Source organism: Denticeps clupeoides, chromosome 2 (genome assembly GCF_900700375.1).
Source record: "Denticeps clupeoides chromosome 2, fDenClu1.1, whole genome shotgun sequence".
NCBI classification, from domain to species: Eukaryota; Metazoa; Chordata; class Actinopteri; order Clupeiformes; family Denticipitidae; genus Denticeps; species Denticeps clupeoides.
Window position 1 is genome coordinate 17,066,178 of NC_041708.1, and position 125,867 is coordinate 17,192,044.

General features: G+C 43.5%; 4 protein-coding genes across 11 annotated transcripts; 3 read left to right on the forward strand and 1 right to left on the reverse strand.

Moving 5' to 3' along the window:
* The first annotated feature begins 15,284 nt into the window (after window positions 1-15,284).
* cux1b (cut-like homeobox 1b) lies at window positions 15,285-71,466 on the forward strand. 4 transcript variants are annotated; one of them, XM_028959133.1, is made up of 23 exons: window positions 15,285-15,390; window positions 23,018-23,128; window positions 24,515-24,562; window positions 28,581-28,659; window positions 28,762-28,899; window positions 30,782-30,905; window positions 31,070-31,146; window positions 31,298-31,364; window positions 34,778-34,826; window positions 35,272-35,376; window positions 36,907-37,095; window positions 38,312-38,370; window positions 39,543-39,591; window positions 39,788-39,884; window positions 67,407-67,534; window positions 67,971-68,037; window positions 68,112-68,224; window positions 70,294-70,410; window positions 70,506-70,589; window positions 70,665-70,721; window positions 70,808-70,888; window positions 70,972-71,036; window positions 71,109-71,466. In XM_028959133.1, the coding sequence occupies exons 1-23, from the start codon at window positions 15,328-15,330 to the stop codon at window positions 71,167-71,169; spliced, it is 2,028 nt and encodes a 675-aa protein (XP_028814966.1). In that variant the 5' UTR covers window positions 15,285-15,327; the 3' UTR covers window positions 71,170-71,466. The 4 variants fall into 4 exon arrangements, with proteins under 4 accessions (XP_028814966.1, XP_028814945.1, XP_028814952.1 ...); XM_028959112.1 differs by lacking the exons at window positions 67,407-67,534; window positions 67,971-68,037; window positions 68,112-68,224; ... (4 more) ...; window positions 70,972-71,036; window positions 71,109-71,466 and adding exons at window positions 41,115-41,876; window positions 42,376-42,456; window positions 45,734-45,835; ... (4 more) ...; window positions 56,385-56,646; window positions 57,816-63,292; XM_028959119.1 differs by lacking the exons at window positions 67,407-67,534; window positions 67,971-68,037; window positions 68,112-68,224; ... (4 more) ...; window positions 70,972-71,036; window positions 71,109-71,466 and adding exons at window positions 41,115-41,876; window positions 42,376-42,456; window positions 45,734-45,835; ... (4 more) ...; window positions 56,385-56,646; window positions 57,816-63,292 and having other exon boundaries at window positions 36,910-37,095.
* Window positions 71,467-100,337: 28,871 nt separating this feature from the next.
* sh2b2 (SH2B adaptor protein 2) lies at window positions 100,338-112,607 on the forward strand. Of its 2 annotated transcripts, none has more exons than XM_028970822.1 (9): window positions 100,338-100,546; window positions 104,047-104,938; window positions 105,650-105,751; window positions 105,846-105,937; window positions 107,069-107,169; window positions 110,239-110,400; window positions 110,484-110,686; window positions 111,112-111,283; window positions 111,629-112,607. In XM_028970822.1, the coding sequence occupies exons 2-9, from the start codon at window positions 104,078-104,080 to the stop codon at window positions 111,949-111,951; spliced, it is 2,016 nt and encodes a 671-aa protein (XP_028826655.1). In that variant the 5' UTR covers window positions 100,338-100,546; window positions 104,047-104,077; the 3' UTR covers window positions 111,952-112,607. The 2 variants fall into 2 exon arrangements, with proteins under 2 accessions (XP_028826655.1, XP_028826656.1); XM_028970823.1 differs by having other exon boundaries at window positions 111,632-112,607.
* A 380-nt stretch (window positions 112,608-112,987) lies between these two features.
* bud23 (BUD23 rRNA methyltransferase and ribosome maturation factor) lies at window positions 112,988-117,203 on the forward strand. 2 transcript variants are annotated; one of them, XR_003748817.1, is made up of 13 exons: window positions 112,988-113,177; window positions 113,416-113,453; window positions 113,533-113,628; window positions 114,387-114,469; window positions 114,551-114,647; window positions 114,718-114,814; window positions 114,900-114,950; window positions 115,030-115,115; window positions 115,711-115,756; window positions 115,836-115,897; window positions 115,985-116,123; window positions 116,772-116,861; window positions 116,996-117,042. XR_003748817.1 is itself a non-coding variant. In XM_028969395.1 (12 exons), exons 1-12 carry the CDS (start codon window positions 113,130-113,132, stop codon window positions 117,048-117,050), a joined length of 849 nt encoding a protein of 282 aa, XP_028825228.1. In that variant the 5' UTR covers window positions 112,995-113,129; the 3' UTR covers window positions 117,051-117,203. The 2 variants fall into 2 exon arrangements, 1 of the variants encoding a protein (XP_028825228.1); XM_028969395.1 differs by lacking the exon at window positions 115,985-116,123 and having other exon boundaries at window positions 112,995-113,177; window positions 116,996-117,203.
* Window positions 117,204-118,415: 1,212 nt separating this feature from the next.
* LOC114784316 (P2Y purinoceptor 13-like) lies at window positions 118,416-121,652 on the reverse strand. Of its 3 annotated transcripts, none has more exons than XM_028969610.1 (3): window positions 121,460-121,652; window positions 120,018-120,578; window positions 118,416-119,292 (listed from the first exon to the last, which is right to left on the reverse strand). In XM_028969610.1, the coding sequence occupies exons 1-3, from the start codon at window positions 121,475-121,477 to the stop codon at window positions 118,957-118,959; spliced, it is 915 nt and encodes a 304-aa protein (XP_028825443.1). In that variant the 5' UTR covers window positions 121,478-121,652; the 3' UTR covers window positions 118,416-118,956. The 3 variants fall into 3 exon arrangements, with proteins under 3 accessions (XP_028825443.1, XP_028825442.1, XP_028825441.1); XM_028969609.1 differs by having other exon boundaries at window positions 120,018-120,732; XM_028969608.1 differs by having other exon boundaries at window positions 120,018-120,735.
* Between the last annotated feature and the right edge of the window lie 4,215 nt (window positions 121,653-125,867).

The window sequence follows — 125,867 nt, forward strand, 5'->3', positions numbered from 1 at the left end:
TTCAAATCCCGAACCGCCAAGGTGTCATTGAGTTCCAATTGCGCACGGTACCATCCTCACATAGAGGACACATGTCACTTGCGTGTTGTGCTGTGGTGTGACACGTGACAATTAATAATTCTCTCCAAAAAATGTAAATATTACTCAACTGATATGTTGTTTGCAGTTATTGCCCTTCAGACACATAAACTGACAGTTTATGTGTCTGAGTCATGGCAACTGGACTGTCTTTCTTTAATGTGGAGATGTTTCATTCTGCATCCACAGAACTTTGTCCAGATTGAACGTTATACAGTTGCCAGAAATGTTTATAGATCCCATGTTATATTCAGTACTTATATATTTTTAAACAATGATACATTTCTACACACATTTCTAAACAATAAAAATATTAAATGATTTGCATTGCTCACAAAAAGACAGGAGGCAGAGCTGGAGCTGGCAGAGTTGAGATTTGGGGTGACATGGATGAAGAGGATTAAGAATGAACACATTAGAGGAACAATTTGGGTCGGATGTATTGGAGACAAAGTAAGAGAAGTGAGATTGGATTTTTTTTGGACATGTACTTAGCAGACGCTTTTATCCAAAGCAACTTACAAGAGGAAGACACCAGCAATTCTCATTCAGTTTCTATAGATTTTGAGTTACAAAACTATAAGCCCTGATAAGACCTAACTTGTCAGGAAAAGAACATGTACAGAGGAAAGACACTGAGTATGTTGGAAGAAAGATGCTGAGGATGGAGTTACCAGGCAGGAGCAAAAAAAAGAGTGCCTAGTAGCAGGGTTATGGATGTAGTAAAAGAGGTCATGCAGGTGGTTGGTATGGAAGAGGAAGACGCAGAGGACAGGGGAGAAATGGAGATGGTTGATCCACTGTGGCCCCTAATAGGAGCAGCGAAATTAGAAGAATAATATTACATTTGCATTGAAATACTGTGCTAATTATTACACTCCCAGTTTTTGTCTTTTTTTTTTCAATTGTACAATTGTAGATGCTCTTTCAGCAACTGAGGTACTCACTGCTGTGTCCAAGTGTCAGAAACCACAGTATACTGGAGAGTAGCACAAGAGTCTTCATCATGATTGCTTGGTCAAGGGAGCTAAAACAGCAGCGTTTCCTACAAACGACACTTTCATACAAAGCATAGCCAAACATAAACCTCAGAAAACATGCAGACCCCGCCTCCCCTGTCAAAATGTATGTCGTTCCATGAATATGAACAAGGCTGCCTAGAGCACACAGATAAGAATGAATGGAAATTGGCCCATAAGGGCCTCTTTCACAGTTAATAAATGATCAAATGTGAGAATTTCACACATGAGATTTGTCAGCCTGCTTGACAATGTCAATTTATGATTTTGAATAACAATTTTTACAAAAAGAGATGGAGGGTTCATTCAGAATTAATTATCTCTAATTTTGACTCAAGTGATCGGGGTAACTAAATTCCAGTCAAATGTCTACATTAAATTGTCTGCATTAATTATCAAATTACTGTTTAGGTAATTATGATCATGTGTATGTGTGTGCATGTGTGTTAAGATGCAGCTGTTCCCAATCCCAGGATTTACAAACACAGTCAGATCTCAATCTTTCTGATAAAACCACCAGTTAATCAGTTACTTTCCTTTAGAAAGTGCTGTACAAATGAGGTTATATGAGGTAACACAGCATAATAAGCGGTTGTACTGTAATGTTGTCAATGGATATAAGGTTGAATATTTCATTTCATTATGGGCTTTTACAAGGAATGGACCAAATGCACTGGTTTCTGGATTTGTTTTTCCCCACAATTTGTTAAATAATTGGCAGATCAAAAACACGGGACACCTGTGACACTGGGAACTATGTCCTTAAAAAGGTCAGCATTTGTAACCAACCCCTGGCATACCAGTACAATAAAGTAAAATAAGGTGTGGGAATATAGTGGCACTCAAAATGAGGGTCTACATGTTCCATGTGTTCATCTAGAATTAGATGTTTAAATCAGTTCTTTCTTCTCTTAGTAAAACGTTTCTTGTGCCCAATGCATGATCCATCAACTCTATTGTAGATGTTTTATTTTCCTGCAGTTAAACACTTTTTTTTTTGCCAAACATTACTTTTTTATTGAATCAGTCAATGGGACTTAGTTCCAAAATTTCTAGGCTTGTAAAGATTTTCACATTGCTAAAAATACTATTTTCTGTCAATTTAAAAGACAAACATCACCTGGTCTGTCCACACTGACAAAGAAATTAAAGCTCAGAGACTGTTTCTGTCCTCAACAAATATAATGTTCTGGCTGAGGTACTATGGTAATGTGGTATTAACAGGCTGAAGGAGACAGTATCAACCTTCAGGCCTACAATATAACACAACGCTTATCTGCTCTATCATGTACACTTTAAGTGATTAAACACAGCTGTAATTGAACCTCTTACTACTGCACAACACCAACTTTACATGAACATGTTTATATGCATACAGTGGGTACGGAAAGTATTCAGACCCCTTTAAATGTTTCAGTCTTTGTTATATTGCAGCGATTTGCTGCAATCATTTAAGTTAATTTTTTCCTCATTAATGTACACACAGCACCACATATTGACAGACATTTTTGCAGTATTCAGACCCCAATCGTCCTGTCCCTGCACCTGCATAATACACCTACCGTATAATGCTGCCACCACCATGCTTCACTGTTGGGATTGTATTGGACAAGTGATGATCAGTGCTGTCACGTCCATGCGGGCATGACGCGACGAGGAATGAAGGATGCTTTCACCTGACATCACGAAACAGGGGTTTACTGGTGAATCACAGGACAGGGGAGACATCAGAGACGTAGACACTGGTGAACATGGAACATAACGTCAAAGACCTGACAGTGGACAGAAACGAACAGGGCAGCTTTATACAATTAACACAGGTGAAAACGATTAGGGAACATTTCACATGACAACAATGAAACTCCGGTCCGGATCCTGGACCGGAGTAACCTGGAGGGCCAGACGAAGCAGTCCATGAAGGAGGGAGGAAAGTCCAAAACACAGTCTTAAATGGTCTGAGTGGACAGGAGGAATCGAACGGAATCGATTCGAGTGAACCAGGATAGAAAAGATGAGCAGAGATGAATGATTAATGAATGAATGAATGAATGGTCCGGTATTCACGATGGATGAGCGGCGGTTCTCCAGCGCAGACGGCTTCGGGCCAGTTTGGTACCGGCACCTCGTCCGCCGTCCGCATGCGTCCGCCACTCCCTGTCAGTCTCCGGCTCGCCCCGCTGAATGGCCGCTCCTCACCTTCAACGCCGCCAGACACGGGACTGAGAGGCAGGGGTCAGGACCCTGCTGAACATGAAGCCATGGAAGGCCAGGGACAAGGAAGCTGGCGGCGTCCTCCCGGCGAGTCGCGGCTCCTCCAATCTCAGCGGGGCTGCGTCAGGTGGCGTCCAAATGTGGGTCAGGTCTTTCTGTCACGTCCATGCGGGCATGACGCAGCGGGTGTACGGAGAGGAGGATGAAGAGTGACGAGGAGACGAGGAATGAAGGACGCTTTCACCTATCCTCACGAAACAGGGGTTTACTGGTGAATCACAGGACAGGGGAGACATCCGAGACGTAGACACTGGTGAACATGGAACATAACTTCAAAGACCTGACAGCGGACAGAAACGAACAGGGCAGCTTTATACAATTAACACAGGTGAAAACGATTAGGGAACATTTCATATGACAACAATGAAACTCCGGTCCGGATCCTGGACCGGAGTAGCCCCATTTCGGACCGGATCGTGACAAGTGCCTGGTTTTCTCCACACATACTGCTTAGAATTAAGGCCAAAGAGTTCAATCTTGGTCTCATCAGACCAGAGAATCTTATTTCACACAAATTTGGAGTCCTTTAGGGGTTTTTAGCAAACCAAAAATGTCTTGCACTGAGGAGAGGCTTCCGTCGGGCACTCTGCCATAAAGCCCCGAATGGTGGAGGTTGATCGTTGCCTTTCTATAACTTTCTCCCATCTACCGACTGTGGCCCTGTAATCAGAAAGTTGTCCCGGAGCCCCCTGGTGAGTGCTGAACTTACCCTTTTCTCCCCCTGACGATCCCACCTCAACGTTAAAGGGTATCCTGTCCTTTTCCATGACCTCGCAGCTGTATTTTACAAAGACAAAGCAGCGGCTCTTTCAGGTGCTGGTTAATAACGTACTGTGTGACATGCTGGACCAGTACATGTTCGTCTACCTAGACGACATACTCTTCTCCCCTGACCTTGCCACAAATATCGCCCACGTAAGAAGAGTGCTCTTCTCCCCTGACCTTGCCACACATATGACCAATGTAAGAACAGTCCTTCAGCTCCGCCTGTACATTAAACTGGAAAAGAGCACATTCCATTCTAGCGAAGTATCCTTTCTGGGATCTCCCCACAATGTGTCGGCTTGGACCCGACCAAAACCCAAGCAGTTGTTGACTGGCCCACACCCACCACCATCTGTCAGTTACAACAATTCCAACACCAATTTCTATCGTAGATTCATTTGCAACTAGAGCTGCATACCACAACCCATGACCACGCTCCATGCCTAAGCACCGCGGAACAGAATTACGAGCTCCTGGCTGTCAAACTGGCACTGGACGAGTGGTGTCACTGGCTGGAGGGGGATGCCCACCCGTTCCTCGCACTCACCGACCACCCCTTTCCCTGAGACACACCCCCGCAAAGTACCTCCGTCTCGCCACCACTCTGCCCATGGCTCCTACAGTGGGCACACAACACACCCTGGCCGGACACCAGAGATGCCAACACACCCTATCCATGGTAAAACACACGTTTTGGTGGCCTGGTTTCGCAGCAGACGTTACGGCATATGTAGCGGCCTGTCCCATATGCGCCTCTCATAAGCTCGACACCCAAAGATCCCAAGGCCTTCTCCTCCCCCTACCACGACTCTCTCACATGTCCATAGATTTCATAACCGGACTGCTGCACTCCCAGGGCTTGATGACGATAACGGTCCAAGTGGACCGATTCTCCAAAGCAAGAATGGGGCAACTGGGGGTGTCAGTCTATCGTCTGGTTACGAACAACAAAACTGAGTGAATTAACAAGGAGGTGGAAACCTAACTGAGGTGCTACTGTTCAACCTGACCCACCTCCTGTCATGGGCGCCAGAAACAAAGGAGTTCATGCTGAACGCTCTGAATAAAAGCCGGGCAGCCAACTTGGATGCTGTCTACTCATTGAGATAGTTTTCTTTGATGCCTCCTAAACCTGATTGCCTTATTGAATCTCAACCACTTGACCATATAAAGACCACAACTCAAGCCTGATTTCCCCCTCCAATGTGCTAATGTCCTTGAACCCCTCACCCTGCCACCACAGCCCTACAAGTCCCCTTGACCCAGGACTATAGTCAAGCCAGCCACGCTTCTATTCACTCCCTCTTCTGCCGCCAGGAGCCTCAGAATGTTCTCAGCATGGCAGTGATTTGCTTCCTACCTTTGGGTTATTCTACCACTGCTATGCCAACAACACCCGAATCATCTTGTCTTTTCCTCCCTCAGATGTACATGCTGTTTCCAAAATCTAGCTGGCATTTCATCTCGGATGGCATACCATCAAATATTAATTCCATCAGATTCTTAACCACATAAGGGTCTTGCCATCTTCCTGAACAACTCACAGATTTTTCGTTTGCAAATGCATGCAAACCTTGAAGCCACTAAGTTGATGCTGGATGGAGCAGTGGGGAAGGAGAGTGCCAGCCCGTGGGCGGCACCAGTGGTCTTAGTCCAGAAGAAACATGGCATCCCAAGAAAGGAATCCCAGAGAGCCCTCTCCCCATCCACCTCCACCAGCTCCTCTGGCTGGACCCTAAGGCGTTCCCAGACCAGACTAGAGATATAATTTCTCCAGCGTGTCCTGGGTCGACCCGGGAGCCTCCTGCTTGTAGGATATGCTAAAACACCTGCCCAGGAAGGTGTCCAGGAGGCATCCTGACCAGATGCCCAAACCACCTCAACTGGCTCCTCTCGATGTGGAGGAGCAGAGGTTCTACTCTGAGTCCCTCCCGAATGTCTGAGCTCCTCACCCTATCTCTAAGGCTGCACCCGGCCACCCTACAGAGTAAACTCATTTCAGCTGTTTGTATCCGTGATCTTGTTCTTTCAGTCATTACCCAAAGCTCATGACCATAGGTGAGGATTAGGACTTAGATAAACCGGTAAATCGAGATCCTTGCTTTCGGGCTCAGCTACCTCTTCACCACGAGGAAAGATTCTCCTGCCACCAAACTCGACACCCTTCACACCACGGCTGCACCTAGAAATTCTGGTCAGATAAGTTATGAACAGAACCGGTGAAAAAGCCAGCCCTGGAGGAGTCCAACCCTCACCAGGAACAGATCCAACTTACTGCCGGCTATGTGGACCAAAATCATGCTTCTCTGGAACTGGAATTCCAGAGGAACTGAATGGCCCTTAACAAAAGGCCATCCACTCCATACTCCTGGAGCGCCCCCCCATAGGGTGCACCTGGGGACACGCAATAAGCTTTCTCCAAATTCACAAAACACATGTGGATTGGTTGGGCAAACTCTAAGGCCCCCTCAATCACCCTAGCAAGGGTAAAGAGCTGGTCCACAGTTCCACGGCCAGGACAAAAACCACATTGCTATCTATCGACCTGACCCTCCTCTCCAGTACCTTGGAGTAGACCTTTCCATCTAAATATTCTTTAAAGAGGAAGGTCTTGAGCTGCTGTTTGAAAGTGCTCAGTGACTGAGCTGTTCTGACCTCCAGGGGAAGTTCATTCCACCACCGAGGGGCCAAGATGGAGAAGAGTCTAGATGAATGTCTTCCTTGTAACTTTAGCAATGGACCTTTAAAGGATGAACCAGGCGAGCAGTACTGGAGGCTCAGAGTATACGAGGTGCAGTGCAAGGTGTAATAAGGGCTGTGAGGTAGGATGGTACTACTCCATGTTTGGCTTTGTAGGCCAGCATCAGTATTTTGAATCGTCTATATCTAGCCAGTACCACTCAACCTCTTCCACAAGCTTCAGCTCCTTCCCCGCCAGGGAGGTGATGTTCCATGTCCCAATAGCCAGTTTCCTTGTCTGGGGATCGGACCACCAAAGCTCCCGCCTTAGTCTGACACCAGATCCACATTTCACCGGACACTTCATGTTCCTCCTGCAGGTGGTGGGTCCACAGTTGGATGAGCCCATGTATCCCGGCCGGGCCCCATGTGAGAACTGGGCCGGGTACACTGTTGTTCTTTCCATGAAAGGTCTTCTGAACCGTTCTTTGTCTCACCCTTCTCTCTAAGACCAATTTGTGATGGGAGACCCTACCTGGGGCACCAATTGCCCCAGACAACATAGCTCTTAGGATCATTAGGGCTCTCAAATTCCACCACGATGGTGATGTGCCACCACAGCCACCATCACAATAACAACGAAACCTTTTTTGACCCTGGCTCGCTGCTAGGATCATGCAGAAACATCTTAAGTATTATCAGGGGAAACAAGATGCACCTGACCTCAGTTTTGAGCTCCATAGAAAAAGCTGTGAAGCTGGGCAAATGGGAGATTTGTGGCGGGCCCCGCCCCTTCCTTATTACCAAGATCGACCGCCCCCAACCAGTAACTCAATGCAGGTTTCTTCCCGTGTCCGTGCAAGGAGGGAAAAACTGGTAAAACATCTCACTCTGTTATCCATTCTCCATAGAGGGGGTTCCCCCGAGATAATAGATCTTCCCCCCTGTTCAGCATTCCTGGCACATGGGTCACTTGGAGGGACAAGAACTTAGCGCTGCCGTGACCGCGGTCCCCATTAACGGTTGATATACGCTGCTACCGTGGAATTGTCTGATTTGATCAGAACATGTCGACCCTCCAGGAAGTGTGTGTAATGACGCAGAACCAGGAATGCTGCGAGAACCTCTAAAAAGTCTATATAAACCTGGCGCAGATGCGCTGAATGTTCCATTCACAGTCCTGCCTCCCAGTGTTGCCCCCCCATCCTGTTAAAGATGCGTCTAACGTCAGAGTAACCCTCGACGTCCCCAATGGAACCCCCTACCTGATCACCGTGGGGCTTTCCACTAACAGAGTGCCTGTGATTTTCACCGGTTGGTGAAGGTGGCGATGCGAGCATAGGAGCATTCTCAGCAATCTCAACGCACCACCGATAGTACTGATGCCATCAGTGCCAACAGACGCAAAAACAGTTGAAATGGTACCATTCTGCCCATCTGAAAGTGGGCGAGACACCTTGTGAATGATTTCACTCTTGCTTCTGACAGCATGATGCAATATGACGGGGAATTGATGCAGATTCTGTGCAGTGCAAGGGTTCCAGACAGCTATTTTCTGTGTTCAAAGTGAAACCCAGCGTCTGAAGGTGGCTTAGTACTGTGGTGGTGTCCCTGATCACCTACTCCTTTGATCCAGAACATCGGGTGATCGCATATGTACGAAAATAATCTGACCCCCCCCCCCCTGTTCTTAGCGGGGACAGTGCTGCCTCCATGCACTTGCTGAAAACCCGCAACATCAACAACAACAACATTTATTTCTTATATAGCCCAAAATCACATACAGTATGTCTCAATGGGCTTTGACAGGCCCTACAGTTGACACCCCCCACACTTGACCCTTCTGCACACAAGGAAAAACTCCACACAAAAAAAACTCTAGGAGAGAGGAAAAAAAAGAGAGGAAGAAACCTTGGGAAGGAGTGATACAGAGAGGGACCCCCTTCCAGGGTAGAGTGAGCCTGCAAATGGTGTCAGTGCAGGGTTGGATATGATATAATGATAAGTCCTATGGTTGTAGGGTTGGAGAAGTCCAGGATGTATTCAGTGTCATGGTCTAGATTACGTGTCCATAATGATGTTACTGGTCCATTTGAAGATCCCTGAAGCTGTAGTTGTAACGGTGGTGGTGGCTGTGGTGACCCTCTGGTTGTGTCATGTTTTGTCATTGTAAAGCAGTTGTCAGGAACCAGGATTTATTTGCTGGTCTGATCACTGGGGTCTGCCAGTAGTCTGGGTGCTTGATTCCGTGTTCCGGTTGCACTGTACGACCGATACTGAAATATGTGGTTATAGTGGTATATTGGTACTACAGTGGCCCGGTACTCTAACTAGGACAGCCTAACTGGTGAATTTAACTTTGTCTGTGTCTAACAGGGGGACTCTGTGATAAACTGGACTTTATAATTGACACTGCGTCAAAATCAAGTGAAATGAGGGTCTAGGACTTTAGCAAAAAGCCAGAGAAAACAGATAGGTTTTGAGATTGGATTTAAACACTGAGACTGTGTCTGAATCCCGGACATTGACAGGCAAGCTGTTCCACAACTGCGGAGCTCTATAGGAGAAGGATCTGCTCCCAGCTGTGACCTTCTGCACCTTTGGTACCAGTAGTGACCCCGCACCCATTGATCGAAGGGGGCGTGGCGGTTCGCAACACGAGAGACAGACCAAAAGGGATGGTTTGAAATTCGTAGGCCACACCCTGATAGGCAAAACTGAGGAATTTTCTGTGAGGGGGGTATATTTCGATGTGAAAATAGATCGAAACAAATCATTCGTGTGAATTGACTGACAGACTCACCCTGTGAGTCAGCATCCTGAACGTATATGTTTGGAGGTGTTTGTTTTGCATCCGCATATCCAATATGGGAAGGAGTGAGGGTCAGAAAGTAATGAGAGTAAAAACCCTGATGACTTTTGTCTTGAGGAATGACTCTGATGGCATGTTTGTATAACAGAGACCGGATCTCGTCCTACAATACTTGAGCTGAATCCCTGTGCGCTACTGACACTGGGTGGTTTCGTATGAATCTGGGTGGTTTCGTAGCAAACTGTAGACTGTACCCCAGAGAAACTGTAGACCGAACCCAAGGCGGAGAAAATGCATTTGCGCCACTTGTTTGCGCATGCTGACAGCGCGCCTCTGCAGTCACACGTTGTGAAGGTAGTAAAAGGTACTACACGTTGTGAAGGTAGTAAAAAATTTTACCTATTAAATGTTATGCATTGTGTCATGTGACTTCGGTTCTGTGGCAGCGTGAATGAGGGAAGGCATTTCTGAGAGGTTTATGGAATAGGTGTCAGAAAAGGTGTCATGGAAAAGGTGTCAGAAAAGACTGTTTTTATTCAGCCATCTTTGTTGGTGGGTGGACTGTCTGGATCCTGTGACATCATTACTGGGCTCTTGATCTCAAAACAGAGAAAACAAGTGAAAAGAGGTTAATATATGACTCATGTTTCAATTGTTTGTCAGACCAAACCTCATGATTTTCCTCCTTAGGCTGTACAGAGAGTTAATACAAACAGACACTACTGGATAGATCAATTAACCAATCAATCACCAAGTTGTAGATGTCAATGATCAAAAAAATTTATTTATGAAATGAATGAAGAATCTGGTCCACACTGGTTGTGTCATGTTTAACATTGATGCTTACCTTGGAAATGGAAAAAAAAACTCCCACCAGCTTCCTGCCTGTTTTTTGTCCCAGGAAAAATATACATTTCCTTAATTATACCAAATGTTTTACTACTAATTTACAACAAAACAATGAAGTGACTGTTTGACTGGGATTGCTTGAACTCCTGCAATTTATGATCTATACTCCTGGTCCATGATGTTAAGATGAAGTCATCATTACTTCAGCAGGGGGAGCAGGGATGCTCTGGGTAAAAGTAAATGATGTCAAAATGCAGTTTTACAATTCTCAGAAGTTGTAAAATCAAACTAGTGTAATAAATGGTATTTTTACTCTGGCAGAAAAGTGCCTTGTCATGACCTGCAATGACATAAAACAAGGTGAGTGCATGTTAAAAAGTTAAAGTGAAGTGATTTTCATTGTGATACACAGCAGCACAGCACACAGTGCACACATTGAAATGTGCCCTCTGTATTTAACCCATCACCCTTAGTGAGCAGTGTGCACCTCAGTGGCACCTCAGTGGCACCTTGGCGGATCGGGACATTTCTACAAGAAATGTAGAAACATGAAAGAAATGTAGAAATGCTGTTCTGTTTAAATACAGTATTTTCTTACAGCAAACGAGTCAAGGTTAAATCATTAAATACAACTAGAAGAGGCTTTAGGCTTTAGGCTTGGAAAGCCATGAAAGCTTGAAAGATGAGATGAAGAAAGGATGAAAGGGAGAAGTGTAATAATTGTTAAATTAGTTAGTTTCATGAAAATACAGATTGTTTGGGCTTTTATTTGCATATTAATATGTTAATGCTACCATCAGCAATGATAACATCAAAAATGCTAATGAATTGTGTCCATGATGCGTTACGTGAAATTTGGTGAAAAATTAGCATGTTAGCATTTTAATGCTAGCACAAAGACATTGCTCCACACTGCCCCATGAAAGTTAATTTTCCATTCAGTTCAATGTTAGCAAAAAAAAAATTGATATTAAAAAGAATCCTGAACAGGCTGGTGTAAAAAACTGTATGTCACTATGATTGTCAGGATTGGCATCAGGTGGAGAAATCACCTGTGCCCCATCTATACAGGAAATAAAGGGGCCATGATTCCGCCCCTCTGCAGCGACGGCATTTTGGTGAACTTGACCTTGTTTGTGAACCCTGACAACTATTCTGTTGTGTATAGTTTGAGTTCTGGCATTCGCCATATGACTGCAGGCTATCGAGCCTGGTTTTGTTTTAGTTCCTTTATTATTATAAATAAAATCCCTTTCCCAGAATGTCCTGTTTCTGCGCTTCCCTCCCCTGTCAGTAGGGGCCGGGGGTACGAGGGAGACATAGACTACGATGATGCAAAGTGGGCGGTTGGTGCCAGGATCCTCTGCCCATCGTGCCCATCCAGGACCATCAGGAGGTCCATGGAGACCCACGTCACTCCCAGAGGTGTGAGGACAGCGAGGAGGAAGACGGCGACACGGAGGTAAGCTGGAGTAACAGGGCAACGGGAGGTCGGCAGCCAGCAACTGTGCTACCGGGACTGCCTCGCGGGGAATCCGCCTCTCTAGCTCCGGTCACCGACCCTCCTTCCTTCTGCCCACATGTTCCCCAGCTGAATGGCAGCGCAGTACCAGCGCCCCGCAAGCGGTAGTGGACGTCCACCTCCACGCCACATGCCCACCACCAGCCCTGTGTAGGACATCCTTCTGGTCCCAGGACCCTTTCGTGGAGCAGCAGGTACATGCCAGTCATTTATAACATCCCGTGGCGTGTACTTTGCTGCTCTTCCCTCCCTTTCAGACGTGGAGAAGATCACCACCATCCTCACGTGTCTGACTGGGTCAGCATGGGGCTGTGGCGCAGCCCTTTGGCAGCAGGGAGAGATGGACAGAATGGGTGTTCAGGACTTCCTGAGTTTGATCAGTCAGAGCCTGAGCCAGGGATTGAACTCTGCCCCACCACCACACCCAGCGCCAGTCAGGATCCGTTGGAAGAAGACCCAGCACTGGCGGGCGGCGAGAAGGTTGCGCCTCCCTTGATCCTGGCTGTGCACCCTGAGGAGGTCCCGGAGAGCCCAGAGAGGGAGCCAGACGACCCTCTCTTCTGTCTGTCTCTGTCTGTGTGTGCGTGTCATTTGTGTATGTCGCCCCCACTTCCCCTCTTTGTGTCCACCAGATGGCGATCCAGCAGCGGAGCCGAACCCCATGGAGGAATTTCCTGATCTGACTGCGTGGTTCCAGGACGAGGTGGACCAGCCCCAAAGTATTTTTTTAGGGGGTGCAGTTCGGGTTGGGGGTAAGCAACAGAGCTACCTCCGGTAGCCGGTGTGGAGGCGGGCCAGGCATGGGCCTGCATCCGCCTCCAGAGGGGCGGATCGCCATAGAGCCCCCTGGAAGGCATGAGGACCCAGCTGGGACAGGCAGGAAGAGGGTCTGCTTGTCCCAACGGACACAGAAGGGGCTGGCTGGATGGTCTGGCGAAGCCCCCACACTGGCTCCAGGGACGTGCACCGAGAGGGGCTGCATGTACCCAGAAGGCATTAGCTTGGAGTAATCGGTCACCGGACGTTCCGGGACCGCCTCACTGCACAGTGCAGGGAGAGAAACTAGCCGTTCTGCCAGTGGGTACGTGCAGCGAGAGGGGCTGCATAATCCCAGGAGGCATATGACAGGTGTGCCGTGAACGGTCGCCAGAGGTTCCGGGACCACCTCCCTGCGTGGTGCAGGGAGAGAGGCTGATCGCACTGCCAGCTGGGACGTGTAGCGTGAGGGGCTGCATGATCCCAGAAGGCACCAGACAGGGGTGCCGAAAATGGTCGACGGAGGTTCCGGGACCACCTCCCTGTGCGGTGCAGGGAGAGAGGCTGGTCGCACTGCCAGCAGGGATGTGCAGCGAGAGGGGCTGCATGTGCCCAGAAGGGCGAGGGGTAGGGAACGATGCAAGAGGCGTCAAAGGGGAAGTGCGGAGACAGGGCCCGGACATACCCGGAAGGGTCGGCCCTGAGTTATGTGTGAAGGTTGGAGGGTCCGGGGCAGCCATGCGGGACCACACCGTGGAGCCAGCCTGAGGAACCAGGGCCGCCATGCGGGACCACACCGGGGAGCCAGCCTGAGGGACCGGGGCCACCATGGTTTCCTTTGTTTTTACCTATTTGCACTGTTTATGGCCTTCGAGCCTGGTTTTGTTACAGTTCCTTTATTGTTATCAATAAAATCACTTTTCCCAGAATGTCTCGTCTCTGCGCTTCCCTCCCCCTGTCAGCTCGCCATCGTGACAAGAACATACAATGAACATTTACAACAAACATATATATGATATTCAAAAAAAAAATATCTGGAATGTTATATTGCTTATAAAAGGCCACACACATATCTACAAAATATAAAGTTTAATCCCTTAAAATTAATGAATATATCTTAAAAACTGTGGAATATATTCATTGAGAAAAAGTGGAAGAAAATAGATTAACAAGATAATTATATTAATAATTAAATAAAAGGACAGCTTTGGACAAGAACAGTGTGTAAAGATTATAGCCAGACTACACCATTTACTGAAATCTAAGGGTAAAGCTTATTAAACATATCAACACATCACCTTCTATAAATGATTTCAACAGTAGGACAAACCAAATTTTCTTAAGTTAGTAAAAAATTTGCCATTATCAATTTGAATTATAAAGAAAATAAAAAAAATTTAACTCAGCAACTCGCTATAATAACAAAAACAAAACACATTAAAATATAAGGCTTGTCTTATTTAAATACCGTGATGTACCTGGTACAAAAACACACAGCACTGGCTAGAGCAGGAAGCTGCCATTTATTTACTGATAAAAAAACTGTTACTTTGTGTTACTAATATCAATATGCAATATCATGTCATACGATGATGTGTCCTCAAAAGACTTTTAGACTCGTGATTGTACTAAAGTACAACTGTCAAGACAGTTGTGAAACTAAGCCATGTCAAGGCACTGCCAAAATCGACAGCCTACAAATAAATATAAGTTTTTCCATATTATATATAAAATACACGATATTTATATATATTTCGAGTGTATGAATCTTAGGAAGCATATCTTGCTATATTTGTTAAAATCCTGAAAAATATTGAATACTTGATCATTTTACTGACTAAGTGATTTATGAAAAAAGAAATGATGGCAGACTTTTGGTGCATTCACATTTTTGGCCACAAGGGGTGTCGAGAGGCATCATATGGCACTACATAAAAATTACTAATCCTATCAAAAAAAAAAAATCAATTTAATCTTTGACATGACCAAGACTCAAATTATAACCATTGCCTAATCTCCCAACTATTTATTACATGTAAATAATTTTGGGGATTTTTAAAATAAATAATCAATAATACAAATGTTTAAACTGGCATTTAAGGGGTTAGAATTCTGAAAATTATTGAAATTTTTGGATAAAAGAGTATTGAGGTATGAGGATTTTATGGCAGTACATGCATGTACATTTTTGCATATGCAGAATGCATGGATAACATTTAGGACACTGGATTTCAAAAATGTGGCTTAAAATAAGACTTTTTAAAGATTCCTTTAAAAGCTCCTTTTAAAGCTCTAACACAGCCAGTATGATCGCAAAAAGTGTACAGAAATACCTGAAGGAGGCAAGAGCTTTTGTCAGAGTTCTAATTCCGGACGGCAAAATAATCCTGTCCACGTTTTAGCCATTTGAAAAGCTGCCCGTCCCGTTCAATACCTCCCGGTTTCTGGTCAATAAGTCCATTCCGCGCTGCTGTTCAATAAGCGAATGCCGTGTTCGATAAATCCGCTCCGTGTTTTCGCTGCTCCACTCCAGCCCCTCGTTCTCTCTCCATCACTCCGTCTCAATATGTTTCAAGATGGCGGCCAGTGCGGGATCGATGTTTCAATATTGGAAGCGCTTTGAATTACAGCAACTGCAGGTTAGCCGCTCTCCTCTCATGAGCTAGCCGGCCGGCCGTGCGGGGGTCCGCTGCGGAAGCCGCCGTCCAGACATATTTAGGGGTTGTGATTGTTGTTTGTTGGAGCTGGAGGCCGCTTCGGGGTGCCTCTTCCTCACATTGATTAAAGATCGGAAATTGATCGTCTTTGTTAAATTGCCATCGACCGACACGAACACGGCCACTCGAGATGTTTCCGTCCGGCTGGAGCGGAACTGGTGAACTTTGGAGCCCTCGGTGGAGGGGGATGTGTGCGGGCGGCTGGACTGGCCGGGCTCGGTGGCCCGGCTCGCTCAGCGCTGCTGGGTTGTCGAATCCCTGGAGACCGGCGAACAAGTTCGCTCTCTCGCTTCCAGTTCCTCGCTTCGTGGACCTGACCGCCGCGCCGTGAAAACTTTTCAAGTTGATTTTATATTGTGTACAGGAGAGAATTTAAAGTCTCTTCGGACTGAATTACATGTTATTACGCGGCGCGCGGCCTGTGTTTATTTCCGGTACAGGAACGTGCCTGTCGACCAACACACACACACACACACACACACACACACACACACACACACAGCAGTTAGATTACTTCATTTGAGTTCTGATTAGTTAGAATACTTGAACTGGCTTTATACTGGATTTCAGTACATTTTAACAGCTGTTTCCTCTGTGTTCATTTTTACACCGTATCATAGCAACTGAGTATGTAGTTACTTGGTTTTTACATTACATTGGCAAATGACATTGTGTTGTCAACTGTTTGTAGCTCGGTAGTAACTATTGAAGTCACAATGTGTGCATGGCACCAGACGAGGATGGACACCAGATGACCGCTCCATGGAGCAGGACCCTGGAAGTCATCTACTCTGCCTCGGACAGAGTAGACAGTGTAAAGTGGACAGTTTGTTGTGCAGTGAACGGTGCCCTCGACCGCTCTGGTGAACCACTGGCCAACTTCATTCATCTCTCTGTTCCTCTTTTTAAAGATGTTTTTGTGAAGCATAACTCAGTCACGCGAGATATCACATCTACATTCATAAAAAAATATATATTAAAACAAATAATTGAATTTGCTGCTCATCTGTGACCACAATGCAAAAATGTTTTTTTAAAAACCTGAAATTCATTGGTTATTAGTAGAATGTATTTATGATTTATGTTGCCTAGCAGCTAACCTATGGAAATGTCACTTTAAGGAGCAGTGGCTTGATGAAGGGGGCATTTGTGTGGGAGTTGTACAGTTGTATACAGTTATAATCTACAGCTAAATCAAATATTTCACATTCAAGAGTACTGGATAATGTAAGGAACTTCATGTTTGGTTGTGGATCCAAAACACACCTGGCAGATCCGGAACATACAGGACTGTCTTTAGCATCTCCTTCCTGGCGTCGTGGGAAGATAATGTGGCTGAATTAAAATACATATCATCAACTTATTATCGCAGATATAATCAACCTCTCCTCCAACTTGGTTTCAGAGCCGCTTCAATGCTTTGTTTCTATTGGTGGTGCTACATTACATCACAGCACACAAAGTTAAACAAAATGTGTCTTAAACCATGCTGTGCAAAAATCACTATATGCCAACAATGTTATATTTATTTGGAGTGTGATTCAGATGCTCATCTGTTATTGTGGATCTGTACTTTGACTTGCAGTCAAGGTCAATGCACACTTTCTGAGGTTGGGATACATTTGTTCCAGCAGTAGGTTCCAGAACGCATTCATGCCAGGTTTTGCCCTGGATTTCATTTTAATGCATTTTTGCAGCGTGATAATCTCATTCTCAACAGAAAAGCTATTCAAGTGTAATAGTTGTATTGTTTCTATAATAATGCAATCTGCATCAATACTGGAGGAAAGTTTTAATTGTAAAATAGTCAGGAGCTCTTCTTAGGCACTTGTATCTCTTAAAGTTCAAGTTGAGCTTTATTGTCATTTCAGCTACATGCATGTTAGACAGTACATAGTGAAACAAAACAACGTTTCACGGGAACCTGGTGCTACATGTTACACACTGACATACAGACAAACCGGCTACATAAAGTGCAAACGGGACACAGGCAGTGCAAGAATAACATTTAACGAAAAACATGTAGACGACAATGAAACAGACAGCGCTAAACTACTGAAAAGAATAATAAATGTACGAAGTACCTTTTCCATATGGTAAGAGGGTCAAGAGTGCACATGAGGGGTGTGTAGTGTCCTTCACAAGGCTTTCCGGATGCAGTGTGTGTTGTAAGCAGGGCCAGTTCTAGACAGGCATATATGAGGGGGCAGACAGAAATGTGAAGGATTCACATGGTGGCAGCAGAGGTGGGAAATGGGTGTGGTGGGGTGGGGGTGTTCTGGGTAACTGTTTTTGTCATGTTACTGGATTGCACTTTGTCAGGCCTCTACTTAAAGACCGGTCCAACTTTGGTGTCACACCTGAAGGTTGAGTTTATGATCACTGAGGCACACAAACCCTCTGATCACGACAAGGTGGCAATCCCTCAGAGGAAAAAAACTAAAAAGAAAAAAATATTCCTCATCAGATTATAATTTAAGATTTTTTAGCAAGAATGTGACTATCATATTGGCTTGGTAAAAATTGACTGCTGTGCTGTTAAATGACTTTTCAGTTCTCACACTTTTTTTCTGTTTTAGCAGCAAGGAACTTTTGTGCATAATCAGAAATATAAGACATACTGAATTTGAATTTGATGAAATGATCCTCTTCGCACTCTTAATGAAAATGATGTTTTTCTTCTTTTGGCTTTGTGTGTTTACAGTTTACACTATTAGTTGCACGCTCATGGGACGCTTGTGACTCACTTCGCGATCGATCGCGATCAGATTACTCCACGATAGGTTGGGCACCGCTGCTTTTAACCCTTTAGTGGTTTTTTTTTTTGCCGGAAGGATACAGCGCAAGGACAGTTCAGCAATATTAAAATGTAACTTAAATTGTAATCATGAATATTTTGGTAATTTAATTAGTTACCAGATAATTAATTATTCCCTACAGTAACGTAACATATTACAATTGCATTTTACTGGTAAAGATGTTACGTAATTTGACTACATGTAACTCGTTACTCCCCAACATTGCAGAGAAGTAACATTTCTGTGACATGATGTCAAGAGAGGAGACACGTAATATATATCACACCAGATTAAACTAATACAAGGATTATGGACTTTGTTTTGGTTTTGTTTTGGAGTGTGGGCGGTCTAGAGTATGGGTGCCTGTCGGGTGCAGTTCCGGTGGCCTCTTCATCGTCATTACTGAGCTCACACTGCCAGAGAGAGAAGGTTTAGCTTATTTCTGTAACCTGTGTGTGTCATGACCGGCTTGTGACCATAACAATAAATGTTAATATATATATATATATATATTTTTATTAAATTCACCATTTAGACAACATATCAAAGCAAAACCAAAGAAAACTACTAGTGAGACAAGAACAGACAACAATTCCCCATGATGACTTGATTGTGGGACTTTTATCAGGTTGCTCGGGAGCACAGGGCCCGGGTGATCCCACCACAAACGAGACTCCACCCTCTAGTACCTGCAAGACAAACAAAGCCTCAGGCAGGCCGGGACTCCCCTGCAAACCAGGGCGGGTGCAGCGTGCGCTGCCAGGCAGCACTGTAACTGTACCGCTGTCTCAGATCACCTCACCTCCACTGGGCAGCCGCTGTTAGCCGAAGCATCAGCGTCGGGATTTATGAGTGGACTGACAGCGTGCCGGTGATATTTTTACTTTGCTGTTGCTACACTGCTGAGTCAGGCATCTTGCAACTTGCCCAGAGACAGCTGGCCCTCGGTGGCAGACGCGTACGCTGTTGAGCCGTGATCCGGGCATGAACAGACTCCTTTCTTGGGGCCGCATGGTGAACGATTATTGATATGGCCTCACACCTCCAAGGTTTTTAGTTTGAATCCTGGCTCGGACCTTTGTCTTCCAAATTTGAGTGAAGAGTTTGCAAGCTTTCCCATTGTGGCTATGTCCATGGACGTGAGAACTTTAGTGACATTCCCTGTTCAAAAACGTTGTTGGTCTAGGGCTAGGCTTATCCGTGAATGGGAATCTGAATCTATGTGTTTTTGGAAGGACAAGGACAAATATTATTTTGATTTTAAATAACCTTGACCCATGAAATCATTTTGTGTAAATCAGAGTCTTCTTTGATATTTTCTCATTCCTCTGTGTCTGATATAATGTGATCTGTGTGAAATGAGATGATGGCTCTCAGTATGTAGGGAGAATGAATGTACGGGCTGAAAGTGTCATGGGATTAAAAGTAAAAGCTGTTGGAGATTGCTGCCTTAAGCAGGGTTTCGTGATACTTGTATGCTTGAAGCGGTCTCAATTTGTCTGTGTGTGTTGTGCATTTTACACCTATGGGGGGGCGAAGGTACAGGTGCATGGTTCGGTCCATACCTCGGTTTTTGGGACACCATTTTGGTTTACTTTCTGTGCATGTTTTGTGTGTAAAGAGAACAGTGCACCTGTGTGTTTCATTTATTTTTTTGTGTTTATCTGAAGTGCCACAGTAGGTCTGTTCAATACAGTTTTTTTTTTTTTTTTTAAGACCATTGATATTTTGCTGTGGTTACCTTTTTGAGGTGCTTTACTGTGCTTCTTCGATCTTTTGTCTCAGCTCTTATGATAGTGTTTTCCATGCCTGTTTTTTTTTTTTTCTTCCACGTCTGTGTGCAAGTTGCACTTCCTGCCCAGCTACAGTTACAACAGTGATTGGACATCCTGGGGAGGGCGCTTACAGCGTAACAGTCTGCTATATGCCAGACTACTGTTAAACTATAAGCACAAGTTAATGTCCAATCAGTGGACACATTTGGAGCAATTTAAAATTGTGGTCCATAAGGGCATATTTAGAAAATTAAAAAAAAAAAATTCTCACATGGGAGCATACCCATGGATAACAATAATGATTATCAGGGTTATTATACATGAGGGTGTATATATATCTGGGTCCAGGGGACAGCAAGTTATGCGTTTAAAGTGTGTAGCTACTCACCTCCCGAGCATAGAAACAGCCTGCAACATTGATGGTAAAAGGAAAATAAAAATTTTGCTCATGTAACACAGCTCCACTTTCAGGCTTTAACAAATACAAATTTGGGGAGCCTGTATAAAATGTATAAAAACAGAAGAAACGTGCAGTTAAAAGAAAATTATACTGTCACACTGAATATCATGGCAGGAGTACATCTTTAAAAAGCTGGGACCAGGGCATCAAAAAGTACAACGTCCTCGAGAAACATCTTACAACTACTATGGTATATTTTGAGTCACATTGTATGCTTGTGTGCATTTGCAGCAGGCACAGAGCATGACCGTCCACACAAGTTCAGTCTAAATTTTATATGCCCTTTCAATGAGATCATACGTTCACATGCACACCTGCAGAAAACTCCCTAGATGTTGAAGGCCAACCAAGGCTTGGGAGGTATGGGAAGAAATGAGATAAAACTAGCAAGGCCCAGCCAAGGCCTAATAAATTATGCCGAGGGGTGGTATGCCCAACTATTACGAGCTGGATGTACAGTGCTTAATTGTAAGAACTGTTTACTGGCCAGGCCTTAGCAACCAGGCAATGAATTATGATGACAGATGTGTGATTACATTCACTGAACTTGCACAATTACTCGCACATGCACACAGAGGAGACAGCGTCTCTCCCTGACCTGGAACCTTGGGAGTGAGCGCGAATTACTTTAACAAGCCCCTGACACGTTGTAACTAACCGCAGCTGCAGAAAAACGTAGGTAGCACAAACACACACACTATTGAGACTCGGCACACACACACACACACACACACACACACACACACACACACACACACACACCTCAGTGTTTTGGGTCTTCTGAGTTTTTTTTTTTTTTTTTTTTTTTATGACATGACCCACAATAACAGAAATATATAACCACGAAAGATCTGTTGACTGGCCTGCTGTTGTTTTGTTGTGTATTACAATAAACAACTTTGTCTAAAATAGTTTACTGTTGATTGAGTTTATTGGTCAAATCTTCAGAGACATCCTCCACCACACTACCCTAGCTGTATTTGCAAGATGTATAAAATGAGCATCTCAAAGCAGGGTAGGAATAGGTGTATGAGGCCAGACAAATGGTAGTACAAAAAAAGTGCACAGCAAGATATTGTGATATATATCGACTGATATAGAAATAAATGTTATCACTCAGTACTAGTACAGCCTATATATTCAATCATTGGTAGATAGATAGATACCTTTATTATCACTATACAAATGCAGCAAATATAACATTTGGAGAAAGCCAGCAGTTGCACATTTAAACTAACCAACTAGGCTTAAAGGATAAATATAATATAAGAAAAATTCTGTCTACAATTTAAAGTAAGTAAAGTGCATATGAGCATATGAAGATGTGTAATATTGCATTTAAACAGTATTGCACTTAAAGGTTCCTGATGTGAATTTTTTTTGCATTTATATAGGTCTTAGTGGTCCCCTAAGACCATTCCTCGTGTCTTTTTCTGAAATACAGCCTTGGTGCAGAATTACAGCCATTTTTAGCCAGTCCCACAATTTCCTCAGGACACACCATTTCAGTGTGTGTGTAGCTTTAAATGCTAATGAGGAGATTCACCAACCGCAATATTTTTAAACAGTCATTGCACTCCAAAGACACATAGAATGAGGTAGGACAGTTTTTACCACAGCATTAAATAGTCCAGTGAGTCCTGATGTTTATTAGGAGGTGAGTGTGTGCTGGGAGTTCATAAGGTCGATGGCTGTGGAATAGAAACTGTTCCTGATGTGCATTTAGCATCCTGTTAACCCTAACCCTAGGCAGCAGGGTGAAGAGTGTGTGTCTCATCTCTGATCATGAGCTTCACTCTGCTTCTACAACGAGTGTGATGGACTCCTCCAGAATTGGGAGTTGGGTCCCAATTATGCGCTGGAGGGTCTTCCTGTTTTCTGAGGTGCAGTTAGAGTACAATGCTGTTATGCAGTATGTGATGATGGAGTCTCATGTGTCCTCAGGAAATGGAGCCCTTCTTTGCCATCTGATGGTCCATGTCAGATCTTGGCTAATGTGGACACTTATGAATATCATTCGGTCCGGGTGCTTTGTAGGGGTTGAGAGCTCACCTCATGTGCGCTGAGCACCAGGGCACCCGTGGAGGCCTCCGGCAGCGTAGTGTGCTGTTGGTTGGTGTACTTGTCGAAGACCAAGACCATCAGGGAGAGTGGAGTCTGCTGAGCTGGATGGACTGTTGTTGTTGCTTATGAAGTCCATGATTGATTTAATGCCTTTCCACATTGTTCTGGGGTCAGAGTTAGCAAAGTGCTCCTTGTAGGAGCACTTTGACTCTCTGCCTCTCTTCAATCACACAGTTTAAGCAGGTTTCGTTATTTCCCTGTTCATCCATGGCTTGCGGTTGGGGTCCAAATGTTCAAATGTATGAATGTTGTTATGGGTGGAGACATTGTCCACACAAAAGCTAATGTTGCCCAGAATTGAAGATGCAAAGTCATCCAGGTCTTTACGGACTGTGTGTGGAGTGTTGTGTGTAGTGCCTGTTTCTTATTCTGTGTGTGTTTTCTGCCCTCAGAGGGAACTGGATGCCACCGCCACAGTGCTGGCCCACAGACAGGATGAGAGCGAACAGTCCAGAAAAAAACTCATTGACCAAAGCAGAGACTTCAAGAAGAACACACCCGAGGTGAAGATGATTCTGTCTTTGTTTTGGTGGTCTGTCTTTTTTTTTTTTTTTTTAAGCAACTGAAACCACAATACAGAAACTGCAACATACAATTTCCATACAGAAAGAACAGGGCAAGTTTAGCCACCCCAATCCCAAGCTCCGGACCTCTCGCCCAAAGAAAATAAGTAATGTAAATAAAAATACCAATGATCTAAATTTAAGATTACTTAAACCAAAAGTAAAAAGTAAGCTGCATCCCATGCACATAACATTTTCTAACATGTTAGCCCACTGCTGCAGGTCAAAGTGTGAGGTGGTTGTGTTAAGACCAGACCAAACTAAAGGAGAAATACATGATTTTCTGAAATACAGAAATGACAACTGTGAATCAGTATGGTCCAGAATTCAATCAACAGAACATGATTGTAATTTTGTATAACTTTGTTCTTGCCCAAATCATGTGGGAATGTGTAATTCCCTCCTCCACACACATCCATGCGCACACTTAAATAAAGCATGTTTTCTGTTTCCTAGACAACTACTGTCACATTTGGTGGCGGTTCCATCATGCTGTGGGGCACTTGTTAGTCAAGGGTCTGATGAATTCAACACAATATCAACAGATTTTTCAGGATCAACAAATGTTCAGTCATTAGTCATGAAGTTGACATTACGCAGAGGTTGGATATTCCAACAAGACCTAAAACACAGGTCAAAATCTACATATTCATGCAGAGGGAGAAGTACAAATTTCTGGAATGGCTGTCACTGTCCCCTGACATTCAAAATCTATGGGATGACTTGATTTCTGTGCATGCTCAGCAGCTGTAGGGGACTGGAATGGGTGGTGTTTGTATGGGTGTGTGCATTATAGGGAGTCTTGAGGCTGTTATATTCGCAAACGGAGTCTGAATTAATTATTCTCTGTTTGGGTAATAAATACAAATCCCAATAAATAAAAATCCCCGCTTCACCTCCTCAGCATCCACCTCCAGACTACTCATTTACCACACAAGTCAGAGTAAAATAATAGAAATTAAAGGCTGAAAAAGCATAAGCATCTATAAAACCCATTTCATGCAGTGATAAATGTACTGGCCAAGTGTCTCATCTCCCAGCTTCAGCAACAGGCAGCCGCAAACAGATCATCAGGTAAAGATGATAATCTAAGAGTCAAATATGCATAACATTATATTAGTTCATAATTTTTGCAAATTAGTATTATAGCACACTTAAGGAATCAAACCATAAGTCACATATAAGTTCGATTAAACATTAAATGTAGTCTCCTTTCAACAGTATTTCCAGTTTTTAGTTTACTATTGTCCAATTTTTGTTTGTCCAAAAGTCTCATGTCAGTTTCTGTACAGTGAATGGTGTATAACATTGTCTTTGTCTTTGCAGGATCTGCGGAAGCAGGTAGCTCCTCTGCTGAAGAGTTTTCAGTCCGAGGTGAGTTCTAGCTGAATATATATGCACACAAAATGTAATGTATATTTTTTTAATGATACATTGTTAAGGTCCTTTTTGTAGCAAGACTTCAGAATTTTGTTCTGCTAGGGTTACATGTGTACAGGGTGGGCCATTTATATGGATACACCTTAATAAAATTGGAATGGTTGGTGATATTAACGTCCTGTTTGTGGCACGTTAGTATATTTGAGGGGGCAAACTTTTCAAGATGGGTGGTGACCATAGTGGCCATTTTGAAGTCGGCCATTGGATCTAACTTTGTTTTTTTCAATAGGAAGAGGGTCATGTGACACATCAAACATTGGTTTTAACGTAACTTTATTCTTTCATGAGTTATTTACAAGTTTCTGACCACTTATAAAATAGATTTGAATCGATTGGCTAATTAACTGAGAAATGAGCTTAGTAGTGAGTATTGGAGGATTCAACTTATTTCAAAACTGAATGCTGTGAAGGCCATTCCCATGAGCAGATTTCATTACTTCAAAGGCAGATCATATGACAAAATCCTGATCAGCCACAATATCAGGTTCTCAAATCTCCCAGCAGCTACTGGTTAATGTGACGGGTGAGTTTAACACCTGATGGGCATCTGTACTCAGCTGTGTGTGTGTCTCTCTGCTGGTGGTGTGAGTTCCTTAGTCATATAACACTACAGCAGCTGCTGCATCTTTCTGCTTATGCAGCTGCTGCTTGTTGATTGGGTCTGTCAGCACCAGTGGCACACACACACACACAGACACACACACACTGTTCTCAGTAAACACCATGTGCTTATGAAAAGTCCAGTACCATCCCTATTAGCACTCACACTACACATCCTACTTAATTAATGACTTATAAATAGGACTGTAACAATATATTTATTTTTTCAAATTTATTTTAAAAAAAGTATCTAACTCTAAATCATGTGACTGTGTACCACCTATTTAATATATGTAAATTCTAAAATAAAACTGTATTTTGCTTAATAGGTAATATCTTGAATTATTTGTAACATATCCATAAATCCATCTGGAATAACTGGACTGAATGGTCCCAGCTATAAATGTCCCAGTTACAGTATCCTTAAAGGATCAGTCATGGGTGGGTTTTTACTGCTTATTATGGGTTGCACTTTTTTTTTTTAGGCTGGCCAGTGGCCAGTACCACTCCCATCAACATTCCTGTATTTATTGCTGTATTTTTCAGAGATGTTAATATGCTAACATCAGCAGTTTTATCATATATAGTAAGGCTGCAATTAAGGATTATTTAAATAATCGATTCATCTATTTTTTGTATTAATCATAGAATTGGATAAAAAAACACGAAAAGCATTCATTTCAAACCCTTTATTCAAAAACAACTTAAATCTTTGGAAAGTGCACAAACATGTTGCCCCTTGAGCTGTTATAATAATGTCTGCTTCTAAATCTGGCTGCGGCATTCTGAACTAGCTGGAGTTTACTCGTGCACCTACTAGAACATCCAGACACTAATGCTTTGCGGTAATCTAACCATGACGTAATAAAGGCGTGGACCAACTTTTCTGCATTGTGCGTTGAGAACATATTTCTTATCTTTGCAGTATTTCTAAGGTGAAAGAATGATATCTTAGTGACTCGCATGAGAGACCTGTGTCAATAAGGACATGTAGATCCTTTACTTCTGTTCTTGGTGAGTTATGTTCCATAGTAATATCAATGGAGCTATTATGCATTTAATCTTATCTTTATTCATCAAAATTTTAGCTTTAAAGAAGTTTGTAAAATTGTCTAATTATTTTGAGTGATTGTATCAGTCTCATTCCTGGTTTGTTTGACTAGAGTATTAAACAGGAATCTTATTTTTGGGATTGTTTTTGTTCTTGTTTATTAAAGAGGAGAGATATGTAGATCTAGCAATGCTAAGAGCCTTCGTATAGATAAGGAGACATCGTTAACACCAACGGGAATCGCACTGATAGAATATCTATGGTTACTTTTTTGTCTGTGGTTTTAAGTTTGTGTATGTCGTGTGCTCTGGCTCAGGAAAACACAGGATTTTATTCACTGGTGCTGCTATCCTCACGTTCTAACTATCAAGTCGCCAATGACTAGATCCGGTGGTTTGTAGTGCTTAGTGGATGCCTTTTTTATCACCCCAGATTACATGGATGCCAGACTCCAAACGAGGCTGCGACCGAACCATTACTGAGGGGACTAAACCAGCAGGCACATAAATCACCTAGCCTGCAAGAATCAAACATAACGAATAAAACCCCCCATACCAAATCCCTTTTTGCCCATTCTTCATCTGACAACCTATTTTGTACATTTAGCCATGTAGTGTTGTAAGATAGTGAATGGAGATTGCAGTTTGTCTATACTAAGCATTATGTTTGCTTATCTGGCAGTCTCATAAAAAAAATCATTTCAAGCATAGCCTGTTTGTGTAGGACTTAAAACATTTGTCTGCTGATCACAATCATTTTATTAAGTAGGATGAGGCATTAGTGGAATTTTTCTTGTAGCTTCTGTGAATTCCTATAACAAACCACTGCTGTAGAGAGTAGTGCTGCATGATTAATCTAATCGCAATCTAATCGATTACATGAATGCAAAAAGCTAAATGTGACGTGTTTGGTCACATGACTTTCGATTCGGTTCAATGGAGACCTCAGATTCGTGACTCACATAGACTTATGGGTACACGTACGTCAACATCGCCGCCATATTGCGATAGGCTCTGCTGTGGAGTGAAGCATATACATGTCTATGGAGAGAAGTGCATAAAAATGCCTCACTCTTGTGCTGCTTGGGGCTGTACAAACCGCTGTACGCTCCAAAGTCAGTTCAAGTCAGCCTCCAAACAACATTTTGGTTAAACGTAAGAACTATAATACGGGATTTTATAATGGCCAAATATAATCAAAACAGTTGTTTAGCCTTACCAGGGTTTTGTCATTCGACAGTAATGTTTTTTAAAGTAAAGACTTTTTTGTGATTATTTAATTTAGTAGAATATTGTATTTTGAAAGCACTGGGCATTTCAAGTTGTTAAAAGTTGTTTGTATGTTTCACCTTGAAATTAAACATTTCACTATTAGTAATTTGTATGTGACTTTTCATTGATATACAAGCAAGTGCCCTTTATCATATCGCATTTGCATATCGCAATATTGATCTCAATAATGGATCATGCAGCGAACGTTTAGCAGTAGTGGCAATATTCTCTCACCTCATTGTTTAAGGCTGAGCTCACCTTTTTGCTTATCAAATTGAACTGGTTTGTGAACTATTAAAGTTGTAGACAGGGTTAACATTATTATGTAGGTATTTATTTATTTATTTTTCACTGCATTTAAGTTAAGGATTGTGGCTGCAGCAAATGAGCTCTGCTACCTATAGGTGTGTACAGAGATTACTTTAATTGTATTTACTCAATTATATTATCTAACTGTCTGAAAAGATGCAATAAATATCTTCTTAAAAGTTTAATACCTTTAAATAATGTTTTTGTGATTTATATATGTTAACAGTTCTGAAAACAATTCACAAAAAATAATTAAGGTAATCGTGAAATTGGGAATATTTCTCTGACTATAATTGTACCACCAAAAAAAAAAGTCTAATTGTTGCAATCCTAATGGGCAAAGATAATGACTTGGCCAAATTGGTTGGAAACTGGGAAATGGAATCATCAAAATGGAAGTTCTTGCAGGATATGACACAACACAAGGAAGGAAAATTGGTGAACTGACAACAGGGTCAATGGTCAATATCTGAAGAGGATAAATATCAGAACTGGATCATGGCACAGTGTTTATTTTTATGTTGTGTGGATGGCCTGGTGCGTCTGTCTCACTTATATAGGGAGGACTTACAGGAACTGACAGCTTCATGCCATTTTCCACAGCATACATTCATTATACATCTGCACATACTGATGCAGTGATTTGGCAAGTGCACAATCAAATGTTCAACACACACTACAATGCAGAATGTTGAAACTAATACATATTTTTACCCTACAGATCGATGCTCTGAGTAAGCGGAGTAAAGAGGCAGAAGCTGCTTTTCTCAATGTATACAAAAGACTCATTGACGTCCCAGGTAAGGGCTGTATTACAGGAACTTGTTTTTTGGTGTGTGTGTGTATTTCCATAAGCAGGAGTGTGTGTGTCTGTTGTGTAACACATGTAATGTGCATTGCAGACCCAGTTCCAGCACTGGAGTTAGGACAGCAGCTGCAGATGAAGGTGCAGAAAATGCATGACACTGAGATGGAGAACCAAAAACTGAGAGAGACTCTAGAAGATTACAACAAAGAGTTTGCAGAGGTCAAGAACCAAGGTGACTATATGTTCTTAAAAAGTTGAGATGCTGTGCAAAATGACCCTTCTTTTCATGCTGCGCTGAATGTTTTGAGTTAGTGACACATCTAAACTGCACACAGGCCAGTTCAGCACCCTGTTCATCCTGCTCAGAACAAGATGGATGTTCTCTCCTTTTTAGTGTGCTAACACATTAAAAACATTCTATTTACCTGACTGCTTTGCCTAAGTTCAATTTTAAATGAACATGACAGTGGAAGGTAAGCGTGAACATGATTGGTTGTCATTGTGATTCCCAGCACATGATGCACACAACCCTTTCGGGGATAATGGCTCTGTGAGTCTGGCTGTGAGTTCAGTAGATTTGGAGGGATGAAAGAAAACTCACCAGGACGTGGGAATGCTGCTGTTATGTCAGAGAGAATGTGTTGGACCAGATAATGAGAAAAGAGGTTGAGAGGGGTGTCCGTTAGGGCTGGGAGATTTGGACTAAAAATAATATTAGAATATTTTAAAGCTCTGTCATGATATATATCTCAATGCCTTTACATTTTCAGTAACAGATAATCTTAACTAATTACTGTTTATATTTTCACAACGCCATTATTATTACTGAGAATAACAAGCAGTGCATTACTGTAATTAAGCTGTTTTAAATTAACCAGGCTCTTGGCCACATCGGCAAAGCTTTTTTCTTTTCTTTGGGGAGGGGCGAAACAACCACATACGTGATGATGATTGACGCCCTCATAGATCTGTGACAACCGCACCTTATTATATTATAAACGGTGTAAATCTTAAACTGTCTAGCAGAAATAGAAGATCCATGCACTCAGAGAGGTTATTGAATCAGCATGCAAAAGAAATATAAGAAATTGAACCTTTCAGAGATGGAGTTGGAGTTGAAAGTTTGGGGAATGTGAGAAAAGTATGATGAGCAAATCTACACACCTGTAAGTATCTAAAGAAATGATGCAGAGGAAGAGAATATTTATCAAGCAGTTGTGAGAAAGAGACAAAAACGAATGTGTGGTCGAAAAATATGGAACCAAATCAGTGTGTCCTCTGTGTCTGGAAGGGATGTAGAGTATTCTTGAGTATATAAGGTAACAATAATATAAGTAGATAACCTTATATTAATTATAAAATGAGTTTGACTAAAAGAATGATGGTCTTGTCTTTTCTAGTAGGTACTTGTACAATATTCATTAGGTTAAATACAATTTCATTACTAAAAATGAGACTAAAATACAATTTTCATTGACTTAAGCTAGACTAAAATGACTTTGTCATCTGAAACTTGAAACTAAAAAGAGTATGTATGTGACTACAACTAATAAAGACTTAAATGACAGCTGTACCCAAAGACAAGACTAAAATTAAACAGGCCACCAAAAACAACTATTCTTGCGAATCCAAGGTGCCACTGTATGTTACTCACTGTAACCCATCTTCTGTCCTCTAGGGATGTGGGTGACATAGTGACAGGATGTTGGTAGGATTTAAAGGGTAGAGGTTCACTAAATGATGCTGAAAGTCTTTATTTTTAGAAGTTAGCACAAGGCACGTGATTTACCAGTCCAGGCCAATATGGCCAAAAGAACAAGGTTGCAGATGGGAGAGCCTTCTCTTGGAGAGCCTTTCAGTTGAGCTGCTGCCCCTTCACATCGAGAAGCTGAGGTGGTTTGGTGGTTGTTATATGGATGGCCCCTGAAAGGTTTTATGCAAATGTGAATGTGCATTTTGGTGGTGTTTTTTGACCTCAGAGACAGCCTTTTGGTTGTGACTTTTACACTTCTTCTCACAGAAATTAAGGAGACAGGACGGAGGGGCAGTTGGTGCTAATGTGAGTTTCTGCAGTGATTTGTCAACATGATCAATTTTTATTTTTTGGTTTTCAGAGGTCACGATAAAAGCACTTAAGGATAAGATCCGTGATTATGAGCAGACGCTGAAGAATCAGGCTGAGAGCCTTGCCCAAGAGAAGGAACAGCAGCTGAATAATGACTATGCAGAGAAGGAGAGGTGGGTGTGGCCTGTGTGTTTGTTCAGAGCTTCATTGCAGATGTGTGTGAGCTTTATAAATGTATTTTAGGTATCAGAGCGCATTGAGACATTGTTAGTCGAATCATTTGGTAATTTGAATGAGTTTCTTATTATTCCTGTTTTTTTTTGTTTTTTTTTTTTAGGAAGCTTCAGGAGTCACAGGAGTCCCTGTCCTCTAAACTGGAGGAGGCGGAGCTTAAAGCCCATTCCCTTCAGACAGGTTTGGCTGCACATGGCACTCTTTCTGGCTTTGTTGCTCTGACTTCTATAAGGCTAGTTTTGCTTGACTGTGGGTTCAGATATAACCAATGACTGGGTTTATTTCTGGTTGGGTTCCTGTGTGTCATCATCCATGTCTCTCTGTGTTCCAGCACTTGAATCAACTCAATCCGAGCTGTTCGATCTGAAGACCAAATATGATGAGGAGTCCACTGCGAAGTGAGTGTCAGTCCTTTAGTATGAATAGGCCAGTGGCTAACATTAAAGTGTCTCTGTGCGGCAGTGTCTGTCTGCACATATGTGTGTGTGTCTTTTATGTACAAACACAGCGTTTCTAAAGCTATGGGCTTTAGTGACAGGGTTCCCGACAGTCTCAAATCATGTTTGATCTCAGCAATTCTGTGATTGCGTGTCCTGTCTGCCCCCATTGTCTCATTCACTCTGAATCTTTAAGACACACACATGCACGTTACAAGAGTTACAAGTAAATCATGGTGTGATCAAAACAAGTCTGGATTCATTCTTTCAGAAGCATCGTCTGTCTCTCATCTCTGGTTGATGAAGGTGTAGATCTGAGAGAGGTGCTTGTAGTTATTGCGCAACTCCTTATGGAAATGCTACTTCCCTTCAACATCCCACCTCATGGAAATGGGTATGAGAGCCATTCATCAATCCAGAGATGAGAGTTGTGCCACCAGGATCAACTTTTGAAACTCTTGTGCGAGATTTGGCTGGTTGTCTGTCCGAGTTCTGTCTGTTGTGGGGTGAAGAATGTCCCTAGCTGAGGGATATGGCAGTTAAAACAATCTTGACTTTCCATTCCATATATCTGGGTGTGAGGGCTTTTTCTTGTACAGTAAGAGGCTCAACGCGGAAAAGGTGCTATGATCGACTCTGTCTTTGACCAATTAATTGCACATTTTGGTAATTTCTGCATGGTCCTGCAGGCCTCAAAGCCTGACAGGACTGATCCCCGCCCCCAGGACAAAAAAAGTTTAACACACATGCTCCCCTCTGATAAGCATGCAATGTCATGTCCAACAGTAAATAAAGGCAGATCACATCGACCACATACATCACTCAAAAAATCTGGCATCTTTAATTACATACACATTTATTTAAATCCATTGTTAATTATCAAAATCATCACCCCAATGGATTCCTCTAACCCCTAGTCTGGTCTGTGCTTTGGCTTTGTCTGTGGGGTTGCGTGGTGTATTTTTGTATTAGAACTTTTTTTTGCCATATGCTATTTAATATTTAAGTACAGATATATTCATATTATAATCGGTTGTATTATTAATTAGTTATTGACCAGGGGTATTTAAATCGTATAATCGCATAGTATGTGTGGACGATTCTGCATTGATGCATTGCAGAACATGATTATATCATGATGACGTTGCTTGGTGATTTTCTGGCGGTGGCATAAAAATTCTCCTTAAAAAGTAGTGTCTGCAGTGATTCTGTTGGCCTGAGAACAGTGCCACTCCAGGAAGAAGTTTCATGCTGTGTGCTGTGATGTATTTTTGTGTGACCAATAGAATCAAAGTGGGCAAGTATTCTTTCTGCCACTTCAAAACACACACAAGGGGGAATGGAGAAATGGCTGATCTTAACAGTCTCTGAGTGTCCAGAGATCTATAACACAATATTATCGTCTTACCAGGAGTTTAGAAAACCACTTTTTTTTTGTGCTGAGCCTCATGGTCAGAACAGCGTGTACTGCCTTTGGTCTGAAAACAGCTTAAAATTTTCTTCAATGAGCACCAAAAAAGGTCTGTGTTTAGTCCGCACTCGCCTGACGCCACAGACCAGATGTTTTTCTGCTGTTTGTGGCTTCTGGTTGTAATGGGTTTGAGTCTGTGTGTAGTAGAGGAAACTGGAGAAGCATGCAGAGAAAGGAGGCCCGCTGGGAAGAAACAGAATTTCACTCTCTATTTATGATGCTTACAGCACCTCAGTTCCGCCATGCCCAGGTAAATGTTGGTAACCACTTGTACACACACCCCTTCAATTAAGAAGATACTTTTTTATTTATTTTTTATCTGGTACTCTATGGAAAAGACCTTCCATTCACTACTCTATGCTACACTACGCACAGCACACTAATACCAGAAGCTGTGGTCCAGTGAGAATGATCTGGACTGGAATTTAAAGACCGGAATGAACACTCTCCGCATTATGTGTTTAGCTTCTGCCTCACACACACTCATAGTGTTTTTGAACACAAAATTGAATTCTTTAAAGATTAAACAATCATCTTGTACATACATGGTAATTGCTGATCAAGTTGTGAGGTCTGGTGTCCGGTCATGCAATATGGGGCCTACTTTCATCGCTGCCACTTGCCATGTATTGAAAAAGTGTTTGGTGAAAATCTCAGAGCTGTATCCACTACAGCTGTATCTGTAATAGTAGTCCTGGAAACCCAGCTCCATCTTGCTTTCTCCATATCAACACAACACACTTAATAACTTAATAACCAGGCTGTCATGGTGGGGTACAGGTGTAAATGGAATCATTGTAGTAATTACCTAATGGCTTTTAAATGAAATTATATTACGTCAATGACAAAAGTATTCTGATGTCAGCAATATTTTTAAACTTTGCACAACTGTGTACTCAGTGTAGGCAGATGTGATGTGATGGCCCAGCAAATATATTTCTATATATATTATTCAGTATAATTAATTTAAAAGTTACATAGATTTACCATTTATCTAGAATTATTTCGCTCCAGAAATTTAAATATTCTACGATATCCTCACTCTACCAACCTACCTGTTGGTTTTTTCACACAGTGATCAGTGCTTCAGACTGCATTCTAGGTTCCTATTGGGCTTTTTCCACGTTTTCCATGTACAGTACACTCCTCACTCAGAAAGATGCATTGGGTGAGCATTGCTGTCTAAGTTGCATGGCCTGTGCAGAGATGCAGCTGATCCAAGTCACAGCATCAGTTTGCTAGTCAGTTGCTAGTTTCCAAGGTTAGTTGCGTTAGAAGTGAACATGAGAAACTGAAGAAAGCAACTCTTTTCTTCCTATCCCGGAATTATCATATGTCCATAACATCTCCAAATAGCAGTCAGTCTGGTATAGAGATTACTTCGTTCCTTATCGCCACTGTTAGTCAACTTTGGTCTTTCTTAGGTTCTGAATTTCTGCCAGTTTCCCACATCTGAATTTTTGTTGTTGTTGCTTTTTGGATCTAATTGTTCATACAGAGCTGACTCAATTCTTAGATTCAGAATATATCACTGCTCAGAGCAGCCACCATATGCATCCATGGCATCCCGCTTTTGGCTAGGGTATTCTGATTGCACAGCAGGTGATTTGTTTAAACCCGTGCGCTCTCGTCTTTTTCACCTTCTGATCAGCTCACAGCTCTTTTTTTTCTTGCCCATGCTGCATGCCAACTGTTATACAAGAGGCCCTGAGGTGGTGGTGGTCATTTAAACGTTGTGCAGCCTAGATAATTTGGAAAAAGCATCACTAAACTCGCCCAGGGTGGAACACAACAGTTGTAGGCTGAAGCCTTCCCACTACAGCACCTAGAATGCAAGCTTTACTTTAAGTATAAGGCTTGTCCTGTAACACAGTTCTTAAACATACTCCTGTCTCCTCCTTAGGGCTGATGAGGTTGAGATGGTGATGACTGATCTGGAGAGAGCCAACCAGGTAGGTCCTGCCCTCTGGCATAAATTTAACACACTTTCACCCCTGTACAGCTAATTGAGTTCAATTTTTAACATCACGTGACATTTTAAGCATCAGAATGCAGGGTTCTGCTGCATGAGTCGCAGGTCCACAGTCTCAAAGTCCTCATAGTAGTCGGATAAACAGGAATCATCTCATCTCATCAGGGGCAGTGGTGGCCTAGCGGTTAAGGAAGTGGCCACCGTAATCAGAAGGTTGCTGGTTCGAATCCCGATCCTCCAAGGTGCCACTGAGGTGCCAATGAGCAAAAGCACCGTCCCCACACACTGCTCCCCGGGCACTGTAATGACTGCCCACTGCTCACACAGGGTGATGGAGGGCACACTGTGTGCACCGTGTTTGTGCTGTTCTGCTGTGTATCACATGTGACAATCACTTCACTTTTTTTCTCCAATGTTTTTTCTAGAGGGCTGAGGCAGCTGAAAGGGAGGTGGATTCTCTAAGGGAACAGCTATTATCTGCCAGCAAGTCCCTGCAGCTGGCCACCCAGATCCAGAAGGAACCTGACATGGTACAAATTTCTGTCCTCTGGGGTGTCTGTCACACAGGTCCTCATTTATACAAACTAATACATATACAATGCATCCGGAAAGTATTCACATTTTGTTATGTTACAACCTTATTCCGAAATTGATTAAATTATTTTTTTTTCCTCTCAAAATTCTACACACACCCCACCACATAATGACAACATGACAAATTTATTAAAAATAAAAACTGAGATCATTTTGCTCAATACTTTGTCGATGCACCTTTGGCAGCAATTAGAGCCTCAAGTCTATTAGAATATGATGCCACAAGCTTGGCACACATATCCTTGACCAGTTTGGCCCATTCCTCTTTGCAGCACCTCTCAGCTCCATCAGGTTGGATGGGAAGCATGTGTGCACAGAGGATTGGTCACCTCCCTGACTATGGCTCTTTTCAACTGATCACTCCGTTTAGGTGGCTGGCCAGCTATAGGAAGAATCCTTTTGGTTTTGAACTTCTTCCACTTACAGCATTTGAGAACAGATTTACTTTATTCATTAAAACTTTGATTAATTGTTTCTTTACTGCGTGGCATTTATATGTCTCTGTGCATAAATATTGGTCATAAAGTCCCAATCCCACTTACTACCATTGTGTCCTTCAGCACAACACTTAACCCTGAGTGTCTCCAGGGGTACTATCCCTCTAACTTCTTGTTTTTAGTCACTCTGGATAAGGGCGTCTGATAGATGCCATAAATGCGAAAAAATACAAAAAAATTATCAATTGCTTTTAATTTAAACATGTAATTGATCCATCTACCAATGCCTTAGGAAGTAAAAAAAAATAAAAAAAAATACTGCCACATGAGCCATAAAAAACACATAACATTTGATTCCAATACAAACTATAACTTTAGTGATCATGAACAGTCTATATATTATTGTAAGGATGATAATGTCATGATTACGTTGGTCATCTTTATTTTTCAGTCTTGTCTAGTCAGTCCTGTGTCTACTGACACTAATGTCATAATTAATATCATTTTGGAGAATATAACATACTTCTCAATATTATTGAATGAATAAAACTATCACATACAGGACAGGGAAGGAGTGTTACTAAAAAAAACCAATCACTTTTCATTATGCTTTGCGCTATTATAGTCTATTCTGCCTATACACTGGTGGCAGTAGCCTAATGGGTAACACAGTCACAGGTTCAAACCCCTTGTTTGAGTCCTGAGTCGCTCTCCTAAATGCTGTTAATGTAAATACATTTGACTTGTTCAAATATGTTTAAACACTTGTTTAAATGCTTATGGTGACTTATTTTCTTCTTTGGTGGATTGGCTAGCATTTTATATATTTGATGTTAATAGTTTTTTTCTATTGAAATTGTCATCTTCTAATTTGTAACAATTCTGTTGGTGATTGAGGAAAGGTGGGACTTAACAAACCCCTCCTCTTCAAAGTGGGGAAGGAACAACAGAAAAAGATCGAGAGCCACTGATTTAGCGGATCACCAGGTTGAGTAAAGAAATAAGGATTGTGTGTGTGTGTGTGTTTAGCAGCAGGCAGTGGATGTGGTATCAAGATCCAGTCTGGAGGCAGAGCTTGGTGGTAAAGAACGTGAGATGATGCAGCTGGTGGAGGACGTGCAGAGACTGCAGGCCAGCCTGTCAAAACTGCGGGAGAATTCCTCCTCCCAGATCAGCCAGCTAGAGCAGCAACTCCATGTCAAGAGCGCCACCCTCAAGGTCTGGTCTCCACTAATAGATTATTTCCATATAATGAATTAACAACAATACCTCAACAGACTGGAAAACATAGTTAACTCTGCATCTCTGTTTACAGCTCTACCACTGACAACACTGTTTTCTTTCAAACATTTGCTTGGTATCTCACTATGGGAACGCCCTCGGTGTGACCGATCTTTGAAGCACCAATGTCCGTCGCAGACAGACCAATGGCAACTGCACATCGGGAGCCTCCCCTCCCCTATATCAGCTGCTGCAATCTACCAGAACAGCCTACTCACTCTGTTCCCTGTTAAAATCTGTGGAATTTCCTCAGCACCCAGACTGTGGCTGCCCCCTGCTGACCATTCACAGACAAGCTGTCTAGGGCCTATTTCTGTAATGGCTTGCGGTCTGAACCCTGCCACCCACTGAATACCACCAAACGTGCCAAGGCAAGGGGTGTTAAAAAAAATTAGCAGAAGGAAAGGAATTAGTCACTAATGTTTTGTATCCCTGACCATTTTGAGCTCTCACCAAGTTCACAATGGCCAACCCCTCTCCAGCTGATCTCCCCAGGGCCAAGGATGTTGTGTCCCACCATTCCCCTATGAGCTTCACACTCTGTGTATTCAGCAAATGTATAGATTCTGACCCTGCTCAGACACTCAGGTGTCAGAGTTCTGGCTTATTTGGATGATTATCTGATTCGCGCCCACACATAAGACCTTAGTGTTATACCCGGTGTTGGTGTTGATTATAATTTTTAGTTTAGCCCAGACGGAGGCCCTTCAGAATGCATTCAACATGGGAGTCGGCCATATCTTTCCCATATTGAGATTCCAGTGGATTGCAGCAGCTGATATAGGGAAGGCAAAGCTCACATTGGTTCATCCGCAATGGACATGGTGTCATTGGTGCATCCATGATCCATCACGCCAAGGGCATTCCCATAGAGCAGAGTTCACCAAGCCACTTTCTGGATAGCAACAGTCCTGCATATTTTTGTGCTTATCTTCATTTACACCTGGTTTTGAAGGTTTGTTTACGAAAACATTAGTACTTTTGGGTGTCAAATACACAAAAACTCTGTTTTTTTTTTTTTTTCTCCGGGGTATCCAGAAGAGGACCTTCTTGATGTGGCTTTTGCAAAGTGCCCCAAACTCTGTGTCTTATATAGTGCCTTCATTAGCACTGCCTCTCATTTTCGCTCTCTTGTTCTCATTTATACTCGTAGCAACTGGAAGAGAAACTTCAAGAACAGGGTGACTATGAAGAGGTGAAGAAGGAGCTGAGGTATGTTTTTCCTTTTAACACATCTGTATATCTGAGATTGTTTGGGGACATCAGGCCCGTGACCCCAGTGATCATTAGGTGTTAACTGAATGTATTGCCGGTTTGTGGTAGTTTTGGCAAATTTGGCCTCAGACTTCTCGCACAAACCCATTTTGATGTGGCGTATTCCTAATTTCATCTTCATGCAACATACAATAAAACTGGACATAGGAGGGAAGAGGGAGATTCTTGAAAATGAGCTCACAAGGGATGATTTGACATGGTAAATAATGTCTGCGCAATGTGGAAATTGGTCATTTCAGTTCCATAACATGTAGTGCTTAAAATATTAAAAACTGTTTTGGTCAATGATCAGCAATTCAAGTATGTTCTGTAATTCAAGGGTAGCCTTTTAAATTCTTACTGCGCATTGTTTAGAGCTAACATATAGTTATTACTGGCCAAATAAAAGGTTTCTGCATAACTGCAACCTTATGATGTTTGTCGGAGTCCTGAGGCACCAGCAGCATCAAATAACTGTTTGCTGCTTTGTAAAGGCAATTTAGCATCTGCTCTCTTATTCTGATGTGTTTGGCAGTAATTTTCCTCATTGTGCATACAAACCTGTGTGTGCGCTGAATCAGTGCAATAATGATAATTAAGTTGTCCAAGGCATTCAACTATTTCACATATTTAGGCAACAATGTTTGGTGTTTTGTCTGGTATATGTTTATGCTGTATATTGGTGTATCTGTAAAAAGTTTATTATACAACATCCTGCTCTAGTTACCCTTTCTAAAACCGTTAAATTTAAATGTACTTATCAAATTATATACCGCAATATATACAGCCTTTCGTCTATGGTTAAATTTATATCACAATATGAATTTTATGCCATATCGCACAGCCCAAGTTCTTCTGATGACTGTGTGTAGTGATTGTGCTTTGCAAAAAATTGTTCCTAGATTACTGTTGATCTATCATTGAGGCCTTTATCTAGTAACACACTCGCCAGAACCAGAGGAGTCATAGGTTCAAACCCAACTTACTACCATTGTGTCCCTGAGCAAGACTCTTAACCCTGAGTGTCTGATTGTAAGGTGCTCTGGATAAGGGTGTCGGCTTACTGCTGTAAACTCAATTTTTTCCTAAAATAAAAAACACTGAGGTGTCATGATTTACTGTCTCTACAGTATCCTCAAGTCCATGGAGTTCGGTCCCTCTGTTGGGTCCACAGTGCAGGTACCAGCTTCTCCATTTTTCTTGTCTGTGATATTCCATCCATTTGAAATGTCTGATATTTAGTGTTATGGGGCAATAGGTTCAGGTTTTCTACAGTGGTCCCCAGCACCAGCCTTGCCTATATGTTTACTATGAAGGCATGCCTAGTATTAAAAGCATCTTCACTTGCAAATCTGTTCGTCTGTCAATCCCACAGGATTCTTCCAAACCTCTGGAGGTTCTCCTGCTGGAGAAGAACCGCAGTCTGCAGTCAGAATGTGCATCACTGCGAATCGCTAACAGTGAGCTGAGCGGTAAGTCTTTTTGGCCTGACAGGCAACGCCCTCCAGGGGTCACTTCTTAAGCCTAGGGCATGTCTCAGTGGATGCTGACTCCAGGAAAGCCACGTTCTGATGCTGTTGCAAATTCAGAATAAATGGAAAAAAGTGGATTATATTTACGTTTGGTGTTAACTAATCCCATGGCCCCTGTTGTTGCACAGTATTCTGCAGTTCGTGATGATGTACATCTTTCTGATGTGGTTGTCTGCCTCACTCACCTTCAGCTGCTAGAAACTTAAGAAACTTGCCTGTACCTGAAGCTTGTGTGTGTGTGTGTAATGGTTCTGCTCACTGTAACGAGAAGATCAGGGTTAAGAATCGTTTTGTGTTCCACGGCTCTTGTCCATACTGAGTGGACATTCCGAGTGGAACTTAGGTGCTCTCCATTCACTTCTGGGCATTTATTGGAGTGCTGCATAAACAGCCCTGACATATCAAAATAGCCTGACCACCACAGTCTGGCACACAACTTGTTGTCCTTTTGATTCTAAATGAGTTTGTTCCATAACCCAGTTTCACTCAAGTTCAAGCTGTCCTCAACCGTTGACGTGGTTTACTGTGCTGTGCTTCAGGACTACTTTTGTCCTCACTCTAAAGGAGTTTTGCTCCTTCATGATGAAATATTCATATCCCCAAGTTCATGATCAGTGGGCCTGTGCCCCCACACGCTTATAAGATTTGCCGGAGGTTCTGTAAAAAGCTTTCTGTAGTCTCTCTGTGGTTCATTTGATTTTGACTTCCTTGACTTTTTACATTTATTTTATTATCAACGGAAAGATGAGGAGCTGGCGCCATCAGGAAGGCCTCAAAAAACCCCAGTAATCCCTGAACTTTTTGGCATCATACAGCTGTCAGTTTAAACCAGTCACTTTCTTACACTGCTGCATGACACACCATGGCCACTGCTGCATGACCTTTATTTAAATGCCTGGACTGTGGAGACCTGGCTTCTACCCCACCTGACGTGAGACATGGCGGCAGCTGCCACTGGATGCTGGGCGCTACTGCATGGAGGTTTGTGTGGGTGGAGCTGTGTACATCCTTTCAGTCTGTTGCTTACAAGAAAGGAACAAACCACAAATGCATGGGCGGCTTGTCTGGGGTGTTTAGCAAAAAACAAAAAACACGAACTTTATTTATTTTTCCTTCAGACCCCTTTTTTTTGGCTCCCCCATAATGCATTGTGTTTGACCTTTCCTGTAGGGTCAGCAGGACGGAAAGAGAAAGAGGTATCAGCAGAGACTTTGCAGCGTGTGCCTTCTGGCCCTGTCCCTCAGCAACACTCCACCCCACCCCCTGCCTCCACACAGCTCCTAGCACGCACAGGGGTGGGGCCAAACTCGGCTGGCCCACCTTCCTCTAGTCCTTCTTCATCTTCATCCTCTGTGGAGATCCCCGTCTCCTGCACCAATGGCACGCACACTTTCAACACAGAATTCTACGGCTCTGCCTTTCCCCTGGCGGGTAAGGTGGCACTGAACTCTCTGCTACAGCGGCAACTCATGCAGACGTTCTACTCCAAAGGTCTTCAGGACTCTGCCTCAGGCGGGGCCGCGCTCTTCGCCCCCTCCCACTACTCCTCCACTGCTGCTACCTGCTTACTCTCGGCCAGCCTGCCTGTCCAGCAGCAGCCCTTTGTCAGCCCAGATGTCAACGGTAAAGCTGCTGCTGCCTCTCCCAGCCAATCCGAGGGGGCGTGCAGCACCTCTGAGGGTGAGGACATGGACACGGCCGAGATTGCACGGCAGGTGAAAGAACAGCTAATAAAGCACAACATCGGGCAGCGCGTCTTCGGCCACTACGTGCTGGGCCTGTCCCAGGGTTCTGTCAGCGAGATCCTGGCTCGACCCAAACCATGGAGTAAGCTGACCATCCGTGGCAAGGAGCCCTTCCACAAGATGAAGCAGTTCCTGGCAGATGAACAGAACATCTTGGCATTGAGGAGCATCCAGGGCCGGCAGAGAGGTGAGAGGCTTTCCTAGGGCTTGTGAGAAAAACACCAAACCATTACATCTGTGTGTGTGTGTGTGTGTGTGTGTGTGTGTGTATGTATGTATGTTCACAGACAGCGTGTGTATTGCCCATTGAACCAAATGTTAGTTTTGTACATTCATCACATTTTATGACTTGTAGTAAACCTGCCTGTACATGAGCTCACCAGCCTGTACTGCCTACCTCAGAGCAGCAGTCCATCAGCAGCATCAAAACGAAATCTACAGCACACCGCATTTTATGAGAATTTAATTACAGTAAAAAGTCAACTTTATAAATAGCCCTCCAAATTCACGAATAAACTAAAAGATTCATTTGAATTGTTTAAGAAGTATGGATATGGAGCTTAATCATGGCCTTAATTTTTGTCTTATCTCTGGCCTCTCCTCACCCCTGTCCGATTTAGCATTTTTTGTTCAGCTAAGCCCATATTTTTTACCCTGTCGCCACTTTTTTTTTGTCACCCTGACAGAGAGCCCAGGTCAGGCCCTTAGCCGAGTATTTGAGGACACTCCCAAGCGCAGAACTGCTGCTGATGCCACCTTTCCCACAGGTCCGTTGCTCTCTCTCTTTCTTTGGGAAAATAAAGTGTGTGGGTTTAGCCAATACAGCCATTTTTGTTGTGCAAACATGCATGCATGTATGCACACACACACACACACACACAGGATCCACAGCTATTGTGTGAGCTCAACAGTGTCAGATCTTACTCACATCATACCACACTCTAAAAACTGCTGGGTTAAAAACAACCCAATTTGGGTTATTTTGGTAACCCAGCGCTGGGTCAAAAAGGGACCAACCCAACGCTGGGTTATTTTGACCCAACAAGTTGGGTTACACGTTTAACCCAGCATGCTGGGTTGTGATTATTAACCCAACTATTAGTTAAAAATGACTACGCTGCTGGGTTGAATGGAACCCAAAATGGGTCAGAAATGTAATATAGAAACTTGTGATTAAAATTACTAAAATAAAAACAATTATACAGCAATACATATTTCAATAATGGAATTTTATTAATGACAAAACATGTAAAAAATGTGTCCATATGAATTTAAGACTTTTTTTTTTCCATCTCCACCTCAACATTAAGACAATTTTTATGAAAATGTATCAAACTGTAGTCACAGTGTTTCTGGAATAAAGTCAGTAACAATTAATCAGATTGAAGCCAAATTAACTTTAGAAAAACACAATTTGACATGTAAATGTAATGAAAAAAAGTTTTCTTATCATGCATAAACTAAGATATAAGAGTCATCTGTAAGAAACACACAACAAAGCAGGCATTAAGAACATCTATGCAGTAAGGATCAGATTTGGTCAAAATAAACTTGCAACTTTCCTAAAATGTGCACTCTGTAAAAAAAAAATAATAATACAATACTAGACACATCAAGCACAAGAAGAATCAGATACAAAATGAACAACTGCAAGCCTATTTGCTCTAATCACTGCAAAGTAATTGTACAACAATCAGGCATGAAGAGCTGTGCTATAAGCATAATTGGGTCTTACCCTGCTAGCTCATTCTTCAGCTTCTGAACCTTTGGAGGTAGCTCACTTCTACCTTAATTTCACATTGCCTGCTGAATGAAGGTAAACGTGTTTTCAAGCACTTTGGGTGCTGCAGGTGAAGTGCGTAGGTTAAGCCAAACAAGAAGCACATTGCTTGAGGTAGGTTGGTGAGTGCTTCCCTTGCCCTCTCGGTTGATGCCCAGTCTTGAGGGGTTGAGTTATGGCAATGCTGGGCTTGCTGAACTGTTGTCATCATAATAGAGGATTCCCACAGGGATGTCCATGGAGTCTCCATAGACTCTACATAGTGCAAGAAACATGACAAAAAGAGAATATGCAGGTTAACAGCAATTTGTCTACAATCAACTGTATAGAATTATCTAATATTATAGATTTTGTAATTCAATGTGATTTTATGTTAGGCACTGTAAACAATCTATTTTGTGTGTTTATATATAGGCGTCTTTCATGTTGTGACAGTATGTGGTATATTACACAATTTGATATTTGAATGGTACAAATGGAGAAAGGGTTTACTCACTGAACTGCTCTTGAAGAACATAGATCTCCAAGAATTATTGGAAGTCCTCTCAGGACAAGGCATCTAATGGCTGTTGGCTCTGTGCTCTGCAAAGTGGTATAAAACACACTTGAATGTAGAACAAAGGAAATAAATCTTATATCAGTTTATTTGTCCATATAGAGAAATACCACAAGAGAACAGTTTATGTATTGAACTAACCATCAATATCATTATGAGAAGAAAAGAGAAATATCAACCCACCGTTGTGTTGTAGCAGGTCAGCTAATTGCTTTTCTATCCGACCTGTCTTCCTCTTGAAATTTCCATCAAAATTGGACACAACCCATCAAGAACACCAAAGAACTCTTCTTTAAAATTTCTACCAACAATCCTGTTAAACTCCAGGTAAACCTGAAAAATATTAAATATGCTCAGTTTTGATATTCAGGCAGAGTTATTTATAACACAAATAAACCTCTCTGAACATCATGTATGTAAAACAAATAAGAAAAAAAATACATTAAAGGACACATCCACAAACCTGGTTTTCAGTCAAAAAAGCACTGGCCAGCTTTGGATCATCTGGTTGATGTCAGGTTCATCCTTTACAACCTCCTCTCGTCTAAGAACAAACATGATTCCTGATGCAAGCAAGGAAAGGGCTTAGTTCCTTCTTGCATAAGTTCCATATTTTAGCCTGTAACGTTTAAAAAACTGTGCTCTTCTCGCAGATAGTACTTGCATTTCCAAAGCATATTAAAGTGGCTTTAAACAAAACTAGTAGTGCAAAAAAAAAACTGGCATATGTTGAAAGTGGGTGTTTACTTTTTCAAACCTACATTGAAATAATTTGAATTCTTCAAAACTGTATGTAGAGAAGTAGAGAGCTACTCTAAAAACACATTGCTGCAAGTATCAAATGCTCACTGTTCCCTTAAGATGACCTCATAATTAAATGCATGTTTCAAACTACAAATGTTCCAGCAGTTTCTAATTTGAATAGAGAAACAACTCACCTTGTTCATCCACAAAATGGTTCTCGTAGCAGCAAGCAAAACTCCTTTAAAAAAAAAAAAAAAGTCCAAACTTGAGAGAAACAGACAAATGTAGACAAATGTATACTTCTAAAATCCAACATTAAACCCCAAAACCCCCTTTCACATTGTATATGCAAAATAAAGCTTACCTATCTCCGTGTGAGTGAGTACACACAAATTGCTGGCCCCAATGCAGTCGCAAGATATTAAGCATTGTTAGCATAGCAAGTGTTAGTTAGCAAGAAAAAAATTCTCCTCTGTCCTTCTACCCGCAGCTTTTGCCTCAGAATTTTTTTCCGCCCGTCTCCTACCCCCGCGGCTTTCGCTCATAAAATAATTTTTTCGCCCTTCAGAAAATTTTTTTTTTCGCCCCTCAGAAACTAAAGACGGTGCAAAGACAATGGCGGCTCCTTTCGCTGATGTCCCAGGTAGTTGACGTGACGTGCGTGCTCTCTTTCAGGTCCGCGTTCCCAACCCAGCTCCGCTGGGTTACAGATCGAGACCGATTTTCAACCCAAATTGGGTTAAATCAACCCAACAACAGACTCAACCCAGCATTTGGGTTGAAAAAACAACCCAGCGTTTTTTAGAGTGCAGTCCCACACTTGGTCAGCACACCACTTTTAAGGTCCATATCGGTTGTTGTCCTGTGAGCATGCAAAAGTACACGTTTTGTGATGTTACAGGGTTCCTGTAGTCTGGTTCACTAAAAGCCAACTTCTGATGTGTCCCTCCTTCCTTGTCTCCAGGTAGCATCACCACACGGATTCGTACACCTGAAATTGGCTCAGACGAGGCCATTAAATCAATCTTGGAGCAGGCCAAGAAGGAACTGCAGGTTCAGAAAGCTGGTGAGATCATGCTTTAAACTTTAAACTTAAACTTTAAACACTTTAAACTTACCTCTGTTGCACTATTGGTTTTGCACTCTCCTGGTTTTGCACTCTCCACCATGTGCCCTTATTTGTATATGGTGTTTTTAAAATTGTATATTGTGTTATTTTTATTTTTTTTGTTTTTTTTTTAAATTGTATTTATACTTTGTATTCAATGTTACTGTTACTGTTTTTGTATTTAATGTTACTTGTTTGGGTCAGAGAGTAACGTAATTTCAATTCTCTGCATGTCCTGTACATGTGGCAGAATTGACAATAAAGCTGACTTGACTTGACTTGATTAAGGAATTAATGACTAGTAATAATACACCGGGTGCACTGAGGTGTACATCAGACAGTATTAAGACTATAGCAGGTCTCAGTATGATTGATTACATTTATGTTTGTTATGTGTTTAGTGTTCTTGTCCAGAGCGATGTACATCATTGTTTTGTAGTCCTGAACCAAAAAAAACATACCTTGGGTTTTTTATACAGAGTTGCACTTTCCACTCCTGATTATGTGTTTGTGGATGCAGCAATTTGAGAAAACCTTCCTGTATTCTAATCAGCTAATGAGAATATTTGTCATTCAGACAACTCACAGCCCTCCTCATCTTCTGGGGACATTAGTGGGAGCTGCAGCAGTTCAGATGAAGCCATTCGTTCCATCCTGGAGCAGGCTCGTCGTGAGATGGAGGCCCAGCAAGCGGCCCTCGAACCAATTCTCAAAGCATCTTCATGCTTGTCTTCATCGCCATCCTCCCTCTCCCAGGCCGATCTTTCCATTGTGTCCCCTAAACTGGTTCCATGCCCTCTCAGTACCTACAATCCTTTGTCCCTTTCCTTGAAGAAGCCCCCTCTTGTGGCCTCGCCAGCCTCTTCTCAATCGCTGTCCAACATAATGGATTTTCATGGTGACATGAAGGAACATGAGGATTCACCAGTGTCGGATGTCCTGACTGATGGGGTGACAAAGCCTGGCCATGCATCAGATGGGAGTCTGAGGAGCCACTGGAGGGACCAGTGGTGGAACAGCATGCACCCTGACTGCCAAACTCCGTCTGGTACTCGGGGCTCTGAGGAGAACCACAATCAGGAAGACTCCAAAGAGGTAAGGACTGTACCTGATCCAGATTAACATATGTGTGATTTAAAGAAAAGAAATGTATCATGTTTCAAAACAATGTGCATTTTCCAAATTTTCTCCACTTCGAACTGATGTAAAGAACATATTTTATGCACAGTGCGGAACTTGCTCTGAATTCCATCGTTTTCTTTGTTTGCAGGCTCCCCCTTTGTTACCATAGATTCTGATTGGCTTTCAATTTTCATCATTTAAAGATTTGCATTCATTGATTTCCATAGATATGTGTGTGTGCCTGTTCAAGCAGGGTCCTTGACATTTTATTAACTATAAATATAAATAACTTTGCATTTCTGTCAGGTGCTCAGTGACATACTGTCTCAACCCAAACCCTGGACCAAGCTGTCCCAGAAAGGGCGCGAGCCCTTCATCTGCATGCAGCTATGGCTGAATGGAGAGCTTGGACAGAACACGCTGGGACAGTCAGCACAAGGTATAGATACCAATACACATAGAGCACACACACATAATACAGTGTTGAGAAAAGGTTTTATTTGTTTATTGGGATTATAGCATGAGCAATAACAGTATTGTCAAAAGGTTACAACAAATCAGCTCAAACTATCTAGACCCCAATAAAGAGAAAACCAAACAAAGGAGAAAGGAAGGGGGGGGGGGGGGGGCAATAGATACTACAAAAACCTGAAAACATAAAAAACAAGTTCCACCAACACACAAACTGTATCACACAGGAACAGGAGGGAAATTCTTACTCTTAACCAGATCGAGGTAAGGACCCCAAATCATTAAATACAAAAAATAAAAGTTACAGTAACAAGGTAACAAGGACAGAGCTGAGTGAAATTCGCAAGAAAGGACAAGCTTACAGCTTGCTTAAGGATGAAAATGTGAAAGTTAAGGATAAATTGCTATGAAACCCACGACAGAGGCACAGTTTCCATGCAGGAAAGGGTAAATTGATGTTTGGCACATGAGAGGTGTTGAGTAAGCATGCAAAAGTGTGCAAGCAACACTGAGAAATTTTAACATTGTACAGCGTTTGTGAAGGGTGTAAGTAGGCTGTGGTCTGGTCCCTGGTTCTTTTTCTCAAAAACAGTCTAACTGCAACCAACAATCAGGAATGACAAAACTTTGCTAGTGTCCTAGTTTGCATCTTGGTTGGCACTGTCCACTGTTAAATGCCCACTTGGGTGGGACTATGTATTAAGCTTGCGCATCACCAGCTGCTAAACTGGAGGTGGAAGGTTTGCAGGTTTTTTCTGCCCCCAGCTCTGAGGTTCACTTGACACTGCTTGCCTTTGTTTCCAGAGTTTTTCACTTTGTCCAAGACTATGCTTTTTGCATTTCCTGGGTCTGGATGGTGTGGACGAAGCAGGCTTGTCAGTCTCCATACTTTGGGACGTTCAGTCACCCTGCTTCAGACCTACCAGGCGATGTATATTTATATCGCGGAACTCCCTGATCACTGGCAGTTTCTCAGGTTTGCTCTCAGGGGGGTGATATTTGATTTCTCTGCCCTTTGGCCGGTCCTTGGCTTCTTGCATTTTTGCAAAATGCCTGGAAGCGGTTCTGTTATATTTAGATGATCTGGTGGTGAGTTTGCTGTCAAGTAAAAGCACAGCAACAGTCTTGTCACACCTGTGAAAGAGCTTGCTATCCCCAGCTCAGAAAATTTCTTTGGGTCTGGAGATGGGTCTGCTGTTTTGCTTCCTGTGCTTATTTATAAGAGCTTTTGCTCCTCTGCTGTCTTTCAGTCGGGACACAGACAGTCCTTTTTTTTTTTTTTTTTTTTTTTTTTTTTTTTTTTTTTTTACATCTGCTGGGTCTGATGGTATCAGCAATAGCAGTGGTGCCCCTCAGACATTTGCTGATTCATGGGTTCCAGCCCTGGCATGCCATGTCCACTGGAGAATAATAGTATCGCGAGCGTGCATGACTGCTCTGTTTCAATGGAGGGACCAGGGTTCCTGCTGAACCAGGGTTCCCCAATAGGTTGTGTTTCGGAAAGTGAAGTCTATGGTCTTTGCTGTACTGGAGAACGTGTTGTGTTGAGACCCACCCACATTCCAGGTAATCTGAAAACAAGGGTTTATCTACTCTCTGGAGGGGGGTCTCAGTTAAAGGAAGGGAGGAATGGAGTGCCGGGTGCCGCACCGCGCAGCGTGAAACTCCTACTTGGAGTGGCGCTGTACTCTGATCAGGCTGCTATATAAGAATTTATATACCGCTGCCAGAAAATCACAGAGCAATGTCATTATGATATAATCTTCTGCACTGCGTCGATGCATTGTAGGTCTGCAACTATCGAATATTCTGGCGATATTTTTTCATAGATTAATCGAGTAATCGGATTAAACAACTCTGTCAATAGTGTGTTATGCAACATGAAAATCCTCTTAAAATGAGCAAGCAATCTGTTATTCCTCACAAAAACGTTTTTTTTTTTTTTTTTTTTTTCCTCAAACTCAATACTGTTATTAGATCAAAGCTTAAAACCTTTGGGTTACTGGCTCCAGATCTAAGCCCATTTAATAAATTGTTCTGTGAAACATTCATGATGTAAATGGGAAAAAAAAAAACATGAAACATAGGTTAGCATACTTGTGCGTAGTTTAATTAAAAAAAGGAAAAAGCGGTTTACCCCCTGCTATAGCTCATCTGAGAAGAGAAAAAAAAGTAGTTACAAAATAGTAAAAATAAAATATAAATAAACAATTCAAGTATTAAACAATACGGTAAGCCAGGCTTTATGGTAAGCCAGGTCCATTTTACACTGCACTATGTTGTCCACACAGCAAAAATGGTCCCACACTTCATGCCTTTTACGCACACTGGTATCTTCATTTTCCGCCAATAAATCGCGCCTCCTTAAATCTTTGAAATGTACGCCAGTTAAATGTCAGTTTAAAACAATAATACTGGTGCTGCGCAGCTCCGCACTGCATAGCTCCGCGGGTGTGATACGATAATAGATGGACTTTGGTGACTAATTAAAACGAAGCCTCGAGGCAAAGAATTTTCCTTGAATATTTTTTGTAATCAAATCCTTTGAGTTATTCAAATAATCGTTTCAGCGCTAATGCATTGTCTGCATCATGATGCATTGATTATGCATTAACACCCCTATGGAGCTTATTAATCTTATTTTCCAATTATTTAATCTTATGTTGGTATTGATACTCACCCCTTACCATACATTTTCTGAAAGGTGTCCTCTAAGACCTGTCCATCTAAGACCTGCTGTTCCTGCTTGTCCTCCATTATTTGCAACAGACATTTACATTTACGGCATTTGGCAGACGCCCTTATCCAGAGCGACTTACAACGTGCTTTCAAGTTACCATTGATGAAGAGATCAATTCCGGTTCACTAGGACCCCAACTATGAATACATCTATTTAATTCACTCTGTTGTAGATTCTGTACACAAAGTTCGACAACAAGAAAATTACAATTTAATCTAAATATTCTTTAAAGAGGAAGGTCTTGAGCTGTCGTTTGAAGGTGCTCAGTGACTGAGCTGTTCTGACCTCGAGGGGAAGTTCATTCCACCACCGAGGGGCCAAGACGGAGAAGAGTCTAGATGAATGTTTTCCTTTTACCTTCAGAGATGGAGGGACCAGGCGAGCAGTACTGGAGGCTCGGAGTAAACGAGGTGCAGTGCGGGGTGTAATAAGGGCTGTGAGGTAGGATGGTGCTGCTCCATGTTTGGCTTTGTAGGCCAGCATCAGTATTTTGAACCTGATGCGTGCAGCTACTGGGAGCCAGTGAAGGGAACGTAGCAGAGGGGTGGTATGGGAGAATTTGGGAAGGTTGAAGATCAGTCGTGCTGCTGCATTTTGTATGAGTTGAAGAGGTCGGATGGTACATAGTGGTAGACCAGCTAGAAGGGAGTTACAGTAATCCAGTCGTGAGATTACTAAGGACTGAACCAGTAGTTGGGTGGCCTGGGTTGACAGGTAAGGGCGGATTCGTCTGATATTGTAGAGAAGGAATCTACATGAGCGGGAAAGATTGCTGATGTGAGTTGAGAAGGAGAGTTGGTTGTCTATTGTTACTCCAGGGTTGCAGGCTGCTTGTAGAAAGAGAGAGCTGTGAGTTGTCTAGGTAAATAGCAAGATCCTGATGTGGTGAAGAATCTGCTGGAATGAATATTAGTTCAGTTTTGGTGGGATTGAGTTGGAGGTGATGGGCTGCCATCCAAGACGAGATGTCTGTTAGACATGCAGAGATTTTGGAAGCAGCATGAAGATCAGAGGGAGGAAAGGAGAAGAGGAGTTGTGTGTCATCAGCATAGCAGTGGTAGGATAATCCATGTGAGGAAATGACCTCACCAAGTGATCTCGTGTAGAGGGAGAAAAGGAGAGGACCTTGCACCGAGCCTTGAGGGACACCAGTGGAGAGTCTACGTGAGGTAGAGGTGGATCCTTTCCAAGACATGGAGTGGCGGCTTTATCTGTATCTGCCCAGTGCAAATATTGTGGGCATATGTGCTCTCAGGCTTTTTGAAATGTAAGTGACAGTGCATCAGCCACTTTGTGCCTGTCTCCTGGATGTGTTTTCCTCTTTGATGGCTACTAGAGTGCTTACTGCCATCTCAGGGAACTCTGTCCTGCACCTCTTCATATGGTTCTGATGGGCTGGGCATGTATACTTCTTGTTGTACTGAGTGAATTGAGTGAAATGGAACGTCCTCTTCCTCAGGGAACAGTGGTTATATACATAATCTGCTTTTTTGTCTTTACAGGGAGTGCAGAATTATTAGGCAACAACCATGTTCTCAATGAACCCAAAAAACTCATTAATATCAAAGCTGAATGTTTTTGGAATGTTTTGTTTTTATTTTTAGCTATTTTAGGGGGATATCTGTGTGTGCAGATGACTATTACTGTGCATAATTATTAGGCAACAAAAAACAAATATATACCCATTTCAATTATTTATTTTTACCAGTGAAACCAATATAACATCTCCACATTCACAAATATACATTTCTGACATTCGAAAACAAAACAAAAACCTTAGAAAAATCAGTCTTGAGATATTGGCCCAGTCTTGACGTTTCAGCTTGTGTGTCTTGTTCAGTGGTGGTCATCTTTCAGCCTTTCTTACCTTGGCCATGTCTCTGAGTATTGCACACCTTGTGCTTTTGGGCACTCCAGTGATGCTGCAGCTCTGAAATATGGCCAAACTGGTGGCAAGTGGCATCTTGGCAGCTGCACACTTGACTTTTCTCAGTTCATGGGCAGTTATTTTGCGCCTTGGTTTTTCCACACGCTTCTTGCGACCCTGTTGACTATTTTGAATGAAACGCTTGATTGTTCAATGATCACGCTTCAGAAGCTTTGCAATTTTAAGAGTGCTGCATCCCTCTGCAAGATATCTCACTATTTTTGACTTTTCTGAGCCTGTCAAGTCCTTCTTTTGACCCATTTTGCCAAAGGAAAGGAAGTTGCCTAATAATTATGCACACCTGATATAGGGTGTTGATGTCATTAGACCACACCCGTTCTCATTACAGAGATGCACATCACCTAATATGCTTAATTGGTAGTAGGCTTTCGAGCCTATACAGCTTGGAGTAAGACAACATGCATGAAGAGGATGATGTGGACAAAATACTCATTTGCCTTATAATTCTGCACTCCCTGTATTTCGAACTACCATAAACATTTCATATTGTTAGTGGAAAAGGTATATGAAGCCTTGGAAATGATCTGTTTAAACTACGTTGGCAGTAATAACCTCAACCAGGTGCCTTTTGAAGCTGTGGATCAGACCTGCACATCATTCAGGGAGAATTCTTCCTGTAAGTCGCACTGGATAAGGGCGTAAATACAAATGGTACAGATCTCTGCTCCGCAGGTTTTTTTTTTTTTTTTTATAAACAGTGGCTTTCTTCATTAGCCTGTTCCAATGATGTCTTCTAATCGTTGTGCTATTGGCGTCATTTTGACCACACCTCCAAACTAATTTTCTTAACAAACCTCCAGGTATGCTAACACCAATTAACTCAAGGGTTCAATTACTTTCCCTGCTACCATTATGAGCGGTTTACTGTTGTCAATAGACATGAAAGATCAAATTTGTCTGTTCCCTTGACGCAATGCATTCAATATTTTTTTTTTTCATTACTGGCGTTCGTTGAATCAGGTCATCACAGACTGAACGCTGACCATTTTTTTGCTCTTTGGAGCAAATCAAAGCATCTTCAGGGGCGTTCAGAATCAGCGTTCAGTTGGCTGTGCATTTGGACGGCGTCATTTGTTGCATCAATTTCAGTCAAAATCCCAACACCAGTCTAACACGGCTACAAAGCAAAGCAAAAATGTCATTTTGAACTGGGCTGCTCTGGACTGCATCTATACATAATTGTCCACATCTGCATCGCGATTCATTTCAATTTTTTCATTGGCTACTTTTCCTCCTCCTGTGGTTTTATATGTGCATTAACACACAGACAAAGCTCAGGGGCTTTAATTGCATGTCACATGGAGAACCAACCCAACACCATATAGCCCCTTGGGGTGCTCTCTGAAAGATAATGGATAACACTTTCATCTGACTACTTGCTTGTGGCCCATGGGTTCTCTATGCTAAGATACCCTTGTGAATTTATGTTGTCTCTCAGAGGTTACTCCTAAGACATCAGCCAGCTGCAGTCCTGCACCAGAGTCGCCCCTAAGCTCAGCTGAAGAGTCGGTCAAGAGTCTGGGAGAGACGCCGTCACTGCAGGCACCCAGAGCTGAGCAGCCCCAATCCAGTGAACGATCAGAAGGTTCTCCGCCCAGCACACCTTTGCCTCTCCCCCTGACCAGCAGCAGCCACTCCAGCCTCAGCATTCAAGAAATGGTAGCCATGTCGCCCGAGCTTGACACCTATGGAATCACCAAGAAGGTCAAGGAGGTGCTGACCGACAACAATCTTGGTGAGAGCTCGGTGTAACTTGCTGCAATAAAAGCAGGTGCCTCTTCCAACAGCTATCTGCTTCATTAACTTTACAGGAATGATCAACAGATACATTGCATTAAATGTATGAGATCAATAGGTGAACAGATGAGAAGTGTACTGACTTATTTTACTTTCTTTTATGTTAAACAACATAGAACATAGCAAAAGTATTGGAACAGAACTCTACTTCATATTTGGTTGCATAGCCCTTGCTTGCAATAACTGCATGAAACATAGACTCCACCAGATTCTTTTCTTCATTGGTTACAGTAAAAAGTAGTGGTGGGCCGTTATCGGCGTAACGTGCTCTAGTGAGACTCTAATCGGGCGATTAAAAAAAAATAGCGCCGTTAATCTATTCACAAAGTTGGGTTGGGAGCTGGGTCTATACTACGCAAGCTATTGTGCCGGAGTTAAATGGTTACACTAGATTTATAAGTATCTTTCTTCTTTCTTGTGTCTTATTTTCTAAAGACTTTTATTTTGTTTTTGAGACCCGGTTCAGGTCTCTTGGACACATGGCGCGAGTTGTGAGAGAGAGAGAGGTGCAGAAAGACGCGATGTGTGACGCGGTGTTCTGACGCTACCTTGCTTTTTGTACAGAATACACTTTGCACAGAAAATCTCTTGGGTATCAGCTCATCATTCGTGGTTCAAGAAACTAAATCAAAAAGTTACACAACGCAGAAGAAGAACCGCAATTCCAAGATTACTGTGAGATTAATCTAGATTAAGAAAATTAATCTATGCCCACCTCTAGTAAAAAGATTAAGTAAAGGTGAAATTAAACCCTGTACTTAAACAATCAGGGCTACAGGCTAAATTCATGAAGAGCAGAAAGCTGTTTCATGTTGTGTTTTGTCTTTAAAAGTGAAAGTGAAGTGATTGACATTGTTAAACACTACAGCACATTGTGCACTAAACAAAATGTGTCCTCTGCTTTTAACCATCACCCTTGGTGAGCAGTGGGCAGCAACGAAAGACGCCCGGGGAGCTGTGTGTGGGCACTGAGCTTTGCTCAGTGGCTTCTTTATCTACAAGGCCACCACTGCTCACCAGTTATAGTTGGAATAATTAATTAGTTGAGTAATTTATTATAAATATTACCCATATATAGCTGTGTGTAAAATTCTCTGTCCAGAATTAGTAAACTTTTCATTTTAATTTAAATTCTTATAATTTGGATGTTTTTAACTGTCTATAATTAGTATAATCAGTATTAGAAACCCACCACTTGCAATGCGTGTGAATGCATGTTTCTTGGTGTCAGTCCCAAGCCCCAACAGCTTCATTTTTGAAAATTGTTTGGAATCTCTCTGACTGTGTTGCAGGGCAGCGTTTGTTTGGTGAATCCATTCTGGGCCTGACACAGGGCTCCGTGTCTGACCTGCTTGCGCGGCCCAAGCCCTGGCATAAGCTGAGCCTGAAGGGCCGTGAGCCGTTCGTACGTATGCAGCTGTGGCTGAGTGACCCGCAGAATGTGGAGAAGCTGATGGACATGAAGCGCATGGAGAAGAAAGGTTTGTTTTGGCAGGATATGTGTTGAACAATGATTACAGATTACCTACAGTGGATATAAAAAGTGTCCACATCCCTGATAAAATTCCAATTGGAAAACAAAAGTTTTTTTTTTATTCTTCAATCAATTTTAATTTTCTAACATCACAGAAACCTGACATTAAGTAGGGTGTGTACGCCTTTAAACTATATTTACTGTAGATATTGTAACTATTTGTTTAGCCTCTATGATTCATTCGTAATATCAGCTTTCTTCTTTAACATAATCTTATTATACATAGATTATGTGCACATTAAGTTTTTGTAGTAACATGATTAACTCTTAGGTCTAAAGCTTGCTATAATACATGTTTAAAACTTAATAAAAATATATTCTCATTTCACCTGCAATTACATTATCTGGATCAGTAAAAAGGCAGAACCCTCATAGTACATGACACCACATCTACAGCACTGAACACAATAACGCCACAGACTGGCATCTTTTTTAAGACTCCCCTGAACAGAGCCAGTCAGAAAAGCGACCCAGGAGTCTATAACGCCACTCACACACATTCAGTCCTGTATAGCACATCAGTGTGGACATATTTCATGCATGACCTTATTTATTTTATTGTATTGAAGTGGAGATGGCTAAAAAGGCAGTAATATGTCAGGGTGCTTCTCCATTTATTGCCTTAATAAGTGAGTAAAATTCAAAACCCATTCTGAAAGATGTAGGACCCCGATGACATAAAATTGTCAGTAGAGATGAAAAAGCATTTTTACTTGCCTCACTAGAAATTTAAAATGAATTTTTAGTTCAACTGATAAAATAGTTTGCTATAAAAAGGTGTTTCTATAACAGTGTTTCTATAAAGGTGTTTCTCCAAAATGACAAAATCCATGTTTTAAAAACGCATATAGGTATCTGTGTGACTGTGTATTTGTTCTCTTACTTTTTTCTCCAGCCTACATGAAGCGTCGTCACAGCTCACTGAGTGACTGCCAGCCAGTGGATAGTGGCCTACAAGGGGTGGAGTTCAGCCGGGGTGGTAGTCCCCTGCACCAACAGCTAAAGAAGCCACGGGTGGTGCTGGCCCCAGAAGAGAAGGAGGCCTTGAAGAGGGCTTACCAGGAGAAGCCCTACCCCTCCCCCAAAACCATTGAGGAGCTTGCCAGCCAACTCAACCTCAAGACCAGTACGGTCATCAACTGGTTCCACAACTACAGGTCCATAAAAAGCCTCTGTTGCTGTTCTTGTAATAGCAAGAATTGATAAGAAATTATCTAAGTGAAAGTAATAGAATAACAGGCATCATTAAACCAGGAACGCTAACCACCACACTTTGCAGCTTTTCCTCAGTTTTCCTGACTGACTTGTGTTGATTCCATGCTCACAGGGTGATTGTAGTTACATTTTGTAGTTTGGTCTTGGTGGTTTGAATGCAGGAGTCTCTGAGATTTAGTGCTTTTTGAGGGGGTTAAGGAGGTATAGAGATGTATAGGGGGGTGGCAACAGACAAAAATTAGGTAGTGAAGGGCGGGGCCCACCTCTTTTTACCAGATATTCTTGTGTGTTTGAAAGTGCACCTGCTACAGTAAGTAGCCTGGACCAGTTAGATAGGCATATTGGATGTAGCCATGGATTCGAGTTTTAATCAGGCCTTAAAGGTCGAGCCCGACATTATTGTGGCGGTGAATGTAAGCCAACATGACTGTATAATTTTTTGTCATCTTTTTCATAAGCCCAAGCAAAATGATAGAAATGGTGAAGAAGCACAACAAATCTATAAAACCCATTACATGCAGTGATAAATGTATTGGCCAAGTGTCTCATCTTCAGTCTGCCTTTCAACAACAGGAAGCAGCAAAAGAAAACCAGGCCAAGATGATAATCAAGTTCCAGCCCTTAAAACACTTACACTTTTAATTTAGGTTTTCTTTTTATTTCATTTATCTTGTTTTAATTTCAGCTCAGTGAAGCACCTTAAGCTCTAACACATTTTAATAAGTTTCATTTCTTGTAGAATTGTGCTTCAAATAAAGAACTTTGTTTACCAGATGAATAGTTAATCATTTACAAGTCAATATTGCCTATATAGACAGCGAATCTGTGGTGTTAAATGCAATGGCAATGAAAATTTGCCGCACCTAAGAAAAAAGGTTAGTCTAGAGCCCTGTCTATCAGAGAGAGAGAGAAGGTGAGGTATTCTTCTCACAAAGAAATCTCTGTAAAAGGAGAACAAAAGAGGGCCAAGCACTGAGCCCTGAGATGGACAGTGGGAGTCTTTTGATAGGGACTGTATCAAATGTTGAAACATGCCTCTTGATTTGAAGAGTTCTATTGTGCATTGTGTGCTGGGGTTGTGCTTCATGTGTTTCATTCTTTCATTTGGCAGGTCCCGTATCCGTAGGGAGCTTTTCCTTGAAGAAGTCCAAGCAGCAGGGTTGGTCGAGGAGGGCCGCTTAGTTAAGTCTGCTGAGGGCAACTGCTGCGATGGTGCCGAGTCTGATTGCCCCATAGGCAAGTCAGCCTCCCAGGAGTCCAGCCTCGGAGATGACAGTAATACAAAGTCCACATTAGCTTACTCTCCTGCTCCATACAAGCCAACTACCTCAGCCACACAGGGGCCTGGGATCAACAGGAGCCATGCAAGCCCTTTGGGACTCGGTCTGTTCAGCTGCCTGTCCGATTCAAACCCCTCTGCCTCCAGCACCATATCCAATTCTGCCAGGTTACCTAGAGATAGCAGCCTGCGCAAGAAGAAGGTCGCCAACCTCAACAACATCATCCACAGACTGGAGAAGGCTGCCAGCAAAGAGGAGCCGTCGGAATGGGAGTTCTGAGTTGCCACGGAGACTTCACCCTAAGCCCTGACTGCACATACAGCCCTTTACCCTGCCAAAGCCAACAGAGGCCATATTTCTTACTTACTTACTGAGTGTTATTTTTCCATGAACAGCACAGAAAAGAAGCAATGGAGGTGCAGTAATGGAGCAAGCAGTTTTTTTTGTTTTTTTTTTTAATAAATGAAATGAAGCACTTAATGACACAGGTCCCAAGAGAAGAATCCCAGTAGTGTGCCAGGTCACAAATACCCCCCCAGAGCAGTAACCTCTAGCCTTGCACCTGTCGCTTTGCCACACTGCAAAAAAAAAGCTTTTTTTCTCTCAAATATTCCTTCCCTCTTTTTGGAATTAGCCTTGCTTAACAGTGTTGGTTAGATGGATAGGTTTAAACCAAGATCCCTGAAGAAGACTAGATTTTTGTCTGGTCCCTCCAGCCACCCATCAGCCATCAAATGGCTTAGGAGTCCCTGGCTTGGAGATCACCTCAAATGCAGCACCCATCAGCTGGCGTTTATAGCGTTTTGTTTGCCTCAGAGAGATTGTGGCAAGTAGTAAAAAAAAAAAATTATTATTTGAAGAAGAAAAATAATGTCTGTGTTACACTGGAGGCGGATCCCTCCACCTTTCCACCTCTTCATTTCATGTATAAGTGTCTGAACCAACCAAGAGTCTTTGATGTGATTGTCTCAGAGAATAACCCACACACACACACACACACACACACACACACACACACACACTTACCACATTCTCCCAAAATTGTCAGTGCCTGCCAACCCACTGCCTTGTGTGTGTGTGTCTGTGTGTGTGCATGTGTGTGTATACCTTTCAGACACCTCTACACAAACACAGTGCACTACTGTCCGCCACTCTGTCACAAGTTTATTTGTCAGGTGACTTCTAAGGAAGTAACAGATTATTATTTAGGTTTGCCATTGCCATATCCTGAAGTATCACACAGTAAAAGTTTTATTTGGATTATTTATTCATGCTGTATTTTCGTTGTAATGTTTAATTTGATTTCTATTTTTGTTTTTTAATTATGTATTGGAAGGTTTCCTTTTGACTGATAGACTGCCGGCAGTATTGGGTCATTCTTACACGTGCTGCGTGTGGAATTGTTCTTGCTTTAGACAAAAGATCATGGAATTAATAGTTATCAGGTTGAATCTTCTAACGAAGATTCTGCACTGTCTCCCGTCTCGGCTCCACTTTGTTTCGGTTTTGTCAGTTGCCCACTGACATCAGAACCACGTAACCTGCTGATCCAGTCGATCCTGGTCCGGTTACCCAGCAGCCCCACAGTGGGGACTGTTATGAAGAGCACATGTTTGCTGGCTGGGCCTCAGATATGAACTTTGTTCTGACTGATATGTCACAATCTGGATTTTTATGCCTTAATGAACCCAATAATTTTTAAAAAGCACAATTGTTCCCCAAGGAAAAAGCGCTTCTCTAAAATAAGATTAAAGGCATGTTTGGGTTTGTTTGTCATGCCTCTTGTCTGACTGATAAGTGTGTCCAGACATTAACCCCCTGAAACACTCCTGCACATTCAGCACTAGCCCACTGTATCTTACCCCAGTGCAGCACTTAGCCCTTCCTGACCCCAGAGAATTCTGAGAATTGTATTTTCACATGAAAACAACCAAAATGACCTCCCACACACAGTTGACCGGTTAAACTGAGTGTAACAGCAGTGAAAAGCACAATGTCAGCGGTCAGATACTCCAATCTCATGGCTGAAGCTTTCATCATCATACATTAGCAAGCCAACATTTAATATAATTTGCTTGATTCTTTTGTTGGACTAAGTACGTTCATTTAACAAGGGGCTCTGTATATCCCTCCGGCGGCTTAACTGTGCATGTCATACCAGACCTCCGTTAGGGACTCTTCCGATCCCAGATGCCTAAAGCAGCAGTTGTTCATGCTGTCCTGCACTGGTAGAGAGCGTTTTCTGAGTGCTTGGAACGTGTTTGAGCTCAGATTAGATTTGCTGTCATGTTATAATAGGCATAATTTGTCTTTTCTCATATTGAGTACTGTGAGGTCATCACTTTGTTTTATCACATTGAAATCCATATTTGTTTTTAATCACTGCTCTGATGATGACATGAATATATCTACCCATCTGCACAAAGTAGACTGATGCTTGAAATTTTCTTCCTTTTTAAGAAAAGAGTTTCTAATAGACTTGGCCATCTCTGTGGTGCCTTGTCTCCAGAGAGACCAGGTGACTGAGCTCCTTGATGGGTATTGGTGTTCTTCCACACCAGCCTCGGTGAAGCAGGCCTCTAAACCCACTGTAATGACAGTAACTGCTGCAGCATGAAGATCCTTCACTGGGATTAACGAACCCCAACCCTGAACAACATCTTGTAGCATCGCTTCTCATGCACCAAATTGTGACAACCTGCTGATGGTGAAGGTCCGTTGCGAGAGTGTTGATGATTATAGGGATATCAGCTCTGACACTGCACGCCACTCAGACTGTGTCTTCATTGTGTGACTGCACTTTGGTGCACATTCTGATTTAATAGGTTTAGTAAGGAGCAACACAATTAACCCAATTCTTCTACATAAAATGGGTGGCAATAAGGCAACCACTAAGACAAAAGTAACTGAGATAGTCATCACGGCAATTTTCAATATTAACAATGCAAGTTACACTGGCCCATGCATGGCTAAACTCGTCATGCCCTTGTAGATTGGTGACTATTGAGGGGGTAAATGCTGGATAAACTGTAAAGGGCTGATCTACACTGTTATCTGTCAGTAGTCTGGGTGAGCAGACCTGAGCATACAAACGGCTGTCAGCTCAAGCTTTGGCTGTCTAGCAATATTACAGAGGTGCAGCAGCCAGTTGCCTTTTGATGGATTATGTTTGGTACATAGTGATTTTGCACAACACCGTGTACAGGGAGAATTTTAATAAAAAAAAAGTGTCCCCATTTCCACTGACGCTGAAGGGAATTAAAACATGATGTAAACCAAATATCAACTAATACGGGTTTTGGTGTGTGATCACCTCTTGTAAGGTGCATGCTTATGATCTCCACATTTGCTCCTGCTGATACATGTGGGGTTTTGATTCTTTCTCTGATTTGTTGCTTGTTGTGGATCTTGCTCTATGTCTGCTGTAGGATCCGAGTAGGAACTCAGCTAGAAAAACACTGGTTCATTCAGAGGGCATTTCGAACTTTTGTGTGACATTTACTTGCTGTGTATTTTCTCCACACTTTGAAGGCAGTCGATGTGTTTGTTTTCTCCAGACAGTTTTTTTTTCTTGAAGATTCAGGAATCTGCCACAGATATTTTTCTATAAAGGCAAATCATATATTCTATACACTGTTGTGTTACTTTGTACAGATTCTAGCTAGAGAAACATATCGTGTGTGTGTCCCCTATTGTTTGAGATTCTGAGTGGTCTGTTCATTTCAGACTCATGAATGCCTGAACAGCAACACTGGGGTCTCCATCAGGACTTCAGGACCTCTGAGTTTTGTATGCGTGAAATGAAGTGGGCTTAGAAAAGGGTCATGAGGATCATGGTTACACACACACACCTTGTACAGTTGCCATGTTACATTCATGTTATGTTATGTCTTACATCTTCATAAAGCTCTTTCATTATCTTTGAATTATAATTATGTTAAGATCTTTTAATATGTCTGTGGGAAGAAAATGCAAGTGGGTTTTTTTGAGCACTTGAAACACCCTGATCCATACAGAATTTTTACTTCACTGCCATGTGTCTTCTGTAGTAATGCAAAGTAAGTCCTACAGCATCAACCTACACAGCACAATGCTGTGGTGCTAATTAGATCTTTGTTAACTTGAGGCACTAATGCTGCATTTGATAGCAACTCTGACTCATGTTTTAAACATTTGATTACTTTTAATGGCATTTCCTGTACAACAGGTCATTGAAGCCATAAACTTTGCTTAAAATGCATTTAGATGGTGACTAAACATTCACTACTCAGTTCTGTGATCGAGAAGTATAAGAGACATCCAGTGACAGCACTCCTGGTCATTATGAAGGCCATTTTGTGCCACACTGAAAATGATGCAGTCCACCAAGGCCATCAGCCATCATCCATGGCTCTTTTCTCATAAAGAACAATTGATGCGCTTACAGCTCTTATTTTCTATATAACTGGGTTTTCAGAGAACTTTCAAAAAGATACACGAGACACTGCTTTTACTAGAAGGGGCTTAGGGCTACACCCACTTACAGCCTTAATGTACCATAGGTCTTCAGCTTGCCCCTCTTGTTGCCCCTCTAGTTTGTCTCTATTGTGTGTTGATGCACACTTGGCTGTACTTTCACTCTGTCAATGTTTCTGACCATAATTTGAGGTTTTAAGGGAGGAACTGGTTTCTAAAAAAAAGTGAAGAATAGCCTTTTAGTGATTTGTTGTGATTGAGTTTCCTTTCTAATTTAATTGTACTTGAGAGAAGAGATCTTGTTTTTACAATGAGGCTTCTGTTCAGATGTACAGAGTTTCTGTTTATTACAAAAAATTCAGACTTCACATTGAGGTTTTTGAGTTTTTAAGAGCATTAGTGTGTTTTCTAAAAAAAAATAAAAGAAATGGACTAAATACTTTTTTGCCCAATATGCCTATGGGTTTCTCCACAAATATCAAATGTTTTGTGGAAGAGGAGCCAGTCGCAGGTCTCTGTGTGACCTGGTCATGTGCTATGTGTGTATTAACACACTTCAGTCCCATGATACCTTTCATTGGCTCTTTTGGAGTCTTCTGTGATGTACCGAAACCGGCTTTGTGGTTGGCTCAACTTTGACTTCGTAAGTTCGTTATTAAAATCATTATCTTCACTTCAATCACTTTTCCTATTTTTCTAATGTGTCATATAGTCTGCACTGTAAGACCGTCCCCGAGAAGCAATATCGCTGTAACAAAACTTCACTATGTATGTATGTGTGTATTATTATTCACTAGCACCCTAGGTGTGGTATTTGAAGTAAATATCTTTTATATAAAAACTCCAGTGTCTACTGTTCTGTCTATTCCCTTCATTTCCAGAAATGGAAAGGATTTTTCATGGTGCTTAAAGGATTATGAGCTGACTGTCTTTAACTGGTCTAACTTTGGATTTCCCTGTCTGTGGACAGAACCACTGCATTCCTTGCTCTAAAACTGTTGCTATTTCTATTTGTATCTCTCAGGTTACATTTGTTTCATTCAACCTTCATGGCACATTACACCAGCAATATTTGTCCAAAAGTTCAACACTTTATTAATATATTTACTTAATGTATTATTCTAATACTCTGTTTCTTCTCTGTCTGCTTCCCAACATATACTACACATGATCAATAGGACAGTCAATCAGTCTATGGTAGGGTGATCCAAGATGTTTTACATTCAAAAGAAAATCAGCCAAAATGGGAAAGAATTTTAAAAATGATTTGGTGTTTATAGTATGCTGCAAGTAAGTGGAAGCTTCATATTTAAGGATCTGTTGTGCTGGCAGACAAAGGTCAATAAGAAGAAAACAAAGAAACAAGTTCAAATGTAAGCAAAATAAACGTTTTGTATGTTATGACAATTCATTAAATGTTATGAATAGTGAATGCTTATACATAACACTGCCATAAGTCATATAGTTTATTTATTTAGTCATCGATGACAATTTCTGTGGTGACCTTTTTGTACATTTATACTTTTTAAATTCAAGTTTATTTATTTTATAATTTTCATACAATGAAAAAAGAGTTAAATATTAATCTTATACAGGTACTATGGCTTATTAACTTCTTGTTTGTGATCATGATTAACTACAGCTAATAGCTTCTCTCATTAGATTGACCAACACCTCAATGATTATCTAAGAAAGGGAATAGTGGGTGTGAGGTCAGCTTCAATATGGAGAGGAATAGAGAGTCAGTGATGATACACTTCTGTCTGCCCCCTCCTCTCTGTGTGTGCGTGTGTGTGTGTGTGTGTGTGTGTGTGTGTGTGTGTGCGCTTGCATACTGTCTCCAACAGCCATGTGCCCCCATAGCACAGATATGGCACTTCCCAGTTTTCCTTCCCATTTCAACATTTCAGAATGTTTATTATCATATAGGAACACTGGTTAAGGCAAGAACTATACAATAAATAAAAATATAGTTACCCTTACAGAGTGCAGAATTATTAGGCAAGTTGTATTTTTGAGGAATAATTTTATTATTGAACAACAACCATATTCTCAATGAACCCAAAAACTCATTAATATCAAAGCTGAATGTTTTTGGAAGTAGTTTTTAGTTTGTTTTTATTTTTAGCTATTTTAGGGGATATCTGTGAGTGCAGGGGACTATTACTGTGCATAATTATTAGGCAACAAAAAACAAATATATACCCATTTCAATTATTTATTTTTACCAGTGAAACCAATATAACATCTCCACATTCACAAATATACATTTCTAACATTCAAAAACAAAACAAAAACAAATCACCTTTCTTTGCAAGGACACTCAAAAGCCTGCCATCCATGGATTCTTTCAGTGTTTTGATCTATTTACCATCAACATTGCGTGCAGCAGCAACCACAGCCTCCCAGACACTGTTCAGAGAGGTGTACTGTTTTCCCTCCTTGTAAATCTCACATTTGATGATGGACCACAGTTCTCAATGGGGTTCAGATCAGGTGAACAAGGAGGCCATGTCATTAGTTTTTCTTCTTTAATACCCTTTCTTGCCAGCCACGCTGTGGAGTACTTGGACGCGTGTGATGGAGCATTGTCCTGCATGAAAATCATGTTTTTCTTGAAGGATGCAGACTTCTTCCTGTACCACTGCTTGAAGAAGGTGTCTTCCAGAAACTGGCAGTAGGACTGGGAGTTGAGCTTGACTCCGTCCTCAACCCAAAAAGGCCCCACAAGCTCATGTTTGATGATACCAGCCCAAACCAGTACTCCACCTCCACCTTGCTGGTGTCTGAGTTGGACTGGAGCTCTCTGCCTTTTACCAATCCAGCCACAGGCCCATCCATCTGGCCCATCAAGACTCACTCTCATTTCATCAGTCCATAAAACCTTAGAAAAATCAGTCTTGAGATATTTCTTGGCCCAGGTGACGTTTCAGCTTGTGTGTCTTGTTCAGTGGTTGTCGTCTTTCAGCCTTTCTTACCTTGGCCATGTCTCTGAGTATTGCACACCTTGTGCTTTTGGGCACTCCAGTGATGTTGCAGCTCTGAAATATGGCCAAACTGGTGGCAAGTGGCATCTTGGCAGCTGCACGCTTGACTTTTCTCAGTTCATGGGCAGTTATTTTGCGCCTTGGTTTTTCCACACGCTTCTTGCGACCCTGTTGACTATTTTGAATGAAACGCTTGATTGCTCGATGATCACACTTCAGAAGCTTTGCAATTTTAAGAGTGCTGCATCCCTCTGCAAGATATCTCACTATTTTTTACTTTTCGGAGCCTGTCAAGTCCTTCTTTTGACCCATTTTGCCAAAGGAAAGGAAGTTGCCTAATAATTATGCACACCTGATATACGGTGTTGATCTCATTAGACCACACCCCTTCTCATTACAGAGATGCACATCACCTAATATGCTTCATTGGTAGTAGGCTTTCGAGCCTATACAGCTTGGAGTAAGACAACATGCATGAAGAGGATGATGTGGACAAAATACTAATTTGCCTAATAATTCTGCACTCCTGTATATGGTTGTTCAGTGTGTTTCGCCAGTTTGCAAGATCTCCCTGCAAAGGCACCAGTTTCCTCTCTGTTCTCCAGTTTTCTCCTAAAAACATACATGAAGTGATATTAGTGATTCGGAATTGTCTGTAGATGTGACTGAATTGTGTGTGTTGGTCCTGCGGTGCTCCACCCTGCTTAATGTCTTTGGTTGGGCAAAAGCGGTTATGGTAAGTGAGTGATTAAGTGTATTTCATGCCAGTGGATAGTAACCAGGTTGTAAGTAGAGGTTCAAAATGCAAGAATGGAAAGGAGCAAAAAAAAAAAAACAGAATAGGCATATAATTGGAAATTGCATTGATCATCACCTGATCAGAAATTTTAAATCCTACTTGAGACATTACGGCACTGTGAAGGACACTCCATGAAGGTCTGGGGTCCTTTTCATTCAGTAGCTTTGTAGAGGTGTTGCAGCAAGGCCCTCGTCTGGGGTGCAATGACTGGAGCTGCAAATGTTAATACGTCCCCATGGCATTCAGGAGTGTACAGTATTTACAATGAACCAGTTTCTTTTTCAGCTGGTCCAGCAGAAGTTACAATATGGGGGGAAAAATACAAGGAGGTTTTTACATGTTTATTATGAACACATTGACTATCGGATCATGAACACATTTGACTATTGGATCATTTTATTGATCATTTAAATTATATTTTCATATGAACATGCAGAGTAATGAAACAATATAAATTGTTTCAATTCATGGCAACAGTATGGCACCATCCAGGTTTGTCTATATATCCATGTTCATCTAATCTGTCCTTGATCTATCTGTCTATCTATTGATAAATCAATCCAGTACAGACTAAAAGTTTCAATGTATTTCTTTATTTTCATTACCATTTACATTGGTAGATTCTCACTGAAGGCATCAAAACTATGAATGAACACATGTGGAGTTATGTACTTGGCCTCCACAGTCACCGGACCTGAACCCAATCGAGATGGTATGTGAGAGAGAGAGACTGTATATCTGCATCAAATATAATTAAATATTTGTAAATAATGCAAATGAATGAATATGACTGTGCACATTTGTCATCAGTATCTGAAACATCATATCGACACTGAACGGTGTTCTGGAACTAGCTGTGGTTTCTGAGGATCGCTTTAGACTGCACTGTTGTGAGTTATCCTGCTGTGGAGAGGAGATCTAGGTTTTAAACACAAATTAATGCCATGTTCAGGTATAGGTCTTAAATTAAATCAAGAGGATGTCAAATGTCTGTGAAAACCATGATGCACCCTCAAGCTGGAGCTAACTCTTTCAGAACCACTGATGCATCCACTCAGTGCTAAGGAGTGAGGAAATGGCAAGGGATGGGTCTGGCAGGGATGTTCAAATCGTGTCTGATGTGACTGTGTTTTTGAATGTGTTATCTTACTCAGTACCAGTGTCGTGTGTGTGTGTTGTAGGCCGCTATGCTCAGCTGCAACTGGAATTCTCAGGGGCGGTACACACCAGCACTGAGCAGAAGGAGCTGATCCTGAAGCTGGAGCAGGACCTGAGCACCATCCAGACCATGGCCCGTCCACCAGCTGAGGTACTGAAGGGAGCCTACACTTCTCACTCTTCAGATTCTCCAAAATAGGAAATTAAGGAAAATCAAGCAACCATATATCTAATGACTGACATGTTGGTGCAAATGATATTCAGTGCCAAACAAATTCAAGTTTAACTACAAATTAAAGTTTAGCCAGTGTGGTTTGGGGTGGGGTACACTGAGATCACGATAGCTGTTCTACTGTCAGTTCTACTTGTTATAATGCTGTGAGTAATGTACTGATAAACTGAATTTCACATGTTAATCATTGCTGCGATTGGATAATGGATTGATATAATATTGATTACGAATAACCAAAGACACAGTGTAGTTGAAACCTGACTGCTGCATGTAGCCCTCACATACTGCAGTGGTCCATAGAGCTGCTTTAGCCTCCTGTCTGTCCTATGCTGCTGACATGAGTTTCATTCTATAGGGGGCAGACCTGATTCAAATGAATACCATTCCAGAACCAATCAAGGAGGTCATTGGTCTGTTCTCAGGTAAACCTACAGGATGAGTCTCTGACACTGAAAAATGTAAAACACCACAAGAGTCTAACTGTGTGTGTGTGTAGGTGGTGGAGGCTCCCCTCAAATGGAGCTTCCTCAGGATCAGATGGACTCTCTTCTCTCCATTATCTCCAGCCAGAGAGAGCGTTTCCGCTCCCGAAACCAGGAGCTGGAGGCTGTAAGTTTCCCAACACCAAAGACACACATACATGAAACCCAACTGCTGGTCCCCATTCGTGCCCCCAAAACAGCTCAGACGTGGTTTTAGCTAGTACCAAGAAGTCAGTAGCAGATCCTTAAAGTCTTAAGGAATTATGAAATGAGGTGTAATTTGGTATTATCATGCCATGCCATTTTTTTTTTTTTTTTACATTTTGGAGCAATTTGCTGGGGGCAGCAACAAAGTTTTTTTCTGCTGATCTGATGACCTTGTGGAGTCCTGCCTTAACTCACACTCCTCCATTGTGATAGTGTGGCTGTTGTGGATGGGCGGCTGTGGTGGAACTGCTGTTGTAATACAACCTCTGACTCGTTCTACTCCTTACTTCTGGAGACAGACACCAACTCTTTCCTCTCCTCAGTTTCTCTCTCTATGCATCATCTCTGCCATCGAGCTTCCAAACGCAAAAGGACTTCTCCCCTACTCCCTGGCTACATTGTGTAGCCGTTGAAGAGAGCTAAGAGCAGTGGAGAAGAAATATAAGGAATCACAACTTTGATTTCACTTTTACTACATTTACATTTACGGCATTTGGCAGACGCCCTTATCCAGAGCGACTTACAACGTGCTTTCAAGTTAAACTACACAGCAAAACTGGAAGCCTTGTGGAAGCCTCAGCCCACAACTCTCCAAAACTCAACAACATATTCTCATCTCTTCTTAATCCCTCCAACTCCCCCTGCCCCATCTTCCCGAGCTGCTGAAGATTGAGCAAATTTGCCAGACGTTCTCTACTACCATAACCCCAACTCGACTCTCTGAAGACTCTCCAACTGCTGTAGTTTTCAAAGCTTTCATCAAATGAAACTACCTACCAGTGTCTCTTCTCACATTTCTTTCTAAAGTCCTTAAGCGCTGTGTCTACACTCAGCTATCACATCATCTGTCTCAGAACAACCTCCTGGATCCCAACCAGCCTGGCTTCAGAACAGGTCATTCTACTGAGACAGCCCTTCTGGCTCTCATCTGTTCTTTTTCTTCTTGATGTCTTTACAGCATTTGATACAGTTACCCACAAGACTCTCCTGTCTATCCTGAAGAGAGTTCTGGGCTTAGCATGGCAGTGGTTTGCTTCCTAACACAGGCCAACCAGATAATCATTCAGTAATCTTACTAAAAGGTCTATCTCTGAATGCCATCCGGCCTCTACAACTAGTACAAAATGCAACAGCACAACTGGTTTTCAACCTTCCCAAATTCTTTTACACCACCCCACTGGCTCCTAGTAGCTGCCCGCATCAGATTCAAAATATTGATGCTGGCCTACAAAGCCAGACATTTGGGATGGCACCATCCTACCTCAGAGCCCTTATTATACCTCACACTCCTCCAGTACTTCTTACCTGGTTCCTCCACCGCTGAAGTTCGAGACTCTTCTCTAGACTCTTCTCTGTCTTAGCCCCTAGGTGGTGGAATGAACTTCCCCTTGAGGTCAGAACAGCACAGTCGCTTAGTATTTTCAAATGACACCTTCCTCTTTAGAGAATACTTTCTACAAGCTGGCTTATGTAAGAAAAGCTATAACAGTGAATAAAATTGTATTCATTGTTGGGGTCTTAGTGATTAAGAACTGATTAACATTAAAGCACCTTGTACGTCGCTCTGGTTAAGTGCATGGTCCAAATGCCGTAAATGCAAACATCTGTTCTTATTCACAAAAGTCTTATTCACAAGTCTGGGAGGCTGCTGTTTGAATTTTTCAAAGGCAGATTGAAAAATCGATAAATGCGCTGAGAATAATTTAATGCACCATTATTGTCCAAATTCTTGTAACTATGCAGCAGACATTTTGTGGATTCCAGAACATTTTTGCTTTAATACCAGAATTTTATGACAAACTGTAACTTTGTTTGGTGATTCAAGCTCCAGTGGAGATAAATAATATAAACCTGCTTTTTCTTAATGCTTGACATTATTATGGTCTTTAACTAACCCCTAATAAGTCAAGCAGCCCCAGATCCCCAAAACATTTCAGATCCCAGAAGCAATCCTTATGTTCACATCTCTCAAATCTAACCTCTCCTCAGGAGAACCGCTCCCTGCAGCAGACCATGCAAGCTCTGCAGTCAGAACTGGACAGCCTGCGCGCAGACAACATCAAACTCTATGAGAAGATCAAGTTCCTGCAGAGCTACCCAGGGAGGGTTAGTAACACTGCACTGTCTGAGTGATCTTAGCCAGAACATCACTTTACTGGCTATCTGCCTACTACATCACTTTAATCTATCTGCCCCGGCAGGCTGGAGGGAGTGATGACACAGTGATGCGCTACTCTTCTCAGTATGAAGAGAGGCTGGACCCCTTCGCATCCTTTAGCAAGAGGGTGAGGATGGACAGGACTGTTTGTTCAGTAATGCAGTGTGTGTTGTGTTGTGTAATGCATGATGTGTGTTCTCAGGAACGCCAGCGGAGATACCTGAGCCTCAGCCCTTGGGACAAGGCCACACTCAGCTTGGTGAGGTTCCTGTGTCATTCTTCTAGCCCAGAGCTCTAGTTCTAGATCATGCTCATTGATCATTATCGCTCTGTGTCATGCCTCAGGGCCGTGTCATCCTGTCAAATAAGATGGCCAGAACTGTTGCTTTCTTCTACACCCTGTTCCTGCACTGCCTTGTGTTTCTGGTGAGTTGCATAACCTTTCCCATGCTGACCAGACACATTGCTACGAAATGCTGTATGTGGTGAATTCTGTGTGTGCCTTTCAGGTCCTGTATAAAACAGCCTGGAGTGAGAGTGTTGGTAGAGACTGCACAACCTACTGTGCTAAGAAGTGAGTTGTAGTTTTATCCTGTTTGCCCGTATTTAGCCATCGGAATAAAATTCCAACTCTTCTTTCTCATAGGTTTGCTGATCACCTGCACCGTTTCCATGAGAATGGCGATAACGGAGACATGTGGCAGTGATGGACCCGCCCTAACTTCACCTAGATTATTATGCAGATGAATAAAAATTAGAAATGCTTATCTACATCTGTACATTTAGTCCTGTAATGAAAAGAAACAGAATTCTTATTTCCATATTTAGTTACTGAGTCATGGTTTTGTGTTGATTCTGTGGTGTGAGGTGAAAGGAAGTCATGGTCCTGCAGTCCATCTTGGGGGTCCCAGGGGTCTTCAGAATCTCTTATGGGGTGGTTTCTTACTTGCTGTATGCTTGTCATTTATGCATATTTCAGTAACCTAAATAAAGTGCAAAGTGCATTCTGTGTCCTCTTCTCTACCTCGGATATTTTGTAACTTGGGGGAAAAAATGTCTTTTTATATGAACAATAAGAGTCTGGTCTCAAGAACACAGACTGGAATCTGCTATTTTGAGAACACAGACTGGGATCTGTTTAAACAGAACTCCACTTAGGACAATTTGACAAACCTGGATGACTATACATCTTCAGTTATATGCTACATCAATTTTTGTGTGGACAATGTCTCCACCCATAAGAACATTCAGACATTCCCCAACCGCAAGCCATGGATGAACAGGGGAGTTGAAAACCTGCTAAAGTTGTGTGATTCATTCCACTCTGACAATTCATACTCAACAGCCAGGGCCAACCTGAAGAGAGGCAGAGAGTCAAAGCGCTCCTACAAGGCAATGATCGAGGAGCACTTTGCTAAATCTGACCCCAGACAAATGTGGCAAGTCATTAAATCAATAATGGACTTCAAAAGCAACAACAACAGCCCAGCCAGCTCTGTAGACTTGATTCTCCCTGATGGTCTTAATCACTTCTTTGCACGGTTTGACAAGTACACCAACCAACAGCACACTACACTCGTGAGGTTAGGTGAGCTTTCAGCTACATCTGAAAAAAAAGCATCCGGACTGAATAATATTCCTGGACCGGTTCTGAAGCACTGTGTTGGGCAACTGACAGCAGTCTTCCCCAGCCTGTTTAACATCTCTGTGGAACAGGCCACAGTCCCCACCTGCCTCAAATCCTCCACCATTGTCCCCATCCAGAAACAAACAGCTACAAAGTTCCTGAACGACTATCATCCAGTGGCCCTCACCCCTAATGTGTTAAAGTGCTTTGTGCTTTTGCTTTGAGCTAGCACACATCAAAAATAACACCATTCACTCCCTAGACCGGGAGTAACACATCAGTTGATGAGGCCATCTCAGTGGCTGTCACACTACCCTGACACACCTGGAACAGTTATATGCAGATGCACTTCATTGACTGTAGCTCTGCCTTTAATACCTAGCCCATAATTCAAACTGGCTGTAAAATTCAACAACTTGGGACTGGGCACTCACCGATACAAATGGTTCTTGAACAGCAAACCACACTGTGCATAAGTAATCACACCTCCAAGTCCATAACCCTCAGCACTGGTGCGCTGCAGGGATGCATACTCGGCCCCATCCTCTATTCTATCTTCACACACGACTGCAAACCCATACATGATTCCAAACAAAAGAAGTCATTCTAGATTTCAGGAAGGGGATACATGGTAGTCACCATCACCATCATTGGAGGGATGGTAGAGGTAGTCTAGAGCTTCAAATTCCTAGGTATCCACATTAGCCAGGATCTGACATGGACCATCAATACAACAGCGATGGCCAAGAAGGGCCTTCAGACACTCCATTTCCTGAGAACACTGAAGAAGGCTCAACTACCCCAGAAACTGCTCACCAACATCTACAGGTGCACATTAGTGTCCGTCATCACATACTGCATAGCAATATGGTACTCTAACTGCACCTTAGAGAATTGTAATTATAAAGACAACCCAGCGATTCATTGGGACCCAACTCTGGAGGAGATCCACCACACTAGGTGCAGATGCAGTGTGAAGAACATCATCAGAGATGAGACACACCATGCACACACACCTGCTTCCATCTAGCAAGCGCTAAGGGACTCTGTTCATCCTGGTTCAGGAACAGTTTGTACCCCACCACCATCAATCTGCTGAAGTACCAGCACACACTCACCTAATTTACACCAGGACTCACTGGACTTCAGCACAAGCACACACACACACATGCTGATACACTTATACATGAACATTTATCCTTTTATTATTATCATTATTTAATGCTGTGATGAAGTAGTTGTAAACTTTATTCAACTGTCATTCTATGTAATGACTATGTGTAATAACTATTGTCCAATATCGCACGTCCTTACTTTTCTTGTTCAATCACCATCTTACCTGCACATTAACCCACTGATTACTTTTAAAATGTAAATATCACTAGACTGTATCTTTATTTTACTTTCTAATTTATCTTTGTTGAACCCTAGTTCATTTAAATGTGCATCTTCTGGACTGCTCACTGTACTTGTACAGTGACTATAAAGGCATCTATCTATCTATCTATCTGACTCTTTCATGGGGCACATCAAGTGTTGCACTTATATCTTCATTAAACAGCAATGCAAGCCCTTCATAGATCATACAATCACAGATCTGCACAGTCAGGGGAAATATGTGCAAAATATGTTTACAATACCAAAATCTACAAACCAGTGAAAACAAAAAAACTGTTTAGTTAAGCTGCAACAAAACCTCATTGGTTGAATATTGATTTACCTAAACCAATTATTGTAGAGATTCCTTATTTTCATTCAAAATTACATTATGTGTATAGACAGTCAAAAATTCTCCACAGCTCTTTTTCTCCACAATCTCCAGTTCCCGTTGCACATCTCTAGACATCACTTTTAAAATTCTTATTATTTGTATTTGTTTAAATTTCTGTACGCCCTTCCTGAACTAAACTAGTACCTGTTAAGAAGATGAAAAAAACTTTCAATAGTTTTTCGTTCACTAAAACTTTTTCATAGTACTGTACATTTCAGTCTTTTTGAATGCACTTGGTTTTCAGTTTTGACAGATCAGTGGTCTTACAGAGAGCATTTATACAGGGCACAAAAATGGTCAGATTTGCAGAAATCAGTAGATGATCGAGAATATAATGGCTTGTAGACTGCTTCCCTAGGCTCCCATCGCTCTCTTTGTCTACTCCAGACGGGAGACATCGGGGCGTGACAAGACAGAAACAACAAATTCTGATTGGTTTGTGACAACTTCCTGGGTGTCAAATGTATAACGGAATGTTTACGTGTGCTCGCAGCACTTCCATCTTCTTTTCCATCGGGAGCTGTGGGGAATTTTCTCATCAGTACCTGAGTCTTTTCTATCTACCTTTTTTCTCATGGCTTTTCTCTCTCTTTCTCTACCTTTCCGCCTTCTTTTCATTTTGGTTTTCTCTGTAACATTGGTTCCTTTTTTACATACAATATTCACATGTAACTGCAATAATAATTTACTGGTGTTAACTGTTCATTATTTTAACATCTATTGTGCAATGCCTCTTTCTGCCAGGTAACATCAGATTGGAGTGGTTTTAATACAGTGCTTTTGTGTGTAGAGAGAGAGTTTTTGTATACTATTCTCCACAGTTTTACAGACCTTAAAGGAATGGCATTAGGGCTGAACAATTATAAGATGCACCCGTCCCCAGTTTATGGGAAAATAGCTGGAGCTCACTCTGCTTTCATAGCTTAAAAAACAGCTGCTGTGCAGGGAAGTGATCTGATGTCCTGCATGCCTTGAACTGCTTGACACTTGCTCCTGATGTCAACAGTATAAATAGCCTTTAGGAAAAGCTGCTTATATTGATCACTGGAGATCACAGAGTCCTCAATCCATTGTGTATAAACTCACCTTGTAAACTTCGTAGAGTTGCATTCACAAGCCTGTAATCCTGGATAATAACATTTACTTAATTGACTGTTAATGCTGTGCTATTGCTCTTATTGATCTGTTACAACTGCCTGCCTGATGGCAAGGTAACATGAAGCGGAAGCCGCTTATGAATGAACAATACAAAAGTTTATTGAAAGATAATAAAAGAGAACTGTCAGTGTAATTGGGTAGAGTAAATAAATACACAGTCCAATCAGCTTAGAAACCAAGAAACCAAAGTGTGCTGGAGACAAAGAGTCCTTGGCCCTATATGCCACTAGAACACAGAAATGATCATTGTCAACCAATGCACACCTCCTGCAGGACTCCCACAGGACAATTCTGGGGAAAAAATGAAGGCCCAAAATGTTATAGCACCAATATAATTTCCAGCGTTTTCTCTGTAGTTGAATTGTTCAACTGATGCCAATTGAGCTTTTCAGAGAAGAAACAGATGGGCTGGTCCACTCCACTCTCATCAGTTTGCAGATGTACTGCCCTTGCCCCACATTACCTGCTTCCATGTGCATTTGAAATGGGAGATTTAATGTCAGGATCCGGTTCGGAAGGGTCCAGAGTTCGGACCGGAATTTCACGTTGGTCCTGTTTTGCTATGTTTCCTGATTGTTCTCATTTGTGTGTGTGATTGTATAAAGCTGCCCTGTTCGTGTATGTTTGCAATCTGTGTAGAAATGGGAGGGTGTCGATGGTCTTGGAGGTTGATGGAATGAGGCAGCAGAGAGGCAAAATATAGGGTGAAACTCTAGGGTGGAAAAAAAAGTGGTCACAGCTATTGGAAGAAAAATCTATGGAATAAATCCAGAAAAAGTATTTTGGAAAAAAGGACAACAAAAAAGGAAAAAAAACTTACCTAAAAAACCTCAGGTACAGGCTATATCAACCACCAAGCACATGGCTGTAAGCAGCAACATGGACCCTCTAAAATAGAGCTCCAGCAGTTCTCCACCTGCAAGGTGTACCCTCCTTAAAAAGGTCATAAAGCCCCACCCTTTATTGGAACATCCCATACCTCAGGTTTGCAGGGGGGGTGCTTTTCACATGAACATAAACAAATCAATGCAGATTCCTTTAGACATATAAAGCATTTCTGATCATTTCAACTACTTCAAACAGACCTACTACAGCTGAGTCGTACCACATACGTTCCCCCTCTAAAAACAGATAATTACTAATAAAGATAACGTGAACTCTTCAAAATGAGTCCCGGAGCACTCCTTTACCACCCCTTCCTCAGGATACACTATGATGTAGGGCTGCAACTATCGAATATTTTTGGAATTGAGTATTCTGTCGATATTTTATTATTAAATTATTATTCTATTAATTGAGTAATCTGATAACTCCAACTTTTGCATTTTTAAACAACTCTATCAATAGTGTGTTATGCAACATGAAAATCTTCTAAAAATGAGCCAGCAATTGGCTGTTGTTCCTCACAACAAAAGTGTTTTTATTCAAACTCAATACTTTTATTAGATCAAAGCTTAAAACCTTTGGGTTACTGGCTCCAGAACTAAGCCCATTTAATCAATCTTTCTGTGAAACATTTATGATGTACATGAAAAAAACACTATGAAACATAGGTTAGCCTATTTGTCCATAGTTTTTTTTTTTTTATTAAAAAATTAAAAAGGGGTGTACACCCTGCTATAGCCCATCTGAGAATAAAGAGAAAAAAGTATGAAGGTACAAAATAGTAAAAATAAAATATATATATAAACAATTCAAGTATTAGTAATAATCCAACTTAAACAATACAGTTCAGTTTCCAGTTGTATCCAGATGAGGTTGGTAGGTACAATGTTTGTCTTTGTGCAATGTTATGTGCAAAACAGATAACATTGTCTTAGTGCATGTGTGTGCAATGCATGTCTTAGTGCATGTGTGTGCAATGCATGTGCAAGCCTGCGCCGCTGTGATGTACAACAAATGCTATAAACTCGCCCAAAAGTAAACCTATATGTTAATGAATGTAGGTTTGTCCATCTGTTGCATTTATTATTACTACCTTATGTATGGGGAAGGCGTGTTTTGAGATGTAACCTATATCATGTGTGTGTGTGTGTGTGTGTGTGTGTGTGTGTGTGTGTGTGTGTGTGTGCGTGTGTGTTTGGCACACGGGAGGGAGAAATGAGGAGGGATGAATTACATCAGTGAGATCTCATTCCTTATCATGCCTCGTCACTATCGACTCATAACACAAATAATTACAAATAATGTACGTTCTAAGAAGCGCTAATGTTAGTTAACAATCATAAAAATACGATACCTTGTAGAAGCTCCGAGTCCGCTTGGAGAAGTGCAGTTTACGTGAGGATATTTTTGGTTAAGGTGCTGTAGCTTTGACGAAGTACTTTTATGGTAAGCCAGGTCCGTTTTACAGTGTATACACTGCACTACGTTGTCCACGCAGTGTAAAAAGGTCCAACACTTCAGACATTTTATGCCTTTTACACACACCAGTATCTTCAGAGAATTGTCTGAAGGACATTAGACAGTGGATGCTCACCAAGCATCCTGTCAGTGTCCGGGACTCAGACACAGTGTCAGTGTTTAAATCCAATCTCAAAACCTATCTGTTTTCTCTGGCTTTTTGTTAAAGGTACAGACACTCATTTCACTTCACTTTGACACAGTGTCAATTATAAAGTCCCCTTGATAGACACAGACACAGACAAAGTTAAATTCACCCTAGTTAGGCTGTCCTAGTTAGGGTACCGGGCCACTGTAGCACCAATATACCACTATTACCACATATTTCAGTATTGGTCGTACAGTGCCACCGTCTGCCACTGCTTCTGTTTGTTTTCTCCGAGACATGGAATCAGGCGCCCAGACTACTGGCAGACCCCAGTGATCAGACCAGCAAATAAATCCTGGTTCCTGACAACTGCTAAACAAGGACATAGCATGAAACGAACCAGAGGGTCACCACAGCCACCACCACCATTACAACTACAGCTTCAGGGATCTTCAAGGGGACCAGTAACATCATTATGGACACGTAATCTAGACCATGACACTGGACTACATTCTGGACTCTAACCCTACAACTGTAGGACTTATTATTATATTGTACAAATCATCACCAGCCCTGCACTGACACCATTTGCAGTCTCACTCTACCCTGGAAGGGGGTCCCTCTCTGTATCACTCCTTCCCAAGGTTTCTTCCTTTCTTTTTTCTCTCTGCTAGAGTTTTTTTTTGTGGAGTTTTTCCTTGTGTGCAGAAGGGTCAAGTGTGAGGGGTGTCAACTGTAGTGCCTGTCAAAGCCCATTGAGACATACTGTATGTGATTTTGGGCTATATAAGAAATAAATGTTGTTGTTGTTCATTTTCCGCCAATAAATCGCGCCTCATTAAATCTTTGAAATGCGCGTCAGTTAAAACAGTCCGTTTAAAACTATGATACCGGTGCGGCGCAGCTCCGCACTGCATAGCTCAGCAGGAGCGATATAATAGATGGACTTTGGTGACAAATTAAACAAAGGCTCGAGGCAAAGAATTTTCCTCAAATATTTTTTGTAATTGAATCATTCGAGTTATTCGAATAATTGTTTCAGCCCTACTACGATGCTGTGCAGCAAGGCATAAATGTAGCAGAGCATAATGTAGCATAAATGTAGCAGAGTGTGTGCACCCACCTGTCAGAACAACACAATACAAAACAGAATTCACAAACACCACACATACATAGACACAAGTGCTTAAAAACATACACTCTAAATTCTAGCGGCCACCTTTAGGTCGCTTTGAAGACGCGGTGGCACTCGCGGTGTCACAGTCGGGTCGTTGTTTGGAGATGTTTCCCCTGCCCTGTGCGCCATGCAATAAATCACCTGTCTTGTGACAGGGTGCGTATATGTGTATTCTCACACCTGGTTGTTTGTCCCAACAAGGTAAAGAAAATAACAGATGGAGATTTAAGTTTGTGATGTATCTGTTTTGTTTGTGCTTTTTTTTTATCATTTTATAATAATTTTGTGATATTTTATGATAGTGGTTTTGCGATCTTAGACGCACATGCTTTCAGGAATTTGTTTATGTCATTTTTTTAGCGTTAATAAAGTTGGCTGTGTCTCATAATCTGGTCTCTGCTTCATACCTGCATGAACTTGTGTGCCTTAAAGGGTGTATGATTGGACCATACCATGGGGATGGTGGGGTGAGCTATAGTAACAGAACATAGTTTTGGTACCGCCACACATGGCCCAATAATTGTGACATGACACCTGCATCCAGAACATCAGATTCAAATGAATCTATAGAGGGTACAATAAAACTCTACACCAACTTACAATTCACCACCTGTTGCAACTGGTTTTTGGTATATCAATGGAAAAGTGTCCAGCTACTACCCGCAACTAGTCTTTAGTTAAGGTTTCCGAAATAGGCTCTGATGGTGCTGCAACAAATACATTTACATTTACATTTACAGTATTTATCAGACGCCCTTATCCAGAGCGACATACAATCAGTAGTTACAGGGACAGTCCCCCTGGAGCAACTTAGGGTTAAGTGTCTTGCTCAGGGACACAATGGTAGTAAGTGGGATTCGAGTGGGATTCTGGTTCATAGGCAAGTGTGTTACCCACTGGGCTACTACCACTACTACCAAATATCTAGGTTACACATGTATACTCCAATGCCCTCTAACCCTTGGCCAAGCAATTCACCACTTATAAAGTGCAGCCACTAATAATAAGCACACCAGGAGAGCATGCCCAAAAATAACCCACCCTGTATCTAACTAAAGCAACATTCATTGTCTACTCTGAGTCCCTAATCTTCGGGCCGATTCCAAGAACAAAGTGACTTTAAGCACCGAAATATCAGCAAAGACTCACTTCACTTAACAGAAAAGCAAGGTCATAGCAACCCTTCACAAAAATAAACTAACAAAGCAAAGATGCGCAAGCGCCTACAAAACATAACACAGGGAGGGTACTTCCTTCTGTAACTTCTCCTTTGCATGTCAACACTACTGGCCCACAATTATCCAAAACATGCCCAAGACAAGAAATGCCACCACTACTTACTAATCCTTCAACAAACCAAACTTCTCAAATAAAATCCCAACATATCCTCGCATGTCTCCCCATATCCAATAGCAAATGCATTAAACATACTGCACCAAGTCATGGATTACAGACAAGAACAATAGTAGTAAATATGTAGTAAAGTCAGCTTAGCGTTTGATCAAAACAAACCAAAGTGTGGCTTTCTGCAATTCTTTTGAAGAACTCAAATGTTAAAACATTCCCCCACAAGCCAGCAAGCAAGCATACGATTTGGAATTCGATGGATACAAGTTTCAAGAATCAGAGCAGCATGTCGTTTAATCATGAGACGTTTGACTCGCTTTGTGACTCTGTGACTTGGATGCAAAGTCTATCCTATTCAGAGATTGTACTTAACCAATACAAATAAAAATAGTGGCTTTATTGTGGATATAGCATAATTCATTGTAATTGTAGGTAAAAAACGGTAATGACACTCCCTGACACAGCAGAATATGGATACATGGGTAGATAGATAGATCTTTATTGTAATTGTAACAGCAAAAATGAAATTGAAGGCGCATTTGACTCATTGTGAAGCAAAAAAAAAAAAAAAAAAAAACAGTGGTGTCATGATAGCGTTTGTATAAAAGCTGTTTTGAGGTGGCTTGTTCTGTTTTACATTATCCTGAATCCCTTGCCTGATGGAAAAAGCTGGAAAAGACAATGTCTGTGTTGACATTGTGGGGAAGGTGGGGAAGGTACCGCCAATAGTACCCTGCTACATTGACAACTTTGTGGAGTGCAGCCACCGTAATGCAGCGACCGTACCACACAAACAATCCGTATGTGAGCACACTCTCGATGGAGCAGTGATAAAATGGCAGGAGCAGTTTATTTGGGAAGATGGTTCTTTCTGAGTATTCTCAGAAAATACAGGTGCTACTGCACCTTCTTCAATAGCTCCTTCATGTTGACACTTCAGGTCAGGTCATCCTCCAGCACCAGCTACCAGAAAACCGGCACCTCTCCACACAGGCTCTGCAAATAATGAGTAGTCTTTTTTGTGGGGTTGAGCAGCAATTTGGTGACTCTGCACCACTGAACCAGCCACTATACCTCATCCCTGTATGCCAACTCACCCTCCTTGACTGAGATGAGTTCAACCACAGCAGTGTCACCCACCGATTTCATGATCTAACGGGCAGAAACACATTAATACAAGGATCGGGCTGATCACACACCACTGTGGTGACCCGGTGTTGAGGTTCAACACAACCATGAACGGGTTTTCCATCTTTGTTGGGGTTATAGGTCAAGTTAGAGGTTGAGCTAATTGTCAGGGATGCGCAGCAAAGACGATGAGGAATAACAATGATGCGAAATGGCCTGAATCCAGTTGTGGTGATATGCAAGAGAGCAGGTGAGTTTCAGGTTTTTATCTGCAAACACAGGGCAGCCATTACTAAAACACCCACTAGTGATTTACGTTCATGTTAATGTGAAGTGCCTTAGGGTGGAATTAAGCCAGAATAAGGAAAAGGGGTGAAGTAGATCTGTCTTATTTTACATTGAGCTGGTTTGAATTGAGTCTGTGTTGATGTGAACTCAATGACTGAGGACCAAATCTTTTTTTTTGTTGAGAGAATCACCTGATTACACTTTTCCAGGTGGTCCCTTTATGAGTTATATGACACTAATACGTCAGTGGTTTCACAAAACGCCATCCACAAATTTTCAGTCTCCTGAAATGGCATCTCGGCCAGGTCGAATAGAAATTTTATAGTTTTAGAGAAAATTGTTCTTATATCGACAGGGGCTAAATTTATTGTAAACACAGATTGAAATACTTATTTGAATGTGAAAATAGTTGTTTTTGTGATACACAGCAGATGTATGGTGCACATGTCCTCTGCATTAACAGTGTAACAAATTTCTTCTTCATTTGAGACATGTTTTCATGTGAACGGCTAATGTTAACATCTTATATTGTATATTGTTGTTCTTTATACTCTGCTTTAGAGACACCATCGACAGCATTTGTTCACTCACAAACTTGGCCAATAAACACAATTCTGTTTTCCAATGTGAACATGGTAACGCTAGCCAGACCACTAGTGACAGAGATGGGCAGCAATGCTTTAGTTTGAATTATATTAGCATAATAATAGTATCATTTTAGTGTGCTACTGATGAACAATTAATTACATTTTGTGATGGATGCAAAATTGAGATAAAGGATGTCACGTTTCTAAGTCTAGGGGTCTAAGAAACGTGACCAGTGTGTGGAGATGAGGAGGTCCACTGTTACACGCACACAACCAAACAAAAAACAGGGCTTTTATTTACAGTGAGCTAAGATGTACAATAAAACAGCAGCAGCCCCACAGGGGACCTCCTGAACCCATCTAAAGTCACTTTATATAGGTGGAGATGACCAATAAGCAGATGGTAGGTGGAGCTGATAGGCTTCAACTCCTCCCATAAAGCCAATCTAAAAGAGACAGGACACAAAAACATAGCCAGCCACACAGAACATGTGGGAGCATACGTCCAGGGATGTAACAAGGAGGAGAGTGAAACAGTGAATTAGAACATTTAGAACATTAACTGATCAAAGGTAAACTGGTGTTGAACATATGTCATTAAGTAGAATTTAGAAGAAGAGGGGATGGTTCAGTCAAATGGAATTAAAAAAGGGATGAATAGCACTTGAGTGGGAGTGCTAAATTGATCTTAAACGAGGAAGAAGAAAACATGTACAGTCCTTTTGAGAATGACTCTGTCAGGATTGCCTGCAGCTGGGATCCACACCGGAATCCAATCCTGACGCCCCATAAATGCCGGAAGTTTCCGCCCGTTCGGGGTCGCTGGCATTTTCGTGAACTTGATATTGTAACCGCGTAGGTTTTCGTAATTTCAGTTCTGGCAATCGCCACACGCCTACGGGTTTGTTTAAGTTCTTCATTTAAGTTAAATCCTTTTCGGCCACCGCGCCAGTCTTTATTTGTGTTTAGTGTTTGTTTATTAATAAAAAAACCCTTCCCAGTATGTCAGACCTCTGCGCTTCCTTCCCCCGTAAGTCCGTAGTCGTGACAGAATGCCAGCGACCCACCCAAAAGCGCAGAGGTGGAAAGCAGAGGAGAAGAAACGCCGCGAAGGACGCAGCCCGGCGCGGCGAACGCGGACGGCAGTTCTGGTGGAGCGTTTTCTCCCCGAGAAGCCGTGGTACGCGGCGCCACGTGATGACGTCACCCCCGGGAAACTCCGCGAAACCCGGAAGCGACAACGTCGGCGGGTGAGTGGGCGGAGCGAGGACGTTGGCGTCGGCAGCAGCGAGGAAGTGACGTGGGCAGCGAGCGCAGAAGATGCGACCCCCACGATCTTCGCCATGTCGAGCCAAGAACTCTGCGCTCTGCTGGCAAGGCTCCCCGTGGACTGGGACGACACGGACGACGACGAGAGCACGGGAGACGAGAGTTGGGCTCCGCCCATCGCGCCAGTCTGCGATCGTCGCAAGGTCCGTGGGGACCCACGTCACTTCCAGGGGGGTGAGAAGCGGCAACAACAACGGCGGCGTTCCTCCAGCGAGGAGGTGGGCAGCCTCCAGCCCGAATGGCCAGAGTACTGCCCATGGGAGCTTATCGCGCCATGGGTCCAGGATGTCCGCAGGGTGGACGACCCTTGGAGTCACCGGTGGGAGGACACGGATGACGAAAGCGATGATGACGTGGATTTTCGGTGGGCGGTCGGTGCCGGGATGGCTCCGCCCAGCGTGCGCGTCCGAGATCATCGCGGCGTCCGTGATGACCCATGTGACTTCCGGGGGTACGAGGTTGACACGGACGACGACCAGGATGACGCCGTTTGGGCAGTCGGTGCCGGGATGGCTCCGCCCATCGCGCCCATCCAGGATCGTCACGAGGTCCGTGGAGACCCACGTCCCTCCCAGCAGTGTGAGGAAAGCTGGTGGAAGAGGGCGACGGGAGGTCGCCAGCCAGCAACTGCGCTGCCGGGACTGCCTCGCAGGGAATCCTCCATTCCTGCTCCAGTCGCCGACCCGCCTTCCCTCTGCCCGGACGTTCCCCAGCAAAATGACAGCGCAGCACCAGCGTCCACACCTGCTGGAGAAGACGTCCACCCCCCTCCACACCACACACCTACCACCATCTCCAGCGACGTGCCCAGCCCCGTGTGGGACAGCCCAATTGTCCCGGGACCCTTCAGTGGGGCAGCAGACACAGACGAGATCACTACCATCCTCAAGTGTCTGACTGGATCAGCATGGGGCTGGAGCACAACCCTCTGGCAGCAGGGAGAGACAGACAGGAGTTTTCGGGACTTCCAACAGAGACTGAGGGCGGAGTTTGATCGGCCTGAGCCAGGGATCGAACTCTGCCCCTCCACCACATCCAGTGCCAGTCAGGATCCGGGGCAAGAAGACCCAGCACTGGTGGGCGACGAGAAGGTCGCTCCTCCCGAGATCCTGGCTGTGCCCCCTGAGGAGGTCCCGGAGAGCCCAGAGAGGGAGCCAGACGACCCTCTCTTCTGTCTGTCTCTGTCTGTGTGTGTCTGTGTGGCATATGTGTCCGTATGTCGCCCCCACTTCCCCTCTTTGTGTCCACCAGATGGCGACCCAGCCGGCGGAGCCGAACCCCAGGGAGGAGGTTCCTGACCCGAATGTGCTGGTCCAAGGCGAGGTGGACAAGCCCCAAGGTACCCCTAAGTCCAGCCGGGGGGGGTGCTCCCCCAAAGAATTTTTTGGGGGGGTGCAGTTCGGGTTGGGGACTCCTCCTGAGGGGAGGGGAGGTGGGGAAGCGATGGAGCTGGGTCCTCCGGTAGCCAGTGAGGAGGGCGGGCCAGGCATGGGCCTGCGTCTGCCTCCAGAGGGGTGGAGCGCCATAGAGCCCCCGGGTAGGCATGAGGACCCAGCTGGGACAGGCAGGAAGAGGGCCTGCTTGTCCCAACGGACGCAGAAGGGGCTAGCCGGATGGTCTGGCAATGCCCCCCCCTTGGCACCAGGGCCGTGCAGCGAGAGGGGCTGCATAGTCCCAGAAGGCACCAGCCTGGGGTGCCTGGAACAGTCGCCGGAGGCTCTGGGACAATCTCCCTGCGCGGTGCAGGGGGTGACACAAGACGTGTCAGAGGGGACATGTGGAGACAGGGCCCACACGTACCCAGATGGATCGGCCCTGATTATTGTGTGCAGGTACGGGAGTCCGGGGCCGCCATGCGGGACCACGCCGGGGAGCCAGGCCAAGGGTCCGGGGCCGCCATGCGGGACCACGCCGGGGAGCCAGGCCGAGGGTCCTGACACTGTCTTTCATTTTGGTTCTCTTTGTAACATTGGTACCTTTTTACATACAATATTCACATGTAACTGGAATAGTAATTTACTGGTGTTAATAAATTAGAAACTTTTAATCATTTTTACCTCTATTGTGTCACGCCTCTTTCTGCTAGGTAACATCAAGTTGGAGTGGTTTGAATACAGTGCTTTTGTGTGTAAAGAGAGAGTTTTTATAACCATTCTTGCTAGTTTTTACACTCTCATTAACACAAGTGAGACTGTTGCGGAGCACAAGACTGGAGATCATTCTGTCATGCTGATTGAGTTAGAATAGCAGACTGAATGCTTTAAAAGGAGGGTGATGTTTGAAATCATTGTTCTCTGTTTACCATGGTTACCTGCAAGGAAACATGCACAGTCATCAATGCATTGCAAAGGGCTTCACAGGCCGGGATATTGCTGCTACTTAGATTGCACCTAAATAAACCATTTATCAGATCATAAAAACTTCAAGGATAGAGGTTCAAGTGTGAGAAGGCTTCAGGATGCCCAAGAAAGTCTTTCAAGCGGCAGGACCGTCTCCTAAAGATTTAACTGTAGGATCAGGTTGCCACCAGTGCAGAGCTTGCTCAGGAATTGCAGCAATCAGGTGAGATTGCATCTGCACGCAGAGTGAGTCCTGTATTGTGCCAACAGTAAAGCATCCTGAGACCATTCATGTGTGTGGCTGCTTCTCATCGAAGGGAGTGGGCTCACTCACAAGAAAACAGCTATGAGTAAAGAATCTTACCAAAACATACTCCGACAGCAACTTCTCCCAACCATCCAAGAACAGTTTGATGAAGAACAATGCCTTTTCCAGCATGATGGAGCCAGGTGATAACTAAGTGGCTCGGGGAACAAAACATTGGAATTTTCGGTCCATGGCCAGGAAACTCCCTGGACCTTAATCCAATTGAGAAATTATGGTCAATCCTCAAGAGGCAGGTGGACAAACAAAAACTCACAAATTCTGACAAACTCCAAGCACAGCATGCCAGGGTGAACTACAGAGGTCTGGGATGGTGGGTGTACACCTACTTAGATTACATCCTTATATATGCACCCACTCTGGAATACCATGTCCAACATGTGAGGGCGATCCTCAAACGTTTGCCCACCAACTGTACTGAAAGTTGGAAAAATGTGCTTTCCACCAGTGCGTAGCCATGGAGCCCATGTCAATGCTCAGTCAATGTTTGGCATGTTGTTAGATGACTCCGCTCCACTTCTCTAAATCCAAGTAACAGCACTCCTTTATCTACTCACCTTGTCCTGCTCCTGTTTCCCTTGTCTTTTGTCATGTTTTTTTGCGTGAGTGTCGACAACAGTGGTTGTCGCGGCTCTGGCCAGTTATCACTCATAAAGCAACCAGGTAATGATTCACTTGCCCTTTCTGCGTGGTTCCGCAATTGGTTTTTATCATCTCCAACTACCTGTGCTCTCTACTCCTCCACTTGTGACAATTTATTTAGGAGCATTGTGTAGCATTGTGCAGGACCCTTCACACCCCTCACATAGACTTTTCATGCTCCTGCCCTCCCAAAGAAGGAGCCAGATCTGCCAGGTTGAGGAACAACTTTTACCCCCAGGTTGGCCGACTCCTCAATATGCTCCCCCCAGGATCATCCACATCACCTCAACCACGTCTGAAGCCTTAAATCGTCTATGGCTGTACTCCATGCTTTTAATTGAAGTATTGCACCCTGCACTTTAATCTCTCATGACCTCACACTGTACTGCTGTCTTATTATTATTATCATTATAACAATTTAATATTACTATCACTTATTATTATCATTATTGTCATAGCATATCATATACCATGTACACCATGTAATATATACTTTATATATCCATACAGTAATATATTGTCATATTGCTGCTACTTCTCCATGTGGTTTGACTACCTTATCCCTGTTTGCTGTTTGAGTCTGGTGAAGTGTTTTTGTTTTGTTGATTTATTTATTGTTGTGATTTTTTACCTATTTTGTGTTTTGGATTATTTCCAACCACGTCTGTGTCATCATCCCTGCACACCATCACCCCTGTTACAATTGGTGTCAGATGTCCAGGGAAGGCCTCAGCAGGAACACACTAGTTGTGTCATCAGGAAAGACCCCAAAAGATGCCTCTAAAGTCAAGGAGAGGGAAGAGATGAGGTGAAAGATAAGGTGGTAGCTGTGTCTCCTCCACTGAAACAGAAGGAGAGGCAGAGCAAATTGGGAGATCAAGCACACACTGTAAACTCAGCAGAGAACCTAATGTCTGCGTTGACCAAACTGATGAAGGTCCTCAATCAGTCACAAGTCGCACAGGATGAGTGAATGGAACAGAAGATGGTGTGACGGGAATAGCAATAGAGGGGAATGTAGCATCAGTTCCAGCAGCTCCAAGGCCATGTGGGCAACATCAGGGCAGCCAGTGAGCAAGATCATCAACACCCCAGTAACAAGCCAAAGGGCAGAGGAAGTGCAGAGGCAGCTGTTTGTGCAAGATATGAAAGATGAGGAAAATCCAGATACTTTCGGTACTTTCCCGTCCAAGCAGGACAGAAAATTGTGGATCTACAGCACCTGGAGCAAAAGCAGCAAAGGAAGCTGGAGGAACTGATTGATCTGGAGCTTTGTCAAGAAAGGCCAGGCTTCATGACCAAAGTTCAGAACGATATCATCCTGAAGTAGGACATGGTGGCCAAGTAGAAAAGTTACCGCATTCGTAAGAGGATGATCGGGTGCTAAAAAAGGAGCTGGACACAAAGAAAAACCTGGGGATCATTGAGCCATCAAACAGTGAATGTTGCAGTCCAGTGGTCCTTGTGCCAAAGAAGGATGGTGCAGTACATTTTTGCAAATGCTCTTACTAATCTGGATCCATATCCTATGCCCTGAATAGATGACTTAATTCAGAAGCTGAGATAATTTGGCAAGGTCTCATTTATATCTACTGTTGACTCATCCAAAAGTTACTGGCAGGTGCCATTGACTGGCATGGCTGTCAGGATTGCCTGCAGCTGGGCTCCACACCTGACTTTAATCCTGACGCCCCATAAATGCCGGAAGTTTCCGCCCGTTCGGGGTCGCTGGCATTTTCGTGAACTCTCTGCACGAACTTGACCTTGTTTAGTTTTATGTGCTTTGAGTTCTGGCAGTCGCCACACGCCTACGGGTTTGTTTCAGTTCTTGATTTATGTTAAACTGTTTTTGGCCATCGCGCCATTGTTTATTTGTATTTCTTTGTTTATTGTATAATAAAACCCCCTTCCCAGTATGTCAAACCTCTGCGCTTCCTTCCCCCGTAAGTCCGTAGTCGTGACAGAATGCCAGCGACCCCCCCAAAAGCGCAGAGGTAAAAAACAGAGGAGAAGAAACGCCGCGAAGGACGCAGCGCGGCGCGGCGAACGCGGACACCAGGGGAGAGACGCGCCGCCCGTTCTGGTGGAGCGTTTTCTCCCCGAGAAGCCGTGGTACGCGGCGCCGAGTGATGACGTCACCCCCGGGAAACTCCGCGAAACCCGGAAGCGACAACGTCGGCGGGTGAGTGGGCGGAGCGAGGACGTTGGCGTCGGCAGCAGCGAGGAAGTGACGTGGGCAGCGAGCGCAGAAGATGCGACCCCCACGATCTTCGCCATGTCGAGCCAAGAACTCTGCGCTCTGCTGGCAAGGCTCCCTGTGGACTGGGACGACACGGACGACGACGAGAGCACGGGAGACGAGAGTTGGGCTCCGCCCATCGCACCAGTCTGCGATCGTCGCAAGGTCCGTGGGGACCCACGTCACTTCCAGGGGGGTGAGAAGCGACAACAACGGCGGCGTCCCTCCAGCGAGGGGATGGGCAGCCTCCAGCCCGAATGGCCAGAGTACTGTCCCTGGGAGTTGATCGCACCCTGGGTCCAGGATGTCCGCAGGGTGGACGACCCTCGGAGTCACAGGTGGGAGGACACGGATGACGAAAGCGACAATGACGTGGATTTTCGTTGGGCAGTTGGGGCCGGGATGGCTCCACCCAGCGCGCGCGTCCGAGATTGTCGCGACATCCGTGAAGATCCACGTGACTTCCGAGGGTATGAGGTCGACACGGACCAACACGAGGATGACGCCGATTGGGCAGTCGGTGCCGGGATGGCTCCGCCCATCGTGCCCGTCCGTTGCGAGGTCCGTGGAAACCCACGTCAGTCCCAGAGGTGCGACAACAGTGAGGAGGAGGACAGCGATGCGGGCGTAAGCTGGTGGAACAGGGCGACAGGAGGTCGCCAACCAGCAACTGCACTGTCGGAACTGCCTCACAGGGAAGATGCCCTCCCAGTTCCAGTCGCCGACCCGCCTTCCCTCTGCTCGGACGTTCCCCAGCTGAACGGCAGCGCATCACCAGCGCCCCCGCATGCTGGAGAAGACGTCCACCACCCCCCACGCCACACGCCCACCACCATCTCCAGCGACGCTGCCTGGCAGCAGGGAGAGACCGACAGGAGTTTTCGGGACTTCCAGCAGAGACTGAGGGCGGAGTTTGATCGGCCAGAGCCTGAGCCAGGGATCGAACTCTGCCCCTCCACCACATCCAGCGCCAGTCAGGATCCGGGGCAAGAAGACCAAGCACTGGCGGGCGACGAGAAGGTCGCGCCTCCCGAGATCCTGGCTGTGCCCCCTGAGGAGGTCCCGGAGTGCTCAGAGAGGGAACTAGACGACCCTCTCTTCTGTCTGTCTCTGTCTGTGTGTGTGTGCGTGGCATATGTGTCCGTATGTCGCCCCCACTTCCCCTCTTTGTGTCCACCAGATGGTGACCCAGCAGCAGAGCCGAACCCCAGGGAGGGAGTTCCCAACCTGACTGCACCGGTCCAAGGCGAGGTGGACGAGCCCCAAGGTACCCCTAAGTCCAGCCGGGGGGGGTGCTCCCCCAAAGAATTTTTTGGGGGGGTGCAGTTCGGGTTGGGGACTCCTCCTGAGGGGAGGGGAGGTGGGGAAGCGATGGAGCTGGGTCCTCCGGTAGCCAGTGAGGAGGGCGGGGCAGGCATGGGCCTGCGTCTGCCTCCAGAGGGGGGGAGCGCCATAGAGCCCCCGGGTAGGCATGAGGACCCAGCTGGGACAGGCACGAAGAGGGCCTGCTTGTCCCAACGGACGCAGAAGGGGCTAGCCGGATGGTCTGGCAATGCCCCCCCCTTGGCACCAGGGCCGGGCAGCGAGAGGGGCTGCATAGTCCCAGAAGGCACCAGCCTGGGGTGCCTGGAACAGTCGCCGGAGGCTTTGGGACAATCTCCCTGCGCGGTGCAGGGGGTGACACAAGATGTGTCAGAGGGGACATGTGGAGACAGGGCCCACACGTACCCAGATGGATCGGCCCTGATTATTGTGTGCAGGTACGGGAGTCCGGGGCCGCCAAGCGGGACCACGCCGGGGAGCCAGGCCGAGGGTCCGGGGCCGCCAAGCGGGACCACGCCGGGGAGCCAGGCCGAGGGTCCGGGGCCGCCAAGCGGGACCACGCCGGGGAGCCAGGCCGAGGGTCCGGGGCCGCCAAGCGGGACACGCCGGAGCGCCAGGCCGAGGGTCCGGGGCCGCCAAGCGGGACCACGCCGGAGAGCCAGGCCGCGGGTCCGGGGGCCGCCAAGCTGGGACCACGCCGGGGAGCCAGGCCGAGGGTCCGGGGCCGCAAGCGAGGACCACGCCGGGGAGCCAGGCCGAGGGTCCGGGGCCGCCAAGCGGGACCACGCCGGGGAGCCAGGCCGAGGGTCCGGGGCCGCCACGCCTGACCCACGCCGGGGAGCCAGGCCGAGGGTCCGGGGCCGCCAAGCGGGACCACGCCGGGGAGCCAGGCCGAGGGTCCGGGGCGACCAACGGACCAGCCGGGGAGCCCAGGCCGAGGGTCCGGGGCCGCAAGCGGGACCACGCCGGGGAGCCAGGCCGAGGGTCCGGGGCCGCCAAGCGGGACCACGCCGGGGAGCCAGGCCGAGGGACCGGGGCCGCCACGCCTGACCACGCCGGGGAGCCAGCCCGAGGGACGGGGCCGCCACGCCCTGACCACGCGGGGAGCAGCAGGACGGGCCGCCACGCCTGACACGCCGGGGAGCCAGCCGAGGGACCGGGGCCGCCACGCCTGACCACGCCGGGGAGCCAGCCCGAGGGACCGGGGCCGCCACGCCTGACCACGCCGGGGAGCCAGCCCGAGGGACCGGGGCCGCCACGCCGGGGAGCCAGCCCGAGGGACCGGGTCCTCCAAGGGGAGGATACAGCAGGGCAGGAGCCCTGTGGTTGCCGCCGTCCACCCCGCCGCCTCCACTGATGGTACTGTTGGGGCTCCGAGGACGTAGCCCTTGGAGGGGGGGCTCTGTCAGGATTGCCTGCAGCTGGGCTCCACACCTGACTTTAATCCTGACGCCCCATAAATGCCGGAAGTTTCCGCCCGTTCGGGGTCGCTGGCATTTTCGTGAACTCTCTGCACGAACTTGACCTTGTTTAGTTTTATGTGCTTTGAGTTCTGGCAATCGCCACACGCCTACGGGTTTGTTTCAGTTCTTGATTTATGTTAAACTGTTTTTGGCCATCGCGCCATTGTTTATTTGTATTTCTTTGTTTATTGTATAATAAAACCCCCTTCCCAGTATGTCAAACCTCTGCGCTTCCTTCCCCCGTAAGTCCGTAGTCGTGACAATGGCAAAGGAGATAACAGTGTTCAGGACACTTTATGGACTTATGGACATGCCACTTAGACTACAGGGTGCTTTGTCAACTTTTCAGAGGCTTATGGACCACGTGTTAGAGGGTACAAGTTGGGGTCAGCCATTTTTTGTTTTAACAGACCACAAGAATCTGGCCTACCTACAGAACGCACAATGCCTCAACCCACACCAAGCTCGCGCCTTCTACCCCGCTTTGTCGGCCCCTTCCGCAACACTCGTCACATCAATCCTGTGGCATATCAGGTGGCCATTCCTTGCAATCTATGCGTCAGTCCAGTCTTCCACGTTTCCCACCTCCGCAAGGCTCACATCGTTCATGTGCCCAAGGGAACGCAGAAGCAAGTGACACGTCCCGGATATAATCCTTTTCCTGTCTTCCATCCTGCTCTCCTCCATTTCATGTGTAAATCCAGTAACGCAATTGTCCACATTCATGGGTGTGCAGAGCAAGCTGTTTTTTGTCCTCATCGAGACACGCTGTGACAGAAAGACAGAGCTCAATATAAATCCCGCAGAGTTTGCTGCCTTGTGTGATCAGGTGTCCCAACAGGCCACATAATGAAACCTCTGTCGCAGGAGGTTACCCATCTGTGTTTGCATGAGGTGGCTGTTGGGTGCCCTGAGCATTGAAATGACACAGAGGGTATCGGCAATGCATTGCTAACCACGCTCTCCTTTATCCGCTCTCAGATTGCTCTTCTCCTCTCGCTCCTGACTGAACAAGCTACGCTATCCAGATGGCATGGAGGATGTCTCCTCACAGCAATACCATCATTGCCAGGGTTCCTATTCAGGCAGTCACTTCACATCAAAATACAGGACCCTGGTTGCCGAGATACCGCTGAATCCCCACGCCCTCCAGGCCCTCTAATAGGAAGGTCTAGCCCAGTGCATCAGGAGTGGGATGGTCAGCCAGGATATGCCTTCCTCATTCAAGGCCCTGACTCAGCCGGTGCTCTAGATCGTCATCTGCTGGCTCATCCCAAAACCACCAGCTCTGTCCCAGTGCTCTCAACCATTCGGCTTCCACCATCACCACCCAGAACCTCATCTGGAACACCTGGGGGAACCCATACAGCTTGGGCCTGACCACCCTACCAGCCACTGAGCGAGAGCAACGCTACCAAGAAGGCCTGTGCACATACTATGCATCCCCTCTCTCATCACCGAGCGGTCTGCCCAGTCCATACAGGAAATACACCCCCATGCTTATCAGGGTGACACGACCGGCTGAACGACCTACCACCACTTCTGCCTCTCAAATGGTTCTGCCTGCAGTTCTGGATTAGTTCAGGCAGTCCAGGCTCTGAAGAGCTCTGCCTTTGTCGACTCCGGGGCTGCAGGTAACTTCATAGGTCTCTCCTTTGTGCAACACCAGAGGGTTGAGACCCTGCATCGACTACCATGGCCTGAACAAAATCACAGTCAAAAAACGGAACCCCCTTCCTATTACTAACACCGCACTTGATGCCCTCTCAGGTGCAACATATTTAACCAAGCTGGACCTACAATCAGCCTACTACCTGATCCGCATCCGAGAGGGTGACGAGTGGAAGATTCATCACCCCCACCGGTCATTACAAAAGCCTGGTCAGACCCATTGGTCTCTGCAACGCCCCCGACATGGATGATTGGTGTACCTTGACAATATCCTCATATACTCACTTTCCCTGTAAACCCATGTACAGCATGTGAGGGTGGTCCTAAAGAGATTGCTCGCACACCGGCTGTAATTTAAGTTGGAAAAATGTGCTTTCCACCAGTGCTCCACCATGTTCCTTGGTTTTTCCAACTCACCCCAGGCTGTGGGCATCGAGCCCAAGAAGCTTGAGGCAGTGATGTCATGGCCCCTACCCAAGATGCTCAAATAACTGCAACGTTTACTTGGGTTTGTTCATTTGTACTGTTGCTTCATCCATGGCTACAGTGCAGTCACCGCAGCCCTGACCTCCCCCACAGAGACCATGTATGACCCGTTCACCTGATACTTGCTGCCATACAAGCCTTTCATACACTTTGCTGTTGCGTCACCTCAGTTCCCATCCTTCAGCGCTCCCGTTCTTAGTGGAAGTGGACGTATTAGATACTGTAATTGCATTGTCATTTTATTCTTTGTTATTATAGTACATTATTAGTCAAAGGTTTGGATGCACCTACTCTGTGGTGGTTTTGGAGATGGAGCCATTTTGAAGAATCCATTGCAAAAAAAAAAACCATACAGGTTTACAATCCACTGTATTATTATACTAGTATGACTATGCATATGATGAAAACATATATATTGATGGTACATGTCAAAGTAAAACAATGTCAGAAGCATCACACAGCCTCTGCCAGCCTGCTGTCTTCATATAGTGCCGCGCTTCTCAAATTGTTCATCCCATCATTGAGAAAAACAGACTTTCCACATTTTTGCCCACAACACACATGGATGAGTAAAAGAGTGCTTCATACTACTTTCTTTTATTATTAATAATAATAATATTTACTGATTTCTGAATAATTTGAACATTAGATTTTTTTTTGTGAGTAATTGTATTTTTCATGACGGGCTTAAAAAATACTTTGCCTTTTCATCACAGCCCACCATTATATCTCTACTGGTAAGTCAATTGACTGGATTTTTTTTTGCTTTTATCTGTCACGTCCCTGTCTAGGGGTCAGGAAACATGACTACAAATGAGGGGAATGTGTGCAGTGGGAAGACACAGATACCAAGTCCAAGTGAAATATTGTGCATTTATTTACAGTGAGTAGTGAACAACCAACCAAACCTAAAGTGCTATATACAACAACTACACAACAATTCACAGGAGGACAACACACCATGAAAGGAGAGACAACAAATACACAACAAAGCCACAACATTTACATTTACAGCATTTATCAGACGCCCTTCTCCAGAGCGACTTACGATTACTAGTTACAGGGACAGTCCCAGCCTGGAGCAACTTAGGGTTAAGTGTCTTGCTCAGGGACACAATGGTAGTAAGTGGGATTTGAACCTGGATCTTCTGGTTCATAGGCGACTGTGTTACAAACTAGGCTACTACCACCCTGACCACAACTAACCACACTAATCACTAACACACAACAAAGGCTTATCCAACTCTAACACAATCCAAAAATACAACTCCAAAACTCTCCTCTCGCTTCCTCCTCCTCCGGCTCCACAACAATGAGCTCTGAATGGTGGCTCGAATGGTCCATAAGTAATTCTCTGTCCTGTGCATTGATTGGCTGCCAGTTGACAAGGGAATTGGTCTCCACCCAGCAGACAGCCTAAAAGAGAAACACGCACAACACAGAGCACTCCAAGCCATTCTACGGCCTAAAGGATGTAACAATCAGATGATCATGGACAAACGTACTGACTCTGTTGTTAGCTCTGGGGTGTGCCCCAAGACCCAAATGGGAATAGATGAAATATGTTCCAGTCTTTGAAGACTATAACCTGAATTTTCTATACATAGCTGTATTAATAATTCTATTGATTTGCAGGTTTTTTGAGGTTAAGGATGATTCTGACCAACATAGACTGCCATAGGTTCTTTCTCCTTAAGAAGCACAAGCTTGTGTTGGGACAGCATGGAGCCCGATTATGGCCTGATTTAGCATCTGGCTCTCCCTGATACAGTGGTTGCATACAATGGTGACCCAGGTTCTTCCCAAAAAAAATTCCAAAAAACAACAGAGGAAGTGTCACGAGCAGGGACGGAGGAACCAAGAGCAAGTGATATTTATTACTGGCTGAAACCATAAACAGAAGGGATCTTGGTCCCAAAACAGAATTCAGATTAACGCTGAAACAAGGGTAGGCACATCTAATGAATGGCAGGGACATTAACAGTCCTTTTATGCAGGAGCTGTTTACTGCTGAGGGTGCAGTTGATGATCACAGGAACTCTCAGGAACAAAGTCAACCTGCTGCTAGTGTGTGTGCCTCAGTTCTATTGTTTTTATTATATTGTAAAATATATTATATATGTTCTATGGATTTTGGGGGTGTTGACTGCTGGGATTGTGCCTACACATATGATGTCATGTTGTGTCAACTCAAAATTTCTTCCCCAAAAAGAATGTGTCAAACTTTTGTTTTGTCCATGTTCAGTAACAGATTGTTGACCTTACACCAGTCCGTCGGTCGTTGCACCTCCTCTCTTAATGCTGACTCAACGTTCTTGCTGATGAGACCCACCATGGTCATGTCATCTGTGAACTTGATGATGTGGTTGGAGCTGTGCATCGCTGCACACTCATGGGTCAGCAGGGTGAACAGCATTGGACAGAGCATACAGCCCTGTAGAGCTCCAGTTCTCAGTGTGGTGGAGCAGGAAAAGTTGTTTCCGATTTGGACAGACTAAGGTCTCTTAGTCAGGAAGTCCAGGATCCAGTTGCAGAGGGGGGTGTTCAGGCCCAACAGGCTCAACTTCTCAACCAGGTGCTGGAGAATGATTGTGTTGAATGCTGAAGTGAAGTCTATGTGTCCTTATTGTCCAGGTGGGTGAGGGTCCAGCAGAGGATCCAGTCATCCAAAGAATAATGGAATGTGTTGGTCCAGGTCATGCCACCAGCAGTGAGCCCCCATCAAGCTTGCTTTTTTATACTGTAAAGACACTAAAGGTCAGCACTTGCCACATCCCCTTAAATCTTTGCTGATATGTACCTGATACAAACTGCTTTTTTGACCTCATTGCAGGCGATCTAGGGACGGCAAAAACATTCCTTTGCTTACACGTTTTGTTGTTCCTTCATTGCAACGGAGAACAAAATCAAACTGGAGTTTATGTATGTTCACAGATTGACTGGGTTTCTGGGTATGAAATAATGTAACATCTGGTAATCTGAGTAAAGGGCACAAAAAGCTGTAGTATTACTGTAAATAATACAAGTACACACAGAATACATGGTGTACACCTTGTACCAGTTCTACCTAAATTATGGTGGAAAATGAGAGCTTAGAATGATTCTGAATTTGTGTCATTAAGACAGGAAAAGGGATTCAAACCACAAAAATATAGCATCAAAAATATGACAGCCCCATCAAAGGGCTGTGGTGGCCTAGTGGGTAAAGAAGCAGACTTCTAACCGAAGGGCTGCGTGTTCAACTGTTCTGAGGATAAGGGATAGCTTGGTAGCAATCACAGTCCTTTTTTGTGCTTGATGTTCATATATTTTATTACTGCATGAATATCATGATATTTACTAAATTACCAGGATAGTGAGCACAACAAAAGGCAACTGCTGCCATACTCTTCATTATCTGCTGGGACAGTGAGAAACAATTATGTATTTATTATACAAAAAACATGAGATACGGTATGTAGGTGTTATTTATTGGCATTTACTTTTTAGAATGGCTTCAGTGATATGTCCCAGCTATAGCTGAGTGTCGCTATCAGAGACTGAATGATGAATTGCAGATTCATCATGATAACAAATCATCATTAGGGGTGTTAGAAAATATGAATACAGCAATATTTTGTGATATTTTACGTGCTGATATTGTATCGATACAGGTATATTAAAAATCTATATTTTTGTATACAAATTCTGTCCACCAGGTGGTGCTGCAGAGGTTTTCAGTGAGGTCAGGAGAGGACTCTAACACTAACTTCTCCACTAACCTCACCTCTGCTACTTTCTACAAATCAAAATCTGCTCACCACCCTCAAAAACATATTCTCATCTCAGTTGAACCCTCTAGCTCCCCCTGCTCCATCTTCCATAACCGCTGAAGATTTTGCCAACTTCTTCACAGGGAAAATTGAGCAAATCTGCCAGATATTCTCCACCACCACGACCGCTACTCTACCCTCTGAAGACTCGCCAACTGCCCTATAACAATTTCAAAACTCACTTCAAATTAAATCAACCAGATCATATCTACAGACAATCCAACCACCTAGCCACTGGATACAATGGCATTTGCAAAATTCCAAACCATCTCTCCTGTCCTTATCCCCTTCATGTCATAAATGGTTCATCATCACTTGTCACTTCGTCACTTTAAACTTACCTCTGTTGCACTACATGGTTTTGCACTCTCCACCATGTGCCCTTATTTGTATATGGTGTTTTTAAAATTGTATATTGTGTGGTTTTTTTAATTGTATTTATACCTTGTATTCAATGTTACTGTTACTGTTTTTGTATTTAATGTTACTTGTATGGGTCAGAGAGTAACGTAATTTCAATTCTCTGCATGTCCTGTACATGTGGCAGAATTGACAATAAAGCTGACTTGACTTGACTTGACTTGATCTCTCTAAAACAACCAGGGTTCTTCCAGTCCTAAAGAAACCCACCACCCAGCAGAGATGGCCCCCTGGGGCCACATTCTCACCTCTGATGGGTCTGTAGGCTGGGGGGTGAGTAGTATGGAGATGTGGTCTGATTGTCCAATATGGGGGAGGGGTGTAGCCTTGTATGTTACATTTTCAATTACAGCATTTAGAGGGGACTCTCCCTGTAACTACTGATTGTAGGTCGCTCTGGATAAGGGCATCTGATAAATGCTGTAAATGTAAATGTAATACACTGAGTGCACCACTAGCTTTAGCATTATTGCTAGCACTAGGATGTATACTGCAATGATGATGACAGCAGTGAACTCTCTCGGCATGTAGAACATTCAATGTTGTCATGATCCGGTCCGGCAGGGGCTACTCCGGGTCTGGAGTTCGGACCAGAGTTTCATGTTCATCCTGTGTTATGTTTCCTGATTGTTATCACCTGTGTATAATTGTATAATTAATTGTATAATGTATATTTAAGATAGTGAAGGACCTCAGCCACCCCAACAATGAACTCTTCTCTCTGCTGCGATCAGGGAAGCGCTTTCGCTCCCTGAAGTCCAACACAGAGAGAATGAGGACCTTAGAGATAGTGTGAGGGACTCGGACATTTGGGAGGGAGTCAGAGTAGAACCGCTGCTCCTCCACATCGAGAGGAGCCAGTAGGTTTGGGCATCTGGTTTGTCCTGCCAGCAGGAGGCCCCTGGGTCAACCCAGGACACGCTGTAGAAATGATATCTCCAGTCTGGTCTGGGAACGCTTTGGGGTCCTGCCGGAGGAGCTGGTGGAGGTGGCTGGGGAGAGGGCTTTCTGGGATTCCCTACATGGGATGCTGCCCCCGCGACCCGGACTCAAATAAGCAGAGGAAGATGAGGATTTATTTCTAATTTATTAAATTCCTCATAAATGACAACAAAATGCACAGATTCCAGACTTCTGACTTTGTACTCTTCATTAAAAAATGTTAATGAAGATGTAAAGAATTAAACTTTTATTATGAATTAAACCACATAAATATTCCTAACAGAGTGGAAAACGTCTGAAATATATGCAAAAAACATCCAATACTTATAATATTTTCAACCCCTTGCTTCACAAACATGCACTCCTCATATACCAAGTATGGTATAGGCCTGACATAATGTTTCAACCATAAAATTCAAATTTTCAAAAAACAGACAAGGAAATATGTGGTACACCCTGTTATTAAAACCACTGTCAAGTGGTTGAATGCAGAGAATGTGGAACTTTTGTATGTCTTGATCACAATAAATCATAAATTCAATATATGTCACACTTTGATGTGGAAAAAATACCTGCTATGGTGATGAGAATCTACTGGAATGCATTGTAGCCTGTATTGCTTTTACTAATTACTAATTACTAAAGGACCCCTTTCCCTACTGTCCTGATTTGCTCTTCTCCTTGTCTCCAGCTTGGTCTCACCCTCCCCCATCTTCAGCAGCACCGTGAGAAAGAGTGTGGGGGTGGCGGTGCTTCACACTGCCTTTTCTACATGCTCAGTGTCAGGCTGTATGGCCTTGTGCTGTTTCATGAATGAAGAAAAGAGCAATGGAACTCCTATTTAAATAATAGATGTTCATCTACAGAGTTATCTACATCACCACCTTATCAAGTGAAATCAAGTCTCTAGTTGAAAGAAAATGTATAACAGGAGCTGGAATAACCTTTTACTAATGTGACGCACACCGTGGGGTCATTTCTTTTTAAAACGTGTGATTTGGTGATACTACGTTTTACATTCAGTTCCTCGTTCATGTTCCCTCTTGCCCAGTTTCGCTTCGATTTTATATCCACTCTACATTAAGCCACACGCTCCCTACTGTACATGTCAAAGGACTTGATGAGGTCTGCGCATGCGCGCATCTAAGGATTTGCCTGGGGACTGAGTCACGGCTGTGGCGGTGGTGGGGGCGGTGCCAGCATGGGCCGCGCGTTGCCAAGTCCGCTTAATCAAATCCTTATTTATGGGATTCGCAGAAGTGCTATTTGAATGATTTGTCCATGCTGTTTACAGTAAGGCGTGTGAAGTTGTGTCCTCGTGTGGAATACGAGAATAAATAACCGAGCGTGCGAGAGGACGACGTTCCCTCGCAGTTTCAGCGCGTTTGTATGTCGTGATCTGGCCACCGCGCGGAGCTGAGTGTTCGTCGTACAGTCCCGCTCCCGGAGCGGAGAACTCGACGCGCGGCACACTCCACCGCTGCCCGCCGCGACATGCAGTGACACGGACACCGGGCGGGTGAGGCTTTTTATTTCTCCTTCCTTTCACTTTGCTCCGTTGCGGCGCCGGACGGTCGCGGTAGTGGTGCAGGCTCCAGCTGGACAGCGTCCGCTGGTGCTGAAACGCGCCGCCGAGGGTGCTGGGGTCGTCGCAAGGCCCTTTTCCTTTAATCCATTTAGACGCAGGCCTCTTTGTTTTCACCTGTTCAGACCTTGACGACATTCTCCGTGTCTATAATGTCCCCCAGAAAATGAAGAAAATAACTAAAACTAACAAAAAAAAGACTAGATTCCCGCACCACCCCCACACAAGTTTTATTTGTGTGCGTGAGTGTGATGAGACTCGGTTTAAGGACCTTCGTCCTTAGGTTCATGTCTGTAAACCCATCTGTCTCCACCGGTCTCATGGCACGGTGCTGATCTTTTGCACAGAACCCGGTCTGGCCTTCTAATGATGTTAGCAGAACTCACATTTATAAGACATCAGCAAGTGGCTTAGTGTCTCCTTCAGGGTGCTGTTTGCATCACATGAAGTCTGTAGACAGCAGGATCAGATGTTCTTGATGACATGACACTGCTGCTGGTGCAGGGTGTGACTGTGTGTAATTGTTTGTGATTGATAAGGAAGATAAATCCTTTATCTCATTGTTACCCCCACAACTTTTCATTATTCCCGTATATAATAAGGATGGTGCAGAATTGTGTTCCCATGGTTCATGGCTGGAGAAATCCAAATGAAAGGGCCTTTGGTCGTCACCATGACATCTCTGATGCCTTTTGGACACTGGTATAAAAATCTGATGGTGTCCTGGAGAACAACAATAGAGGCCATTCTGGAAGATCCAAACCACTCATAATCAATAAAATAAGAAAATGAAGAGATGAGTCACATCACTTTTTGAAAAAAACTTTTAAGAACACCTTTGTCCAGATGAACCTCTACCAAGTAATGGAAAAAGTGTGAACCTCTACCAAGTAATGCCAAATTGTGGAGAAAGAAGGGATCTGCACATGATCATTAACATACAGGCTCAATGTAGCTGTACAGAAAAACACCCAAACAATGGAGGAAAAACAGAAGGTTGTGGACAGCTGAGCCAGTGATTGTCATTGTGAAACACTGAAGCACAGCACACGGTGACACAACGAAATGTGTCACCCTTGGTGAGCAGTGGGCAACCATGACGGACCGGGATTCGAACCGGCAACCTTTAGATTACAGGACCGCTTCCTTAAACGCTAGGCCACCACTGCCCCAAATGCCACATAGAAGGAATTACACACCAAAAAGATTCTTTCCTTCAAGATAAGGTTCTTTTTTGTTGGATCTGATTATGGACACCATTGACCTTTCACTAGCCCCATGCTCAAATTGAGTGTCCTGGGCTTGTATTTTTGATGCAGTGATTGTGACCAAATATCAAGTATTTGGACAAATATCAAGTATTCTGTTCTAATGCTTTTATGGTGTGGTTTGATAGGAAATGATTTGCTTTGTAGGAGAACTCCATACTCTCATACTCAGACTCACATGTCCCTGTCCTTATTGCCAGAAGGGTCTCTTTAATTCAACAAGAGAAAAATTGATATAATGGATGTCATTTGTATAAGTTAGCGCTGTTTTTGCATTTTCACAATTAATTATTCGACAATGATGATCTGCGGTGTCTGCATCATGACTTAAACACGTTAAAATAAGCAAGGAGCAGTTGTTAATGCCACCCAAGTCCACACCTGAAATACCTAAGAACATTAGAAGTGAGAGGAGGTCCCTTTTGGCCCCCTCTGATGTCTGAGGGGGACACTATCACCTTTGTACCTGTGTTAGTCTTATCATATAATAAAGCAACACTAAATAGCACTAGATGTCGGATGGAAGTGGTATCTTAAACCCTGATTGGAGGCCCAACTGGGTGGCTGATTAGTCCTCCGTGGTTTTCAGTCGCTCTGTGTGAATGTGGTTAATTGAAGTTGTGTAGTGTAAACAGTACAGTCATTTGACGACTCGTGTGGCTTAAACTTCGCGTTAGTGACCAAACATTATATTTTTTTATGTTGCCCCCTTGTGGTCTCCAAAAAAAAACATTGATTATGTATTTCAGTGATTCAGTTTGATAGCATCTATGCCTCATTATATAATATTGCTACAGTAATGTGTTGGTCAGCCAAAGTTAGATTTCATGTATTAACTCATCAGATTTTAGAAATGTGTGTTGTGTGCAAATTAAATGAGGAAAAGGGATGCACCAACACTAGTAGCGAGTTCTGACCCAGTACCAGTCAGGGTACTGATACCTGCTAGTCCACTGTGATATATGTTCAGGCATTGTGTGGCAGGGAACACTTTTGTACAGATACATGAAAACACTCTTTAAGTACAGTAGCAAAATATATTTACTTCACTCTGGTGAGTGAGTACCTAGTACTCATTCTTCAAAACTGGTATTGCTGCCTCCCTAAGAATGAATCTAGTGTATGTAGTGTATTTGAATGAGCACTTGGTGCTTGATTGTGCATGACTGCGAATGTCAACGTGTTCATGCTGCATTATGCATGTCTGGTGTTGGGGGCGAGTAGTTGTACCAAACGTGTGTTCTCGTCATTTTGGTTATATATTTATATTTATTACATTACAAATATTACATAATTAATATTTATTACAAAGAAAAATATATATATATATAGTAAGAATATATATATAGTAGGACCAAAGGGAGATACAGACAGATGTTTCACGTTGTTATAGTTTCTCTCTTTGTTACACTCCCAAAGCCTTTTGATTGTACATGAGGGGACACGGTTATCTAGATTATATATAAGAGAGAAAAGATAAAGATGCTATGAAGTCATCATGCCACTTTCTTAGGAACAGTTTGCTACCCTCCTGAGGTCCCCTTGAGCAAGGAACCGTCCCCACACGGTGTGCACTGGGTGCCATGCTGTGGTGTGTCACACGTGACAATTTAAATTTCACTTCGCTTTCACCATATGACCAGTGGCAAATTCAGCTCCTGCCACTCCACTTGAATTCATAGTTCTGTACATGTTTTCCTAATTTGTAAATGAGATAAACATACATTAGATGTGTTAACGATTTCCGTCCAAAGACAAACATCCCTTTCAGTTTGCTCTGTGTATGTGTGCTTTTGTAGAATTAGTTCAGGTTTAATGATGATTCCTGGGTCTTCAGCTGCAGAGAATGTGGCCATTGGTCTGGTGCGCGACTGGCGAGGTTTAGTGCCAACATTTTTATTCATCATTCAGCTTGTATAGGGGAAGGGTACTGATGGTGCCCACCCAATACAACCACACACAAACACACACAGAAATGATATTCATACAATGCAGCATGGAGGGGAGAGGGCAGCAGACCCATGAATGGCATTTGTCTGTATGAACAAGCAGCATTAACAGAGATCTCTGTCCCTGAGAAAAGACACGGGACACATGTCATTTGACTGTATATCACAGTGTTTGATGTTCCTGGCTGTTGTGTAAAATCTCTGTTTCTCTCTGCAGCCCTGTAGCCGGGCGTTGGGATGGCTTCGTGATGAATGGGGACGGGGGGCCTGGCAGCCCGGATCTTTCCTCATGCCCGCTGCCCGACTGGAAGGAGTTCTGTGAGCTTCATGCTCGAGCCTCCGCCACCGACTTTGCAAACAAATTCCGCCGCTTTGTTAGCGAGAACCCCTGCTACGACTCGCCGGGTGCTGACGTCAGCTTCTCGCAGCACTTCGCCCAGCATTTCCTGGACTGCTTTTCGGCAGCGCTGGATCAGGCCCGCAACCCTGGCTCACCCAGCGCTGCCTCTGTTTCCAAGTACAGCATCGCGCCCTTCCTCGGCATCCAGGGCTGTCTGCTGCCCTACAGCCACAGTCTGTACCAGCGGCGGAAGGACGCCGGGGCGTCCAGTGAATCCCTGGACAGCATGGACAGCGGAGGGGCAGTAGGCGGGGCCACTGCCACTTCGAGCTGGGCTCAGCAGAACTCTGGCCACAAAATGTCAGCACTGGGCCAGTCTCGGAGCTCCGAGGATGTGTCGGTGGGACGTCCCAAGGCCCGCTTCAAGAAGGGCTTCAGTCTGCGGAACATGAGCCTATGCGTAGTGGACGGCATGCGGGAAATCCTGCACCGCCGCTCCTCTCCCGAGCCTGACGCTCGCCGCGCTCCCGGCGGGGAGGCGGGGGCTGAGCGGTGGAGCCAGAAGCTCAGGCTGCCCAGGCCGTCACAGGGCCACCGCGCAGAGCTCCTGGAGATTCAGAGGGAGGGGGCGCTGCGCTACATGGTGGCCGACGACACCGACTGCATGGGAGCGGCACAATGGCAGAAGTGCCGTCTGCTGCTGAGGAAGACGGGCGCACGTTCCGAAGGAGGCGATGGATTCATCCTGGAATTCTATGTTCCACCAAAGGTGATGCAGCAGGGGGTGCTACAGGACAATCAATCTGACGAGGCTTTTTAGGGTGTGTTTACGCTGACGAACAGATCAGCCAATGTCCAATAACGGTATTATACTGATTATACTGAACTGCCTGTGTACTGTGCGATAATCAGGCACATTTCATACACAGTGATTGTTCAAAGTGCCATGTTATTAAACCAGTGGACACAGAAGGAACACAACATCATATGATATATCTTTTAAGTCAAAGCTGTTTACAAAGGAGGTAAGAGAACACAGTAGCTAAATGCCATTTCGGCCCTGGAGCCTGACCACTTTCACAGCACCTTCCTGTTTCAGATGAGCTGTTATCCATCATCAGAGCTTTCCCTTTACAGGAAGTAAGCCCCTGACTAGGTGAACTAATGAGAAAACATGATGGCTGGTGCAGTGGGGGAAATCGTTTTGAAGTTCATGACTCGAACCTCTTTGGTAGTTATGTTTAAATGGAGAGAGGCAGAATACCCTGAAACACCCTGAAAACCGACATTTACTTTTACAAACTACATTTACAATTACAGCATTTATCAGATGCCCTTATCCAGAACGACTTACAATCAGTAGGTTCAGGGACAGTGGAGACACTCAGGGTTAAGTATCTTGCTTAGGGACATAATGATTTGAACTACTTCCACCCTAACTAGGAAAGTGAATTCACCCCTCTTGTGTTCACCTACACAGTCCTCTAAACCCAGGGTGAGCATCCCCTTGTCCAGCATCATGGAGGTCAGGACCACTATGCCCCTGGAAATGCCGGACAAGGACAACACCTTTGTGCTCAAGGTAGGAGGTGCTGAGTAGCCGACAGACAACAAAGAGCGGGGAATTGGTGGTGTGGGTTCTAGCTGCAGATCTGCTGGAATGTGCTCTTTTGCAGGTGGAAAATGGTGCAGAGTACATCTTGGAGACCATTGATTCCCTTCAGAAGAACTCCTGGGTTGCTGACATTCAGGACTGCATAGAGCCAGGGTAAACAGAGGGATAAATGTTGGCCTTTTGAGAGTTGTGGAGGGCTGTTTCTGCACTCTGTTTCAACTGGTTGTGCCTTGTTAAACAAAAAGAAGCATCCAGATGCAGAAGGCGCTGCGCAGACACACTGCAAGAGTGTTGCTCTGGCCCTGAACATAGGCCAGAAAAATCTTCCATCTGTGATGGGGGATGGTCTCAGTTTGCATCGGTGTCAGAGGTCAGACCCAAACAGGAAGTAAGAAAAATGTAGCTTTATAAATTCATTGTGACAGCCCTAATAATTACTATAGTTATTACCAATAAAGCGAGCATTCTCTAGGGGACAATGCTTATTGTTTGAGTAATCAGTACTAATAATTAGTATAAAAAACAGCCACTCAGACTCCCGCTTATGGTTTGTGCATCCAGGCTTGCTGCTTCACACATACACAGCAGTTGTGGTGTTTCTTCTGGTGAAAGGTGTTTAAGGTGAAAAAGCAGACAGTGAAAGCAATAAAACACGTTTCTCACTCTGCAGCACTGCTGTCAGCTCAACTGATGATAGTCTGGCTGTACAGGTATAAATATAAGATGTGAACTATGAACTGTAAAAGGATATTTCTCTAAAGAAATGTCTGAATTTTCTTTCTCTGTGGGCCAACTTTACTAACACTCATGCGATTGGACAGTAACAATTTCAAATGGCAGTTAATAAAAGAGGGGAAACTGTGCCCTGGGAAAAATCTTGAATCCACCAATTAAATCACAGCCCCTGTGAAAGTTTGAGTCGCTCCATAGATTCTTATTTGGCTAGGTCCCCAGCCGCCAGAAGTAGGCGGGACGTATGATTACATTTAAATAAAGACGGTTTAAAACTGGGTTAAAAATGCACATGCTCTCCCTGCTTTGGGTTTCCTCCTGCCATCTATAGGCATGCACACTAGGTGGATTGGTCACTCGATATTGTCCTTAGGTGTGATTGTGTTAGTGAATGGACCCAGAGTCCCGGGGAGACCCAGCCACAACCTGTTTAAAATAAGTGAGTATGAATAGTGAGAGAGATTAAGATACTTCATCAAATTTGGCTTCATTTAAATCTGCTTTAAGCTATGTTTTTTGGTGATTAATTTTCATGTCTGTCTTTGACCACAGGGACAGTGGAGATGACATTGAACTGGCATCCTGTCCACATGGTCAGCCCTCCAAAGAGTTCTCCATTACATCATCCTGCAGCTGTGAGCTTCTGTCTGAAGGTGTCTGCAGTCTCTTTTTGCTTCTAGTGATTTATAATGTGTAACCCAGTTATGCAGTGCAGGTTGTGATGTAGATCTTTGTCCCCTTTCTGCGGCAAGTTGTCAGAAGTTGTCCTTTCTCCATAGCCACAACCAGCAGCTGGCCTTCTCAGTCTCTTCTGCATTTTCTTTATTTCATGTGTATAGGCTAGCCTCAGGTAATCCTCAGTTTGGGTGCTTTTACACTTTAGCATGTATGCTTTGGTCTGACTCAGTCAGTGAGTTTGAACATTGTATCGCTTATAGTTTCCTTTCACACAGGGAAAAATCCAAGACAACCAAAATGAAGCACTTCAAATCATGCGAGATTTTCGTACATCTGTTGATTGGTCAGATGTATCACCACAGGAACAACATAAGTAAATACAGGAAGCATACATTGAAATTAGCCATCAATTCACTTCCACCTCTTTTTGGGGGTCTCGGTGTAGTTGTTTTGTGGCGCATCTTAGTGCGATTAATGTGTTTACACCAGACGGAATGAACTGCATCAAGGGGGGAAATGAACTTGAGTTCGATCGAAGCGCACTAAAGCCTGTAGGTGTGACAGCACCATTGGAGTGTGGATTTGCCGATAAAGCCCCTGTATCTCACCTCTACTGGGTCATGTATCCCAGTGGTACAGGTGGATTGATAACCCTCTTGGCAGCCATGGACCACTTCACGTGATGTCCATGCACCTCTGGGCAGAAGCAGAAATGTCACATTCCTGGCGACTGGCTTCTGTTTGTTTACTCCTGGCTTAACAAAGAGAATAATTGTCTGCTTGTGGAGATGTTTTCTGATACTCTCCACCATTCCAATAGCTGTGCTAGTTTACTCAGCACCCTGCGCTAGTGCCATCATGCACCGCAACAAGCACCTGTCTTCGGGGACATGCCAGCAGAAAGCTGAGCTGTACAGGCACCTTGCTGGCCCTGAAAGACTCTTGGTGCTCTTGGTCCATCTGTGTGACCTCCTTTTTCTGCCCAACCACTCCCGACCCTCTTGCACTATCCCATCACTACAGCTACCTGCCGACAAAAACTACTCAAACTTCACTACATTGGGCAACACCCAACTTGTTCTTTTTTAAAACTGTTCATATGCTTTATTTTTGCCAGACAGATGCCACCAGTAGATGTAACCCATGACTATGTTTCACTATTCAGACATAGCCATGCATTCACATGACCACACACAAACCAGTGTGGCATAGCGGCAATAACTTATCACACAGCACAGTGTCGGGAAATTTGGCAGATGCGACTGTATTCAGTTCTAAAACCAAAGCCTACACAAAGATTACAGAATCCCAGTCTTTCCTATAGACTAGTGGTGGGCAACCACTTTTATGTTCAGGGGCCACATAAACATAAAAAAAAAAAAAAAAAAAAAGTTTTAAAAGTGAAGTGATTGTCACATGTGATACACAGCAGCACAGCACACGGTGCACACAGTGAAATTTGTCCTCTGCATTTAACCCATCACCCTGAGTGAGCAGTGGGCAGCCATGACCGGCGCCCGGGGAGCAGTGTGTGGGGACGGTGCTTTGCTCAGTGGCACCTCAGTGGTACCTTGGCGGATCGGGATTCGAACCGGCAACCTTCTGATTACGGGGCCACTTCCTTAACTGCTAGGCCACCACTGCCCCAAAAAAGGCATTACAGTGTTATTATTCACATTTACTTTATTGGGAACAATGTTGCTGATCAGCCTTCACTTCGGAGAAAGGCTTGCTAAGAAAGAAAAGGAAATGAGTGGGTTGGATGTAAATATTTGAATATTGCGATGTGCTTTACATGGAGGTTAAACACAGTTTAGTGTAGGTGGGCGTTTAGGCACCGTCTCCATTGCATGGTTCCAGAGAGTAAGAGCAGTCAGTAAGTAAAAAATGGTTGTGTTGCACGGTTGACCTTGGCTAAACAAAAAGCTCTTATTTCAGCCAGAATGGGTGCTGTGCGAAAGCTCACCACACTGTTCAAATGTGTATGTTCAAATTGTGCATGCACAAATCTAATGTCATTTATACATTTATTAACATCATGGTGAAAGATGTCCCTCACCCCAGACATTACTTTCGTTACCAATACATAATTGGCAGACTCTAACTCTGCACCTCCTCATCTTTCTTGCATCACCTTACGGAGCAAGTCAGTGTAAAAACCCAGACAAAGATATTCAGCTTCATCTGTGCCAAATGCGCCACCTGGTGGAAGGCCAGGCATTACAGGACGAGTTTAAATGAGAGCAGTCATCATTAGTCTAATTTTTTGGCAGTTCTATATATATCTTCTGCGGGCAAGATTAGACCCACGGACCGGATGTGGCCCGAATGCTGTAGTTTGCCCACCCCTGATATAGACCCTTCTAGCTTTTGGAAACATTTTTTTTTATAAACCTCTTTACATTTTCTGTAGACGAAAGAATTAATAAGTGAAAGTGAAGTGATCATTGTGATACACTGCAGCACAGCCTTTGTGAGGAGTGGTCAGCCATGGCAGGCGCCCGGGCACCGGCCTAATTACCTTTATCTTTTCACTGTTTTAATTAATGTATCAGTATGCACACATATAATTAGATAATAAGATAGTTTGTATGCTCAGATTTGTCCATTAACTACAACAAATCGAAATCAAAACCCACATTTTCCGGCTGATTACTTGGTCCACCTCTTGCACCTTGTGCAGAATATCTGCATGCTCATCCACGGATCATCTCAGCTCGAGCATCGGTTGACTTTTCTTCTCCATGCACCCAAGACTGATGGAAGCAGGCCTGCACTGGAAAAGGTTGGGGGCGGCCCAGCCACTAGCTTATTTATGTGGGGATGCCATGCATCCTGCTGGCTACTGATGACTGAATGAAAATGTGAACTGACAGCACCATGCCGTGCACTTTGCCAACACCCTCATCTTCCTGTGAGGGAGATTTGCAATGGTTTGAGATTGGTTGTTATATAGAGCCTCCTGACTTACAGTGTTGTTCACTCCTTGCTCCTTTTTTTCTATGTGAATTTTGTTTGAAGGAGGTCTGTATCTGTGTTATCAGGTTTTCACCGTGCCCCAGAGAGGTCCTGTGGAACTGCAGCAGATCCCTACAGCACCCCGTCTGTCCGCTGTAGGGAACTGCCGTTTACTCAGCACCCCTCACACATTCTGCTGGAGTGCTTCCTCCAGTCTGCTGAGCCTCAGGGTCACTGCTACCCCACAGGTAACACACACACATTTTGAACAGATATTATTCGTCATTCATCAACAGTAGAACAGGAAGAAATTCTGCTCCTCTTCCATTAGGTCCATCAGAGGGATCTGCAGAGCAGGAGGGGCCGGGCAGCCTTGCTGGTTACCCATGGTTTCATGGCACACTATCACGGGTCCGTGCAGCACAGCTGGTGCTACTGGGCGGGGCTCATAGCCATGGCCTGTTTGTGATCCGCCAAAGTGAGACGCGACCTGGAGAATACGTTCTTACCTTCAACTTCCAGGGGAAGGCCAAGGTGAGTCAGCTGGTGGGGGTGTTTGTATATGTTAATCCTGACATGAACTAATGAGAAAGGAGCTAGTTACCTGTATCTTGGAGAGGAGGAACCTGAGGAGAATGGAGGAGAATGTTTTTGTGATTGACAGCTCTAACTCAACCTATTTCCTCATTCTGGACAATTTACCCCCCCGTGTCCATACATTACATGCACCTCCAGATGTAGAACAGCCTCTCTTTCACCTCAATTTTCCTCTGAATTCAAGCATTAACACTAGTTAACTGAATGTGACATTAGTGAACATGCCCTGCGTGGTACATTTCTGAATGCCCTTTTTTTTTTTATTTGTGTGTGTATGAATGTAAATTTCTGTAGAGTGGAGACATGGTGATGTGGTGCAGAAGTGGTAGAGTAAATTCCAACTGTGCTTCTGTGTGTTTCAGCATCTGAGGCTGTCGGTTAATGATAACGGTCAGTGCCATGTACACCACCTCTGGTTCCAGTCAGTGTCAGATATGCTACGTCACTTCCACGCCCACCCCATCCCACTGGAGTCTGGAGGATCTGCTGACATCACTCTGCGCTCCTATGTTCAGGCCCAACGCACATCAGCAGGTGAGTCTGATACCCCGAGAGCATGAACCTGCACTACCGCCCTTCCTGCTCTGCTACCTCCACCCACCTCCAGGCTAATCACTGCCTCTGGAGCAGTGGGTGGGGTCATTAAGCCACAGACCTACAGAGCTGGTCCTTTAGGCCCTGGATGTCTCTCTCACAAACTCATGAAGGTGAATATTGAAAAATGCCACCATGTGTTTTTTTTTGTATTATTATGTTTTTTTTTTTAATATATAGATAAATAAATAATGTTGTCCTGGCTAGTGAAGGTTGGCGCCCTCTGGTGGCTAGTTAGCATATATGATGAGCAAGTTGACGTTTTACTGGCTCTCTCATTCCCAGCAGACCTGTCACAGCTGCCCAGCCCACCACGAGAGCCTGCCTGTCAGACAGAGCCCTCCCCACCTTCCTACCATTTGCCTGGGACCCTGCAGTCGGCCCCCACCAGTGCTGACGGGCCCCTCTCCTCCAACTCCTCTTCCTCCCCCACAGCACAGCTCCTTACCAGGGGAGATCTTGGGGCAGTAGGAGTCGGACTCCACAGCCGAAGCAACAGTGCTGAACATCTGCTGGAACTGCCAGGCATCTCCACAGAAGACTACCATGACAGTGATGGAGGAGCGAGGAGGACCAGAGCTGTGGAGAACCAGTACTCCTTCTACTGAAGCCCATCTGCACCTGACCAACAGTCCTGAGCCAAACCCTTTACAATCAGAAGCGTGCAGGCCGTGACCCTTACTGACCATTCTCACACTGAAATACTGGCATGAGACACCTGAGAACATTCTCTGTCCCATCCCTATGCATCACATTTGGCAACCTTCTGATTATGGGTCCATTTCCTTACCTGCTAGGCCACCACTGCCCCTATAAAGTCAATGTCATTAATAATGTTTTTATTAATTTTCCCTTGTTTGAGATGCTTAATTCATGTTGAGTGTTTTGAGTAGATGTGCGCAAAACACACCCAGCCAGTCAGTGGGGCTTGTCTAATCCTCGTCCCTTTTTCTCCCACTTTGAGTGGACACATACACGTGCCAATCTGAAACCTGAGTAGTATTTTTTAAATATATGTCATTTTGCCATTGTAAATACAATTTTTTCCTAATATATTTATTTATATAGTACCATATCACTCACTTTTTGATATGATCCTCTGGAGGGCATTTGAAATGTTTACTTCACAGTATAGATGGTTTTTGTCTTTTCTAACATTTACTGCTATTTTTCTCTGAGTTTTAAGGAGTCTGTGCAATTTTGTACAAAGTGATGTACTGGACATACTTTATATTTCTGTGAATAAAATCCGTTAAGTAGCCAACGCTCATGCATCTCACACATACATGCTGCTGACCACTGGATTAGAGCAGAAAAAATCCAGCCACAGACAGGCTCTAACTAGAGAACCAGACTAACTCAGGTATTATCTGTTCGTATATTGTTGTTTTGTTCACTGTTCATTGACTAAACTATGTTTTAAAACAAAAAAAAAGAAGAGAAAGGATGACTGGTGAAAATAAAATACAAATAATTATGCATGATAATTCAAACTTTTACACGCAAATAATAAAGGCACTGAATTAAGACATAACTCATACGGACGTATGGAAAAGCATAACTTATACAATACAATACGGGGGCGGGGTGCTTTCCTCCCACGTCCTCCGTCTGCTGGGACAGATGATTTATTTCGTATGATCGCTCTGGTTGAAAGGCCCGTGGCTCCGTCGCAGGAATATTACGTCACGCAGCCCGGCCACGTGGTTGTATTCGGGGCGCCGGTGGCTCCGGGGGAAGTGACCGTCTTAGGGCTCCGCGGCGCTCTCCTGTCTTTCTGTTCAGCATGTCTTCCAGCTGCCGCAGACCGGAGCACACGGCGCCGCCGGAGCTGGTGAGGATGTTGGTGTAGTTGTGCATGTGTAGTGAGTGGTTGTAGGACTGTGCGTAGTGTGTGTATGAATGTCGTGTGTCGGTATTGCGTGTAGCTTCTGCTCTGCTCCTCATGTTAATTGTACCATTCTTACAGCTGTGTACAAGTGTGTATCGTTATTGATTCATTGTGATTGGTGTGTGCAGTGTTAAATCAGCCTTGTGTGTGTGTGTGTGTGTGTGTGTGTATTTCCACGCAGTTCTACAACGAAGAAGAGGCAAAGAAATATTCTCAAAAGTAAGTGTGTTAATATTCCAGACATTGGCCGTGATGTTCTGGTCAGGCCGCCCCGATGAGACGGGTTTCTGCTTCACAGCTCACGAATAATTGAGATCCAGAGGCAGATGTCGGAGCGTGCGGTTGAGCTGCTGAACCTGCCTGAGGACCATACGTGTCTCCTGCTTGATGTTGGGTATGTGTCCCCCAAGGCCACGTGAAGGCACTGTGATGGAACCAAGCTGAACTGAACAGTGTTGGATACACTTAAGCAGGCACATTCCATTAACATTAGTGGATGCAAACATCTTCTAACTAATCACGCATCTTGGAAGAAATTCTGAGGTACACAGTAATGTTACTCTGTTACTGTCTACCTACTACTGTACTTAAGTAGTTTTTTCATGATTGATTCTGTACTTTACTAAAGTATTTTCCTTTAGAGGGACTTTTTGCTTTAACATTTTAAAGTGAAAGTGAAGTGATTGTCATTTTGAAACACTGTTTATGAGGCTGTTTTCTTAACCACTAGCCCACCACTGCCCCAGTCCACCACTAGCCCACCACTTCCGGCGGGAATCGGCAACTTTTTAAACGAAACCATGATTTATTTTCCAAAAAGAGTGAGTGAGAGATTACTATAAGCAACCTGACATACGTCTGGTGTTTGGACATCAGTTAGACAGAAGTGAATGCTATATTTCTTATTTAGACATTTATGATCACTAATACTGCACCCACATCTCTTGGTAAAAAGAAATATTGAATTCTCATTCTAGCATTGTTTTTTTCACAAACCTCTTGGGAGGCTGGCAGCACTCTGGAGGCTTCTTGCATATGACAGTCATGTAATTTCCTGTAGAAGCTTTGCTTGCCCATGTTTGTCTCTGCTGTAGGGTTTGAGTTCTCAGGCCCTGCAGAAAACACTAATTGTGTCTGTGTGTGTGTGAGAAGCTGTGGCTCAGGCTTGAGTGGAGATTACCTGTCTGAGGAAGGACACCACTGGGTTGGTGTGGACATCAGTGTGGCCATGTTGGGTGAGCGAGAGCAGCCATCACTGCTTTTGTCAATGTTCTGCTGTAAAGTCAGTTCTGACTACTCCTCATGTTCACCCTCAGATGTGGCTCTTGATCGGGAGGTAGAGGGCGACCTGGTACTGGGAGACATGGGTCAGGGATTGCCTTTCAGAGCTGGATCCTTTGATGGCTGTATCAGGTAACGAGGAGCACTGTATTAAAGACGAATTTTGTGAAGAAGTGCATCGTTATTTTCCTCTTTTCTGCAGCATATCTGCCCTGCAATGGCTGTGCAACGCAGACAAGAAGTCCCACAGCCCACCCAGAAGACTCCACACCTTTTTCAGCACTCTCTATTCCTCGCTGGTATGACCAGAGGTGTTCTTACATGCACCGAGTTTATGTTGCTTGTGTAGAATTCTCATTGTTTTCCTGCATCTGCGCGCATTAGGCCCGCGGAGCGCGTGCAGTCTTCCAGGTTTATCCGGAGAACTCGCAGCAGGTGAGTGTGTGTCGTCGGCGCGGGTGTCGAGTAGAGAGGCATGTTTGCGGGAACCTCACCTCTGCTGTCGGCTCCCCAGCTGGAGCTGATCACAGCCCAGGCGATGAAGGCGGGCTTCACTGGGGGCATCGTGGTCGATTACCCCAACAGCAGCAAGGCCAAAAAGTGAGTCTTCCACCAGGGTCCTGTTTAGTTTTGGACTCTGATTTGCGTACTTGATTTAACCCTTTCTGTTATGTTGCTTGGTGTATACAAAGATGATGTAGATAATCTAGACCGACTTTTAAAATGAGTCGCTGTGGAAAAAAGTAGCGTCTGCTGATGTGTAGTTTAGTGACTTCTTCTGTTTTTATGGTAATTTTCCCCTGGTCACAACAGCTTTAAGGTGTTTGTTTAAAAAGTAAAATAAATATCTAAATAAGACCATGAAGAAATCATAGTTTGTATGGAGTGTTACGAGTGCCGTAAATGAATTGTTAGTCCCGCTCATTCACTTTGATGGGTCAGACCGATCGTTGCATGATGTGCTGAAAGTTATATAAAAGGGAATTTAATTAATTGTCTAAATTTCCCATTTCAAATAATTCATGGCATATTTTATAATTCAATTATTAATCTGTTTATTTAATTTTGGCACTCCTAGCCCTCCATAACTTTGGACCTAGTCGAAGAGGTCGGCAACGTGTGCCTTTGCTGTTTTCATAGTTCCACTACGTACCTCACAACCCTGCCCCCATTTGTCCTACATCACTGTGTCCAGGTTCTTCCTCTGTCTGTTTGCTGGAGTGTCAGGAGTCCTGCCCAAGGTACGCATCTGTGCTTTGAGTGAGTGAGGAGCCGCTGCCAATGCTCTGTTCTTCACAAGGGTATTGTTTTCTGCTTTAGGGCCTCGGGACCGAGGTGGCCGACAGGGGGGTCTCCAGTCAGGCTCAGTTTACTGCTCAGAGGTTTGTGTTGTCAGCTCTGTGGTGTTGGGTGAGGGTCTTGTCCTTTTTCAGTGAAGGACAAACAGTTTTCCTGCACTGCCTGGACAGACCAAGAGTCACAAGAGGTGGTCGTTCCACAAGGCAGCAGCTCCAGCCTGTTGGATTTTCCTCCCTCTGACACTCCCTCTGCTTTCAACTACCACGTTGAAACTTCTATTTCCTAAACATCACTTCATCTTTTCAAGTGGTAGGCTTTTATTAGTGAACACTGTATTCTATTGGAAGCCTCTACATAATGGGGTGGTAGTAGCCTAGTGGGTAACACACTTTCCTATGAACCAGAAGACCCAGGTTCAAATCCCACTTACTGTCCCTGAGCAAGACACTCAACCCTATGTTGCTCCAGGGGGAGACTGTCCCTGTAACTACTGATTGTAAGTCGCTCTGGATAAGGGCGTCTGATAAATGCTTTAAATGTAAATGCCGGTACAGTCACCTCCAGAAGTGTTAGAACAGCAAGGCCTTTTAATTCATTTTTCTGTGACACTTGAACATGTTTCAGCACCTGAAGGGACAACTGAATGGAGAAACTCTGCAAAACTCTCAATCATTATTTGCCATCTTGATTGAACCACAATTTGTTAGGGGGGGCAGTGGTGGCCTAGCGATTAAGGAAGCGGCCCCATAATCAGAAGGTTGCCGGTTCGATCAGCCAAGGTGCCACTGAGCAAAAGCACTGTCCCCACACACTGCTCCCTGGGCGCCTGTCATGGCTGCCCACTGCTCACTCAGGGTCATGGGTTAAATGCAGAGGTCAAATTTCACTGTGTGCACCATGTGCTGTGCTGCTGTGTATCACATGTGACAATCACTTCACTTTAAACTTTAATTTTAGATCCTGCTTTAAAAACATGAAGGGGAAGTCTGTAAAAAAGAGCCGAGACTGGATCCTGGAGAAGAAGGAGAGGCGCCGTCGTCAGGGCAGGTTGGTTGAGTTGCATGCACCATTCTCCTTACTGGGCCGCTGTAGATGCATTTGTGCTCTCTGTTGAGGGGCCATGGTGGCACTGTTCACTGTATTAGATCTTTAATTACTTTTCCTGTTTTGTATATTTTCAGGGAAGTAAGGGCAGATACAAGATACACTGGCCGCCATCGGCGACCTCGTTTCTGATCCTCAATGGATGAGATGGTGACAGTTGCTTGGATTTGGGGGGTGGAGTTCTATTGCAAAGATTTTTAAAGCATATGATTCATATTACTTGAGTGCTAAGAATGTATGTTGGATAAAGATGTGTATATAAAAAATCAGGTAAAATTGTGAAAAGCCCCCTTTTATTGCTTTTTTATTTTAACTTTGGCAGATACTTTTATAACTGATTAAAGCAGACAGTGTCTCATATGTTGCTGTCTTTAATAGCAGTAGGGGGTAAGGAGCGAGACACCATCTTCCTTTTTCTTATTTGGAGAAATTTCTGTGCAACTCTGAAATCATTTGAAAAGTATGATGTAAGGCCAGCATTAGTTAACAACGAGATCTGTCTTTAGTACACAACCATATGTTACACCAAGGTCTAAAATATTTATTTAGAATATTTAACGTTAATTCAATGTCTAATTAAATGTGATTTCAACCAACCCAATGAATTCTGGGCAACCTTACAATAATGAAAGTTTATGACAGTGTGTGTACAAAAGGTCCAAATTATAATATTATCCATAATGTCAGAATAAAACAGCTTCAACACAATCAGATAGCATTGTACGAGCCCTGAGCACATAAATGCTGTAATCCGTGAGAATCTTCATCCATCCAAAAATGCTGTGAGACAAACAGGGAGCATGGTAAGTGAGCCATTATCCATGCTGAGCTAAAAGCAAACCTTCTTTTTCCTCCCTCCTTCTCTGCACCATGCGCCCATAAAGATGAACTGGACTGTGTCCAAGCTACTTCAGATCTCCAGAAAAGAGATAAGACTACCATCTCCATCATCAATGAACTTCATTTAAACATCCTGCAGAACAATATTGTGTTTTTGTAGTAATGGTAATAAGTGGTGCTGTTTTTTTGTGAGCATATTTACGTTATTATGTACTGCCGAGGTACTCAAACACTGGGACAAGTCACTTGGGGTATGTGTTGCACATGCTGCGTTTGCTCATTTTTTTGTTGGGGTGCAATAAGTTAATAAAAATTGCTTTTTTTTTTTTTTTTTAAACGTTTACATACATTTTTATTTACTGTTAGTGTCACTGTAAAACAGATAATCTTCCTGTCACTCCCGTCTGAGACTCTTTCTCACTGTTGTCTGTCCTAGTTTTAAATATGCCACATAGCAAGCTTGTCTTAACAATGATTTTAATTAATCATGATTAATTCATTGAAAAAATGTGATTAGTTACACTTTTAATCAGTTGAAAGCACCTAGAACCCAATCATTGCGTCAATCCTGCGCGTTAAAGAACAAAACTGGAAAATTCTGGAAAAGGTCAAGCTGCAATTAATTATACAGAGAAAAAATCTCACAGCCTAAACTGGTAAAAACAAAACATGCCTTTATTTAGTTAATATTTTGAAACGTGCATTAAAAAAAACCAAAAACATTGATTTTAGGCTGAAACAATTCTCTTATATCCTGGCTAGAGGATCCAGATTATTCATGCATTTCTCTCACTTTCTAGAGTCCAAGTTAGACCCAAGTTTGAAATGTAATAAAGCGATCTGTGTTGTATTGATTCACTGCGGCGTTTTTGCCGTGTTCTACTTCCCTCAGGAGTCGAAGTTTGCAAGTCTGTAATCAACTGTAAACAATACTGTAAACGATAAATTGTTAGCTATTGCTGGCAAGACCATGCAGCACACCATATGGCAACATCTCCTGAGATATAACTTTGACAGCATTCTCTGTAAAACCCAATAGAAGAGACATGTAAAACCGAAGGTTTCATAAATAGTATGTTTTAACCCGGCATTAAGTAATCTTGAAGGGGGCAGCCATCTTGGATATTGAGGTCCATTTTTCTTCAGGGTTTTTTCCACATTGAATATCTGACTCCCAAGATGAAATGCAACACACAGTTTATTTTTGGGTGAGGTTATGTGGTTTGTGTGTTTGAGACAGTTCCAGTCGAGTGGAGGTCTCGGTGACAGACTCCATGGCCCCAGGGGCCAGTGGCTTCCGACTGAAGGCGGCTGTCAGTTTGCTGCGGAACACACGGCACAGAAAGACATAGATAAGTGGGTCCAAGCAGATGTTTGTGGATGACATCCACAATGTGGCTTCTTTGGTGACATAAAGGATGTTCTGTGACCAGCAGTGACTGGATGAACTTCGGGTCTGAGTGAGGGTGTATGGCACACGGGCAAAGTGAAAGGGTGCAAAGCACACAAAGAACACAGCAACCACCACAAACACCTGTACAAATGAGAAAAAGAGACATCAGATGTCAGAGGTTTTTTGGGTCATTATGTTACAGCATTAAAACAGCAGATGGTTTGTAATAATAGTCTTTTCAAGTATGTTTGTTCCATCAATATGGCTCTTTAAATATCGTTCCACCTTACTCCCTTGTTTTACCAGTCGCAATATTATGTGAGCAGCATCATTATTAATCTGAAACAAAAAACATATTCTAAGATGTATGAAATGTAAGTCAGTCACAACATTAAAACTGAAGAAGTAAAGTAACACTGACGAATGGGATACTAATGTGGAGTCCTTGCCTTTCCTGTGTGTGTATATTTGAGCCTGTGTGTATAATTTTGATCCTGTTTTGAATCCTGTTCGGATTTTAGAAAAGGCCAAATTTATTATGACAACATTGAGTGCAACTGTAAAAGCATGTAGTTGACTGGAAAAAAAGTACAGTAGCAAAAAATATTAAGGTTGCTATGTCCCATCTCTGAGTAGCACTATGGGAACCTGCACGATATGAAGCATATAATGTTGTGGGTGGCTGCTTTCTTTAGTTGTATTTAGTATGAATACTTTTGCTTCGTGGAGGGTGAATCAACTATGTTTTCATGCTAGACTGCAAGTGACAGATCAAAGTAACACACAAATGGGACACTTTCACTAAATAAATCAATCCATTCTGTAACTAACATGTGAACATACAAGTGAGATGCGATGTTAATAACCTTGGCCTTGGTGCTCCGGCTGGCCTTCCCAGAGCCACTTCGGGAGGCTCGGTATGACTTATACACCTTCCTGCTTATGAAGGTGTAGCACACAGCCATGACCGCCAACGTGCCCCAGAACACCACCTGGCAGAAATAATTGAAGCCTTCGTGCCACATTAGACCAGTGTGCCCCTTCATGGAGCTGCACTTCAACCGACCCTTTGGTGCCTCACCTGGGTAGAGGTCACTCAGGATGATGTTAGGTAGAGCAAGCGAAAGCATGACAGCCCAGACTGTAGCACATACCACCCGTCCCACTCCAACCCTCTGCAGAGCACACTTGTCAAAGGGTCTCACAATCTTCAAGAAGCGGTCCAGACTGATGAGACCCAACAAGATGATGCTGATGTACATGGTGATATAGAAGAGAACAGCAGAATAGCGGCAGTAGAAGGCACGGAGGCGCCAGGAGCCCACGTCCAGGTCTGTCAGCACTTTAATGGGGATGGTGAGGGTCATCAGGAGGTCAGCCACCACCACGTTCTTCAGGTAGACCATGAAGGTGGTGGTGCTGCGAATCTGGAAGAAGATCCATGCAGCAAGGCAGTTAAGCACCAGGGCCAGCAAGAACAGTAGGCTGTACAGGCAGGGGAAGACCACAGCTGTCACAGTGGTGTCGCGAGTGCATTTCAGTGATGAGTTGCTTAGACTTGAGTTCATAGTCACTCTGATTCTGCTGAAAAATTCAAACAAAACTTTGTTACTGCAACTGCTTTTTACGCACTGACATTAAACTCCAACTAGAAGAGGCCGAGTGTAGAGGAAACCAAAAGAGCACATACTGCCGACCACAAAGAAACTAGCAGCCATCACATGATTTCTAATAGCTGCACATCAGCAACAAAAATCTGCATTTGTTCAGTTTAATAAATCTAGTGTCGCTTTGGTTTTCTGTAGGAGGCTTCCTTGTGTAGATTAATAATTAATTTGATGTGACATTTGAGGATTATTTAATGTAAGGTTTAACCATGTATACATGTATGTGGATGAATTAATAATCCTCATGTAGTATTAGTGTAAAAAGCTTTAAAAATATATATCAGAAACATTGATAAGATGGTTATATGATACAATATCAGAGTTTACAGAGCAGATTTAAGGAACACGGTTTTGTTTCTTCATATAAAACCTTTTGGATCAGCACTCTTTCATCCTTATGCACAAATATGCAGACCTGACAAATACTTTGCTTGCTCTCATTTGTCAAAAGACATTCAACCATTCAGCATTACACAAACTTTTTTTTATAAATAAGATTTTTTTATCTTTCTGTAACACCACTGCTAGTCGGTTCACTCAGAAGCAGAATGAAAGGCCACACTAGCCAATGTGCAACAACAACAACACATCAAATGCAGAAATATAATGACAAATTAATTTTCTGATTTACACATTTATACCTGAATCCCAAGCACCATGCAGCTGCTGTCCTCGTCCCGCTGTATAACCCAACTTTCACAAGGGATTCCGTCTGTTCATGGATTTCACTCTACAATTCACCAGAAAGCACAGAGATGTCTTCACTTCTCGTACACACACACTTTGTTGTGGTTGTGTGTGTGTGTTTATTTGGCTACTGTTCTTTCATTAGACTTCCTGTATTGCAACAAATGCCTCAGTTCAGCCCCTCATTTCCTAGTCATCACCACTCTCTCCCTCCAGTTTCCTGTCCTATTGTCAGAAGAACTTGATCTACTCTGTGCCAGTGGATCCAAGCCAGCTTCCTCCAGTAAGTGTTGTAGGACCTAAATCAACCTGGCAGAGCTGCAGAATGAAACGAGATGTTTGGTGCAGAACAGTGGTGTGTGGTCCACTGCAGTCATATTCATACATTTAATTATAATGAAAACATGATTAATTGGCATGTATAGAACCAGGAAAATATAAAAAAAAAAATATATGATGAAAATAGTCTTCTTGAAAAGTGTCTGACATGGAGATGTTTTGGATGTGGAAAAATCATGACAAGATAAGAGTGCAAGGAAGAAAACAAAACTATCTTCTAAAACTTGATAATACTACCTGTCAAAAGTTTGGAAGCACCTACTCTGTGGTTGTTACGGAGACTGAGATGGAGCCATTTTGAAGAATACAATGCAAGAAACATATTTAGTATTTCTGTAGTAGGGTAAAGTGAATTATGTTTGATAAACCTTTTTTTCAGAGTCGCTTCTTTTTACCTTCATGACTGTCATCATCACTATTGTCATCATCAAAAGCCGCTTCATGCAAAAGCTGATCTGCTTTGGAGAGCCTGAAATGTTGACCTTTTTGTTTATTACATAACATTGCATGTTACTTTATAGTTCAGTGTCTTCAGTTTGGTTCTATACTAAAAAAATGCAAGATCCATAAATGAATAGGTGTGGCCAAACTTTTGACTGGTATTGTATGAGCACTGTAAAATGTTGCACGCAATGGTGTTGCTGAGATTTTTTGTCATGTAGATCCGCAAAAAATGTGGATATTATTTTCTGTCATTGACAGAAACAGAATCATTGTAAGGGCACACAATGCTAAATGAGAAAGAAGAAGTGACATGTGAAAACAGGGACTTCCTTTTGACCGAGAATATCCTTGCACTGCATTGGATGATGAGGTTCAAGGTTCAAAACTTTTAAGCTTTTCAAGTTTTATAGCTTTACAGAGGACACATTTACAGAGTACAGTATACAAAGTACAATTAAATTCTTTCTTACATATCCACAGTCAAGACAATTAACTTAATATTTAACAAATATAGTATTTATTTCATAAAAATATACTATATATTTATTTTCATGAACATTTACATTTTCAGATTCTCACTGAAGGCATCAAAACTAGTTATGTACTTAACAAAAAAGGTGAAATAACTAAAAACATGTTTTATTTTCTAGTTTCTTCAAAATAGCCGCTCTTTGCTCTGATTACTGCTTTGGCATTCTCTCTATGAGCTTCAAGAGAACGTCACCTGAAATGGTTTTCCAACAGTCTCACTTTGCAGTGCAGCTCACCCCAAACCATCTCGATTTGGTTTGTCGTGGGAAGAAACAGGTTCAGGACCATTGACTGTGGAGGCCAGCTCCCCACTTTTTGTTAAGTACATAGCTCCACATGTGTTCATTCATAGTTTTCATGTGAGAATCTACCAATGTAAATGGTCATGAAAATACATTGAATGAGAAGGTGTGTCCAAACTTTTGGCCTGTACTGTATGTGACGTCCTCAGCCTGTCTGCCCCATTCACCCTCACTTGTCCTCGGATTCTGTTCCAAATATCCCTGTTGGTAATGATCAGTCCCTGCAATACCCTTCACCATCACACTATATAAGGACTCGCCTCTGATCAGTTTCCTGCCGATTCCTCTGACAACCTGATGTTTGTTTGTGCTGGACAATACATATCTACATTGAAATCTGTGGGAACGTTTCTCATTGGTTCTTTTGAAATTTGTGACAGGAACTGTTTAGTGTTGTCTTGGGGCCTCAACTTGGTTTTGTTTAGTGAACTAATGAACCTGCTTTTGAAACACTTGTGTAAGGGATCATCTGTCCCCTGTTGTGACAATATGTAACATGTCATGGCCAAATGTTTTGAGAATGACACAAATACTGGTTTTCACAAAGTTTGCTGCTTCCATTTTTATTACAACAATTGCATATACTCCTCAATGTTTAGAAGATTGATCAGATGATTTGCAAATTACTCTTTACCACAAAAGGACCTCCTGAGATAATTTAGGATCGAGGTGCCACCAGTGCAGAGCTTGCTCAGGAATGGCAGCAGGCAGGTGTGAGTGCATTTGCATGCACAGTGAGGTGAAGACTTTTGGAGGATGGCCTGGTGTCAAGAAGGTCAGCAAAGAAGCCACTTCTATCCAATGAATTTTCCAGCATGATGGAGCACCGTGCCATAAGGCCAGAATGATAACTAAGTGGCTCGGGGAAAAAAACATTGTAATATTTGGTCCATGGCCAGGAAACTCCCCGAACCTTAATTCAATTTAGAACTTGTAGTCAATCTTCAAGAGGTGGGTGGACAAACAAAAATACACAAATTCTGACAAACTCCAAGAACTTATTATGAAGGATGGGGTTGCCACCAGTCAGGATTTGGTCCAGAAGTTGATTGACAGCATGCAGGTCCAATGTCCAACACTGGAAGTATTGACTCTTTGCATAAAGATGATGTAATTGTCAATAAAAGCCTTTGAATCTTTGAAAGTGCTTGTAATTACATTTCCGAAACAACTGACAAAAAGATCTAAAAACGCTGAAGCAGCAAACTTTGTGAAAAACAGCATTTGTGTCATTCTCAAAACATTTGGCCACATACTTGCCACATACATACTTGCCCTGTTGTTATAGCACTTCATGTATATTGTGTTGTCTTGTTTATCATCTGTATTTTGTGCACATCTGTAATAAGATCCTGATTGAATATTGTTTGCATTTGTCTCTACTGTATATAATGTTGTATTGTACTGTGTTGCTTGAGAGGCACCAACAGCCAGAGCTCGATTCCTTGTGTATGTGATAATAGATCATTTATAACACTCTTTCACTGCATTAAAATGGTTATTATTCTGGCTTTTTTGGATAAACCATTTACAACATTCACATGACCATACCGTAACCATCTCATGGTAACAGCATTTTTTGTCACCAATTTATCACAAGAAGGGCCAAGTATTCTTAGGAATTGGTATGTTTAATACTCTTTATGTTTTTTTTGTAAATAGACTTTGCTTAATGCCATTTATTACATTTACATTTATGGTATTTATCCGTTTCCCATATCCAGAGCCACTTACATAGAGAGAATGTAACAATAGTTACAGGGACAGTCCCCCTGGAGACAGGTTAAATGTCTTGCTAGTACTAAGTGGGGTTTGAACCCGTGAAGATAGTTTAGAATAAATAAATTAGTCAATTATGCATTATTTTATTGCTCTGTGTTTGCACCCCAGTCCATTTAACCATTCCAAAAATATTATTATACAGCAAAGTTGGGAACAGAGGGTCGGTGTAGGCAGGAAGGAAGGATGCAATCGCACCACTTACACAAGATAGGGGTTTACTTGAAACAAGAGCACACAATACAGGACTAGGGAAACAGAGACATGCATTTAATGAATCCATACGGGCTAGATGTGATGAGGCTGTATTTATACATGGACGTCTGGTGCACATTGTCAGGTAGTTAGGGCAAGACATGGACATCATGGAAACTCTGGACCGACACACAGAAGCAAAGTGCCCCCCACAGTCACAACCATGACAAAATATTTTTAAACAGAAAAGAAAACAGAATTATGCCATCTTTTGACCTTTGTGCTGTACAAACGTTATTACCTGTCTGTACTGGCTCTTTGCTGAGCAGTAGAGATCACCCTAGATAGACACAGCATATTAGAGCAAAACAATGCTAAATGACTCCATCTAATAGAACAGCATGATCTGGCCTTTCTGCAGATCAGACCTGTCACCAAAATAACCACAGAACTGTTGAGCAGCTACAAGAATGGGACAAAACCCAAGGAACTGGTCTCCACTTCCCAAGAAATTGCAGGCTGTTGCTTAAAAAGAGGGGGATACTAGTGAACATGCTGCTGCCATCAAATCCATCAGGACCTTTTTTGTCATTTAACTTGTGGCACTAGACTCAGCAACATAATTATGTTATAATTGATTATGTTCTGCACTGCACTCATGCAGAATGTCCACGGCTGCATGGCAATGCATTGAATATACATTTAATTTCAACACCTCCTTGGTCGGATAGTAGATCCTCATGGGTGTTGCACCACCACCACCCATTGCAGC

What these genes read in the sequence shown, in the direction of transcription:
- sh2b2 (XM_028970822.1), top strand. Translation starts at nt 104,078, where the DNA reads ATGAATGGGGACGGGGGGCCTGGCAGCCCGGATCTTTCCTCATGCCCG. An exon ending in AATTCTATGTTCCACCAAAG is followed by an intron (nt 104,939 to 105,649) that starts GTGATGCAGCAG and finishes TCACCTACACAG; the next exon opens with TCCTCTAAACCCAGGGTGAG. An exon ending in CAGGACTGCATAGAGCCAGG is followed by an intron (nt 105,938 to 107,068) that starts GTAAACAGAGGG and finishes CTTTGACCACAG; the next exon opens with GGACAGTGGAGATGACATTG.
- bud23 (XM_028969395.1), top strand. Translation starts at nt 113,130, where the DNA reads ATGTCTTCCAGCTGCCGCAGACCGGAGCACACGGCGCCGCCGGAGCTG. An exon ending in ACACGGCGCCGCCGGAGCTG is followed by an intron (nt 113,178 to 113,415) that starts GTGAGGATGTTG and finishes ATTTCCACGCAG; the next exon opens with TTCTACAACGAAGAAGAGGC. An exon ending in ATCCGGAGAACTCGCAGCAG is followed by an intron (nt 114,951 to 115,029) that starts GTGAGTGTGTGT and finishes TCGGCTCCCCAG; the next exon opens with CTGGAGCTGATCACAGCCCA.
- LOC114784316 (XM_028969609.1), bottom strand. Translation starts at nt 120,719, where the DNA reads ATGAACTCAAGTCTAAGCAACTCATCACTGAAATGCACTCGCGACACC. An exon ending in GCCGGAGCACCAAGGCCAAG is followed by an intron (nt 119,293 to 120,017) that starts GTTATTAACATC and finishes TCATTTGTACAG; the next exon opens with GTGTTTGTGGTGGTTGCTGT.
- cux1b (XM_028959112.1), top strand. Translation starts at nt 15,328, where the DNA reads ATGGCGGCCAGTGCGGGATCGATGTTTCAATATTGGAAGCGCTTTGAA. An exon ending in TGCAGAGGTCAAGAACCAAG is followed by an intron (nt 28,900 to 30,781) that starts GTGACTATATGT and finishes TTTGGTTTTCAG; the next exon opens with AGGTCACGATAAAAGCACTT. An exon ending in CATCCAGGGCCGGCAGAGAG is followed by an intron (nt 41,877 to 42,375) that starts GTGAGAGGCTTT and finishes TCACCCTGACAG; the next exon opens with AGAGCCCAGGTCAGGCCCTT.